Source organism: Chiloscyllium punctatum, chromosome 9 (assembly GCF_047496795.1).
Source record: "Chiloscyllium punctatum isolate Juve2018m chromosome 9, sChiPun1.3, whole genome shotgun sequence".
Classification (NCBI taxonomy): domain Eukaryota; kingdom Metazoa; phylum Chordata; class Chondrichthyes; order Orectolobiformes; family Hemiscylliidae; genus Chiloscyllium; species Chiloscyllium punctatum.
The window spans coordinates 117270650-117414828 of NC_092747.1; the positions used below are offsets into that span (position 1 = coordinate 117270650).

A 144179-nucleotide genomic window follows, 5' to 3' on the forward strand; every position below is an offset into this window, starting at 1 on the left:
ATTTTCATCTCATTAATGCCAAATGTTGCTACATTTATATGCAACTGTTCCATTCTCCTACATGTCTCAGGCATGCTCCAGGGACACCAAATGCCATCACCCACCACTCCCCCAACCGTGGACATTGGCATTGAATACCTGCCAGCCTCACCAAACCATTTTCAACTTACCTCGGATACAGTTCACCAATTTAATGCTGAACTCACCAACACCTTGCATTAAAATGTTACAGTTGGTCACTTTGGGCGTCAGGACAAGAATCAATCTCATGAACTGGAGGGAGGTATATCTCTGAGTTCTTGGCTTGCTCACACAAAATCTCTGCCATGCCTTGCTGTTATTCACATTCAGAGCATGCAAACTCTCAGTTTGTCTGTTTTGCCTGGCGCTTTAGCACAGACACATAGCTAGGCAGCATGTCTTGGTTGGCAGCAATGATCAATCAAGGGGTAGACCTGTTGCTATATGTACAATGCAAATCAGTCTCACATCTGCAATATGTGCCAGCAGCTTATGTGGCAAACACACTGCATGTGCTTCAACTAATGATCATATCTCAAAGGCTAAGGGGAGCGGTCCTCTGTCTAGTCTAGGAATAAAGTCATCATCCAAAATCAATCGGGACACAGGTAGTCAGATGCTGAGGGAAATCAGATTCTATGTCATTAACATCCAGGCAGTGGGCTCAGTCTGTCTTGCAGGTCCACCAGATTGGATATTAGTGGTAAGTCAGTTGGAAAATGCTCTGAAATCAGTCAGTCATTTGGTCACTCACCAAATAGGACTGTCCTTCTGAGCCAATAAGGGCTATGGTCAATCCTGACAACATCAAGATGTAATGAAATGCTGGATGCTATAGAAAGAGTAGCATTTCCTTGGGTAGGATTCTAACCTGGTATGGAACTAAGAAATGGTGGCCGCTTTAGCTTCATTCATGTAGCTGTAGTTAAAATGACAATTGATCAGATTGGTGGTAATGTAAAATAGCAAATATAAAATACTATTTCCAGTGGTGTCACTGTGGTCAGTTATGTCCTCTTTTCTTTCTTGTTTCCCTCCCATTATACGAACTGTGAAAAGGCTAATCATAGCATGACAGCAGTGCCATAGAAGCATGGTGCATATGCAATGAGATGAGCTTGTGGAGAAGTGAATGAAATAACTTGCTTGATCTCATAGAGAGAAACCCTCCATGAAACTCCCCCACACTGACACTAAGGCAAAGATTAGCACGTGGTACTTTTTGGAATGTGCTAATGCAAGCACAAACACATAGCAGTTTATACGAAAACATTCAACCTCCTGAAAAAAATGTTGCAATCATATTGGCTGTCAATTTTATACTCTACCTGGCTTTACTTTCCATTGTAAACAGAGAAAAAACTTGGGCAGCAAGTCGACCATGCACCTGACTGAACTGTTCTCATCTTCCCATCAGACAGATCAGATTAATTTATTCAGTATTCTTTCTTTTGTCTTGTTTGTTTCCACATATGCCTATTACTAAAATTACCATTACTATTAAATACATAATAATAGTGTCTCTGTAAGGTAAAGCCAGTTTAACAATGGTGACTTATGTCAAATTCTGCAATACAATAAACTGAACTTGTCCTGTTTTATTATTTGGTATTAAAAAAGCTTCAATTACATTTGTTGGTCTTCAAGCCTGAGGTAAGCAGGGAAATTCCAAGCTACTGGGTATATTTGATAGATGTATTAATATAGATACAATAGTAATCTATTATTACCCTTATGTAGCTTGTGTGATATTACATAATTTTTCTTCTTTTTAGTTTGATCATTACCAGGCGAAGCTTGCACTTAATGCAGATGAAAAATTGGGATACAATGTCCCCTAGAGCTTGTCTTAAATCTGTCATGAAATGGGATTTCCATTGGATTAACAGTTTCCATCTGGATATTGACTATTTGTAATTTAGACAGGTTATTGGAATGAACATAGCACTCTCATCTATCCCATTTCCTCTGTGTTCACTGAATCAACTTGAAGTCATCTTATTGTATACATTGGGTAACAAATGGGACCTGATGACCTGTAGTTCTGTCTGCTTTTTAGACTATAGCACCGAGCAAACCTATATTCCTATTTTAACCATTAAACAAAGTTTTTCACCAAAGTTTTAAACACATAGCAGTTTATAAGGAAACATTTCAACCTGCTGAAAAAATGTTGCAATCACATTGGCTGTCAATTTTATACTCTACCTGGCTTTACCTTCCATTGTAAACAGAGAAAAAACTTGGTCAGCAAATAGACCATGCATCTGATTAAACGGTTCTCAATTTCCCATCAGGCAGATCAGGTTAATTTCATCCTACAATTTCAGTATTCTTTCTTTTGCCTTGTTTGTTTTCCCATATGCCTTTGTTAAAATTGGAATGAACATAGCACTCTCATCTATCCCATTTCCTTTGTGTTCACTGAATCAACTTGAAGTCATCTTATTGTACACATTGTGTAACAAATGGGACCTGATGACCTGTAATTCTGTCTGCTTTTTAGACTAGGGCACCGGGCAAAACTACATTCCTATTTTAAACATGGAACAAAGTTTTTGACCAGACTTCCTTTTAACAGGCAGAGTCAAATAAATCCTAATGACTCATAAGACCAGGTGAACCATACATTCCACGCACAAATGTCACTGATAAAATCTGTGACAGGAATTGATCTGACCTGAGAGAGATGGAAAATGTTGTTTACTTAATACTGTGATGTTAAAAAGATTTATATGGATTTTTAATCCACTTACTGCAATTTGAGTTAGTGAAAGGCATGGATTTTTCTGTATGTCTGAAGTTAATAATTATTAGCATTTATCAAGTTATGGCATTTTAAAAACTGTTTTTGATGGCCAGCTTTAGAATTAGTGGCTTTTGTAACTGAACAAGATAAAGAAACAAGATGGTTAGAAGTCAGGAGAATCATTTTAAGCTCAAGGGAAATACTTCTAGCTTCACAATTTTTTTTGCCTTTTGCTTTCACTTTGAGTATTCAGCAGTCCTGAGAAATCCTTGGATGAAGATAGCTTTATAGAGCAATGCTGCTGAGAAGGGAAGGATAGAGTGAAACAAGATTACATTAAAGAGGAAGTGATTGTCCTAGGCCAGATGTGTTGGAATAAAACACTGAAGAGCTTACTTAAAGCTAACCACATTTAACCCAGGTGTATAATAACTCCAGGAATAAGTAATCTTAAATTCTGATCCATAAGATAAAATCAAAAGTGATTTAAACCTGTAAAGGAGAGGTGTCAGGACTGTGGAGTAGGTAGTGTATGAGTAGTATTTTGGGGACTGTACAAGGTGTGTTACTGGGGTTTGAACAGTGTGCATTTTGAGTTAATTTTATTTTCAATAATGGGAATATATGTTTGCTGTGTTTTTGAAAATTCTTTGCATTTTTGTTATGAGTAGATAGTTTAGTTTATTTTGTTTTATTGCGGAAGCAAAATCTGCAGCTTTGCAAGCTTATGTTTCAACAAGAGAACCACTCTGTTAATGTCAAAATAAATTAGAATATGATCTATGAATCCAGTTTGGGATTGGACTTGTCCAGTAATAACATCAACTGGCACCTTATCGATATCACCAGTCTGTGTCCTGGGGAATGGGATTCGTGGTTCTGCTTAGGGAATCTGACCTTGGGGTCACATGGAGGATCAGGACTTCAAAGATCGATGAGAAGATGGCAAATTGCTTATCCCTCTGAGAACAAAGGTTTGAGGCAGCTGGCAATGCAAGAACATCTCCACCTACCCAGACATAATGTCGACAGCGAGGGTGCAGGTGGGATTACAGCCCCTCATGTCATATCCTCTCAAACTACTGACCAATTACCTGTAGTCCTGATAGGGCCAGGAGCTCAGTAACTCCAGGAGAGCAACATGTCCCAAGAAGACAGCCCAATGGATCCCCAGACCAAATAAGATAGCCACATTCAAATGGATAGGAAGGTGGCTGTGGCACTATCCTTTCTACCCGTACTCCTGCCATGCAACCCTGCAAGGAAAGAATCACCCCTTTTGTAGAAGCATAGAATCCCTACAGTGTGGAAACAGGCCCTTTGACCCAACAAGTCCACATCAACCCTCTGAAGACTAACCCATCCAGACACATTCTCCCAACCTTATATTTACCCCAACTAATGCACCTCTCCTTTACATCCCTGAAGACTATAAGCAATTTAGCACACCGAATTCACCTAACCTGCACATCTTTGGACTGTGGGAGGAAACTGGAGCACCCAGAAAAAAACTCATGCAGACTCAGGGAGAATGTGCAAACTTGACACAGCCAGTCACCCAAGGTTAGAACCAAACCCAGTCCTTGGCACTTTCCATCCTTTTAGGAATTTTTTAATAATAACATGCTCCCCACTCCTGCCCATATATCTTACAGCAACCATATTACAGTGCAGGCAGTGAAATAACTTCATGAAGCCTGGTATCCCATCACTAAGTCACCCTTTATTTACATATTCATAGTACATAACACTGATCCAGCCAGCTGAGAGGTGGATCATAGAATAAATCGAACTCCTGATACTGCTGTTTGCATCTGTCAGCCAGGGCTTCCTGATTGGACCAAGTTAAAAGCCCCAATCAGGGAGTTCATTTTCTATGAGATCTACCTGGCTGACCTTCTTCCAATCGCTACAGGCAGCACATTATTCAGGTCAATAGTCTAGCTGGAAGTCCATTTAAACAGCTATCCAGCCAATATTTTATGGCCGAGAATTTTGGGGTGGTTGCTAAGATGGCAGGCTAGCCATCTGACATATTTTACATGCCCACCCCAACCAGCAAATTCAGACCCGGTAGGGGCAAGTATAATACAGTCCACTGCATGGCAAACACTGATCAGGCAGGGTTCCCCCTCAGTTGGACAAATCATGGCCAGAGCTCAAGCTTATCCTTAAACTAAAGGCATTGGACAGGATTACTAACTCTGAAGGAGTGGAAAACTACAGTTTCATTATGGGGAGTTAGAGAGAGATGCTCATTGTTCAATTTATTAATTGTTTTAATTAAAAGAATGAACTCAGAAGCCATGACGTGGAGGAGTCAGTGTTGGACTGGGGTGGACAAAGTTAAAAAACACACAACACAAGGTTGTAGTCCAATAGGTTTAATTGGAAGTATTGGCTTTCAGAGCTCTGCTCCTTCATCAGGTAGCTGTGGAGCAGGACCATAAGGCACAGAATTTATAGCAAAATATCATAGTGTCATGCAACTGAAATGATATGTTGAACAAAACTAGATTATTGTTATGTCTTTCATCTTTTAGAATGGGCTGCAGGTTTCGGTTCATTAATATGTAAATCCCAGAACTTCTTTTAAGTCACTTTCTGGAGATAAGTTAAGGTTTTGTCAAAAAAAAGGTGATATCTCATCTCAGACGAGGCAATAAATGTGTGAGGTTAGAGTCTGTCTGTTTCGCAGTCTTGAGTCAGATCGGTTCTATTTCCAAAGTGGAATTTACAAAATACTACATGGACTGACTGCCGGCAGACTGTGTGCTTTTTGAGCAAAATAGAATGTATCTGCAAAAATAATCCTGCAAATGCAAATTCACCTCATAGCCTTATGTGTGTGTGTGTGCTTAAGAGAGAGAGAGAGTGAGTGTGTACATATGGGTGTGTGAGTGTGAGTGTGTGTGTCGTGAGACAGTGTGTTTTTGCGTGTGTGCATGCTTGGTAAAGTGTGTGAGTGAGTGTGATGGAGTATAAGCTTGTGAGAGGGTGGTGCACATGGGTGTGATTATGGGAGGTGTATGTGTGTGTGTATGAGAGAGAACGTGTGTTTGAGAAAGGGTTTGCGTGAGTGTGTGAGTATGTCATTGATTCTAAAAGTCACCTGTTTTTGATTGAAATGATTTTTCTTAAAAAAATATCATTTTGAATGACTGACAATTCATATTTTTAATTCTACCAGTATGGTCTCCAAGTGTGACTGGTAGGAGATTGACCCAATCATTTTGAACTCAATCAGGATTTGTCAGATGACTCTACACAGTCAAAAATACTTAGATGAGAAATTAGCTCATGTCAAACAGCCTCAGAGTCATGGAGTCATACAGCATATTAGCGGCCCTTCGGCCCATCATGACAATGCCGACCAACAAATACCAAACTACACTAATCCTGCTTGTCCGCACTTTGTCCATAGCCTGTAATTCTGATTAAATTATCATTAATTCTGATGAAAAGATACCTTCATTGTTATTTACCAGTTCAAACTTTCTAAGACAAATGTCATTCAAGATTCCTGTGAAAATGTAACAACTTCATGCAGCTCTGGGGAGGTCGATAACTAGTTGTCATTTTTTTACAATGCTAATGATCAAACAATGCAAATAATACAGCAATTCACAATTTATGGGTTATAATTTTTTTTTCATGGGACGTGGGTGTCGCTGGTAAGATGAGGTTTGTCGTCATTGTTCTCTGTGCCTAACTAGGACCACTTCAGAGAATGGTTAAGAATCTACCACATTGCTGTGGTTCAAGAGTCACACATAGACCAGATTGGCTGGATCGCAGATGTCCTTCAGTAAAGCACTTTAGCAAACCAGATGGGTTTTAACAACAAACAATGTTACTGCCCTGGCACCATTACAGAATCCAACTTTATATTCCATATTTATTAACTGAATTTAAATTTCAATAGTTGTCTTGGTGGCTTTGGACCTGTGGGATCATAAAGACATAAGATTTTGGTTGCCACATTTTATTGAAACAACTATTACTTATGATTGCATGAATAATTTCCTTTCTTTGATTATCTTTCTTTCTTCCTAATTGCTTATTTCAGCTGTGTCAGTTCACAGACTTCCCTTTTCCAAAACATTTAAGAAGGGGTATGGTGCAATTCAGGAAACTACTTGTCAACAAAATTTGCACTTGGTTTTGGCAATGTTTTCAGATGCTCCCTGACATAGACGATCATGAAAGTATGAACAGAAGTGTGGGATAACAAAAAAGAATCAGGGTGGATCAATGGGGGGAAACTCTTGCCCAAAAAGCACTGCAATTCTGCAAGGAAATGCTGTCCACGTTGACACTGAGGATTTTGTTGTTAAGATGTATTTAATTATCAGCAAAGCTTTTGATATTGTGTCATGTAGTGCTTAATTTGTAAAAGATGGCATTGGAGCAATGAGGCTAATGTGGATTAGAAATTGTCTCAATGAAAAGATTATTGTGAATGTTGCGACACAAACATAGCAAGGTCCCACAACTCATAGGGATGATTGTTGTTGCCATTACATTGTTTACAGTGTATTGGAATAATTTAGGGCTGGATACAGAGAAAAAGCTGTCTGTCTATGCTGATAATATCAACATTGAAGGCAGTTGGGAATTAAATAATAAAGAAGGGGCAATTCAGTACAGAGCAATCTGAATATCTTGCGAAGTTGGCCAGTTAAAGATCAAATGGCATTTAATGTGTACAAATGCAGGATGATGAGGTGAGGGATGGGAACTAAACAGTGAGAACATGAACTGAATGGGCCTTGCAACAGAACAGATTCAACAGCTTGAAATGCCTATTTCAGCATTCGGTAAAGTAAGGGAATTTGATCGTCTGGGGTTAGGTTTACTGCTAATACTTGTAACTTGCACTCATAATGAATACAGTTCCTTTAATACAAGAAAATGTTTCAAGGCATTACACAGATGTGTTATGAACAAATATGATAAATGCTAGCCTTAAAAGATGTATGAATAAGTCTGTACAGAAACTGTACAAACTGTGGCCACCATACCACAAGAGGGAACTTCCATGCCTTGGAGGTATTACAGTAAAGGCCACCAGACGAATACATTGCTCAAAGCATCTCAACTATGAAGAGAATTTTAAAGGGATTGCTTACTTTGAAGATGAGAAGACTCTGTGGAAATATTGTTCAAATATTCAAGATTCTAAAGGGAGTGGATAAATTGAATCCCAATAATTGGTTCAAGATTTCTACACACTCTGAACCCAGGGGACAGAGGCTCAAGCTTAAAAGAGAGAAGGTGGATTTAACTACTTTATACAGAGGATGGTGAACATGATGAATGGGCTGCCCAGAGAGACAGAGAGTTTGGGATCATTTGTAGGAGAATTGGACTGATATCTGGGGAGCAGGGCTGATTGAGGCTATTAGATTTAAAGGCCAGAGAGATGGAATACCAAGCTTTTACTAGTTTTGAGATTTTCTATAATGTTCAATAAATGTCGGATCTTGCTTTATTGATTAATCAGAAATGGGAAATGTAAACAGCAAATTCACCACCATATGAAATTCAGATGGAGGTTGTGATTGAGACCAAGATTTCCCAATTAACGTTATTTTAATGTCAATTCTATTTTCTCAAATGAATTACTGCATGTGTTAAAATTATGTGTTTCTGAAAATATAAGTGTATTTGTTAAATTGGTCTGATTGGTTTATTGAATGGCAACCTGTCATCTTTTCAACATCTGTGAAAGAAATATCCTCTTTCGAATAAATTAAGTGACAACATTCAGAGTGATTCCAGTGCTCATTAGCTGTTGCTGCGTCTGTGTGTTCCCCAGTGAAAATGATCTATGGGGATTTTTTTATTTCGCCTAGAAGTCAATATGGCTCAAAAACAATTTTCTACCAAGTGTTGTGATTGGCATTAGATGTTTTGGATTCCACTCGTATCCAACAGCATGATAGGAATTAATATTCACCATTTTAATTATTTATATATTCTCTCACAGAAGGTGGGTATCATTGGTTGGGCCCACATCAATTGGTGATGGTGAGCTACTTTCTTGAACCGCTGTAGTGTATTTGTTCTTGGTACACCCAAAACGTTAGAGCGACTTTCAGTATTTTGACCCAGTGACACTGAAGAAATGGTGATATATTTTCCAAGTCAAGATGGTGAGTGGCTCGGAGTGCAACTTGCATGTGTTTTAAGCTCCCATGTATCTGCTGCCCTCATCCTTCTAAATGGAAGTTATTGTAAGTTTGAAAATTGGTGTCTAATCAATTGTAAATTTCGACAGTGCACCTTGTAGATGATGCACACTACAGCTACTGAGCGTTTGTGGTGGAGGGAATGAACGTTTGTGACTATGGTGCCCAAGTGAGCTGCACTGTCCTGGATGGTGTCAAGTTTGTAGAGTGTTGTTGAAGCTGTAGTCATTCAGGCAAGTGGGGAGTGTTTCATCACATTTCTGACTTGTGCCTTGTAGATGATGGACAGTCTTTGGGGATACAAGAGGTAAGTTACTTGCTGTTGTATTCCTAGCCTCTTACCTACTCTTTTAGTTACAATACTTACAGGACTAGTCAGTTTCTAGTTGATGGAAACCTCTAGGATATTAATAGTGGAGAATCAGTTATAGCAATTCAGTGGCGATATTTAGATTCTCTCTTGCTGGAAGTTATCATTGCCTAGCACTTGGTGTCATGAATTATACTTGTCAGTTGTCAACTCAAGCCTGCAAATTGTCCAGATGTAGTTGCATTTAACAATGGACTGTTTCAGAATCTGAGGAGTCACAAATGGTGCTGAATATTGTGTAATAATAGATGAACATTCCCCTTCTGATGTTATGTTGGAGGGAACATCAATAATGAAGCAGCTAAAGATGGTTTGGAAAGAACACTATCCTGAGGAGTTCCTGCAGAAATGTCCTGGATCAGAGATGACTGACCTCCAACAATCTTCCTATGTGCCAATCTTCCTATCTTCCAACCAGTGAAGAGTTTTCACACAGATTCCCATTGACTACCGTTTTGCTGGACCTTTTTGATATCATAGTCAAATGTGCATCAAATGTGATCTTGATATCAGGGGCTACTGATCTCAGCTCACCTCTAGAATTCAACTCTCATCTCCACGTTTGAATCAAAGCTACAATAATGTCAGGAGCAGGATCTGAGCTGAGTTTATTTTTTTTATTTATTCACAGGATGTAAGCATCACAGGCTCATCTCTGATTTCCCAAAGGGCAGTTAAAAGTCAACCACATTGCTGTGGGTCTGGAGTCACATGTAGGCCAGACCAAGTAAAGTTGGAGGTTCCTCCCTGAAGGACATTAGTGAACCAGATGGGCTCTTCCAATGGATTCACAGCATCATTACACTCTTACTTCCCAATTTTAGTAAATTCAAATTTCACCATCTGCCATGGTGAGATTCAAACCCAGGTCCTCAGAACATTACCTGGGTCTCTGGATTAACAGTCGAACGGTAATTGCCTCTTGAACTGCATGTCAGTGAGCAGGTTATTGCTGAGCGAGTGCTACTTGTTAACTCCGTTGATAAAATCTTCCATCACTTTACTGGTGATTGAGAATAGACTGATGGAGCAATTCTCTGCATTACCTTCTCAACAAATTTCAACTGGGTTACAATATACTGATGCTATTAGCACCTGAGAATAATTTCTTAGTCATCTTTGACCCCTCCTCTAATCATGAAAGACGGTACCAAGTTAAGTTAAGAAGTCAGTGACAAAAAGGTTGCATAGGATGATATAAATTCTACAATGCATTGATGTTAAAGAACTTAGTATACAATTCACAGTGTAGTCAATGACAGTAGTTCAACATTTTCAAAAAGGAGAGAAAACACAACCTTACTTCTAGCAAAGCATCTAACTTTTGAATTCAATTATTGTTACAGTAAAATATTTTAAGTAATATATTCATCAATGATTAAAGTCGTTTCAATGAATGAACACTACAAGGTAGTGAGGGTACTGTTCCTATTAAGGAGAGATTTGTCAGCACTGTACTTCAATAGTCATACCCTTACCTTAAAAGAAACTGGGATGAATTCAGTAAATCAAAAGTTTTCATGCACTCTCTAAATATTTACAGTGTTTCTTGGGGCCATTAATTTCTCAAGTGTGGAACTAGCATCTTGACTGTAAATAAATTTTGCCCAAATAAGGATTGTATCACAATTCGTTTCTTAATAAGTGTATCCCTCTTTCATATCTAGGAAAGTTCACATTATTACAAAACAAAGAACTGCAGATGCTGGAAATCCAAAACAAAAACAGAAAATGCAAGAGAAACTCAGCAGGTCTGACAGCATCTGTGGAGGGAAAGCAGAATTAATGCTTGGAGTCCAGTGACGCTTCTTCAGAACACAAGTTTATAGGTGCAGTTTGTGTCTCATTGCTTCTAAGAACACCAGGCTGTAAGGTTTAGGGTGTTGGTTTGCTCGCTGAGCTGTAGGTTTGATATCCAGATGTTTCATTACCTGGCTAGGTAATATCATCAGTGGCAACCTCCAAGTGAAGCGAAGCTGTTGTCTCCTGTTTTCTATTTATATGTTTGTCCTGGATGGGGTTCCTGGGATTTGTGGTGATGTCATTTCCTGTTGGTTTTTTAAGGGGTTGATAGATGATATCTAGATCTATGTGTTTGTTTATGGCGTTGTGGTTGGAGTGCCAGGCCTCTAGAATTCTCTGGCATGTCTTTGCTTAGCCTGTCCCAGGATAGATATGTTGTCCCAGTTGAATTGGTGTTATTTTTCATCCATGTGTAGGGCTACGAGGGAGAGAGGGTCTTGTCTTTTTGTGGCTAGCTGGTGTTCGTGTATCCTGGTGGCTAACTTTCTTCCTGTTTGTCCTACGTAGTGTTTGTGGATGTCCTTGCATGGAATTTTTTAGATGATGTTGGTTTTCTCCATGGGTTGTACTGGGTCTTTTAAGTTTATTAGTTTTTGTTTGAGAGTGTTGGTAGGTTTGTGTGCTACTAGGATTCCGAGGGATCTTAGTAGTCTGGCTGTCATTTCTGAAACTTCTTTGATATATGGTAAGGTGGTTAGGGTTTCTGGCTGTGTTTGGTCTGCTTGTCGTGGTTTGTTCCTGAGGAATCTGTGGACTGTATTTTGTTTTGAGTATCCGTTCTCCTCTGTTTTCCGAAGTTCATCAGTGCTGCAGTGTGAGGTGGCTCATTGGAATAGTGTTCTGATACAGCTTTGTTTGTGTGTGTTGGGATGGTTGCAAGTGTAGTTAAGTATTTGGTCAGTGTTTGTCGGTTTTCTGTATACGCAGGTTTGTAATTCTCCGTTGTCCTTTCTTTCGACTGTGACGTCCAGGAATGCGAGTTTGTTGTCGGTTTCTTCCTCCTTGGTGAACTGTATGCCTGTGAGGGTGTTGTTGATGATGTTAAATGTCTCTTCTCTCTTGTTCCATTTTGTGATGACAAAGGTGTCATCTACAGACCCAGAGTTTTGGTTTGATGGTTGGTAGGGCTGTTTGTTCTAGTCTTTGCATTACCGCTTCTGCTACGAATCCTGATAGTGGAGATCCCATGGGAGTGCCGTTGGTTTGTTTGTAGATTGTGTTGTTGAAAGTGAAGTGGGTGGTGAGGCACAGGTCCACTAAATTCATGACGTTTTCATTGGTAATGTGATTGATGGTGGTTGGGGTGTGTGTGATGGTCTCTTTCTAAAAGTGTGGTAAGTATTTCCTTTGCCAGGTCGATGTTGATGGAGGTAAACAGTGTTGTTACGTCGAATGGGATCATTGTTTCATCTTCCTCAATTTTGGTGTTTTTGATGATTTTTAGGAATTCCTGGGTGGAGTGGATGGAATGCTGTGACTCTTCTTCTAGGTATTTCAGTCTTGTGTGTAGTTCTTTGGCCAGTCTGTAAGTTGGTGTTCCGGGTAGTGAGACTATGGGTTTGAGGTGGGGTCCTGGTTTATAGATTTTTGGTAGTCCGTAGAATCGTGGGGTGTTGGTCCCATCTGGTTGCATTCTCTGGAATTCCATCTTGTTTAATTGTCAAGAATTGTGTAATTTTCTTAGGAGATAAGTAATTTTGTTTCCTAGTTGTGCATCGGGTCTAGGCCACCTGTTGGTAGGTTTTGGTGTCTGCGAGTAGTGCATTGGCTTTCTCTATGTCGTCCCTTCTGTTCAGGATGACTGTGAGCCGACCCTTGTCTGCAGGTAATATAACAATGTTTTTGTCTTTTTTGAGGTTTTCTAGGGCTTTCTTTTCTTATGTGTTCAGATTGTTTCCTTCCCTCTTTCAACTCAGAGTAGGCGCAACTGTCTGTCTGATCGTTTGTTGTGTTTCTTCCGTGAGTTTGTTGTCCTTCAGTGTGGTTTCTAATGCCGCTAGGCAATCATAGAACATAGAACAATAGAACATAGAACAATACAGCACAGAACAGGCCCTTCGGCCCACGATGTTGTGCCGAACTTCTATCCTAGATTAAGCACCCATCCATGTACCTATCCAAATGCCGCTTAAAGGTCGCCAATGAATCTGACTCTACCACTCCCTCGGGCAGCGCATTCCATGCCCCCACCACTCTCTGGGTAAAGAACCCACCCCTGACATCTCCCCTATACCTTCCACCCTTCACCTTAAATTTATGTCCCCTTGTAACACTCTGTTGTACCCGGGGAAAAAAATCCTTCTGGTCAGCGTCTCGGTAATTTAAATTTAGTCCTTTTAGATTAGATTACTTACAGTGTGGAAACAGGCCCTTCGGCCCAACAAGTCCACACCGCCCTGCTGAAGCGCAACCCACCCATACCCTTACATCTACCTCTTACCTAACACTACGGGCAATTTAGCATAGCCAATTCACCTGACCTGCATATCTTTGGACTGTGGGAGGAAACCGGAGCACCCGGAGGAAACCCACGCAGACACGGGGAGAATGTGCAAACTCCACACAGTCAGTCGCCTGAGGCAGGAATTGAACCCGGGTCTCTGGCGCTGTGAGGCAGCAGTGCTAACCACTGTGCCACCGTGCCACCCAAAATCTCAACTACCAACCACTATTAAACTGACCTTTGTGACAATTTCCAAGAACACAGATTACTTTGTGAGTTGCGAAACTCTTACGTCTTGAAGAGGAGGCAAGTCCTTACATGCTGAGTAAATTTTTTTACTAGTACCACTTTTTCTGTGTCTGATAGGGTTTGGTCTGATAAGTTCTTTATCCATGCCTCTGTGTTATCGGTTTTGTCTTTGTTTGTGAGTTTGTCAAGTTTTTTCTTCAGGTCCCGATATTTTTTATCTGTGTTTGTCGTTGTTTGGTGTTTATGGCTCGTTCTACCGCGTCTGTCCATTCTTCATTTGTTGCTTGTTTGAATAATGGTTTTTGGTGCGCAATTTCCCCGTTACATTTTCGGAGTCTGTGGTGGGTTGTGATTAGTTCTTGGAGCATTCTGCGGCCATTTCGTTCTGTTAAACTTCTGGCTTGAGGTGTTTTTATCGGCGGTTTGTATTGGAGGGCTGTAAGGTGTCATAATGGTCAATTTTCATTTGGCTTTGGGTTTAAAACTACTACAGTTTCTAGATTGAACCAGCTTTATAAAAATATCAGGAGGCGAGATTTGAGCTAAGTTTATCAACATAATCTCAACTACCAACCACTATTAAACTGACCTTTGTGACAATTTCCAAGAACACAGATTACTTTGTGAGTTGCGAATCTCTTACGTCTTGAAGAGGAGGCAAGTCCTTACATGCTGAGTAAATTTTTTTAACACATTTTCATTATTTATGCCTTATATTTATATGAAGATAATTTTTAAAAATCTTATAATTGCATTATTATGGTTAGATTGACTTGTACAGACATTTCTTATGGCCTGCCACAGTTATCTGGCCCCGCTATCATTTTGAAGTAAGAAATTTCTAGCTCAATGCGAATAGATTGCATCTCTCCTGTTCTCCAGCTGTTGTAATGAAGTGACCAGTAGAGCATTGCAAAATCTTGGAGACCTCATTGTGCCGTGTTGGGCTTTGTGTTTATCTCACATAAAACCCTTTGAGAATACTTTCCATCTCCTCCAATGATCCTCCTTTATTAATCCTGGTATGCTTTCCTTTATTGGTCGCAGTATTGAGTATAGAGGTTGTGAGGGCATGTTGCTGCTGTACAGGACATTGTTTAGGCACTTTTGGAATACTGCGTGCAATTCTGGTCTCCCTGCTATAGGATGGATGTTGTGAAACTTGAAAAGGTTCAGAAAAGATTTCCAAGGATAATGCCAGGTTTGGAGGGTTTGAGCTATAAGGTGAGGCTGAATGGGCTGGGGCTGTTTTTCCTGGAGCGTCAGAGGCTGACGGGGTAACCTTACAGAAATTTATAAAGTCATGAGGGCATGGATAGGGTGAATAGTCAATGTCTTTTCCCCAGGATAGGGGAGTCCAAAACTAGAATGCATAGGTTTAAGGTGAGAGGAGAAAAACTTTAAAATGCCCTAAAGGGTAACTCTTTCATACAGAGAGTGATGCGTGTTTGGAATTAACTGCCAGAGGAAGTGGTGGAGGCTGGTACAATTACAACTTTTAAAAGGCGTTGGATGGATATATGAATAGAAAAGCTTTAGAGGGATATGAGCCAATTGCTGGCAAATGGGATCAGATTAAGTTAGGATATCTGGTCAGCATGGACGAGTTGGACTGAAGGGTCTGGTTCCATGCTGATCGTCTCTATGATACTATGACTCTAAGAACCTTCTCTCCTTTAAGAGCTATAACCTGGCTTTAAATAGGGCAAGAGCTGAAAAATGTGTTGCTGGAAAAGCGCAGCACGTCAGGCAGCATCCAAGGAGCAGGAGAATCAATGTTTCGGGAGATGAAGGATTTAAATAGTGCAAGGTAACTTGAATTTACACTCAAGACAATTTTGTGCTCCCCACAACCATGTCACAGTTTAGATTAGATTAGATTAGATTAGATTCCCTACAGTGTGGAAACAGGCCCTTCAGCCCAACTAGTCCACACCAACTAGTCCGAAGAGTAACCTACTCAGACCCATTTCCCTCTGACTAATGCACCTAAGACAATGGGCAATTTTTCATAGCCAGTTCACCTGGCCTGCACATCTTTGGACATTTTCTCTATGTTATAGTCATTTATTTAAATTAATAGCCAGTACTGAGCTTGTTAACAAAAAGCTAACAGTTAAGTTTAACAATACCTCACCTCCATACTTGAAGGTGCTGTATTATTTGAATCTATTTAATTGCAAGAACATAGGGTTGCTTATTGATTGTGTCAGAAGTAATGGGTGTGAGTTAATTGCACATCACAAGCCTTGAGTCACCTGCTAAAATCTGTGGTGTAAATTGCAGATTGAAAAAGAGAAATGCAGGAAACTGGTATCGTTGTTTAACTGTTATACAATAATTTGCTTCCTTGTTGGAAACATTGCTTATGAACTGTTGTATGAGAGCACAAGTTCCAGACCTCTACCTTCAGGACAATGGTGTGACATTAGCCTTCAATCACTCTCTCGTGTAATGGAGCCAGTGTGGTAAGTCAGATATGTGTGTAATGTACAGTAACATTAGTCAGTATTGAACCAAGACTACATATGTCCATGAAATTGTGGCCTTGTAAATAGTTAATGGTGTAAATAAATTTCAGATATATGACATATGAAAATCCTGACTGGCTGTGCTCAATGTTATGTGGACTGCACACACTGAGGTTACCATGAAGAACTCTCCTTCTCAACCTCTCCCCTTGCCTGAAGCATGGTGACCCTCAGGTTAAAGCAGCACCAGTCCTGTCTCTTTCTCTTGAATGAGACAGCAGACTATCTGGTAAGATAATGGTAGCTTTATTTTTATGTAGTAAATCATAAAATGGCACAGTTTCTCATTGTTCCAGATTTCGCTGTGAAAATAATGTGAGGCTTATATTTTTGCAAATGATTTATGTCCATTAGTACTGCACATACAGACATTTTCTCACTTGCAGCTCTAACTGGGTTGTCCCAGAATTACATGTAAATATAATTCTGTACAATCCTTGCTCTTTACTATTTTGTGTCTTGAACATGTTGTTCGGGAGATTGCTGCTTGGTGTCTCTGGTGGTTTGGTTACACTCACTGTCTCTTAGCAGGGGGCATTAATCAATCTGAAATCTAGGCAGAAAACGGGATCAGATGGTTCGGCAATCTTGTTGAAAAATGTTGGCACAAATTTTGGTTTAAATGTGAGAAAATAACTGGCAGAGGCTAATTGCTTTAAGCTTTTTGAAGTTTATTTTATTTTATCAATTCCCATTCTGCATTAATCAAAATAAACAACACACACATGTTCAATTTTTAAAAAAAATTACCATGCTGGATCTAGTTTATTTAGTTAGATGTTATAACAACATGTGCAATGTGGACTACCATTAACACTGGTAATGTCATTATAAAGGACTGATTATTTCCCATCAAAGATATATTTTAAAGCTTGACATTGGAATTAACATTAAGTTAAATATTCTGAAGGTAAAAATATTGTTTGAGCTGTCTAACTTTATTCTTAAAGAGTATTATTATTCAAAAATACTTAAAATATTTATCAAAACCAAATACAAATTGCTTGCAAAATTTGGGTCAGCAAATCAATCAATTAGGAGAGAGTGCAGATGCTGGAGGTCAGAGTCTAAAATTGTGGTGCTGGAAAAGCAGCGTCCGAGGAGCAGGAGAGTCAACATTTCCTGCCATTTAAAATAGAAGCTTGCAATTAAACTGATAATGCTGACTAATATTTTGAATACCGAAGTTACGCCACTGTGTGAATTTTATTCTGGTGGCGTCAACTCTTCCTCTGACATTCTGCTCAGTGATATTCCCACTCTCCATAGCTGAAGGGGGCAATGATAGCCGAACCACCCAGAAGAAAGTGACGTGATCAGATCAGTCACCTGTTTTACACTCTGCTTAACTTCAATAAACAGTGAATTAATCAGGCAGGGGAGGCAGGGGAGGAATAGTAAGGGGTGATGCATAGTCAAGTATAGAAGAGGGTACTCTCGAAGGTTTGGAAGGACATTGGATTGTTCAGTGCAGATGCCTCAAGGCAGAGATAGAGGAGTAATGGCCCAGTGACAAAGATGACGCCTGAGGATGTTGGTTGAGTTTGATGTAGACAGCAGTGAAGCAGGAAGACAGATAGTAATGCAGGCTTCGTTGACAATGATGAGCTGGCTCAGGACTGATGGACTCTTCTCAAACGATATCTTTCTTTTTTTTACCTTATTCTTAAATTATTCAAAATAGTGCTGTTTCATGGTGACAAATGAAAGTGTTTCACTGTATTTTATTGCATTCTTGCTGTAGAATACATAAGAGAATAAAACCGAAATCAAGTCATGGATGGAATTTATCTTAATGCAAGGAGTCTTGCAAGTATGGCAGAGTAGTTGAGATTGTCGATGTGATGTCATTACTATTGTGAGGACATGGTTAAGGGACGGACAAGGATAAAATTGTTGAGTGAGATTGGGTACAATGATGTAAAAGAGAAGATGGTGTTGCAATGTTAATCAAGGATTCAGCTTGCTCAAGTGGGCTGAAAGTAAAGTACAAAAGTGGGGCAGACTGTGGGGCGGCACAGTGGCTCAGTGGTTAGCACTGTTACCTCACAGCGCCAGCGACCCAAGTTCGATTCCCGCCTTGGGCGACAGTCTGTGTGGAGTTTGCACATTCTCCCTGTGTCTGTGCGGGTTTCCTTCCATAGTCTAAGCATGTGAATGTTGGTGAATTGCCCATGTTAAATTGCCCATAGTGTTAAGTGCATTAGTCAGGGGTAAATATAGGGGAATAGGTCTTGGTGGGTTACTTGTCAGCAGGTCGCTGTGGACATGTTGGGCCAAATGGATGATGAGGGATAAACAGGATTGAATATAAAGGGAAAAAAAAAAGATTTATGGCGGTGCCAAGAGCTCAGAACAGCAGAAGTCCTTGAGAATAATAAAATGGGTAAAAGAGATGTTGGGAGAGCAAAAAGGGGAATGAAAGGATAATGGTAGATAGAATAAAGGAAACAATTCTGAGTTATTTTACAAGTACATTACAGGTAAAAAAAAGGATAACTAAGGAAAGAATAGGCACAATTAAGGATTTAAGGATTACCATGATAATTTAGGAGTAGAGAGACAGGATATAGATAGGGTCCTGAATGCATAGCTTGTGTTGATATTCACTCGTGAGATGGCCAAAGTGGATCAGGACTGTAATAAAGTTACAAAATGAGGAAAGACAGAGAGGCATTTCTGAGTGGTCTGGCAGGCTTAAAAGTAGATATATCTCCAGGGCAAGACAAAATGTATCCCCTTGCTATTGAGTGAGGCAAGGGAGGATATACCAAAGGAGTTGGCAATAATTTTTGATTTCTGTCTGCCACAGGAGAGGAGTGAGAGGACTGGTGAACAGCTAAAGTGACATTACTATTCAAAAAGGGAGCAAAGGATAAACCAAGAATCTACCGGGTCAGTCAGTCTCACCTCAGTGGAGGGGAAACAATCGGAAGGAATTCTGAGGCCCAGAATTAATCTGCATTTGGGATTAATGATATAGAGGAGAAAGTGAGGACTGCAGATGCTGTAGATCAGAGCTGAAAATGTGTTGCTGGAAAAGCGCAGCAGGTCAGGCAGCATCCAAGAAGCAGGAAAATCGACGTTTTGGGCATGAGCCCTTCTTCATTCCTGAAGAAGGGCTCATGCCCGAAACGTCGATTCTCCTGCTCCTTGGATGCATTAATGAAATAGAGTCAGCATAGTTTTGTTAAGGGGCAGTCATGTCTCACTAACTAACTTGATTGAATCTTTTTGAAGAGGTGACCAGGTACACAGTATAATTGATGCCATTTGTGTGGACTTCAGTAAGATTTTTGACAATGTCCCAGATGGTAACCTGATTAAGAAGTTAAGAGTCCATGGAATTCAAGGCAAATTTGCAAATCGGATCCAGAATTGGTTTAGTGACAGGAAACGGGGTGACGGTCAAAGGCAGACTTTGTGACTGAAAGGAAAGCTGTGTCCAATGGTGTACCATAGGATCAGGTGCTGGATGCTTTTCTGTCTATTGTGTAAATTAATGATCTAGACATGAATGTAGGAGGGATGGTCAGTTTGCTTACAAATATCATGAAAATTGGCAGTGTGATAAAGAACAATAAGGAAAGCCTTAGGCCCCCAGGTGATGTAGATGAGTTGGTCAGATGTTCTGAATTTAATCCTAAAAGGTGTGAAGTGATACATTATATATACAGGCAAGAGAGTAAACATGGCAGGACCCCTGGAAGTACAGAGGATCAGAGAGATTTGTGTAAGTTTTTGAAAGCAGCAGGACAGGTAGATAAGGAGGTTAAGAAGGCATAAGGAATATTTGCCTTTATTAATCAAGGCATTCGATATAAAAGCAAGGAGGCTGTGATGGAATGTTAGGCCACAACTGGACTATAGTGTGCAGTCCTAGCCTCCACACTATAGGAAGGAAGTGATTATATTTGAGTGACTGCAGAAGAGATTAACCAGGATGTTGCCTTTACTGGTGTGATTCAGCTCTGAAGGGATTCTAGATCTGCTGTTTTATCAGCTGATGTTGCTGATATTAGACCAGAGAAAATTGTGGAGGGAGGTGGGTGAGGTATGATTGAAGTGTAGAAATTTTTGAAGGACATGGACACGGGTGGATAGATTGAAACATTTCCTTTATTAGAGTGGTCAGTAATCAAGGGGCACAGTTTTAAGGTGAGGAATAAAATGTTTAGAGTGGATTTGAGACAAATAAAAACTTAGAGAATTGTGAGTGTCTAGAACTCATTCCCAAAAGTGTGGTAGATATGCAAACCCTGAAGACATTTAAAAACTATTTAGATGAATGCTTGAAACATCAGAGTAGACACAGCTATGAGTCAAGTGCTGAAACGTAAGATTAGAATAGATGGATGTTTTGTGCCTAAATTGGATATGATGGGCTGAAGGGCCTCTTTCCATGTTGTCAAATCTGTTTGCTCTAAAAGGTGGCAGTGAGCAAAATGGTGTCAACTTCTCACCAGGTAGATTAAACTAAAATTCCTTCCATTTAAAAGAAAATTATCCTACAAGAAGCCATTGTTTCACCCAAAAAATGTTAGGGAGGAGAGAAAGATCATTGTTATTTGATTTATTGTAATCACATTTACCTAAGTACAGTGAAAAGCTCTGTTTGAGAACGGTGCAAGCAGATGACAAAGTTAAAGCATTCCCAACATTGATCTTTGCACATTCAGCGGTGCTCTCGGTAATTCAAGGGTAAAGGACAATCCTTCTGGTCGACAATGAATATGAATTCACTGAAAGCAAACGTGTAACGTTGTACAGGCAGTGAATCAAGTGCACAGATCCTGTACTCAAATTCTTTCCATTCATTTTCACCATCTTAAATTCTATGTTAGATCTGTCACATTCCTCATATTTATAGATTTGCAGTAGCAATTAAAATCCATTTATTTGGGAGACTAGTTTTGTTTTTAAATAGAAGGCATTATTGTCAATTTCTTCTAAAAGAATATACCTTTGAAAAATATCATATGAACCAATATTTAATCAATACTCTCATTTTATTTTCCATTCTTACCGGGAAGAACAATAATTGACAATAGGTTACCTTATTATTATATAGGTCCAAAATGCTCAGGACCAGCTAATTTTTGGAATTCAGAATTTTTGAAATTTCAGGATAAGTGACACTCCGATGGCTAAACTTTTAAAAATCTTACCAAACAGCAGACGCACTATGAATAAAACAGGCCCCGAAACAGAATTGAGGCCTGCCAGTGCTGGCCCACAGCCCTACTCCTCGCATTTGAGTGACATGCATCGAGTGGGTGTGGAGTTGGGTTAACTGTTTGCACACCAAACAACCTCGTTAGTGAGAAAAAAACTTCACGAGAAAACCTTTGGATTTCAGAGCTTTTTGGATTTCGGGATTTCAAATAAAGTGTTTTCTACCTGTACTGGAAGATCATTGTGCCAGGTTGGGAACAGTTGATCAGGGAAGAAGTAAACTGGCTCCATCTTCTTCACATGTATACTGATCATTAAGTTCTCTAATGCTGGATTTGATCTGAATTCAAATATATATTTCTATGCATAAATAAGTCTGCATGTGTTCACCATTAATGACTTAATTAAGGGTTGACAATCGATTTTGTTCTTTTCTTACTTTTGTAATCCTCACAAATGCTTCTTGGTTAATTTTTTGAAGGGTTCAGACTCTCTAGATCAGCACTGAACAATGCAAGCTGATCATGAGCTCTGGTCTCATCGTTCCATTCACATTCACATCTACTTTTCCACTGAGATTATTGAACAGGATAAAATAAAGCCTAACCAATTCTGATGCAATGTCAGCCCATGATGGTGTAGTTGATTAAGAGACGCAACCCATGAAGAATAGCAACTGCAAGCCTTATATGACCACTTTGCTGAGTTGTGTACAGAATTATAAGACTGAGATGTAGTGGAAAGAAAAGAAAACAATTGCATTCATAAAGCACCCTTTTTGACCTCAGGACACTTCAAAATGCTTTGCAGTCAATATGGTATTTTTAATATGTCAATATTATGAAGTTTGCACAAATGTGCACACAACATAACCCAGGAGAAAGTGACGACGACAGACGCTGGAGATCAGAGTCAAGAGTATGATGCTAGAAAAACACAGCAGGTCAGGCAGCGATTTCTGACGAAGGGCCTTTGCCCGAACATCGATTCTCCTGCTTCTTGGATGCTGCCTGACCTACTGTGCTTTTCACACACCACATTCTCAACACAACATAACCTGGCAGGCAGTTAGAAAATCTATTTCAGCTTCCAAAAAAGCTGCTGACAAAATGCAGATGCCACTGATTTGGCCAGCATTTGTCACCCACCGCTAATTGCTCTTGAGACATTGGTGATGGTCTGCCTTCTTAAACTATTGCAGCAGTTGAGGTGTGGAGAGTTTGGGCCAGTAACAGTGAATCAATGGCCATATAGTTCTCATACAGGATAGGTGTAACTCAGAGGGAGATTGTATAGATATAGTGTATCCAGGCCATTATGGTAGTTGAGGAATAAGTGTTCGCCAGGAGAACTCCCCAGATACCTTGACAACCAACTGATTGGGCAGATAAGATTTCAGCTTGCATCTCATTAAAAATCCAGCAAATCTGATAATGCAATATTTTCTGAGCACAATATTAAAATGCAAACCTGGATTATGTACTTGAGTCTCTGAAATGGGATTTGGGCCCATCATCTTCTCTTCAGATGTGTGAATACTGCCAACAAGTCAGTGCTGCTGAACCATGTAAACAGCTTAAAACCTCAAACTAGCATTTAAACTTCATTTTAGCATTCTTGGGAAACTTCATTCAATTTTGGAAACTTGTTCCAGAAATAATGATGTTTGTCAGTGTGAGTGGGCCTAGTCTCAGTCAATTTTTAAAAATATTAACTATTGTAGAATCATTGACTCCCTAGAGCGTGGAAGCAGGTCATTTGATCCACCAAGTTCACACCAACTCTTGGGAGCGCATACCATGGCTAACCCACCGAGCCTGAACATCCCTGGACACCATGGGCAATTTTAGCATGGCCAATCCACCTAACCTACACATCTTTGGACTGTGGGAGGAAACCAGAGTACCCAGAGGAAACACATACACAGACAAAGGGAGAATGTGCACACTCCACATACAGTCATCCGAGGCTGGAAACAAACCAGAGCCCCTGGCGCTGTGAGGCAGCAATGTTAACCACTGAGCCAATGTGCTGCTCTTGTACTGTTGAATGTATGCCTTGCTGTTAAGAAAGGTCACTTATAAAATTATCATATGCTGTGTGTATACAATGCTGTGATTCTACTAAGCAGTTAATCTGCTTTGGGTTTGCAAATTGCAGGCAGAGAAATCAGTTGATTTTCTGTAATGGCTGCGTCATAACTTATAATGTGTTTTACTGTTTTAATAAGATAGCCCATGGAGTTAATCAATCTCTAATGAGTGTTTGCTCATCATATAATTCTCAACAACATGACATATTGGAGAGTGATAGAAAGCATCATTGTAATGAGGCTTATCTTTCTTGAGTAGTCAGAGAGCAAGTTAATCTACACATAGTTGGTAGTCTGAAATCATGTTAAAGTGCATAAAATAACCTCTCAATACCTTCATTTGTTACACATAGAGTGAATGTTGAAATTACAGTTTGCTGGTAAACAGCCAAAGCCTGACTGAGAGACCGCTTTAACTCACTCGAGAAAGCCAAGTGGTTAAGATGTGAGCCAGATTGATAAAAAAAACAAAGGGAAGGTCACATGCATATTCTTAAAATGGCCAAACAATTTCCTAGTTTGAATTGAGACACAGAAGATCTGTAAGCAGTATTTAAGATGTTTTAACAGCTCTCTAGATTTGGGTATGTCCATTGCAGATAGACAATCTACAAGAGTTTGTTTAGCAATTGGAAATAGAAAGGATAGAAGCAGGAAGAACGTTCCTAATGACTGGGATCACGGATAAGGGGTAGGCCTTTTATACAGAGACAGCAGGAACTTTCTTCACTCGGGTGATGAGTCCATGGAATTCTCCACCACAGGAAACTGTTGAGGTCAATATATTAAAGATTGGTGTGAATAAAGATCGTAGGTCTAAAGGGATCAAAGAATATTGAGAGAAAGTGGTAACAGGGTACTGAGTTGGATGATTAGGCATGGTCATATTCAATGATGGAACAGGTTCAAAGGGCTGAATGGCATTTCCTGCTCCAACATTCTTTGTTTCTATGATTGAAACTGGACACTTGACAGCCAAAGGGCTAAAATATCCTGAGAAATATGGACCACATTGGAATGTATATTTCGGGTCAGATTAAACTTTTGTATTCATCAACTAAAGTTCATGCCGTTTAGACAAAATCCGACACAATCTACAGATCACTTCATTAGCTAATACAAACAAAAAGGACTCTTTGTTTCCTTTCAGTTAGGGAGCTAGCAAATAAAATTGTTGAATCAGAAATCACAACCAATGTGTCTCAATGGAAGCTTTTGGGAAAGGTTTTCCAGATAAATGGAAGACTTGTAAAGTCAAAGAGAAAACAGAAGGTTGGATAGGAATGTGAGATGATCCTTTCAAACCGCTAAAACATACAGGTCATGCGTACCAACCTGATGGTTGATACAATAATGGGGATACTGAAGCATAACAAGAGAAAGATGTGTTTTTTTTGTATGCATTAAGTAACTTTCCAGCTTAAGTCAATTTTGCAAGGAATGTTTCAGAAATGACCATTACTGAGGCAGTGCACTGGAGGAAAAAGCTGGTGCAGTTACAAACAGCCATGTACTGAGCAAAATAGGAGTACCTTCAAGATACAATAAAGGTCATTGGGCATCTCACCAAAGGCAAATATACAATCTGATGATGTACGTAGCAAAACAAAGAACTGTTTCTAAGCATCAACATCAAAGCAATAACACATCGAGTGAAGTTTTCGCAAAATTTCAAATTATCTGTTCTCAAAAGCTGGTGATTACTTATAATATTCTTAGATTGATACATGTGCAAGTGCCAATATACTGCTGCTAGGGACTCTTAAAAAAAAGTGTACACAGACCAGGAAACCATGAGGAAACTTAGAAATGTAAAATTTTGAACATACAAATAATTCACCAATTCCATTCACAGGATTCATGGTGCTGGAGGGTAAGTACAATAAATCTACCTGGAAGGTGCATCTATTCAACATCACAAACACTTCTGGACCTGCCATTGCAGATGTGCCATATGAACTGCAATCCATGGAAACAGTCAATCATTGAAAAACAATAAAAGATGCAGCCAATTACTTCAGAAACAGTTGCAGAACTGAAGATGAAAGAAGAACAAAACACTTCACTGAATACTGAATTAGCGGAGCTAAAACATCTTCTCTCTGCTGTACAGAAAATTGAAACTCCAAGATCAAAAATCTGAGTGACTGTCTCACTCTGGACTTTGGACTGAAAGATCAAATTTGAGAATATCATCTATGAGAAGCTACAGTTTTAGGGGATACATCTGCTCAGTTTACAAAGATGATTAAGAGATGGAAGAGGAAGGAAGGAAGCAGGAATGAGTTACAAGTTCTCTGTCACCAATACAACAAATATTTGCTAGCTTACTGGAATATCTGGAGCAAGTGGACCACAAGAAAAAAACTGATTCAGCAAAATCAGCTACAACAACATTAGGGGAAAGTGAGGTCTGCAGATGCTGGAGATTAGAGTCAGGATTAGAGTGGTGCTAGAAAAGCACAGCAGGTCAGGCAGCTTCTGTGCAGCAGTAAAATTGATGTTTCGAGCAGGAGCCCTTCATCAGGAATGACACTGGAAGCCTCAGGGGGTGGAGAGATAAATGGGGGGTGGTGGAGTTGGGGAGAAGGTAGCTGGGAGTGCAATAGGTGGATGGAGGAAGGGATAAACGTGATAAGTCAGAGAGGAGGGTGGAGGGATAAGTGGGAAGGGAGATGGACAGATGGGACATTTCATGAGGATGTTGTTGAGCTAGAAGTTTGGAACTGGGGTAAGGTGGGGGGAGGGGAAATAAGGAAACTGGTGAAGTCCACATTGATGCCCTGGGGTTGAAGGGTTCCGAGGTGGAAGATGAGGCGTTCTTCCTCCAGGCATTGGGTGGTGAAGGGGTGGCTGTGTTGGAGGCCCAGGACCTGCAAGCCCTCGACAGAGTGGGAGGGGGAGTTGAAATGTTCGGCCATGGGGCGGTGGGTTTGTTTGATGCGGGTGTCCCGGAGATGTTCCCTAAAACGCTCTGCATCGGGAGCAGCGGATGCAATAAATGACATTTATGGAAGTTCAGGTGAAACTTTGATGGATGTGGAAGGCTCCTTTGGGGCCTTGGATGGAGGTGAGGGGGGAGGTGTAGGTGCAGATTTTGCAACTCCTGCGTCTTCCGTAATTACACCGGCACCACTCCCAACCTTTTCCTCTGCTACATTGATGACTGCATCAGCGCCACCTTGTGCTCCAATGGGGAGATTGAGCAATTCACCAACTTCACTAACACATTCCACCCCAACCTTAAATTCACATGGACCATCTCTGACACCTCCCTCACCTTCCTGGACCTCTCCATCTCCATCAACTATGACTGAATCAACACTTACATTTTTCACAAACTCACCGACTCCCACAACTACCTGGATTACACCTCTTCCCACCCTATCTCCTGCAAAAATGCCATCCCGTATTCCCAACTCCTCCGCCTTCGCCATATCTTCTCCCAGGCGGATCAGTTCCACCATAGAACACAACAGATGGCCTCCTTCTTTAAAGACCATAATTTCCCCTCCCACATAGTTGAAGATGCCTTCCAATGCATCTCAGCCACATCCTGCACCTCCACGCTCAAACACCATGCCTCCAATTGCAACAAGGACAGAACCCCCCAGTCCTCACATTCCACCCCACCAACCTCTGCATAAACCACATCATCCGCTGATGTTTCCACCACCTACAAACGGACCCCACCACCAGGGATATATTTCCCCTCCCACCCCTATCCACCTTCTGCAAAGACCGTTCCCTCTGTGACTACGTGGTCAGGTCCACACACCCCAACAGGCCACTCTCCCTTCCTGACACCTTCTCCTTCCACCGCAGGAATTGCAAAACCTGTGCCCACACCTCCTCCCTCACCACCATCCAAGGCCCCAAAGGAGCCTTTCACATCCATCAAAGTTTCATCTGCACTTCCACAAATGTCATTTACTATATCCACTGCTCCCAATGCAGTCTCCTTTATATTGGGGAGACAGGGCGCCTCCTCGCAGAGCGCTTTAGGGAACATCTCTGGGACACCTGCACCAATCAACTCCACGGCCCTGTGGTCTAATATTTCAAAAGACCCCCCACCCCCGCCTCTGCCGAGGACATGCAGGTGCTGGGCCTCCTCCACCGCCACTCTCTCATCACCCAACGCCTGGAGGAAGAACACCTCATCTTCTGCCTCGGAACACTTCAATCCCATGGCATCAATGTGGACTTCACCAGTTTGGTCATTTCCCCTTTCCCCCCACCTTACTCCAGTTCCAAACTTCCAGCTCAGCACTATCCTCATGACCTGTCCCACCTGTCAATCTTCCTTCCCACCTATCCCCTCCACCCTCCTCTCCGACCTATCACCTTTACCCCCACCTGCATCCACCTATTGCTCTCCCAGCTACTTCTCTCCAGTCCCACCCGCTCCCATTTATCTTTCCACCTCCGAGGCTTCCAGCCTCATTCCTGATGAAGGGCTCCTGCCCAAAATGTTGATTTTCCTGCTCCTCAGATGCTGCCTGACCTGCTGTGCTTTTCCAGCACCATTCTGACCTTAACTACAACAACATCAGTCTGAGCTCCAAGAAGCAATGGAAAAAAGGACAGACCTACAAAAACAATTGGAGACATACAGTCCAAAGGAGCTGTAAATCTTTCATAAAACAATCTGTTTAGCAATAAATATTTGCAAAAATTCTCAACTAAATTAACTCAAGGTAGAAGGATGGATTAAACCAACCAACTAAGAAACAAAAAGGCACAAACCAGTTGAAGAGACTGAGGTAAAAATCAATGAGGTAAAAACAATGACTGCAGATGCTGGAAAGCAAATACTGGATTAGTGGTGCTGGAAGAGCACAGCAGTTCAGGCAGCATCCAACGAGCAGCGAAATCGACGTTTCGGAAGGGCTTTTGCCTGAAACGTCGATTTCGCTGCTCGTTGGATGCTGCCTGAACTGCTGTGCTCTTCCAGCACCACTAATCCAGTTGAAGAGATTGTCCAGTTATTAAGAGTTATGAAGGACAAAATATACTGGAGCAGCAGAAGTGTACAGGTTTGATAGAATTATGAGGATCCAGAATGTGAAATCTAAAGCTTCACAATGAATTGAAAGCTCTTCAAGATCAAAACATTAAATACCAAGAAGATTTGAACCACATAAAATAGTTTGGGAAATGAGATTATTCAGTGGCTAATCGACGACAAAACGAGGCTTTAGTCTATTAATAGTAGTGTATTACCTACCACCATTCATTAGGTGGGCCCGAGATAAGGTAAAGATTGACCCTTTATGGCAGCAAATTATGGTCAACACACTAAGACTGAAATATAAGTATTATTTGTTTTTCTCTAGTCCTCATTAGTCCATGGATCTCAACATAAATTTACTTGTTTCAACTAATCTCTATTTGGCCAATGTTTCCACTTTCCCATAATTAGACTTAGAATTTAAAAAAAGGCTTCTTTAATAAAAAAAAATGATTAGTTTATTATAGAAACAAAACCTTTTCTAAAAACGATGCAGAATTAGTTAATGCACACAATGAACACATAAGCATCTGAACAGCCAAATATACAAGCCCTTTTAGTCAATTATGGTGTTTTCTAGAAGGCAAAAGGATATTCACAATGCCGTCCGCCTGATATTCTAGCATGTGAAGACAGATGTCACTGAACACACTTGTCTTTGTGGGCGGCACGGTGGCACAGTGGTTAGCACTGCCTCCCAGGGCCAGAGACCTGGGTTCAATTCCCGCCTCAGGCGACTGACTGTGTGGAGTTTGCACATTCTCCCTGTGTCTGCGTGGGTTTCCTCCGGTTTCCTCCCACAGTCCAAAAATGTGCAGGTTAGGTGAATTGGCCATGCTAAATTGCGCATAGTGTTAGATGTAGGGGTATGGGTGGGTGTGCTTCGGTGGGTCGGTATGGACCTGTTGGGCTGAAGGGCCTGTTTCCACACTGTAAGTAATCTAATCTAATCTTTAAAAAAAACAGAGATGCATCATTCAGGAGATGGCCTCAAACTGTTTTTTGAAACCTTTCACATTCGCAAAGCAAGACGAGGCCTCCAGATATCACACAGGACCCAAAACAAGGTCTTTTACAGGAACAAGAGTTAACCTTGGAAATACCTTTCCTTCAGCAGTCTGGTCACCAACTGTTTCAAACAATAACCAAAGCAGGAAGTAACCTGGCAGACATTAAGCCTGGCAGAGGGTCTCCACTGAATATTACAGGATATATAACCATCATGAAAAGCTTGATTGCAAACATGTTTCAATGTCTTTTTTTGACATTTCTCAACCAAACCTAATTCTGGGATCCATGATCCTTCTATCACAAGTCTGCAAAAACTAGTAAATATGAAATATTTATAACAAATAATGTCTTTGGATATTTTGCTTAGGGTTTATTATTGGAGCAGACTATATACACACTGAACATTCTATTGAATCAGGTTATTCATCCTGAGAATGCTCAATCTATTTTTCCAATGATTATAGTTCTGAAATGTTATTACATGCCCCTGGTGCAGATGGGCCTTGAATCTGAGCTCCCTGGTCCAACGGTGATGACACTACCACTGCACCACGAGAGGCCCTTATGAAAGAATTCGAGTTGAGGCAAAGCATCCTGAGCCTGAGAATGCTCAATGGTGATGCTGGATAATAAAGCTGCAGAATATTGGTAACTTGCATCATTCTCACACACGCATGTTTGAGACAATGACTGCAACCACCCAATAAACAAAAATGAATGCATAACACTGAGAAGCAAAGCTGCAGATACTGAGGTGCAATTAGCTTGTCTTTTTTAATAACATTCCCTTTTTCTTCCCTGAAAGCTGAGAGACTAGTCAATAATTTAAATGGAAGGGTGGTTCATGGCTGGTTTGTTAATTGAACATAGGTTCATTAAGTCAATAGCTCTTGTGTTATAATCTTTTACAAGCAGAAGGTGCCATATTGTCTACATGATTAAGCTTCCTGTAACTTATTCAAAAGTCCACACTTTTATGTCAGGGCTTTCCCTAAGGGTTTACTTTGTAGGTCATCAAAGCCTCTCCCAGTACCCTATGGAGTATACTTTGATCTTTCTTTCAAAATACTTCCTCTTAAAAGCCTCCAGGAAAGAAGTAAGGTGGTTATTGAAACCTTTTAAGAATAGAACAGGTCAAGTTCTCATAGAAAATAGGATGTCGTGCTAAAGCAATTTTATAATAATTCAAGAGTGAACAACTACATTTAGCCCCAGGTTTCGCACATCTTGTTAAGTTATTTTGATTTCTGCCTAGATTATAATACATTAATGTGTTTTTGTTTGTGATATTTATTTATTCTTGACGTAAACTGCTGACAAGAGTATTACTGCTTTGTACTGGAACAGAACAGTAAACATATTTTCCTGGGGTTAAACTCAGCAATATTTTCAGGATTGCTAAAGGGAAGCAAACATTAGACTCCAAACGAAAGGGAGGGTGTCAAAGGGTTAACCAGAACTTTCTCAGGCATCTTAGTGAAACTATTTTGTGCATCTGACAAGCTTTGCTTTCTCAAGTATCTACCTTTTTCACAAACCAAGTTAATGCACGTTTGTACACCTTTGCTGATTAGAATAACGTATGAATAGTACGTTGGAAGTAATTTACAGATTTGTTGAGGTAAATTACTTTATCGATGCAATTGGGTGAAATCATCTGAAGTAGCCCAAAAGATGGGGAAATTTATTATAAGTTAGTTGCAGTGTAAATCTTATTATAAGTTACTTTAGTGCTGGTTGAGAAAGAAGAAATTTATTTCCAGCCAAAAGACACGTCCCGAGATCAAAATATCAGGAAACAATGCAAGCTTCCATTGATTGCCTCTACCTCTGTTTGTGCACATTTTAAAAGTCTTTGATTTGAGTTAATTTTCGGGAGGCAACTGACATTTGTGAGCATGTTTTAACTGTTTGCATATTACCAAATGCTTAATTTATGAAGTAACTAGCTAAAGTACATCACTGAAACTTGTAAGTGGTTATGGTATTGTTTTTTCTTTAAAATGTCAGTGGGAGGAATTATGCTCTTTTTAAAATGTAGAATTTGTGTGATAACTATATTTAATACAACTATTCAATGTTACTACTCTTAAAAAGGCCAGTAAGTTTATTTTTTAATCTAAAGAAATGCATAATCCTTTAAAAATCATTTACATGATGAGGTCATTGCTGGCGAGGCCAGCATTTGTTGCCCATCTCTCATTGTCCAGAGGGTAGTTGAAGAGACAATCACATTGTTGTGGGTCTGGAGTCACTTGTAGCCAGACCTGGTAAGGTTGGCAGTTTCCTTCCCTAAAGGATGTTAATGTATCAGATGGGTTTTCCCCAACAATTGGCAATGGATTAATGGTCATGGTAGACTGAATTACATATTGTTTTTGTATTGAATTAAAACTTCATCATCTCCCACGATGGAATTCAAGCCCGGGACCCATGATATTATCCAGATCTCTGGATTAATAGTTGGATGATGATACTGATAGGGCCATCACCTCCTTGTGCATCTATACTTAGATTATATTCTATTCTGCAGCCAAATTGTACTAGTTCATGCATTCTCCCCAGCGAGAAATTAATTGTCTTTCTCTCAATAACGCTGCTACAGACTCTAGCTGCTTCTTGTATGTCCTGTACTGTGCTTAGCCAAGCGAAGTATTGTTTGAGTACACTGGCAAGGTCCAATTTGGTGTATCTTGATCATTATTAGCCTAACTAGCTAATGTAATGCCAGGATCCTTACAACTGAACAACAAATATCCAGGCAACGTCTGTGTTACTTATGCAAGAAGTGGGGAGCTTGAGGAAGTGTCCATCAGCAGTTTATTTTTTAAACCAGGCACCTTGCTTGTGGACAAGTTATAGTTTTAGAAGTTTTGTTGCAAAAATGTAACTAATGCATATATACTCTATGTGTTCTTATAAACATTCATCTCATGTAAAAGCTGACGCCAGAGGTTTTGACTGAAAAAAATGCCAGACCTTTTCAGATAACTCAGAAACAATCAACCCTACTTTTCTTCAGTTGAAAACCCAAATATTTCAGGACCAAAGTATAATCTCTACAATAACAACAAAAACCTCATATCATTATTAATTAAAAAGCTACACAATTTCCCCAGATCTTACTTATCAATTGAAGCATGATAAATCGTAGGATCCCTGCAGTGTAGAAACAGTCCATTTGGCCCAACAAGTCCAAGTATCTATTAAATATTGTAACTGTATCCAGTTCCATCACTCCTTCAGGAAGTTTGTTCCACACATGAATGACTCTCTGCATAAAAACAATTGCCCATCATGATCTTTTAAAAATCATTCCCTCTGACCGTAAAATAGAAATTTCTTGATATCTGGAGTGAAACCTCTGAATGAAAAAGCAGATAGCAACTTACAAAGTGCTTTATTTTACTAGATTACAAAATTAGGTCACATGAGTACAATGAGATTGTTCTGCCAAACTTTCATGGCAGAGGTGAAAGTTTGATCTGTATATAGCTAGTATTTACAACATTTTAAAAAAAAGTAATGTTTTTCAACATCAAAATAAACTCCTGCAACACTGATTAACCTGACTGTTGGGCACTGCCATAATAAAATAATAGAAAAGCTTAAAGCTCACTCGAGTATAGTGAGAGGTGAATGAGCTGAGGATGGCACAGAAGGAATAGACACACACATTCCCTCAATACATTGACTGCAGATCGAGAACAAGGAAGCTTTTTCACCAATAGCCAATAGGACCATTTGTAGCAGGTGTAGGTGAGTATTCGCAATCAGCTCAAGGCATAAGGAACTGACAAGTAATATTCTTTTCACCCTGCTTGTTGTCTCAGGGATATAGATCAAAATGTGCCTTATAAGATTTTGCTAAGAAAAGCAAGCAGTGATTGAGAGATAACTAATTATTTATGACTGGCTAATACTGCGGTTACCTGATGGAGAATCTGAAATTTGGCACTGTGAGCCCTCCAGCAACCTTTACTTGACAACTCAATTCATCTGCTACCTCCTTAACGTGGGTTAAATTGAAATGTTTATTCCATCTAAATTTTAAAAACAGTGTGGATGTCAATCCAAATCTATAAAAAGAGACATTATCTGAATACCCAGAGAGGAAGATTTCTATCTCTTTGTATTTAATTTTCACTAGTTTGCTGTTGCACAATTGACAATGAAATGGATTAATTGGAGCAATATACATCCTTTATTGTTAATTATGTCAAAATGTGGCCAAAAGTAGAAATTGGATGGATGAGAAGAAAGAACTTGCTTCTGTGTGTGGCATGTTTCATGCTCGCAGGTTATCCAATAGATTTTCACCACCAATTTATTATTGTTGAAATGTATTAATTCTTACAGCAGTCAATTTCGAGAGTGTAGTGCTGGAAAAACACAGCAGGTTAGGCAGTATCAGAGGAGTAGGAGAATCAATGTTTCGGGCATAAGCCCTTCATCAGGAATTCTCCTGTTTCTCGGATGCTGCCTGACCTGTTGTGCTTTTCCAGGACCACACTGTTGAATCTGATCTCCAGCAGCTGCAGGCTCACTTTCCACACAGCAGTCAATTCACCAACTTGAAGGCTCACATTCAATCGTGAGTATCCTAATCTTAACAAATCTACCACTCCTGAGAAATAGACACCCAAAAAGCATCATTTGCCCCATATACATGTACACAATTCCCACAGCTCCCCTGAATGGCAGGCTGATCTCTGTGGTGAATAGAAATGCTTTATCATTCTCCATGTCCAAATACATTGTTACTTTTTAATCAAGGACTTACACAGTAATAATAGTCTGTCATACTGGTTGATGACATCAGTGCTTTTAAAATGATAAGGTTTTACAATTTCACAGGGGAGAACCACTCTCTTTAAAGCTGCTAATAAATTATCATCTCCAAATTGAAAGCAGACTGAGCTATCATAACTTTTTACTCTATCTTTTTTTCTGCTTTGTCTGGATTTCCAAATAACAGTTTAGCTAGTTGATGCCTCATACTGTTGAGGTACAACTGTTATGTAATAAAGCAGAATTAAGTGAATCACCTTAATATACACTTAGACAATAGACAATAGACAATAGGTGCAAGACTAGGCCATTCTGCCCTTCGAGCCTGCACCACCATTCAATATGATCATGGCTGATCATCCTTAATCAGTATCCTGTTCCTGCCTTATCTCCATAACCCTTGATTCCACTATCCTTGAGAGCTCTATCCAACTCTTTCTTAAGTGAATCCAGAGACTGCATTCCACACAGCCACCACTCTCTGGGTGAAGAAGTTTCTCCTCATCTTTGTCCTAAATGGTCTACCCCGTATTTTTAAGCTGTGTCCTCTGGTTCGGCACTCACCCATCAGCGGAAACATGTTTCCTGCCTCCAGAGTGTCCAATCCTTTAATAATCTTATATGTCTCAATCAGATCCCCTCTCAGTCTTCTAAACTCAAGGGTATACAAACCCAGTTGGTCCAGTCTTTCAGCGTAAGGTAGTCTGCCATTCCAGGAATTATACCTGTTATACCTGCATGCTTGCCTTCATTGACTGGTGTACAAGAACACCCAGATCTCTTTGTACTGCCCCTTTACCTAAATTGATTCCATTTAGGTAGTAATCTGCCTTCCTGTTCTTGCCACCAAAGTGGATAACCATACATTTATCCACATTAAACTGCATCTGCCATGTATCTGACCACTCACCTATACTGTCCAGGTCACACTGTAATTTCCTAACATCCTCCTCACATTTCACCCTGCCACCCAGCTTAGTATCATCAGCAAATTTGCTCATGTTATTATTAATAACGTTTTCTATTTCATTAGTATATATTGTAAAAAGCTGCGGTCCTAGCACTGATCCCTGCGGTACCCCACTGGTCACTGCCTACCATTCCGAAATGGAGCTGTTTATCACTACTCTTTGTTTCCTGTCAGCCAATCAACTTTCAATCCAAGTCAGTACTTTGCCCCAATACCATGCACCCTAATTTTGCTCACTAACCTCCTATGTGGGACTTTATCAAAAGCTTTCTGAAAGACTTAAGTCATTTGCCATTAACTCTATTTTTTTTGCTGTTTGTCTTTATGATAGAGTTACATTGGAAGTATCCATGAATTATTTCTTAGGGATTTCTGGGATTCATTTGTTTTTTTTTGTCTATCAGCCCAAACCTGCATTTTCACTTCATTTGGAATTCTATTAAATGTAGGATGATAGTCCGTACCCAGTTTTCTCCCAAGTCCTCAAAATGTATTTCATCATTTGCATTCTTGTATGACCACCTATGACCAGGATGTTTCGACTTTGATATCCTGTTATCATTTTTTTCGATTAATTGGGATGTATGCGGCCAGTGTCCATGGAGCGTGATCTGATCTGTCAATGCTCAGCATCAATATGAAGGGTATTCAGAGTAAGCAGCGAGCTGAACTTGCCAGATAACTGCTCTGGTTTCTATGTCTTGTTTTCTCGACTATTAGCTTGTTCGGTGAGTTTTGTACAACCAAAACTGAGGCAGTGAGGCAAACTGGCCATCAACAAGGTGGTTACCAAGCAGTAATCCCCCTTAACTAGTAACTTCTCATTGGCAAATAAGAAACCCACTATGCTGCTTATCAAAAGCAAAAATGATGAAGTGGGATGCTCCCAATTTCAAGATCGGTCTGACAGGAGTTCTCAACACAAATCTTATTGTTGCCAATGTCACTCAGAGTTGTACACCACTTCACCCAATCTTTTTGAGGTGATATACCCCAATTGCAGCAAAGAGGATTTGGATCTTTAATAAATAAATTTTCTCTTTAGACTTTACAATTCCAAAGCAAGTCATGGAGTTCTAGTCAACTTATACATTGATGAAGGTGCTAGCATTTGTGTTTTTTTTAAATTTCTGTGTTATCTTTCAGGTTTGGCACAAATGAGCAATTAACCAAAGTATTTTGAAGCTAACACTGAAACTATAACCTTTTATAGAAAAAAACAAAGGTTAGTTTCTGAAACAAATTGTGAAAGTTATAAAATTCTGCCTACTCTTGCAGTGCAATTAGAAACCAGCTTTGACTTGGAAGCTGAGCAGCTTCAGATAAAAAAGGCAACCAAAGACATGGAATACTAAGTAGTGTAATGGTAAAAGATAATGCCTTGGTTCAAACACTGCACTTCAGGCATTGCTGGGTTAAAGAATCTACAAGAGAATAACTATTAGAAAAACTGCAAGTAAAAGGTTGTTGTCAAGGGTCAAAGTTTGGAAACTGATAAAAGGCAAAGATGGACAAAGCAGAATAATTCTAAATCCCTTATGAAGAATGACACATCAGGTAATGCTTCCTAACAAAATAATGTGAACAAAGGTATTTAATCTGATTAATCTATACTTGTCATCTGGAAAACATAAAAGGCTCAAAGAAGGGAAATATGTTTCTTCAATATTATCTAGAATGCTGCAGGCTATTTGAACTGATCACTGTTCAAATTATCTAACCTAAAAACCATGAAAAGGATTTCACACGTTTGTTAAACTAACAGCTTTATCATCTTTATCACCTTGAACAAAATGCAAAGGTATTGAGTTTGTTAATGAATGTAACGGTTAAATAAGTTGTTTTGATAGGCCCATATTCAGCCTCAGTGGAAATGTTTTTCTTTATCTTACTGATACACTTAATGGTAAGGTTTTGGGGAGTTTTGCTGAACAAAGAGACCTTGGAGTGCTGATTCATAATTCCTTGAAAGTAAAGTCACAGGTAAACAGAATAGTGAAAGGTTTAGAGGGTTTGAGTTATGGGGAGAGGCTGTATAGGCTGGTGCTATTTTCTCTGGAGCGTTGAAGGCTGAAAGGTGCCCTTTTGGAAGTTTATAAAGTCAAGGGGACAAGGATAAGATGAATAGTCAAGGCCTTTTCACGAGGATAGCAGAGTCCAAAACTAGAGAGCAGAGGTTTAAGGTGAGAGGGGAAAGATTTAAATTGGACTTAGGAGAAACAGCCTGGTTATTGCCCCAATGATTCATTTTATGATTCAAATGTTATTGTTCCACTAATTAAGTGGATAAACGTCCAATGGCATATGAATAGGCCACTTGTACCACAATGTTGAGAAGGTTTTGAAAGCATTAAAAGTCTTTAAGATATATAGAATCAGCAAATCATTAGTCTTGATACCACAATGATAGGTTATAGAGATAAGTGATAAGAATCAAATAACTAGAGAATTACAGATACATAGAATTCACTGATTACTAACATTATATGATAAAAGAATCACAGAATCAACTGATTAGAATCATCACCAAATAATCAGAAATTTGGAATCATTGCAACAGAAACTCACAGACTCAAAGAATACAGAAACAGGAAATCACAGAATGATAGGATTATAAAGCCATAAAACTAGAGCAACACTAAAGCATTGACTTCCAGAACCATACAAGCACAGGGCTGCACATTTAAATGTTTGTGGAATTGGGAGTCAGTGAGACCATAACTGAAAAATTGTGATCCTAGACATTGTGTCAGGAGCTTGACAAGTGAGGGGTGCTCTGAAATTTTCACTGTGTTGATGGGCAGAAGAGAACAGTGAATCCATTTGTCATCAATTATTAACCCTTTTACAATCTTCAAGCAGCTTGGTAATGGGCCAGGACTTTTGGAAATGCAGGTTTCAAAGCAAATTTCAATGAACCCTAAAGGCCTCATCACTGTGAGACTCTCTGCAGAGCCAAAGAAAATATTTTCATTTGATGTTAAAAGCTCTGGGACTCTCTAGTAGCTTGTACAAGTAAATTGGTCTATTCTCCCTCATTCCAAAGCATTTGTTCAGCCGAACCTCTGAAGATCTGTCTATTCTCTTCAGCAAGGGAGAGGTAGGTCCCAATATGGTTGTACCTTGCCTTTTCTGTTGGCTTCAGGCAGACAGTGTCTGCCTTCTGGGAATGGTCAGCATAGTTCTGTGTTTACATGGCACTGTTCCCCTTGAAAGAAATGGAATTGATGGAAGTGTGGAGTTTGTGGATGGGTCTGAAGCTTCAGTCTTGGAAGAAATTGCTGCTTTTGGATTTTGGATGCTCTATACATCGTGGGAACATTGAGAGACGGTGAAAGGGTTGAGAGAGGTGTTGATGTGATGATGTCGGATGCCTTCAGTCTAGATGTGAAACTGATATTGGTATTGTCAGATGATGTTGCTAAGGGATACCATGTAGATGAGAAAAATGTGAATGGTTCATGGATACATTGGGCAGCACGGTAGCCCAATGGTTAGCATTGCTGCCTCACAGTGCCAAGGACCCAGTTTCAATTCCAGCCTTTGGTGACTGTCCATGTGGAGCTTGCACATTCTCCTCATGTCTACATGGATTTTCTCCGGGTGCTCCGGTTTCCTCCCACAGTCCAAAGTTGTACAGCTTAGGTGAATTGGCCATGCTAAATTGCCAATAGTGTTCAGGGATGTTTAGGCTAGGTGCAGTGGTGGGGGAAATATAGAGTAATAGGTAATAGGAATTGATCTGGGTGGGATATTCTTTGGAGGGTTGACGTGGACTTGTTGGGCCAAATGGCCTGTTTCCACACTGTTGGGATTCCACGCTATGCATTAACCATGCAGAATTGAAGAGAACAGCCATTTCTGATGATTCTCTGGTGACAATTGTAAAAATAAGGATGATGCTATGCAAATACAGTTCCATCTTGTTGAATGAGGATGAAGGAGTTTGGTAGATGATGGTGTGTCAAAGGAAGGAGACAGTTTTAGAAGGATGAGGGGGGCCAGGTTCCCTTTGCCACTGTCATGTGAGATGTTATTTGTGACTTTGATTAGAGTTATTTTGGTTTTGAGCCAGGTGTAGAGATGTGATTGGAGTGATTTAAACATGACATTCCAGAAGAATTAGACAAGAATTTGGAAGCAGAAAACACATTCCAAAATGTTGAAAGGAAAGATGGAGTAGGAGAGAGTATTGTTAACAATGTTATGTAACAGTGGAACTGGAAAGAGAAATGTCCAGTAGTTTGTGGAAAAGATCAAGAGAGCAGATGTTGGATCTAATTGAAGGTGAGGTTTGCAAGGTTTGAGGGGAAGTAGAAGTGGAACTAGGAAAGGAAACTAGGGCAAAGGAGAGCCATCTACCCAATTTATCTTGGTGGGTCAAAGGAAACGAGGAAGGTGACAGAGGCAACTGAATAGCTGGTCCTGCTCCTATTTTTTACATTCACTCTCAGTGGCAAACAAATCCTTTAGTTCTTGATGTTTATCTTTGGAGTTGAAGGGGTAGGAGATTGGGCATAGGAATTTAAAAAGATGGCTTGAAGTGGAGAAAATAAGTCACGGATAATCTGTGCCCTTGGAATTTGCAATAGTGAATAGATCTTGCAGCTGAACATAGGACTCATCGTACTTTATGTGTTGCACATAAATCTGGTAGTGAATGACTAAAATGGTTTTCTATCATGTCCATTCAAGTCAGTGTCCTTTTGACTTAAAGGAGTAGAGAGGTGAGTGTTACACCGAGGACCTGTTGTGTATTTGAACAGCATGATAGCTGCAGAAAGATCACTGTAATTGAAAGACCAAAAGCAGATAATTATAAGTTACTGAGTGTGGCTCTAAGTTAATTAACATACAGGTAACTCAGTTAAAAAAGATTATTGAATTTCCTGGGTTCTGTAGCCTGTCAAGTCAGCAAGCTCAATCCACAGATTGTGGCTGACTCTAAATACTTTGAAGTAGATCTTTGATCCTGTGGAATCATTAAAATAGGTGAACTACAAGTGTTTTTTCCTTATGTGTCTAATTTATATTATTTCCAGATTGCATCTCTTCAAAAGTATAAACATGTATGGGCCACAGGATATCGTAAAATCTAAGAAGCAGCTTTTGAAATCCTCTGATGACTAGAAATACATCAGTATTAGGTGCTACAGACTCTAAAGATACAGGTACTTTTGTTATGCCTGTCATGGTGTCACCCAGCATTCAATAATGTAAAGAGGCATCGTGGCTTTCTCACTGATTCTACAACAGGAAGATGAGAAGCCTGATGCTTCAACAAGATTCTGCCCCCTTCGGGAACCATGATCGCAAGAAGGGGAGTTCCACCCACCCAGGATTGCCAGCCAACCAGAGGTCAATAGCTCTTGGTCACAGCGACATCATAGGGGAGGCTGGGATTGCTGCAGGAGAAATATTTCTTGGTGAATTTGGCACCCCTTTGGCAGGAATGAAGAGGCAGGGGAGCTGTTGAGGGATGTTGGGTGGGAAGAGAAAAGGCAGCAAGGGGTGTTGGGGTAGAAAAGTGAGTTTTAGGGTAGGGTTGGGAGAGAGGAGAATGCTGAAAGAGGGCAGCAGAAAAGGAGACTATAAAGGGTCAGCATGGAAAGATGGGCGAAATGGGCCACCTCCAAGTTGTATCATTTATATGGTTCTATGGTCCTAACAAGGTATATGGGTATTACTGCATTTCTTGCCCATCTTAGATGTCCTTGGAGAAGATGGTGTATTTTTGAACTGCTGCAGTCCATTTGCCATAGATGTGGTAGTCAGATATGGGGTGAGAAGGGAGTCTGCAAATGAAGGAGACCAGTCTTAAACACGTCAGTGGAGGAACACTCAGCTAACCAGGAGCTAGTAAAATTTGAAGTCACTGAGGGAATAGATGCCGTGTAAATGAATGTGGAATCTCTAGCTTAAGGCTGCATATACTTAATGGGGAAAATTGTAGTAAATATAATTGTGGCGAACATTGTGTCAATTGCTAAATTTGAAACCTGAGATTGAAATCTGAGATGAAGTTAAAAAGACACCAACTGTCTTTTCCAAATCTTCCAGTTTTGTGCATGTGATGGACACGTACTAACCATGACTTCATCAGTGTGTGGAAGATATGTTTAAAGTGATGGCGATTTATGAGTAGAAATGGGTGTCAGCTATTTTGAAAATAAACTCTTTGGTTGTTAACTTATATGTGTGTTGTGTTGTGCCAATTTAAAGATTGTTGTGCATGATATATTAATACAGCAGGTACAGAGCTGTCCTGCACAGTTCCTGTCATTTGCCATGGTCACCCTAGGGAACAAAGGGTTCACAAAGGGAAATTGGCACCCTACTTTCTAGATGGAAACTTGGTGATCGTGGACAAAGTGTTGCAGAGGAGGACTGGCAGAGGAGACCATGACACCAGACCTTGCCAACCTGGTCCAAGGTAACCACCCCGGTCAGTGTGATACAGGTCAGTTTCAGGACTTGCAAGATAGCTCCTTCTTCACCTCTGAGAAAGAAGTCACATATCGCACAAAGGTTGCATCAAGTCTGTATCTTCCACCAGCTCAGATATTGGCACTTTGGGGGGTATTTTTGCATCTTTAGAGCAGGGAACACTGCTAGTGAATACATCGCTGCCATGTCAGTACAGGTGGTCAAGCAATGAATGCCCCAGGTCACTGGCACATGGAGTGTTCTTAGAGATCAGACACTTGCTCAGACCAATGCACATGAAGATTTCATACTGTTGGCAATTAGGGACTTCATTTGAATGTACAAACAGACACAGAAGCAACAGGCAAGCCATTGGAGAGGCTGGGCAATGGACTCAATGACAGCAGGACTCCACCAGTTACTGTTTGCACTAAGCTACCTCAGACATGTGAGTGTCTGCCTCTCTCCATGGGCAGTCTGGTCCAATCACACAGTATATTGATGGAAGCAAAAAATCAATTGTTAATACATCACATTTGTTGTTGGATACTGAATGCAAACATTCTTTTGATGCACAAGAAGCACTAGTTTGTTTCTACAATTTAGAAATGCCAGTGTTGGACTGGGGTGTACAAAGTTAAAAATCACACAACACCAGGTTATAGTCCAATTGGTTTAATTGGAAGCACTAGCTTTTGGAGCGCTGCTTCTTCATCAGGTGATTGTGGAAGACACAATTGTAAGACACAGAATTTATAGCAAAGTTTACAGTGTGATGTAACTGAAATTATACATTGAAAATGACCTGGATTGTTTGTTAAGTTTCTCACCTGTTAGAATGACCATGGTAGTTTCACTTCTTCCATATGTAAATCACAAAACCTTTTTTTAAAAGTTACATTCTCAGGTTTACTGTAACAATTGGTGTCAGTCCAGATAAGATGTTGAAGGTGTTAGTCCCCTGTGTTCTGTTGTCTGTGCCATAATGTTTAGACTGATTCTAATCTAAAAAAGGAGTTAACAGCGTCTTACATGGATTCATGCAGTTTTTGAGCAAAGTACAATGTAACTCTGCAAGTACAAATGATGAAGGAGCGGCGCTCCGAAAGCTAGTGCTTCCAATTAAGCCTGTTGGACTATAACCTGGTGTTGTGTAGTTTGTAAATATTCAATCATTTATTTCTATGGTAGAACTTTTACCTTTAGCACTGATTATCAAGCGCTGATTACATTGTTAACATTTCAAGATCAGGTCATTAACATTATTACACCTATACATAGCCCAAGTGCCTTCATCAATATCAACTCAGGATTGAGAATCTCAACAGTTCACACAACCTAATATTGAATATGCTTAGTGTCTCTACAGTTGCAGGCAGTGTTATCAATGGTGAAGTATACTTCAAAATGTGAACTGATCCAAAGAATTCCCCATTGGGACTTGGAGATAGTATTTGCATTAAATGGAAGTATTGCAGCACACACACTCACATAATCTCTATCAGGATTGAGATGGATTAAGTAGTTGATTGGTACTAATAGTCAGTATGTGATGGCTAACACACTGCGAGATGTGAAATGCTTGATCATGAGCAGAGCAGGATACTTTGAGGACAATGTTTATGAGAATGCATTTTCTTTTTCACTGATCATGTAATTCATCGCACAGAACCGTAACATCATCTTTCACAATCATTGACCTCCCCCGCAATCACAAATCCCTTCATCACGAACTGTCACCTCCTGCTATTGGTCATTAAACATCTGCATGATCTAAATCCTCCCAAGATGACCCAGCATAAAACAGTCTCTACCAGGATCAATAGCTCCTGCACAATAACTGACTCTCCTGAAACTCACTACCCTGTAATCACTGACTCCTTTGCAAGCATTGACTTCTTGTAAACCTCCAAAATCACTGTTCCCCCATATGATTATCAACACATTTGCATGATCACTGCCTCCGTGATCAATGCCCATGTGATCAGCAACCACTCCACAATCGCTAACAACCTCCAATCCTCTACATTCACCGCTCCCAGACTGCTATTGCTGACCTCTCCACAATCACTGAGTCCTCTGTGGGCTCCAAACCATCAACAATCACCAACACCTTGTACTCACTGCATTCATGATCTCTGATCACTCCCTAATCACTGGACTTACAATCACTGAACATACGATCAGCGATTACCTGCAATCGTCCACAATCACTGAGCCCACCCATAGTGATCACTGACCAGCCTGCCAGCATCTCTGATCCCTGTGGTTACCAAACTTGCTGCTGTCACTGTCCCAAGCAAACGTTGACACATTCGTTGCGATTGCTGACTACACATGGTATATTCTCTGTGATCACCGATCCCTTACATTGACAGTCCCTACCATCATTCATAGAATCAGAGAATCCCTACAGCATAAAAACAGCCCATTCAGCTCATCAAGTCCTCAAGAGCATCTCACTCAGATGTCCCTCCCACCACCCTATCCGTATAACCTTGCATTTTCCATGGCTAATCCTCCTAACTGACACATCCCTGGATACAATGGGCAACTTAGCATAGCCAATCCACCTAACCTGCACATCTTTGGACTATGGGAGGAAACCAAACCAGACGAAACCCACATAGACACGGGGAGAATGTGCAAACTCCACACAGACTGTCACCCGACAATGGAATTGAACCTGAGGCCTGGCACTGTGAGGCAGCAGTGCCAACCACTGAGCCATCATGCCTCCCATGACTCTCCATGATCACTAACTCCTCACCCCAACCCTTCATGATCACAAACCATTTCACACATCTGCTCTTGTTTCTTTGGGATAGTATCCAATGTTCCAAACCATGCTGAATACACCATGTCCCTGTCCCAACAATCTCTCATTCTCAGCTGTAGCCTTTCCAAGTGCATTTCTACTCAAGTCTCTCAAGCTTGGCTTCTTGCTGAGAATCATGTTCAGCTAAAATCATGCATGCTGTTAATTTAAGATTGTTTGGCATTTGTTCGACTGGCACTTGTCACTGCTGCCAAAGTCAAAATCCCAACCCAGTAAATATCAGCACCTATTTGTCAAATAGCACTTTGGAGATGTGCCTCAGTGCCAGGACCATGCTACTCTTACACTGGAATCAAACATGCCATCAGGCCCCCTTGCCCACTGAAGCATGAATGAGAAATTGGGTCCAACATTTTCTGATTACTCATTTTAATAATTAGAAGATTGTAGAAATTATTGTCCTTTTTAATGACTGGAGGAGTTAGTGGGCAAGGATCTCCTGGCACTGTGTCTTTGCAAAATTAATTCCTTTGTGCATAATTATAAAGGAGAAGACATGTGCATTATTTGTATAACTTACCTGGATGGGTGCAGCTCCATCAACACTCAATAAGCTTGACATCATTCAGGACAAAGCAGCCCATTTGATTGGCATCACATTTACAAGCACCCACTCCCTCCACCACTGATGCTCAGGAGCAACAGTGCATACAATCTACAAGAGGCACTGCAGAAATTCACCAAAGATCTGTGTGCACTACTTTCCAAAACCATGACTACTTCCATCTAGAAGGACAAGGGGAGCAGATACATGGGAACAATCTACAAGTTCCCCTCGAAGCCACTCACCATCCTGCCTTGAAAGTATTTCACTGTTCCTTCACAATTGTTGAGTCGAATTCTTGGTATTCCCTCCCTAATGGCATTGTGAGTCAATCCACAGCATATGGACTGCAACATCTCAAGAAGGTAGCTCAATGCTATCTTCTCATGGGCAACTAAGGATTGGCAATAAACGCATCCATCTATAAGGTGCCAGCCTCATTACCACTAGTTTTCCCAGTCACAAATGTGTACTGAGTAGTATATAGTTAATCCAGTGAATAATTTACTTAACAGAAAGTGATAGTCAAAACCTGTTGGGCATGTGCAAGTGAGCATTTGATCTTGGCTGAAATGTATCATGCATTGGTGTTGTGAGGATCAAAACATCATTTTATCATCTGAAAACCTAAATCGTGCCTTTGGATTATATTCTTGTACTAGGTGTATGAAATGCTGTATTAAGAGGTTAATTTCATTTTAATTAGCATATGCGATCTCAGACTGAAATCTTCCATGCTGAAAGGATCAGTTATAACCTGCAATTGCAAAAATCTTTCTATTTTAACAGAAAGCCTCAATGTCCTGAAAAATAAATGTTTGAACAATGTGCTTGCCAAATGAAGCAGAAAATTAAAATACAGATGTTCAATTGTTACCTTGGTTACCTTATCTTAATTATGCTTTTATTCTTGCTTTGCTGCTTTGAAATTCATGATCTTACTAAATTTGGTGCGTTGGTTCTTGTTTTAGTTGGCAGCCTGATGACTATAAATTAGAATGGTTGGAGGTTAAAGCCCAGATCCAAAGACTTGAGCACATAAAAGAAACTAACCTTTCAATAAAATATTGAGTGATTATTGACAATGATGAGATATTAAATTATGTTTCAGGCAGACACAAACGATTCCTCAATACTATTCAAAGAGGAGCATGGCATTTCCTGAAAGCCAGAAAATAGCCGATTCACTTCTGTATCCCATAGATGTTTGCATCATCTTGATCTGCACAAGGAGCAGTCACAATTCGTATGTTACTGTGATGACTACTTTAACTGTAAAATGCTTTAGGATGTCTCAAAATCACACAGGACTCTTTGTAATTCAAGTGCTTTCTTCATCCTCTGCAATTATGCTTGTGCACATGCTCAGTCATTGTTATTCAAGTCCAAATTCAATTAGAGGTACCATTATTAACTAGTGCACATGCATACCCATAAACACATCTAATTTGTAATATAATGAAGGCAAGTTGATGTGTTTTTCAGTTTGATGTTCTTTCCTTTTATTGCCTGTTGATACTGATGAAATAGCAAATTATGGAATAGCTTGTGAATATTTATCTTCAGAATTGAAGTTACCATTAAAACAGTGATGCTGTGATGCACTCTGTTTCAATTATTAGTTCTCAAAAAAAATCAAAGGAAAATGACCTCCCCAGCATTAGACTTGATTTTCCAAACTTATGCCCTGTCACCCATCAGAAACATGTTCCTGAAATCTGGGAACACACCCTGTCATTTTTCAACATGTACAGCTAAGATGAAGCTGGTGTCTAATCTATCCCCTGTTAGCCCTCTGTACACAGTAGGCACTATTCAGCAGCCTAAAAGTGTAAAAATAATCCATATGATCACCCAAAGCACTGGCATTGTACATTTCAGTGTGTGCAACACCCAACTCCTGTCCGAAAGGAAGCAGTGATATCACTTAAGAACTAACTCACTGACAGAAGCTTGTCAACAGATTGCACATCTCCTCAGTGAGAAAACAAATCTGAAATTAAGAAAAACGGTTGACAAATTGACTTTTGATTTGTTTATTTGTGACATTGTCATCTATCCCCATTGTATGATGAACAATGGTTTAGTGGCTAATGCTATTGTCTCTGAAGTTAAAAAAAAATGAGGACAACAGTCTGTGCTAACACTCTAGTGTAGTATTGAGTGAATGCTGTACTTCTAAACGTGCTACTTTTAGATGTGACATTACATTGGAACTTACCTTTCCTCTTTGGTGGACAAAAAAGATCTCATGGTACTCATTGGAAGAAGATTTAGGGGTGGGGTATCTTTCGTCACTTAGCTAATACATGTCCCTTAATCAACAACACACTATCACAGTTTGTGGGAGTTTTTGCGCTGTATTTCCTACATTATGCTAGTCACTATTCTTCAGAAGTACTTGAATGTAAAGTGCTTTGATATCCTGAGGTCATGAAAGGCACAGTATAAATGGAATTGTTCATCTTTATTACTCTTTTGTGAAGAGGTATATAATTTCCTTTATCTCAAGTAGAAGTTCAAGGGCAAGAATCTCTTCTTTCTCAAGAAATGAGCCAAATGCTATGTTTCCAACCCAGCAAGTGACACTGCTCCAGTGAATCTGACAAGCAATAAAGGTTGTGATTGGTTACACTGAATAGCTCCAGATATGAACAGCTGAGAGGCAACTTTGCAAAGGACTTTGTCTGTCAATGGTGCTCTGTTGCTTGGTAGGTGGTACCCAGAGGAGAAAGTGAGGACTGCAGATGGTGGAGATCAGAGCTGAAAATGTGTTGCTGGAAAAGTGCGGCAGGTCAGGCAGCATCCAAGGAACAGGAGAATCGACATTTTGGGCATGAGCCCTTCTTCAGGAATCAAGAAGGTAGTTGTTGCCCAACATTAATTGCGCTTCAAAAGTTGATGGTGAAATACCGGGTTCAATTCCCGCCTCAGGCGACTGACTGTGTGGAGTTTGCACGTTCTCCCCGTGTCTGCGTGGGTTTCCTCCGGGTGCTCCGGTTTCCTCCCACAGTCCAAAGATGTGCAGGTCAGGTGAATTGGCCATGCTAAATTGCCCGTAGTGTTAGGTAAGGGGTAGATGTAGATGTAGGGGTATGGGTGGGTTACGCTTCGGCGGGGCGGTGTGGACTTGTTGGGCCGAAGGGCCTGTTTCCACACTGTAGGTAATCTAATCTAATCTAATCTAATCTAATCTACCTTGTTGAGTAATTGAAATCCAAGATTTCAGCCCAGCGACAGGGAAGATGACAGTGATAGACATCTGGCTTGAAAAGGAATTTGCAGGTAGCGCTACTACAGTTTTGCAAGGTGCCATTGAAAGAGTCTTTGTGCATTGTTGCTCATTGATGATACGCATTTGTGGTAGCATCTGCCAGTGTTAGAGTGGCTGAATGTTTGCAGTGATGGATGGGGTATCAAGCTTCTTCAGCATTCTTGGAGCTACCTTCATCCTGGAAAGTGGGGAGTATCCTATCACAATCCAATTGTGCCTTGTAGATGGTGCACAAGTCCTGAGGAGTCAGGATTGGTGTGGTATGTGATGGAAAATACAGCCAGCTTTGGAAGTTTTAGTAAAGAATAAGGTCTATCCACCAAGAACTAAATGTCAGTCAATGCAAGGATACCTCCTGCCACACCACTTGGAAAACTGTTGGTATCCAGCACCTCTCCTCCTGGGGTTGTCATAAAGGTTACAGATTTTTTAAAAAATTAAAATCCCCAATGAATCCATATGATGGATTCAGATTAACAGAAAACACCAACCAGGTTTCTGTACTTCACATGAACCACTACTTATGAGAGACTGAGAGACAATGCAGTGAACTAACATGATTTTTAAAAATATATTATTAAGGTAAGGTTAGCACAAATCCATTAAACAAACTAAAAGTTGTTAACTTGACAATTTGTGGATCATATCAGATGCACACAATTGTCAATTTAACTGGATATTAAAAGGTCCCAAATTTCTTCTTTCGTTCCCGGGTTTATCAGGTGTAGCACTTGTTTAATGATTGTCTAATACAAGTATATGTGCTTCTGCTTTTTAAATGATTTTATTTGGCATATCCAGGCAGCTATTAGAAAGAGAGAAAGGATAGCATAATTGATGTTCCAACAATTTCTGCAAGTCAATAAAAAAATCATGCACATTGTGACTGCCCACAGAAATTTCCCCAAGGCCTCTGCTGTGCTTTCACACTATTAAACAATTGCAAGCTGTCTTGAGTACTGTTATTTTCTTTTATTTTTATATCAGGTTGCAATCTGCAAGTATTCTCTGCACTTTCATTGAATGGACTTGACAGATGTTATTAAATGCAGGAAACCTTAAGGAGAAGGAAATTTTCCCATTGAGCACATAATTGAAGCATTTGTACATTTGAGATAACGATGGAGCTCAGGCAGAGAATAGATAGTACTTCCCTTAGGTACCACTGAGTGGTGTATGGTATGGAATGAGTCAGGACAGGACATGGTATAGGCAACTCTAGGTCTACAATCACAGATAATTTTTTTTCAAATATTGGATAAACATTTTGAAATTTATGGGCTGTCAATTCTTTATTAGTTCTTCCTTTGAGTGCTGAAAGACACCTATCAGAGAATTAGAATTAGTCCTTTATTGTTGTTTCCAATATTCTAATATACTTCCTTCTCATGAAAACAGAGACTTTACACTGCAGCAATATGCCTCATTCATTGGCAAGCATCCTGGAGCAGAACATCTATTTTTCAGCTGGAACTAGAGATAAGAAAAGCCTGATGATGTGCACAGGGATGATTACAACTTCAAAAGTTTTTCTAAATACTGCACTTTCACGATAAATTGGTGCCCCAATTACACGTGGCATTTGGTCTTTAACACAGATAAAAATACTTGCTGCCTGGGCCTGCCCTTAATCTTCTATTTCACCCTATTTTCACAATGGCCCTACCCTCACATTTCTGCTGCAATAAACCTTCATCTGCTCTCACCACTGAAAGTGTCGAAAAGTATTCAGATAAACCTATTATTGAATGCAACTGGTCTCATTGTGTGCAGGTGCAGGCAACATAATCCTGGGACCACACTTTGTCAGTTCCGAAGTGTCAGCTGCCTCGTCCTGTTCTTACAAAAAATTCACATCTCTATCTTCCTCATCTTTTGACCTTCTCCCATGTAGGATCATCTTGTGCAGTGCTTGATTAGCTGATGCCAAAATGGTACATGGAAGGGCTTTCTGCTAATAAGTAAAATGCAGCATTAGAGAGCAAACCCTGGGTAATCAGTCAATGAGCATTCTTGCAGCATCTCAGTGGTATCTGTCATGTGACACATTTTCAGTGTTAAGGTACAAATGGAATTAGAGTGCAGTAAGACAGAAATCTTGTTATTGATGTACAAGTATTACTGAGACTACCTCTGAGATGTTGTACGCAGTCTTGGTCTCCATATTTAAGAAAATACATTTTAAAATTGAAAGGAGAACAGTCAGGGATCACTGAGTTAAGTTTTCCATGTGGAGAAACTGACCAAACTGGTCTACATCCTCTGGAGTTGAGGAAAATACTGTGTAATCAGGTATGATTGATGTGATTATTCCTCTGGGTCAGGGAATTTAAGACAGCAGCTCAGTCTCAAGATAAGGGCTACATCGTTTAGGACTGAGATGAGGAAAGACTTATTCACTGAAAAGCTTGTGAAGTTTTGGAATTCTCCACCCCAGAGAGTTGTGGATCCTCCATCATTGAGATATGGTTCATGCTGGGATAGGTAGATTGATAGTCTTTAGGAACCAAGGAATGTGGAAGCAGGCAGGAATGTTAAGTTGAAGCCCAAGGTGAGCAATGATCAGACTAAATGTTGAAGCAAGCTTCATAGCTGCACGGTTGACTCCCACTCCGACCTGGAGATTGTCTTGATGAAAGATTCCGACCTGAAACGTCAACTACTCTGCTCCTCCAATGTTGTTGGATCTGCTGTGCTTTGTCCAGCTCTACTCTTTATCCATGCCCATTCCTACCTCTTGTATTTTTGAGGTCTAAAGTCCAAGAGTCAATACAAGTTGATGCTTCTATGTTCCATACAATCAGAAGAGATAAATTCAAAGTTCACAGGACAATGCAGTGGCCTGTGCTCAGGGAAGGGTGTGAATGGTTTTGAGGTTGTTCAAAGGAGGTTTGCAAAATTGATATCTAGACTGAGTGGCTTGTCTTAATAGGGATGCATTGGAGAGGCTGGGTTTGTTTTCGTTAGAGTCTAGAAGTGTAAGTGGTGAATTGATTGCAGTTTATAAGATCCTGAATGATCTTGATGTTATGAATGTGAAAGGATACATACTCTTGTCCATGAGTCCAGAACTCAGGTTGCCCTTTTAGGATATTGCCAAAGTAGAATTTTTCTTTCAGAGAGTTGTGAGACTTTGGAACTCTGCCTCAAAGGAGGTGGCATGGTGGCTCAGATGGTCAACACTGCTATCTCAAAACACCAGGTATCCAGGATCAAATCCAGCCTCTGGCAACTATCTGCATGGAATTTGCACATTGTCCCCATGTCTGTGTGACTTTCATTCCCACAGTACAAAGATGTGCAGGCTAGGTGATTGTCCATGCTAAATTACTACTTGTCCAGTGCTATGCAGGTTAGGTGGATTAACCATGAGAAATGTGGGTTATAGGATTGGGGTGATCTTGGTTGGGATGCCCTTCGGAAGGTTCGTGTGGATTTGATGTGCTGGATGGCCTGCTTCTTCACTGTAGGGATCCTATGAGTGAGATAGAGTCATTGACTATATTTGAGGTAGATAGATCCTTGTTGGGAAAGGGAATCAAAATTATTAAGGCTCAATGAGAATGTAGCATTCAGAACTCAAAAAGATCAGCTAAGATCTTATTAAATGGAAGAGGAAGTTTGAAGGGCCATTTATCCACTTTCTGCTGTTAAGTTTGATGTATGTTCAAGTGCCGAAAATGTGTTGCTGGAAAAGCGCAGCAGGTCAAGTAGCATCCAAGGAACAGGAGAATCGACGTTTCGGGCAACACATTTTCAGCTCTGATTCCTGAAGAAGGGCTCATGCCCGAAATGTTGATTCTCCTGCTCCTTGGATGCTGCCTGACCTGCTGCACTTTTCCAGCAACACATTTTCAGCTCTGATCTCCAGCATCTGCAGTCCTCACTTTCTCCTGTATATTCAAGTGGTCAATTCCAAATTCAAACCCTACCAATAGCACCACAATCCTCACACATTGGTCAACACATCCTTCACTCACTTTTTAACAATCTCTATCAAGCATGAATCATATCTAGTATTCATAGGTTTGCCTAACCCTCTCAGACTCAACATTGCTGTGAATTTCACTCATGTATCTCATATTTCACAGATATCACCTCCTGTTCAACCATGATAGCTACAAAACCATGTTGAGACAATAGTGCTTACCATCATTGGAATGACTTTTACTGAGGTAATGTCTAGCAGAAAGGTTGAAACTTCTAGAGATCATAGCACCATCACAACAAATCCCCCACCTCACATTCAAATACCCATTCATCCCACAATCACTCACAAACTGCAAAAGATGTAACATGTGTATTCGGTCCTTTAGCTCCCACCCCACTCCTCACCACAGGCCTATCTTGGTGCCATTTCCTGACCTTCTGGAACTGCAAGGAGAAAGTGAGCACTGTAGATGCTGGAGATCAGAATCGAGAGTGTGGTGCTGGAAAAGCACAGCTGGTCAGGCAGCATCTGAGGAGCAGGAGAATTGATGTTGTGGGCATAACTGCAACCTAGCTAGGAAGAATGGAAATGAAAGAAGTGGTAGAGCTGGAAAGCCAGGAGGAGGAAGGAACACTATCACTCACATTCATACTTGGCCCCCAGCATACATATTAACACCGTAGATTATGAAGGGTTATCTTATCTGGGAGATCTGAGTTGCACGTGGTAAGACACCATGGAAACAGACCTTTTGGTCCAACTCATCCATGCGACCAAGTTTCTCAAACTAAACTCACCCCATATGCCTGCATTTGATCCATATCTCTCTAAACCTTTCCTATTTATGTACCTGTCCGAGAATGTCTTTTAAATGTAACTATCCCTGCATCTACTGCTTCTGGCAGTTCATTCCACATACAAACTGCCTCCTGTATGAAAATGTTGCCCTTTGGAACCCCTTTAAATCTTTCTGCCCTCATCTTAAAAATATGCCCTCCAATTTTGAAGTTCACTACCCAGGGGAACCAACCTTGGTGATTCACCTTAACTGTGCTTCTCATGATTTTATAAACCTTGATAAGGTCACCCCTCAACCTCCTACACTCCAGTGAAAAAAAGTTTCAGCCTCTCCTTATAATTCAAACCCTCCAGTCCTGGTAATGTCCTGGTAAATCTCCAATTTAATAATACCCTTCCTATAGCAGGGTGTCCAGAACTGCACACAGTACTCCAAAAGTAGTCTGAAGTCAGGGTACAGGATAAGCATTACAGATACTCACTCATCAGATTTGAGGTCATCTAAGAGGTCTGCTGTAGAGGACTTAATTTCAATCAGTGGTCAAAAGTAAAGCATTGACGGGCATGCACAGTGAAATGAATAGTGTATGGCAAAACTGCCACGAAGCCTGCAGTCAATGTCAGAAAGCACAGATGAGATGGATTTTCAGTTGGGCACAGATCTTTACACAGAGTGTTGAGCCCATTATGTCCTTTTCGGAAGTGGTGGCTCACTTCATGGAAAGAATTGCAGTCTGAGGCAGAGTCTGATGGTCAATATCTCAGCTTCTATTGCAGAATCGGCAAAAAAAAACATCGGACATCTGGATTCTGCAATTGAAACTGATGTAAAAGGCAAGCAAGCTTGACGGTTTCTCTACAAACTAAAAGGTGAGACACGGCCTTGTTGCAATTATGAAGTACCAATCTGTTTCCTTGCAGCATGTGGATTGCCCCAGCCTAGTGAAACTGGAAATAAATAGCTTAGAGATGAATCAGGTAGTTTCAAATACTTAACACTGAAACTTTTCCCCCATTGCAACAAAATACACCTATCTTTTTTGGGTTAAAACAACCTCATATTTCCAAAAGAAAATCTATTGTTCTTTAAAAGTCCTTACAATTATTTTGCATTATGAAAACCTATCACAAAAGACATTCAGTGAATAAATGTATACCATTTAACAACTCAAGAGAAAATTATTCAGGTAAGTTGACAGTAGATTTATAAATGAAAATGAAAATAACACAAAATCTATTGAGAACAGTTGAGTAGGACTAATTGGAAATTCATATAAAATTGGGCACACTCAAGATGAATTAATTGTGTCCTTCTGATTTGTAGAATTTTATAATTCTAAAATGTACAGAAGGAAACACTGCATGTTAAGGCTGCTCTACCTTGTCCATATTTTCAGTAAAGAAAAGCTAATTCTTATACTTTGCAGTCATTATATTTATTCTTATAAGTTGTTTGCAGGTAACAAAATGATAATAGCATGTTGGTAAATATACAATACAGAGATGTGAAATAATATGAAATAAAAGTTTTCTCAGTTATAATCTAGCAAGTCCAAATTGTATCCTGCAGTCAACTGCTCTATGTGATTGACAGATACCTCTCTGTATAAAATGCATTAACTGCATCACTCAGTCACTTCAGTCTCTTGCAACTTGCTTGATTGCTCAACCTGTGCTGATATATGCTAAACTAAACCTGATCCTGCACAAGTTTTGGATAGCAATTGCATAAAGCTCTGGAGGTATTAATTCATCAAAGAGAAATTTCATTCTAGGAGCTAACATGATGCAAATAGTAATTTGTGTGTTTTATGAACAGAAACAGTTTATCTGCTTTTCCTCATTCCTTTTCATTCATTATTTTTAATTTCAAACATTTTACAAGGTCATTAAGGTTCAATAAACAGGTCACATCTGTTGGATAGGGCTAATTTTCTGCCTAATCTATTGGAAGCATATTATTGTCAATTCTTGGCTCTCTCTTGAGCAGCAACTGTGTATGCCTTCTGGAATTAAGCTATAACAACATTAGCTTCTAACATGGAGGAGTAATCACAGTGGTGAATCAGTGACAATAGTAATTTTTATTTTACAGGACCACTATGATGTAAAGGGCTTTTATTCAAAAGCTTTTCATACTTTCAATGCAAAGAGGAGATATCCAAAAACAAAATCATGTTGTAACCTTTTGTGTATTAAATATTTCCTTTATTCCTGACATAGATAAGAATTAATTGAATAATCTCCTGAATCAGGCTAAATGATTAATATTCTTCTGTTACAGCTATGTGAGTTTCCTTTGCCTATTTGATTTTTGCTTTTGTTACTATAATACACAAGAGCTGTCTAACTTCATTATGGTTTATTTAAAAAAAACTGCATGCTTAATACTTATTCTTTCCATTGATGTGTCTTATGCAATAAATGTAGGTGTAAGACCATAAGATCATAAGACATAGGAGTGGAAGTAAGGCCATTCGGCCCATCGAGTCCACTCCGCCATTCAATCATGGCTGATGGGCATTTCAACTCCACTTACCCGCATTCTCCCCGTAGCCCTTAACTCCTTGAGAATCATTTTCATTTATGTAGCATTGTTTCACATCCTTGTGATATCTCAAAGTGTTTCACATATAGTTAAATACATTTTAAAACATAGTTACTGTCATAATGTCACAACTAATTTCAGCACAGCAATTCACTCAAGGAGCAATGAAGGCAAATAACTTGAAAATTGAACTTCTGTGTTACAAACAACAGTCCTCAACTAAGTCCTGTAAAGGCTTTGGCTTGGGTGGCAACCAAACAGAGGGCAATTGGGTCGGAGACTGAGGTGACTGGAATGGATAACTAATAGAAGGGAAGAGTTGGGATAAGGAGTTGTTTTTGGATGGCAGCTTGTAACTTGTGGTGTGCTATAGGGACCAATGCTAGGACGACTGAAGAAAATTAATATACTGTAGCCAAGCTTGTAGATGACACAAAGATAAGTGAGAAAGTAATTGATAAGGTTGACACAAAGATTCTGCACAGGTATATATTAAGAGTACATAAACCTGCTTGGTGGAACACAATGTGGTGAAATGTGAGAGTATGTGCTTTGATAGAACATAAGAAGAGCTAAATATTATTGAAATGGAGAAAGACTGCAGAAAACCACAGAAGAGATGATTTGTAAGGACTTGTGCATGAATCATGAAAAGATATCATTTAACTTTAGCATGTAATAGGGAAAGAAAGTGGACAGTTGGTCTTTATTTCAAAGGGAATGTAGTGTAAACATAAGAAGGTCTTGCTAAAACTATACAAGGCACTTTTGTCGGATCTCAGTTGGAAACTGTGAACAGTTTTGGATGACTTCACTAAGGAATGAGTTCCTGGCATTGGATACAGTCCAGAAATGTTCACTAAGTTGATACCAGATATGAAGGGACTATTTCATGAATGATTGAGTAGATTAGAAAAATGAGAGGTATCCTTATTGAAACATGCAAGATTCTTAAGGGACTTGACAAGGTAGATATAGAAAGGACAGTCTCCATTGTAGACAAATCTAAGACCAGAGGGCATGATCTCAGAATACAGGGTTGTACATTTATGGCAGATAATGAATCTTCTTTAAGACGTTAATGAATCTGTGTATTCTTTTCAGAGGGCTGTTGAGACTGGGTCATTAAAGATATTCCAGGCTGAGATAGACAAACTCAAACCAGAGTAAAGCTGAGCTGGGAGAACTGGCCACTCCCCTTTCATTGTACATGTGATTCATTTTTCAAGTAAGTTAAAAATCTCACAACATTAGGTTATAGTCCAACAGGTTTATTTGGAAGTACTTGTTTCCGAAGCGCTGCTTCTTCATCAGGTGTTTGTGAAGCAGGCCCATAAGGCACATAATTTATAGCAAGTGATTACAGTGTCATGCAACTGAAATGATATATTCAACGCTGGGCAACATGGTGGCACAGTGGTTAGCACTGCTGCTTCAATTCCTGCCTCGGGCAACTGTCTGTGTGGAGTTTGCACGTTCTCCCCGTGTCTGTGTGGGTTTGCTCCGGTTTCCTCCCACAGTCCAAAGATGTGCAGGTCAGGTGAATTGGCTGTGCTAAATTGTCTGTAGTGTTCGGTGTAGGGGAATGGGTCTGGGTGGGTTGCTCTTCGGAGGGTTGGTGTGGACTTATTGGGCCAAAGGGCCTGATTCCACACTGTAAGGAATCTAGTCAAAAACCTAATAGATTGTTAAGATTTTCATGTTTTAGAATGGGTTTGCTGGTTTCAGCTTTTTAATATGTAAATCCCAGAACTTCTTTTAAGTCACATTCTCAAGGTAACAAGCTTTTATAACAAATGGTGACATCTCAGGTCAGACAATGCCTTAAAAGTATGAAGTTAAAGTCTGTCTGTATCCCAATCATTAGTCAGACTGGTTCTATTTCCAAAGTGGAATTTACAAAATGTTACATGGATTGACTTCCTGCAGGTTCAGCTTTGATGAGCAAAATAGAATGTATGTGCAAGTATAATTCTGCAAATTTCACCCCATAAACTTATATGTATGTGCACGTGCAGGAGAGAGAGACAGAGTGAGTGTGTGCATGTGAGTGTGTGCGTGTGAGTATGAGTGCATGTGAGAGGGTGTGCATTTGCGTGTATGCAAGCTTGATAAAGTGTGTGTGTGAGTGTGATAAGAGTATAAGCCTGTGCGTGGGTGTGAGTGTGTGGGTGTATGACTGTACGTATGAGAGAGAGCTTGTGTATGAGAGATGGTCTGCGTGAGTGTGAGTATGTAAAAGTGTGTGTTTGAGAGAGTGAGACAGAGAGAGACAGAGAGAGAGAGACAGAGAGAGAGAGACAGGGAGAGAGCGAGTGAGAGAGAATGGAAAGCGCAGTGTGGCATGAATCCAAGGTCCTGGTTGAGGCCATCTCTATGGGTACCAAGCTTGACCGTTAGCCTCTGCTTGGCCACTTTGTGTTGTTACTTGTCCCAAAGTTTGCCTTGGAGGATGGTCACCCGAAGGCCCGAGGCTGAATGTCCCAGACTGCTGAAGTGTTCCCCGACTGGGAGGGAACACCCCTGCCTGGTGATTGTTGTGCGGTGCCCATTCATCCTTTGCTGTAGCATCTGCTCGGTCACGCCAATACCATGCCGCAGGGCATCCTTGCCTGCAGCGTATGAGATAGACAATGCTGGCTGAGTCACATGTGTACCTCCCACGTACATTGTGGGTGATGTTCCCACGTGTAGTCGTGGTATCTGGATTGACACTCTCTGACACATCTTGCAGCATCTGCTGTGACAGGGTTGTACAGTGTTGTGGTCAATGTTATTCTGAAGGCTGGGCAGTTTGCTGAGAACAACGATCTAATAAGGTCTGGTGTTTTTTTCAACTAGGATGCCATTTGACTGAGGCAGTATCTCTTAACTATAGTCAAATTGGCCCTAAAACCCTTCAAACCTAGACACTCTGGAACGTGTGTCTTCATGACTACTCTGAAAAAAAACAAGAAAAATATCACCTTGTTAAAGGAGCAGCATCATCACAGGACTGTCAAATGAGCCATGATCTCACTGAATGATAAAGCAAACTCAATGGGCTGAATGGTCTATTTTTGCTGGTACTTGTCATAGTCTGTTGTTCCCTGTCAGAATGACAGCTGTCATGACCAGAACCCAGATTCGATTCTAAACTATTATGTTTCAAGCCATGATATCCCAAATTGTCAAGCGCTGGATGAGGAAGTACGAACTGGCCAATGTAGTAACCTTGCTGTACAAGTTTAGGATCATAACGTTTCATCAGAGAGTATTATGGAAGCATTCTCTAAAACATTTTTGGTATGTAAAAGCAATGCGTTTATAACATTGCCTTCTGCTATTACAACTGCAGATTTTGATTGTGTTTAAAATCTACTTTTATAGAAGTTTGTAGCCAAAACCAAGATTACTCTGAATATAGAAGAGCAATTGTTGGAGAGCACCGGGGATTCTGTTTTTAAAACTATGCCTCTTGATCAGTCCAGATCACAATTTTAAGAATTGCCTCATCTGTCTCAAAAATCCACTGAAATAGATTCCTTGTCAATGCCTTCCTATGCTTTTCATACCGAGATGAAATGGGATTGTATTCTCCAACCATAGCAACAAGTATGACAGCTGTTTAAATGCCAAAAGTTCATTGTGATTTGTACTCTCCAAAATTAATCTGAGTTTCAACAAATTATAAGAGGGTGGGGGAGAAACTCCAAAAACAGGCTCTCAACATTTAGGGACTTCTATTTTGGCAGAACAAGAGCTGAAGCAATCTATGAGTCCCTCAATAATTTCTGTCTGTTTGTACAATTGCAGCCTGTTTCTGATAAGCTATATGAATACTTATATCCAACTTTTACCTATGGCACTTAATTGACAGAGCACTTTCTGTTTTCACAGGGATTCTATTCCACTAAGTCACTGCTCCAGGGAGGGAACCTTCTTTTAATCTGTGAGTTCACTTGATAGTTGTTAATTTAATAGTTTTGAGGAGCAATTTTATGAATTTGCACTCTGGCCTGTACTTTCCCCACTGGGAGGCCATATCAGAAATTCTGGTTTGGAGGTCAGTGAGTCTTGTAGAATTTTCTGACCATTATGGACTCTTCAACAGCCTGCTAAACAATGTTAAGTCACAGTACATTTTATAATAGCGAACCTGGTAAAATTGCTGGTGCTCAAGATGCAACATTCACTTTGCTACGAAAGTAAGTAATTGGCTGTAATTGCTATGAAATAAATTTATTCCTGAGTTATATTGGAGGAAATGGTGAATGAAATTAAAATTTTTGCTGTGAGATGGTATCAGGAATTTACACTGTTCAGTAGAAAACCATACTTTCACACAAAGGGAATTTGGAGACTAAGGTCAGTGCACGGTCTGTAGGATCTGATAGGATTAACTTTTCATTTTACAATTACTTAAACATGTACACATTCCTTTAAATATGCTCAAACTGTGTAATTCTAACCAATTAAGAATGCACAATAACTGATTTGTCTGTTCATGAAATATTAACCACTTTTCCTTTTCCAATTGTATATTTTCAGTATTCACAGATTTTCTGAATGGGGTAATTTGAAATAAATATGTGCCCATTCCATGAAGAAGAAACTGGCTTTCATATGAAGGTAAGAAGATTCAGGATATGCCAAAATCTTTTATGGCTCGTGAAGTACAATGGAGGTGTAGTCGAGATGCAGAAATAGTTGCCTCACACATAGGAATATAATATTGATAAGGACAAGATAGTATGACTTTTCTCAGTGATTTGCAGAACTCCTCCACTTTTATCAAAAACTTTTATGTTGAGACCATAAAACATAGGTGTTGAAGTAGGCCATTTGGCCCATTGAGTTTGCTCCACTATTTAATAGGACCATGGCAGATCTGACATTCCTCAACACCACCTTCCTACTTTATCCTCTTAAAGTTTGATTCTATTCCTGATGTAAAAATCCTTGAATCTAAACCTTCAATTTAGTTTATGATCCAACCTTAACGGCTCTCTCTGGTAAAGAATTGCACAAATAGGATACTCTTTGGGAGATAAGAATTTCTCAGTGTCCCTTTCTTAAATGAGTAACCTCTTCACTCTGATGTTATGGTGTTTGGTCCTAGACTCTTGCAGAAGGGGAAAGACCTCCAAATCTATTCTGTCAAGGTGTCCAAGTATCTTCTATGTTTCAATAAGGTCTTCTCCCATTTATTTAACCTCCAAAGAGTACATGTTCAATCTACTCCATCTCTCCTCATAAGAAAATCTCTCCATTCTCAGAATCAACTAAGTGAACCATCTCTGGACTGTTTCCAATGACAATATATCTTTCCTTTAGATAAGATGTCTAAAACCGTACACAATATTCCAATTGTGGTTTGTCAAGTGCCTTAGACAGTCCTGGAAAGACATTGCTAAGTTTATAATCCATTCCTGTTTAAATGAAGGCCAACAATGCATTTATTTCCCCATTATATGAAGTTTTTGATTAATAAACTGGACTCACAAATCCCTCTGTGTTGCAGCTTTCTACAGTCTTTCTCCATTTAATAAATATTCAACGTTTCTATTATTCCCCTAAAAGCAGATAACCTGGTATAATCTCAAATTTTATTCCATCTGCCAAATTTTTGTCAATTCACTGAACTGATTTATATCTCTCTGCAGACTGTGTCATTCTCGGCACAGATACCTTCCTATCTATCTTTGGGCCATCCACAAACTTGCTGTAGCACATAATGTAAGTGATCCCAGCACTATTCCCTGTGCTGCTCCACTAGGTAAGGCTGTCATCCTGACAATGTCCTCTTTATCCAGCACCACACTCCCCCCGCCCCCACCCTCCATCTTCTATGACTTCACCAATCATCGATCCATGCTAAAATGCTACCTCCTAGATCTTAGGAAATAACCTTTTGTGTTAAAACTCATCAAAAGCCTTTTGGAATTCCAAATATATAACATCAACTTTACTTGTAATACATTTGTCAGACTTGATTTCTCCTTCATAAAGTCACGTTGACTCTGCTTGATTATATTTTGTATTTCCAAATGCTTTGCTATTATATCCCTTTTTTAGACTCTAACATGTTCCCAATGACAGACTTTAAACCAACCAGCTTTATTCCGAAAGTTTTATCTCCCTCCCTTTTTGAATAAGGGTATTTTTTAATCCTCTGGAACTTTTCCTGAACCTAAAGGTTCTTGAATTCAATTACTACCAGTGCATCCACTATTCGCGTACCTTCACTTCTTTTAAAATTCTCGGATGAACTCACCAGGTTTATGAAACTTATCAGCCTTTAGCTGTTCTTTTTTCTGTGTTTACTTCCTCCTTTTAGCCCCTTTTTCTGTTAATATTTTTGGAATGCTGTTAGCAAACTCTACCATGAAGACTGACACAGAGTAATCATTTCCCTCCTCTGCAATCTCCTGGTTCCTCATTACTGTCTCCCCAAGCTCATTCTGAAAAGGGTCCAGGTTCACTTTGGCCTTGCTCTTTCCTTTCATATATTCACAGAAGCTCTTGCAATAACTTGAAAGGGTTCAGAAAAAATTTACAAGGACGTTGCCAGGGTTGGAGGATTTGAGCTATACAGAGAGGTTAAATAGGCTAGGGCTGTTTTCCCTGGACTATCGGAGGCTGAGGGGAGTCCTTATAGAGGTTTATAAAATCATGAGGGCCCTGGACAGGATACACAAACAAAGTCTCTTCCCTGGGGTCGGGGACTCCAGAACTAGAGGGCATAAGTTTTGGGTGAGAGGTGAAAGATATAAAAGAGACCTAAGGGGCAACTTTTTCACACAGAGGGTGGTACGTGTATGGAATGAGCTGCCAGAGGAACTGGTGGAGGCCAGTACAATTGCAACATTTAAAAGGCATCTGGCTGGATATATGAATAAGAAGGGTTTGGAGGGATTTAGGCTAGGTGCTGGCAGGTGGGACTAGATTGGGTTGGGATATCAGGTTGGCATGGGCGAGTTGAACAGAAGGGTCTGTTTCCATGCTGTACATCTCTATGATTCTATTATGTTTATATTATTTGCTCATTTGCTCTTTATTAATTTATTTTCTCCCTCTGTTTGACCATTTTTTGTTGGCTCTCTAAACTTTCCCAATTCTCTATACTACCATCATACTTTGCCACATTCCTTGTAGTTTGATTCTAAGTTTAAATTCTTTGATTAGTCATGGTCAGCTTATCCCCTTTTGTGACACCTACATCATCTTTGCTGTGTGTCATGGTTAGTTTCTTAAACATCTGTCCGTATTACACAACCGTTGTTATGCTAACCAGACAGGACCTTGATTTCAATCTCTTTTGAAGGATGTTGGGTCTGATGGTGCAGTTTTTCTTCAGTTTTGGCTCTAGAATATTAGTGCAGATTGTTGATTGAATTGTCATTAAGGCATTGAGCCTCTGTGGAGGGGTGAAAATGGTTGCCAGGGCAAAATTCCAGAATTCCCAACATTATTTTCATGGTTTTGAATTTTCATCAGGACCTTTTAACGGTGCAGGTTGGTTCAGATTGTGAGCCTCACCCTTCATGTGGAATAAATATGTCCAAGTCTTCTGTGGTTTTTATAGAGTCGGTCAACTTTTCTAAGAATTGTTGTTCTCTGCACTTTGGAGATATTATAATCCATTATCTAGATAAAGGATCATTATGAAAGGCAAGTACAAAAGGTATTATCCAGGTCCAACACCTGGCCCAGTAAAACACTGAACACTCCAAGTGGCCCTTTGCTCATTCTCCATGACACTATACATTCTACACAGAATTAATGAACCTGAACTCAGTTAGTTGGATGGCTATTTTGCTATGCAGAGAAATTCCAACAGCATGGGTTCAATTCCAGTACTGACTGTGATTACCATGAAGCACTCTCTTTCTCAACTTCTCCCTTCTTGTGAGGTATGGTAACTCTCAGGTTAAACCTCCATGAGTTGTCTTTTTCACTAATGAAAAAGCAGCCTTATGATCCTAGGGGCCTATGGCCAATTTATTTTTACAGTGACGTGCTGAAAGAGGCAACCTGATGAAGTTATTAAAATAATGAGAGGTGTAGGTAAAATTAATGCTAGTTGTCTTTTCTCCAGGATGGGGGATTTCAAGGCTAGGAGGCATTTTTCAAAAAAGGCACGATGTGCAAATTTTTTACAAGCGTGTAGTTTGCATGTGGAATCAACTTCCTGAAGAGGTGGTGGATGTGGGTATAATTCCAACATTTAAAATACATTTGGATAGGTACATGAATAAAAAGGTTTGGAGGGATATGGGCCAGGAGCATGCAAGTAGGATTAAGTTTAGTTTGAGATTATGTTCAGCATGAATTGGATTGAAGGATCTGTTTCTGTGCTATATGACTTTATGACTCTACAACTCTACAACTCATATCATGTTCCATTCATCTTGTTCATTTTACCCACTAACCAATATTACTTTCTGACCTGCAAATTCCTTGCTGTTAATTTGCATATCAATATGGTGCTGTGAAGTGTTTTGGAATGTTATCCACTATACGATGTCCCAAGGTGTTTTACAGGAGTATTACAAAACACAATTTGACAGGAACTGTCATGAGAAAATATAAGTTCAAAATGACCAAAAGTGTGACAAAGAGATGGATTTTAAGGCAAGTCTCAAAAGTGAGGGAGAAAGGTGAAGAGGTGAAGGGTGAATATTCCACCGATTAAGCTGCAATGACCAATGGTGAGTGATTAAAGTCAGAAATGGGACTAGTCAGAAGTAGAAGCATGTGGATATCTTGAAGGTTTGTTGTGCTCAAGGAAATTGCAGAGATTGGAAGGGATGAACGCATTTGAAAATGGTGATGGGAGCTCTTAAAATGCAGGGGCATCTTAGCTGGGAACTAATGTAAATCACATAGCACAGAAGTGATGGGTGAATGAGGCATGGCATAAGTTGAGACACAGACAGTAGATTTTTGGATGACCTTGAATTATGGAGGGTAATTATATTTGGAGATCAGCCTGGGGTGCATTGGAATATTTAACGTTAGACATGCCAAAGGCATGAACGAGGATTTCAGCAGCGGCTGACTGAGACGTAGCAAATTCAGACAGTATTTTTGAGAGTAAGCAGTCTTACTAGGCAAGCTAACTCAAATGAAAATCATATTTTGGACTTTTATGGGTGACAGGATTTATTCATTTTGGAACCATCCTTTCTACAAGTTAATTCTATTTAATATCTGAGAGATGTTACACAGATTGATAATCTTTAGCTATGTTTCGGATTCAACAAAACGGAGCCAAAGATCCACAAGTCAGATTGTGGAGCTAATTTATATGTGGCTCAGGTCCACCTGATATAGGGTGAATAAAGAGACATACTACTCTTAGTTACTAAAAACACAGGAGAAAGAGCTCTGCTGAGTAGCCCAAGACATGGCAACGATATTAAATAACACCTCAAACTAACCTACTGTCTGATAATTTGTCATAGCTTCCCAGTGCATTACCTAATGTTTGAGCCAGACAATAAATTCAAGTTTTTTTAAAGAACAGTCTTTGATAGCTAATTAAGCTAATTGCTACTGAAATTAGGAAGGCATCACCAACTACCCTTTGCATTCTGGAAAAAACACTGAAAGTAATGGTGGCAAGAAATGACATTGAGAATGGATCATTGAGGAACAACTTCCAATTTGAACACTTCCCAGAGGGGCTTAAAAAGAACATTGGAAATGTTATTTCAGTAGCAGGTTCACCTCAAGCACATGTGTTCAAATCATTTATCACGATTACTGGACATTGTTACAGCTACAGAATTAATTTGTTCCTTATTGCCTGCCAAAGTCAACATTTAGTATTAATTGCAGAGGTCCTCTGGAAATTGTGCACATTTGTTATTGAATTAAGTTCTGCAGTCCATTGAGTTGATATGCAGCTTTGGAGCAGTTTCCCAAATTATTTCTCCATCATGCATGTGCCAAATGTTCCCATTGCTAACATTGAATAGTCAGTCAATGATCTGCTGTGCATTTCTAATCAAAGTTCATTGAATTAATAACAGCATTGGGATATGACATGTGAAGAATGCAGAAAGGCTAACAGATGGTTACCTATTTAACTCATTGCTTCTCATTGTTTGTACAGTGGGATATCTAAATTGAGGATCATCATTAATGATTAGTTTAAACAAAATTATAGCATCAGCCACACAAGGTAGGATTACAAAAGATGAAAGCAGGTAGTAGATTTATCCTGCACAATCCACCATTCATTAATATTCTTAAAAGATACATCTAGCTTATCTTTGTTTAGATTAACCAAATTAAAATCATTTCCAATAAAAGATTTTTATGTTGGGAATGATGACTAGAAACTGTGGACACAGCAGTCAAACTCTCCACCCTGATCTTGAGATGCAAAAACACTGCTCTTCTTCTCATGTCTGTAGTTCACTCCTCTTATCGTTTTGCAAATTATGGTCTGTGAGCCTTTTCCAAATTTACTCTTTCATTCAAAAGATTTGAGCATCATTAGCAAAAGGCCAGTGTTTATTCTCCATCACTAGCTTCCATTCAGAAGGAGGTGGCAAGTTGCTGCTTGAACTGCTGCAATTTTTATGGGGAGGAAGACCTCTCAGTTAGGATGGGAGAGACAGAGCCAGTGACAGTGAAAGCAGATCAACTCTAAATCGGACACTGATGAGGGGAGAATTTGCAGGAGGTTGTGTTCCCATGTGCCTGCTACGGTTTTCCACAGGTGGTTCACATTTTTTGATGTTATTATGTCACATACAGCAGGACTTTGCGCTTCAGGTGCTGCAACAACCATTACCCGTAAATGGATGGATTGGAGCCTGTTATTTCTTTTCATGTTATGAAAGATGTTATTAAGAGTCCTCAGTGAAGTTTATGTCACGGTTTGGAACAGTACAGCATGAAAAGAGATTGTTTGGCACCATTAGGCTTTAGTTCAGTATTTTCCTTGGTTATAACCAACATTGTCAAATAATCCACAATGGTCAAATTTATCACAATCAAAAACAGAAATTGTTGGAAAAGCTTAGCAGGTCAGGTGGTATCTCAGAAATGAGAGTTAACATTTCAGATCCAGTGATTCTTCCTCAGAACTGAGTTTTGATTTACAGCATCTTCAGTATGGTTTTTTATATTGTCCAATTTACATTTGTTTGACAAGCTGTTTGACTGTCAGAGTGCAAGGATGGGAAAGGAACTTGGTGCCACGAAAGCTTTTACTTTATCCATTGTGGTGCTTAATTAAACCCTGTGTTTTATTTGACTAATAAAATTATAGCAAGGAAAGGTTCTTTTTCAAGTTTATTCTGCATTTTTCACACAGCATAGAAACCTGAGCTTGCTGCAATCGTCTGGGTGCTTGGATGAATGTCGTATGAAGGCTGATTCTGTGATCTGGTATTTGAACTAGCGAGCAGCACTCAGAACCCAAGAGAGATATTTTTAAAAAAATCAATGTCCTTAAAACACATTCTGGTTGCTCAGTCGAAGACATTCCATCCATTCATTTTTGATGGCCTGGGAGCTGCCGCATTCTGCAGGTTCCCATTCTGCTCCTACCAAGCTCCTATTGCTTGAGGCTGCTGTTCCTGGTGAGCAAGATGTTACTCTGGTTTTTAAAATGACGTTATAGCTGTCGGTGACCTACCATTCCCACCCAGTATTACATGCTCAGACGTCATTTCAATTCTTCTCAATTCTAGTGTGCTATTCAAAACACCTCTAATCCAGGACCTGCCTTTCAGTTACTCACAGGCTCCTCTCATCTGGTCACTCGCCGCTTCATTGTGGGGAATACTTTAGGTGGGTTTCTCCCAAGCTGCTGCCATTACTTGGATCGAGCAGCCAGAGAAATGTATGGCAAGTATAGCCATATAGACCATTTGTTCAGGCTTTCTCAAATTTTGGGCAAAGTAAAGGCAAGTGGCTGTGAGAGTCGATGTGGAAACAAAGTGTTATTTTAAAATAAATCTATTTGTTTGAAAATATGGGACAATACACAACCAGTCCTTTGTGTATGTACGCATCAAAAATAATCATCCCTTTCCTTCCACTCTGCTCTCAAGCAAATACTTAATGCATTCAACTCTTCTACCCCACATAGCCCCCACATGCAAGCGAGTGCTTATGTGCATATATACGTACATTCTCATTTGATTTTTCATTATAATCTTCACCTCTCCCTGCCCCGTTTTCAATGTGCTGTGATCAGCCCCTCTTTCCCATTTCCCCTACACATGCACTACAGTTGCCCTCATTACCCCAATGCATAAAAGTGCATAAATCCCCAGGACCTGATTAGGCGTACCTGAGAACTCTGTGGGAAGCTAGAGAAGTGATTGCTGGGCCTCTTGATGAGATATTTGTATCATTAATAGTCACAGGTGAGGTGAGGTGCCGGAAGACTGGAGGTTGGTTAACGTGGTGCAACTGTTTAAGAAGGGTGGTAAGGACAAGCCGGGGAACTATAGACTAGTGAGCCTGACATCGGTGGTAGGCAAGTTGTTGGAGGGAATCCTGAGGGACAGGATGTACATGTATTTGGAAAGGCAAGGACTGATTAGGGATAGTCAACAGTGGGAAATCATGTCTCACAAACTTGATTGAATTTTTTTGAAGACAGAGGGTTGTGCTTCGGACTGGAGGCCTGAGACCAGTGGAGTGCCACAAGGATCGGTGTTGGGTCTTCTACTTTTTGTCATTTTCATAAATGATTTGGATATGAGCATAAGAGGTACAGTTAGTGAGTTTGCAGATGACACCAAAATTGGAGGTGTAGTGGACAGTGAAGAGGGTTACCTCAGATTACAACAGGATCTTGACTAGATGGGCCAATGGGCTGAGAAGTGGCAGATGGAGTTTAATTCAATAAATGTGAGGTGCTGTACTTTGGGAAAGTAAATCTTAGCAGGACGTATACACTTAATGGTGAGGTCCTGGAGTGTTGCTGAACAAAGAGACCTTGGAGTGCAGGTTCATAGCTCCTTGAAAGTGAAGTCGCAGGTAGATAGGATAGTGAATTAGGTGTTTGGTATGCTTTCCTTTATTGGTCAGAGTATTGAGTACAGGAGTTGGGAGGTCATGATGCGGCTGTACAGGACATTGGTTAGGCCACTGTTGGAATATTACGTGCAATTCTTGTCTCCTTCCTATCAGGAAAGATGTTGTGAAACTTGAAAGGGTTCAGAAAAGGATGTTGCCAGGGTTGGAGGATTTGAGCTATAGGGAGAGGCTGAACAGGCTGGGTCTGTTTTCCTAGGATCGTCAGAGGCTGAGGGGTGACCTTATAGAGGTTTACAAAATTATGAGGGGCATGGATAGAGTAAATAGGCAAAGTCTTTTCCTTGGGGTTGGGGAGTCCATAACTATAGGGCATTGGTTTAGGGTGAGAGGGGAAAGATATAAAAGAGACCTATGGGGCAACCTTTTCACACAGAGGGTGGTACGTGTATGGAATGAGCTGCCAGACGATGTGGTGGAGGCTGGTGCAATTGCAACATTTTAAGAGGCATTTGAATGGGTATATGAATAGGAAGGGTTTGGAGGGGTATGGGCTGGGTGCTGGCAGGTGGGACTAGATTGGGTTGGGATATCTGGTCGGCATGGACGGGTTGGACCGAAGGGTCTGTTTCCATGCTGTGCATCTCTATGACTCTATGACTCTATTTGGTGCATGTTCTGCAAGTAAGATCAGTAAAGAGAAGAGAGTGTCCGACTGAAATGAGGCATGGTTATACCTGGAGAGATTTATTGAAATCTCCTTAGAAATGCCAGCTTTGTTCAGTTGGGAGTAATCTTAAAACTGAGCTAGAATGTTCACCCTCATTGACAGACTTAAACATATTACATACACTAGCACTTGTAGGAGTGAGAAGTGTTATCTTTAGGATAAGACATTAAATTCAAGTCCCATCTGGCACAATCTGCATTGTGTGTGAAATTTAATTTCCATGGTGGGCCTGATTCAACACATTACCATTTCACACATCTAGCAGAGGTAATTTGGACACAGTGGGGTGACAATTGATATGTTTCCATGTTTTTTAATGTGTAAAGTGGGTACAGGTTGTGTTACTTTTTGAGAATAAATGTTGACAATGTGATAAAAGTCATTTCACTTACTGCAATTTGTACCTAGTAAGACAGCAAACTGAGAATAGCATTCAGGGAACAGAGAGTTAAGGGGTTGCTATGTTTGACTGTTTGAAACTGTTGTTAATACAATAACTCCAAAGACCAAAGTTTGGGGTTTATTGTAGGTTTTTAGTTGGTCCCTCAGAACAGTTCAAGGGTTTCTGAATGGTCAGTTTAATCAGGTGGATGAGAACAGATGAGAGCAAAAAGTTACAATGTTCAGATGGTTGGTCAGGCACCTGCTCAAGTACTGAGAGAAGTGGATCCTTCCCAAAAAGGTACCGTTGAGTAGAGTGGTTAATACTCAGACTATGTCCTGGAATAGTGGAGCCTTGGAAGATGCCATGTTCGATTAGCAGGTTGAGTAAGCAAGGGTGAAACAAAGCCCAAAAACATTTGTTTTCTGCAGTTGAGAAACATTAAAGCTTTGAGATATGAATGAGCAAGATCATTGGTGCAAAAATCCAGTTCCAGGAAAGAAGGATGATGTTCATAAACATGAAGAGTCATTGAGGCAGTCTATGACAGAATATGATTCGGAGATGCCGGTGTTGGACCTTATGACAGAATAGATTTTAAGCCTAAACCTTAAACTAAGAGAAATTGAAATGCCTTGTAAGTTTAAAGAGATTTAATAGCTTGCTGTGTTACTAATATCTGTGGGTGTGGGTGTGGATGGAGAGGTGGAGTTTGCTGCAAAGTCATAGGTTCTGTTTGACCGCATTTCCTACTTGATGGGCTGTGAGTGTGTCCATTATCCATTTTAATCCCAGGCTAATTCTAATTGGATTTGAAATATTATTGCGTCTGTGTGTGTATTCATAGAATACTGTTTTATCTTTGTTTAACATTGTCTATCATTTGTTCAAAATCTTTAACTCTTGTGGCTCTATTATTTTTGCAAGTACCTGAGATCTCTCTATTTGAAAAAGAGATTAGTAACTCATAGCTAGGTCGTAATTTAATTTTAGCATCCTGGTCTGGGATTGTTATCAACACGTAATCTGCAGCATGATTTCCATCAGATTGGTCCTTACTGCGAAGCAGCCAATAAATCAGTGATGAATTAAATATGTAAAGAAGAATTGTCTACCTGTTTCCAGATCTTTCTACAAAATTAAAGAATAGCAAGTTGGGGAAAACTCTAACTTTCAATTCTACAGAAGTTCAAATAGCAGAACCTAAACAGACCACAATGCCACTAATTAATTAATTTTACAAGAGCAGAAACCACAGTAGTGTTATGATAGCTGCCAGCTGGATTTGACTCTCCTATATCTTTTCTATGTATGAGAAATTTTGATGTTCTTTGATCAATCTCAGCCTTCGCTCTCTTGCTTCCCATTCACCCACATGGTAAATCAATCTTTCACTGTTTACCCACATGAAAGTCCTTAGGTTCCATTCACCCCTTACATTTGTTACTGTTCCCACCTAACATCTTGTCCCTCTACTCCTCCCAGTTCTCTTGAAAATGCTAGATTCCACACCGACCCCATCCAAACTGACATTGCTTTCTCCTCAGCCCCTGTCTTGCCTGAGCACCAATTCTCTGAATACCCTGTTATTAGATCCCCTTTCTTCCCCTACAAGAGTGTCAATCCCCAATCGTCATTCCACCATATGCTTTCTTTGGGGATAGAAATTCAATCTCCCAAATTCCCGTCTTAATTCCAATTTACTGACTCCTGTTCCATTGTCTTTGTCCCTAATCCTCCACCTTTTATTTGCTTCTTGCTTCTTGCTGAGATAGAATTTCTGGTGTGTAATGACCCTTTGCTATCTTCTGGTCTTATTTGCAAATTTTGTACTCTACAGTTAACTTCCTGCCTTTCTCAAATTCCCGACCTTAATCCTCTTTGAACTGCAACAGTTCAAATTTCTTGATTAGTCCTATTCTAAATCTCCAAACTCAGAGTCTGTATTTGATCCTCCTAAAGCATAGTTTGTCTCCCGAACTTTCCCAACCTGCCATCTACTTCTCCAGAGTTCAATCACCACTTTCTCATTCTTGCCTCAAGTCCCAATATTAACGTTTTGATGACCCACATCTTCATCTCTGTTTCCTGCCCCTCTCCAATTCCTAAAGTCATTCCCTAGAAAATACCCTAATTTCTAATTACTATAGCCTTAACTTATCCAAGTTCATAATCACTCTCATTTCTCATCCTCAACCCCTTACTTCATACTACAACTCTCTCCTTCTTTTATTAACCAATCCCCATTTCCAGTGGTGATATCATAGTAGATGTTGAGGGAGAAGGAAGAGATTTAGAACCTGAGATAAGTGTATTGCTGAAATTTACTATAAGAAGCAAAATTTACCCTCGGCTATGAAGCGTTGTATCTTGTAAACCAGACAAAACTGTTCATGGTTACACGCACATGATACCTCCGTTCTACGTAATCAATGTCTTTTGGAACATAGTATAAATAATGAAATGGAATATGCTAGCATGCTGGTTAAATTATTGGACTTAGTTCAATTAGTTAATACGTATCTTTAATAAAAACAATTGTGTGGGTTCCGGCTCCAAACAAAGTAAATAATCTTTGAGGCCTCCTTCCTGTCCTTGCTCTCTGAGATATTGTAGCATTTTGAAATAGGATGGACTACTCTCAGACAACAAAGAAACTTCATGAAACGAAGGAGAGGATCCTATCAAGACAGTTTGAGAGCTGGAATCCAGTTTAAAAATATCTGGAAATGGCTGTATTCCAAAGAAAAGTAACCAGGAAGTTACTTCAATTTCATAAAGGCTCTCGGATATTTAGAACACCTGACACCCTTGTCTGGTCTGGTCTGTATGATGTGCGAGTGGAGTCACAATGTGTTTGACTCTTAACTGCTTCCTGAAATGGACTAACAAGATGATTCTATGAAACCAAGACCTTCAACACATGGTCTTCCATGCTTCAAGGATAAAGGTCCACCTCAGACTTATCACTGCACCTTTTGTACATGTACAAAATGTATTGTCGCAACTATCAAAGTGCATTCAACAGCACCTTGAAAATGTACAGTCTCCAAAACCCAGAAGGACAAGGACAGCAGATGCATGAGTATGCCTGCCCATTCCCCTCCAAGCTACACAGTAGTGTGTTCCATGCTACAGATAGATTATAGTGGTTCAAGATGTTAACACACCATTGCCTTCCCAAGGGTAAATAGATACAGGCAATGACTTCTGGGCTTTCAAGCAAAGTTCATATCCCATGGAAGATTTTTTTCAAGAACGTGATAGATGCATATATCACAGACAGCACTAACAGAAGAAATGCGATCATATGGGCACTAGATTATAACCAAAAGAATTGTTGAACAAAATCAAACCAAAATCCATCCAATTCACCTTTTATCAAGTTTATAGTTTCATAATGAAACAATAATGGAGTTATAAGCAAGTAATTTCTATCAGCTATTAAATGCCATGTTCCCATCTGAGGTGAAGATCAGTATTTCAACAGCTTTAAAAGTGGCTGTAAAATCAATGATTTGGTCCATAAATTTTAGATGCCCAAAGTAGGTTCACAGCTCTCAATGTCTTTTCTGTCTCAGAATGAATTGAATTGTCTCCTGAACTTGTTTACGTGGCCTGTTTCAGGAACCTTTCCTAGTTACCTAATCCATAACTCTAAGCCACTTAAATCACCAAAATTTTAAACTACAAATCATTAACATTCTGTGTATTTATGACATTTAGAATTATGTTGGTTTTAGAAGTGTTTTTTTAAAAAAAACAAAAAAAACCAGAATCTAAACATGCATCCAATCACTGTTTATATATGCATTAACAATGCTGAAACACATTTACATAATTTCTAAGCAAGGCCGAAAATAGTGACCAGTCCTTTCTCTTCAGAGTTGTTCGTTGGCTTGCTCTGTATTTGAATATCGTTTGTTTTTTGTTTCATGCAATTCCAGCATTTATTTCTGAGCTTTAAGTATGTACCATTCAAGTTATTCTTTTTGGAATAGGGTGACGGTGCAATCAATCATGTCCAGATGCATAGATGAAAGGTAAAACTGACAGGAGGTCAAAATGCAATGATTTGATCTGGTCAGATCACTAAACCTGTCAGTATGAATGGTTATAGCATCCTTCAAGTGAAGGTCATTGGGAAATAAACTGAAACTTTTGCTACAGTGGGATTTGAATGGTGTCGATTTTTCAAAAAATCTAATTAGCCTGATCTGGGAACTCAGTATGTGTTTTTTTACAGACACTCACTTGCAGTACATATACAGCTGGGTGTGAAGAATTACCTTGGGAGCATATTAGACAGAGACAATAATGGAAAGCCTGAGAAAGGTTACTCGCAAAATGGGTTATAATTGTTAAATTACTGCGGATACTCAGGATGATCAATCAGGGATTAAAAGGCACAGATGGTCTTGGTGGCCCTGAGGTGTGCAAACTTCACAAATAACTGCTCTAAATTGCCATTGCAGGAAATGCTATCACCAGTAGCTATTAAAGTGCTGGTTAAAGATCCTAAAAGGAGTCAGTGTCTGATTTCAACGTAATTGCTAAAAAAAACTCATGAAAGGTGAATGCCTGAATTCACTCTTCACATCTGAGTGCACATGCCAGAAACACTTGTTACAATCTCCAAACTGACTGACAGCTTTTTAAAAGATACTTGAGTTTGCCGTGATTGACTGGAAGGACCACACAACACCTCAAGTGTTAAACCTTTTTTCACTGTAGAAGTGATATTGTTAAAACACTATTCAGTCAGCAACTTGTATTTCAAACTACAGAAATTTTTCTCAGTTAGCTTTTCAAAGAATCAAAAATTCCCCACTATGTATCGACTATCCCTCCAATGGATAGTTTAGTCTTTCAGAATCAACCCAACACCAATGGCTAACAGCCTTTTTCTTTTCCTAGTTGGCTAACATCTAATCCTTGAAGTAATGCATAATGAGATTATGCACTTCTTCATTTTGAGGTTTGGCATGACAAATGGGCCCTTTATACATGAGGATTATGCCCCATTTTTATTCTGATTGGAATTCCACTCTGGGTAGGAGGAATAGCATCATCAGTGCTCAATGTATTTATTATGTAACAGGATGAGGGTGTTGCTGGCTAGGCAGCTTTTATTGCCCATCCCTATTTGCCCAGAGGGCAATTGAGAGTCAACCACATTGCTGTAGGTCTGGAGTCACATGTAGACCAGACCAGGGAAAATGGAAGACTTCCTTCCCTTAAGGATGTTAGTGAACCAGATGGGTATTTCCAATAATTAGCAATGGATTTATTGTAGTCTTTGGATTCTTAATTCCAGCTAATGAAATGGTATATGCTAGTATGCTGGTTAAGTTATTGGAGTTAGTTCAGTTAGTTAATAGATATCTTTAATAAAAGCAATTGTGTGGTTTCCGTCTCCAAAGTAAAGTATCTTTTGAGGCCTCCTTCCTGTCCTTGCTCACTGAGATATTGTAACATCTTGAAATAGGATGGGTAATGCTCAGACAACAAAGAAACCTCATGAAAAAAAAGGGAGAGAATACAGGGAAATGACTTCAAATATTATCATGGCAGTTTGAGAGCTGGAAGTCAATTAAAAAAGATATCTGGAAATGGCCGATATCCAAAGAAAAGTAATTATGAAGCTACCTCATTTTCACAAAGGCTCTGGGATATTTAGAACACCTGACACCCTTGCCTGGTCTGCCCTATATGATCTGCAACTGGAGTCAAAATGTGTTTGGCTCTGAGCTCCTTCCTGAAATGACTTTCAAGATGGTTCTATGAAATCAAGAACTTGATTGAGCACTGTAATCTGAAAGGAAGGTTTGTGGAAATATCCCTTTACTGGTGTACCTGCTTGTTTTGCTGAGCTGACAACAAATTCACAATGAACAATTAGGACACATTCCTGAGGCAGTTCCTCACAATGATGCCCCAAAGATGTATGTTATGAGGAATTAACTATGGTGTAACATTATGTCACATGGGTCTATTCAGCTCAAGTCATGCATCTTTTCCGTGCTGCCAGTTTCCAATGGTGCTAGACACGCACATGAGATCTACCTGGTTAAGAACACACGTAGCACATAGCGAAGGTAATAGAGACAGCCTTCAAATTCAAAGGCAACTTTTCCTTTTAAATGTTGGAGTTAGTGAAGGTGTTACTTTAAAAACTCTACTTCTTCCACCACCAGATCCAAGTTGCATTGCAGAATGGTAGATTACAACTGGTCTTGCAGTTGTCAGAGGCTGATTTGTCAATCTATTGTCTAAAAATATACAATGAGTGAATAACCAAAACTGAGTGTAAACCTCTTTTATTGGGAGGAGGCCAAGAAAGGCATCACTCGACTTATCAAATGATTCTTCTGTGTTTTTCTCCAGTATTCACATTGTTCAGGGCCTAGGAAGAATCCACCTGTTTTGTTTATCCAACTGCCAGTATTATAACCACACTGGAAGAATTGCGCTACTGGAGTGGCAAGTTCTGAAGTAATAATCTTTGGAACTATTGCCAGAATGTTGTCAGGGCCCATAGCCTTTGTATTGTCCAGTTCCTCCAACCATATCTTGGCATCATGTGGGGTAAATCAAGCTGACTGAAAACTGATAACTATGATGTTGGGGATCACTGCAGGAAGCTGAGATGGCATTTCTGGCTGAAGATTAGTTTAGATTACTTACAGTGTGGAAACAGGCCCTTCGGCCCAACAAGTCCACACCGCCACGCCGAAGCGTAACCCACCCATACCCCTACATCTACATCTACCCCTTACCTAACACTATGGGCAATTTAGCATGGCCAATTCACCTGACCTGCACATCTTTGGACTGTGGGAGGAAACCCATGCAGACACGGGGAGAACGTGCAAACTCCACACAGTCAGTCGCCTGAGGCGGGAATTGAACCCGGGTTTCTGGCGCTGTGAGGCAGCAGTGCTAACCACTGTGCCACCATGCCGCCCACAATGATTGCTGAGAATACCTTATCAGTACCTATCCTTGTACTTCTACATAGTCCACAATCATAGTCTTGGAGTTGGCCACTATTTCCATGTTGGAAAGGATGGTCTCTAAGCTTTGCATGTATCCTTGTGCGATGTTGGTGTTGACCTCCCTTGTCTTCTTTGATAGTGACCATAGACATTCTGGCCAATGTGCCAGAGGAGAATGGATGGTAGGGACTGAGCACATTCATAATACCTCATTTCCCAAAATGAATGTAAAATCATCATTGAACATTTTATTTTCGCAGTTTCTACTCTAATATTTTAATTTTCTCAAATCACATGACAAATTTCAAAAGCTTTGGAGATTTAATTGATGATTATTTATGAAAGTAACAGAGTATTTGTGAAAAAAAGGACCTTGTTCTCATTAAACAGCTATTGCAGTATTTGTCTTTGGTTTCACAGGCTTTAGAAACTGATGAATTAAAATATGAGCTGAAGTGTAGGACAGAGCATAAAAGGTTGGGATTAGGGAGAAAGTGAGGAGAAGTAATCTATTTATTTTGAATGGTGCTTCAGTTTTCAGAAGAATGATGCAACTTTGAAGCCACCTAATGGCCAAGAATGGTCAAGGCCAGTGAATGCATCTTCCCAAGATATCTCATCAATCATTCCATCAACCTTTCATGCAGCTCAGTGAACCACACCCACAGCACTCACCCAGCAACAGTCTGTGATACTCAGGACAAAGGTCAAACATCTAGGTGTGCCCCTCACTCTCACCCTCAAACATCTACCAATGTTGGAGAAAGTGAGGACTGCAGATGCTGGAGATCAGAGCTGAAAAATGTGTTGCTGGAAAAGCGCAGCAGGTCAGGCAGCATCCAAGGAGCAGGAGAAGAAGAGCCCTGAAGAAGGGCTTATGCCCGAAATGTCGATTCTCCTGCCCCTTGGATGCTGCCTGACCTGCTGCGCTTTTCCAGCAACACATTTTTCAGCATCTACCAATGTTGCAAACTTCACACCCATCTCTCACTATCCTGTGTATTCCAGCTATTCAACTGAATCAGCACATCATTAACCATTATGTTACATGTTTACTTGTGCTTGTCACTCTTTACAGAAAGGAGATTGCACACAATCAAAGGAATCAGAGCAGAACTGAGAGGGACAAAGATGCCTGCATCTGTTGAGCTATACAGGGCAGATGGCTGTAAACACCTTTGGGTTGGTAACAGTAGACCTTCCAGCATTATTGTTATGACTGATCCCCTGGACAACATCCACAATTCTTAAACTCCTGAGTGAGGAGGGAAGAACTGGCTCCCCTTCTTTATGGAACCTCATCTTCCACCTACTAGCCCATAACTCATTGCTCATAAAATGGTTAAACTAAAGCAGTTAATCCCTTTCCCAATTCCAATTTAGTTAAAACAATCGATATAATCAGATTTTCTTGAGTTAAAGAAAGAGTGAGTTTTTTTAGTTACTAATACATGAGGAAAAATAAAGCATTGTACGCATATACATGGATTAGAAATGAGAAGGGAATAAAAATATAAGAGTTAAAAGACTGAATCAGCCTGGTTTATCTGTGCAGAATACATGGTAGATCATTGCAGCCCTTACATTGAGTGATTCCAGCAACATTAACTCTGTCAGTTGATCAGCAGGTTTGAAGATTCAGTGTTCTGCACATTGGAAAAAAAGAGCTTTCTAGTTTCCAGTGTGACCATATCATTTGACCAGTAACTTGCTTCCTCCAGTTAGAAAGAGATGGAGAAACTCTTCATACTTTTGCCTAGAACACCTGGTGAGTAAATGAGCCCTCGAAACGAGACTAGGACAGACACACCAAAGATGCAGTTTGTTTTTTGAGTTTCCCCCTTCAACACCAGCACGTTCTTCTTTAGATATGGGGTTCACAATATTCCAAATATAGTCTGACCAGCATCTTAAGTAGCCTCAGCAGTGCATCACTGCTGTTGCATTCTCGATCTCTTGAAATGAATAGTAAAATTGCATTTGCCTTCCTAACTACCAACTGAACCTTCATGGTAACTTTAAGAGAATCCTGAATTAGGACTCCCAAGTCCCTTTATGCTTCAGATTTCTGAAGCATTTCCTCATTTAGAAAATAGGCTATGCCTCTATTCTTCCTACCAATGCACATAAACTCACAATTTCCCACATTTCTCACATCCCCACCTGCTACTTCTTTGTCCAATTTTCTAACCTGTCCAACTCTTTCTTCAGCCTCCCCATTTTCTCAATACTACTTGTCCCTCCACTTATTTTTGTGTCATCTGCAAACTTAGCAAAAACGCCCTCAGTTCCTTCATCCAGATTGTTGATGTATAATGAATAGTTGTGATCCCAACACTGACCACTGTGGAATTCATCTTGTCTCGGGCTGCCATCCTGAAAAAGACTCCTCTATTCCCACTCTCTGCTTTATGCTAGTCAACCAATCCTCTACCTATGCCAATACCTTGCCCGTAACATCATGGGCTCTTCTCTTGTTTAGCAAACTCCTGTGCAACACCTTGTCAAAGGCCTTCTGGAAATCCAAATAGAACATGTCCACTAGCCCTCCTTTGGTGAATGTGCTTGATACTTCCTCAAAGAATTCTAACAGATTTGTCAGGCATGATTTCTATATCACTTCTTGTTATCGGCTTAATTTAATTTCTTAGTAGCAAGGCAACCCCGCCCCCTCTCCCCATCGACCTGTCCTTTCAATAGCATGCATCTCCTTGGATAGACGAAGGTGAGTACTGCAGATGCTGGAGATTAGATTCAAGATTGAAGTGCCACTGGTACAGCACAGCAGGTCAGACAGCATCCAATGAGCAGGAAAATTGACGTTTTGGGCAAAAGCCCTTCATTAGGAATGAGGCTGGAAGCATTGGGGGTGGAGAGATAAATCATTCCTGATGAAGAGCTTTTGCCTGAAATGTCGATTTTCCTGCTCCTCAGATGCTGCCTGACCTGCTGTGCTTTTCCAGCACCACTCTGATCTTGCCTCGTATTTCCTTGGATGTTTAGTTCTCAGCCCTGATCCCCTTGTAGCCACGTTTGTGTTGCCTACAATATCATACCTGTTCACTTCAATATGCACGACAAGCTCATTCATCTTGTTCCACATTCTGCGTACATTTGAATACAACACTTTCAGTCCTGTGTCGACTGATATCCCTTCCTAGTGGCTGCTGCTACCTCTGGGTGCACTCAGGCCACTACTCACTGGGGACCCTCCAAAATGGGACTATTGAGGCCCCTTTATTTCAATGATTACCTTGTGGGGAGGAGGAGGGTGTGTGTCTTCTGCTAAACTCAGCACCCGAGCCTGGTGGTGGTTGTTAGGCCGTGGTTACAGCAGCAGTAGACAGCAGTTTGAGTGGGAGCCTGCGACTTCATGGGTCGGGTGTCCTTGGTGTAGATCACAGCACTGGAAGAGGCTACAGGTTGGAAAGGGGCAGACTGAGCCAAAATGGCATCAATTGAGTCAGGCAATTTAGTATTATAAACCATGTCATTACAAGCCTCATGATGGCTCAACAAGATTCATGCTCGTAAAAACTTATCAATGTTAAATTGACACAACATTAACAATGTGATTTGAATTTATAAATTGTGTCTTGTAAAAGGAGTGTTCCAACTTCCAACCCAGGCTATAAACACTCTGGATAGTTTTAAGAACAGGATAGTGTGGCACTGTAAGCTATAGGCAGCTCTGAGGTCCACTGGCACCATTCTTGTCATCAGGGTATTTTGAAAGCATTTTTTTTTACTTGTGATGTGTGCCAGAGCTTGATCATATAAGACCAGAAGAAATAGGAACGGGTTATTCAGCTCTTTGATCCCAGGCTGCCATTCAATAGGGTCATGGCTAATCTCACAGCCCTCACCATCACTTCCCTCCCATATTCCTATAATTTTTGATTGCCCTACTGATCAAGAAGTTATCTATCTCAATCTTAAATAGACACAAGGACTCTACCCCCAAACAGTCTGGTATCAGGCAGGATATGGACCCGGAACCTCTCAATACCATTTCACTGCATTTCCTAATGGACAACCTTACCCCTAAATGTCGAGTCAGTCATGTGCTGTTCCCTTACAGAAGCCAGCTTGGATTGACAATAGGGATGGTCTATATGACTGGAAACAATGCTCAAATTTCTGAACTTATCCAAAAAGAAGAATGAAATTGGTGGTAACTAGCCACCTGTGTGAGTTTTATTTTACAGGTTTTGTAACAACAAAGATTGTAACATATGCCATACCTTTGGGATTAAATTTGAGCTGACGATTCTTGAGCAGAATTGGATTAGCTAGCTATGAGAACCAGGTTGTTTCAGGGTTCCTGGTTCAATGTTGTAATATCCTGCTGCTCTGCCACATTTCAGGCCGCCTCATGCTTTTCGCAATTCTGTGACTTAAAGTGATAAGCACTGCTATGTTCTGCATGTTATTAGCATTACTTTTCTCATTCACTATGGTGTTTATTGTCGGTGCATTACTTTGCGACATTGAGCAGATGACAATCAACTTCACTTGTTTAGGGGTGAGTGGTGCACAATCCATTGAAGGTGATGCTCCTCCAAAGCAGTGAATTTGATTGAAATGGGTAGCATTGAGCCCAACTGTTATTTCCTCCCACCTTACATGACAGACAGCATTGAGAGACTATCCCTGGTGGTCTACTGTCATAGGGCCACCAGATAATTCACATTCCTTTGGTAGTGCTGTGCTCTCTGTATTAAGGCACAGGATAGAAATGGGATAATTGCCATTGGGAGGGATGACAGTATAAAACAGTTCTGTGAATGGCCAAACAGATGCACTTATTTCATTCTTCCTCTGGTAGATAATGAATAGGTAAAGGTATATTGAGACTGTCACCATATTTTTGACCAATCTGTGTTACAGAACTTTCATTACATCTTTCTTGCACTGTTGATGTCTGGAAAGTAAAGAACAATGTGAATGAGCAGTTGACTACATGGGAAGTCACAAACCTCTCATTGTTATGCTGGCTGAAGGTGACCATCAAGGGAATTGCTGCAGCAGAAGAGATCAGAAGAATATTTCTGACTCATTTTGACTGAATGGAACATTCCTCATTGCTTGGATTCATCTATCAGTGTGAGGTTATTTCTAGAGGCCCACACCAGGAGCTATTGAACTTCACTGTCTGCACTGAGTAATCTCCAGTCAGTGTGGGGGCTGTTAAAGTCTCCCACATTGATGCTGTGGTGATGCAGTAATGTCAAAACCTGCTGTTTCCAGCTTGGACTGGGAAAGCATGCACATTTGCAATATGGAAATCACCAACACAAATTGTGTCAAAGAATATGGTTGATGACATGGTGAGAATATTAGATCAGAGACAATTGGTACTGCCCTGTTTGACACAAGTGGAGCAGCATGGTGGCTTAGAGTCTTTCGTGTAATTGTGATCTGCTTCTATAGTTATAAATGGTTCCCTTGCCAACATTATGTTGATAGAGGTTTGGGTGGCAGACATCCATTGAAGATTTGCTTGGTGAATGATTTACCCTCAATATTAATACGTAACATTGAGACAGCATGCCCACTTTTGCCAGAAACCCAAAGGGTTGCTCAGTGTTGAGACTGGTGGTTCTGAGGAATTCTACACAGTTTCTCTTTCTTTCTCCCTTAAGTTTCTCTTGCTCTTCAATCTGTTGATGGGATCCTTTGCTTCTTCAAGGCTTCCTGGGGACTGAAAGGGCCCAGCAAATGTGCAGATTCCTGTTAATTTAAAAATAGAGAACCTGTGCTAAACCTTTATCAAATCTTTGATGGATTACATTTTGAGTCTTGTATGCAATTCTGGTCACCATGTTATATAGTGGCATCAGAGAGAGTACAGAGAAGAGATAAAATATATGCGTAAACATGTTAAGAAAGCATTGACAGCTTGGGTCCTTTTCCTCATGAAGAGAAAAGGCTGAGAGGTGACCTAATAGATGCCTTTAAAATTAAGTTGAGTTGAATATCTGGTTCAGTGTCATACATCCTATGTAAATTTAAGTAATTTCAAACTGCCATTAGTTTGCAAGAAGAGAAAATAAGCATAAATTGACAATATATTGGCATAAAGGGTGTAAAAAGACTGATGTGAAATGATACAACTGGCTAAATTTGTTGTCAAAATATTGATGACCTTAATGGCACTCAGGTTTATTATGGCAAAATATGCTTAAGGATTTGAGCATTCACTAAAAATTACTGTACCATTTTGCTCTTAGCTTCATGGTATTTATGTATCCCTCAACTCCCAGAGTTTCAAGAAATTGCATTTATTGGTAATTAAGCTCATTCCAAAAATTAATTAGGGCAGGCACATAAAAATATAAGAACTTTTTAAATGAGAATTATATTTGCTTGTTGGTCTTTACCTCTCAAGCCAACAAAGGATATAAATGAAACTTTCTTCTTCCTAAAGTTAGTAAATTGTTCTTCAAGATTTTTGAAAGAATTATCAGAACATTTTTTGATAAAGAACCTTTCCATTTTGTTTCTCATTTTTTGTTTCATGATCTAATCTTTCTTTCTTCTTCATTTCCCTCTGATTAGATCACAACTTGCCACATTTCCTTTTGTATTATTTCTTTTTTTTTATTTTGCAGTGCTTAATGTTAATTGGTTCAGGAGAAAGACAGATAACTTATCATTCACCAGGGTCCCAAATGTCCTGTTGACCCCATTATCTGTGTGCACTGTTAGAAACATGCAGCACAAAACCATTTTGAGTTAAAGGCTGCGAAAAAGGTCTAACTAACAAGGCACACTCCAGTAAATCCTGTCTGATAGCATACAATTTGATGAAATGGTAATTCATGCAGATAATATCAAAAACTGAAAATACCTAAAACAGGTCAACAACACACAATTTTGTGTTGCATTAACTTATCATGATTTACCATCAACATCATAGAAATATTTACAATGCATAAAAAAGGAAATAAACATGAACAAATATTAAATAGGATTCATTAAAAATCTGGAAATCACAAGCCTTAAAAGAAGTCATGATTTTTTTTTCTAACTGGAGATAATGGACAGGTGAGTAAGTTACCAGTGCATGCTGCTATAATAGAGGGCAAGAATGAGTTCAAGAAACAATTGGATGACTTTCTTGAGAAACAGGGAAATGAATCATGGTGCCCGACTGGCAGTAAACATGCAAATTGCCTAGTGGAAGCTGAAATGAGAAGCTACTTTCAATAAAATGATCATTTATTCCATATTTCAAATGCAGAAAAGAAATACCTCAGCAGGGCAGCAATTACCAGCGAACCTTATTGGATATCATGAGAAGGTAATAGATGTCTGTAGCAGTGAGGACATTTCTCTGCTTATTATATTTTAGAGTGAAAATGAATGTAGGCCTCCTTCATTCAGTTTTAACATGGTGAGTTTTCTACGTGACCACAGCTGCATTGTTCAGTAGGCCAGACAGAACAGAGGCTTGCTCTGTGCAAGTTGCAAGAAGATTCTCCTTTTAACCACTCCCTTTGCCTGAGATATAGTGACCCTCAGGTTAAACCACCACTAGTCATCCTTTTCTGATGAGCAAACAGCTCTATGGTCTAGGAAGACTATGGAAACCTTACACTTTGTTTTAGATTTAAGTGTTGATTAGCTATCCTTGAACTCATCTTCCTTCCTTTTAGCTTAGAAGTAAATGAACGGTTTACAACACAGATGTTTTTACATTCCATACCTTTCTGGGAATTTGGGAAACTCAAACGTAAAGCTTGCAGCTTGAATTAACTGCATAGAGGCCATTATCCCATCACTAACTCACCCTTTATTTATATGTAGACAGTACATGGGCTCTGACCAGCCAGCTCAGAGCCAGTTCTTAGAGTGAGGAGACTCTCTGAATCTTCTGTCAGCCAGGGCTCCCTGATTGACCGAGGTTACCAACCTCAATCGAGGATCGCATAGTCAATGAGATCTACCTAGTCCATGTTCAAATCACTACACAACTCCTTCTGAGGGAAGTATTTTAAGCCTTCCTTTAATCATTAACAATTAAACTACCAGGATTAGTATCAGGCAACTGTAGAACAGTTCACATGAAATCCTTAACTTACCCTGAATTTAAAAATAGGATACTAAAATACAATAATCTTACAATTGTAACTATAGTGTTGCATAGTATTTTACAGCTGCCTGAGAGGGCAAACATTGCCTCAGTTTAATGTATCCACTGAATGTTGGCTCCTCTGACAGTATACATTTCCTCAAAACTCCACTGGAGCTCCTTCCCTAATTTTTGCGCTCAAGTTTTGAGTAGGACTTAAACAGATATCTTTCTGACTTTTTTGTTATCACTTATTGGGCGAGGGCATTGCATCCATGCCAGAATTTATGGACCATCCCTAACTGAGAGTCAACCACATTTGCCGTGGGTCTGGAGTCACATATAGGCCAGACCAGGTAAGGATGACAGCTTTCTTCCCTAAAGGATACTAATGAGCCAGATGGATTTTTTCCAACAATCAACAATGGATTCTTAGTTATCATTAGACTCATACTTCCAGATTATTTTTAAATAATGGAATTTAAATTCCATCATCTGCCACACTGGGACTTGAACCCGGGTCCCTAGGTCATTACTTGGGTTTATGGATTAACAGTCCAGCAAAAAATATCACAGGACCGTCATCTAGAAATTAAGAGTTCGGCAAACTGGTAACTGATCGGTAAGTCTGCTTGGTTTGGCATCAGCTGAAATATTGTGTTCAATTCTTGACCACACACTTTAGGTAAGATATGTAGGCTTTAGAGAGCAACCACAATCAACTTTCAAGACTGTTTCCCATTTTGATATACTTTTATTGCATGGATTAATCAGAGAAGTTGGAGTGTTCTCCTCTGAGATGAGAATATGGTGAAGACATTTAATAGAAGTGTTTAAAATCATGTAAGTTCTACATGAAGCATATAATATTGACGGAAGGTCAAGAAGCAAAGGACAAGGATTAAGGTGATCAGCAAAAGAGCCTGTGCAACGTAGAAAACATGTTCACAACAACCGAGAGGTTAGGCTTTGAATTGTATTACCTGAGATTGTGGTGAACTCAGATACAATGGTGGCTTTCAAAGTGGAATTGAAGAAGAATCTGAAGCAAAAATAAATTTTAAGCCTATAGGGAATGGGTTGGTGTGTAAAGAAGACTCAATACATTGATTGCTGTAATCTTCTTATGTAGATGTGCCAAGGAGGTTGATTCCCCACCAGGAAAGAATGGCATCTGGGTCATATAGGAACATATAAACTTCTGAAGGGGCTTGACAGAATACTGAGAGAATTTTGTTTCTGCATGAGGAGTCTACAAGGTATCATACTTTTAGAATTAAGGGGTCACCAACTTAAGATGGAAATGATGCAGAATTTCTTCTTTCAAAAAGATTATTATTCTTTGGAATTCCAGACATTGTTAAGCCAATATATTTGATATATTGAAGAGTGAAATAGACAGGTTTTTGAGTTATCAAGGTTTTGTGAAATTGACAGAAGAGTGGCATTGAGGCCTTGATCAGATTAACCATAATCCGATTGTGTTTCAGAGCCAACTCATGGCAGCAAATGGCCTATTTACAGACTCTAACTGTTCTGTTCTTATCTAAGTTGGATGTTTTTGTAATTGAGCATTTTTACTTTTTGTAATAAGCGAGCTGTCGTTGTGCAAGAAATTTCAAGAGGCAGCAAATGGGAGATCAAGAGGTCAATTTGGGGGTATGGAAAAGGAGGAATGAGCAGAATTGATGAAGGAGATCTGAGGGAATGGCATTAGGGTAATCAATGAGAGGGAAGTTAGGAAAGTTGAGAGGGGGACGGAGGGGAAATTGCAAGAAACGGAGAGGAATCCATGCAGTTTGAAGAGGATGATGGTATAATATAATAACCCACTGATAGTCAAATGTAACTTTTGTAAAATCTCCTATGCAGTTAACAGTAATGATGCAAACCAATGATATTCATTCTGAAACCAGATTTCTCCCAAAGGTTTGGAGAGTTTCTCCATTTGAAGCTGTTTTTAACTTACTCGATCTCAATTCCTATTTTCCTCTGAGCCCTGCTCTCTACTTGCCTTTTCAAACCACTTATTTAGCACACTCTCCTGAGCCATCATTCCCCATGTTGCCCTGAATTCTCTCTCTCACTTAAGTGCCATGCCGACTCCTGCCACCTCTCCCCATTCCCACCCTGAGTTCCTGTTCCTTCCACGTCCTTATTTTCCATTCGCTTTGAGCCCTCATGATCAGGTACCTATGTTAATACAAAGCTATCAAAATCCTACCAAAACTCCCAAGACTATCACATAGCAATTTTTGTAATCACATTTAGTGGTTTACACAGCAGCATTGAGCTATCATGGTATATTGTCCACCTTAGGAAAGCAAATTGCCGTCTAAACAAGAAAGAAGTAAAGAGAAAGCTGCATTGTAACCATGCAAACAAGCAAGTTAAAAATCAGATGCACCTCAATATAATTTTGATTTGATTTATTATTGCCTAGGTACAGTGAAAAGTTTTGTTTTTGCATGCAGGACAGGCAGATCATACCATGCAAAATGTATAGAACAGAGTGAAGAATACAATGTTATGGCTGGAAAGAGGTGCACAAAACAGTGAGATCAACATTAAGTTTGAAACTTGAGAGGTCCATTCATAAGTCTAATAACTGTTATTAGAAGAAGCTGTTCTTGGATCTGTTGGTACGTATGTTTAAGCTTTTGTATCTCTGTATAAGTCACTGAACATAAGCTTGTGCACGCCTGTAACTGGAAATGGGAGTGCATACCATTCAGTCTGTCACTGTTCATCTTTACTTTTGATCCCTATCATTTAAAGTAATCATAGCAATTAACAGAGTGACTTGTGTCCTTTTAATTTACTATTGAACCATGTATCCTAGAGCATTTTTTAGATGAGAGAGGATTGCTTCATGTCAAGATTTCAGGCTGATTCATGCTGTTTTCAAGCTTCGAAAATAATCTTTAATCACACTACCTATTTTGAATCTTATGTGTATTTTTTTATTTCCATTCCATACAGTTTAAAATCAATTCCACTCTCGCTACCTCAAGATGACCTGCGTTCTTGGGTGTCCATCATTTCTAGGGAAACAGCAGTCATCGGTAGGACATTGTAATCTGTTGACCCCTGAAGTGCAGCATCTACTGAATTAAACAAGTATTGTAAAGTTCACGACAATGTTTATTAAATGATAAAATTCCAGTTTGCCTCTCCATCACTGCTGTGGTCTTGACCACAGAAGCAAGAATGTCACTTTTTCTCATTATCACATTTTGTTTGAGAATCCATCTTAATCAAGTCAAATATACTCCATGGTCAAATTAATGATGAGAGGTTGAACTGCATTAATTCATATGCAAATAATATGTGAAACCACAAGTTAGGAATTGCATTGACTGCAAATTCATTCATATGTGGTAGAAACTAGTTTAGTTTAAATTGGGAAAATAAATGATGTTGACAGCTTGACAGTGTTTTATTGTGTCTTTTTTTTTCAATCCAAGCTTTTTTTTTTGTCATTTTGATTATAGTCTCCAGTTGGATTAGTCCCTTAGTTGGTGTTATGGCTAATGTTGGTAGAATCAATGTGACAATAAGTACAATTGAGGAGGTGGAGATGGTTTATGGAGATTGCAAATTGAAAATTCAGACTAACTTAGCAAAGAATAAATAACAATTGGACAAGGGCAACATTATTTCACGTGGCAATTCTGGATCATTCATCTTAGGTTTTTTAAAGAGAGGCTTTGCTTGTATTTCAGTCCTTCGCCTCTTATGCCCTCCCTCAGAGCCATCCCTTCCCAGCATGCCTGGTTCAAGAAAAAAAAAAGCTACAAATGTATTTAATTATTATGCAGAGCATGAAACTGAGGCAAGCATTCTCTAATTCCCCTGTCAGAGCACGGGTTGAAGAATTGGATACAGATGTCAGCGAAACTGATGTTGGCGCTTCTCTTTCTCCAGCTGATGTCCTTGCTTGTTTCCCTGATCCATCAGGTCAACAAACAAGACTCCACACCAGGCATCGAAATGTATCTGACGTATGTGATGAATTGTGCAGCGTGGGTTTGGTCACATGATTCTTTCCCAGAGTGTAAAGGAGACACCAAGGAGTCAGTAAGGCCACAAGAACAGTGACATAAAAAGGGAGCATGAAGCATCTTGGTGGGGGGAAGGAGGGGGCGGGAGGGAGGAGATTTGCGGGTCACAGGCAAAATCATTCACTAAAAAATAAATTTGAACCGTCATTATATCAGCTCAAAAAATCAAGTGTTCAATAAGTCTACAAAATGTCTGTGACTGCATGCAAAGTGGGAGGTGTAAATTTCAGGCTTTTCTTCCCCCACGGGGCCAGACGTTGCAGCAAGAGTCATGTCTTCATAGATTATGCAATGCTACTCATTATTTCATCCTTCAATTCTCGTTTCATCTGGAGATCAGCAATCAAGTAATGTAGATAACAAATGATCTCTTCAAATAATCATGAGCGATACATTGTGCCTACCATAACCCCCCCACCTTATGATGCAAGTTCAACAAGTCTTATTGTAACAAGGAACTTCAAGCTGTACCACATGTTCCCACTTCTCTACAATAGAGAAGGCCACATATCACAACAGAAGGTTCTGGGAAGCAACATTCCACAACTGCCATATCCTCTCACAGGAAGGTAAGTCGGCAAGTTCATGAATTGTGATGTGAACAGGAGGTTTTTTGGATTAAGGTTGGTCTACCATATAAAGCATACTTCAAATGGAACATCGATACTTTTGTGGTCCACACGTATCACAAAGCGTCTTGTTGAGACATGATGTGACATCCATCGGAAGCTTCCATGACGTACTGTGTGAGGGCACAACGTTCAGATTGATAAGGATGTGAGCTCAGAGGAACCCATTCAATAATACTGTGGCTGTCCCCACAGATTATTCTCTTCCAACTGAGCTGAAATGTCAGGTGCTGTCCCTGCCTCTCTTGTGGCATCATTCTTACTGAGAAGGAAGAGGACAAGGACACAATGAAGACAAGCACTTCAGCAAACCCAGCAAGAATAGCAACCTCTAGTGTCTTCTGCACAGCTCTAGCGGAAGAAACAGCCATCAAGTAGATGAAGAGGAATGATAAGAACCAGGGTTTATAAGTTTCACCCCAGTTATTTGAAAATGCCAGGAGCTGCAATGTCACAGAAGAATAAGGATGTCCCTTTCCATTACCTCAGAGGTATGCACACTGCTGGAGTGGACTGTGCTCAGAAGGACAGTGTGGTAACCCTGTCGGAGTTCAAATATGCCCTTAATATTTATACTATCACTTTGCTTCAGGGAAAAAAAACTGAGGATCTCTGCAGAATTTCCCAATCCTCTACTAATTAGTGCCTTCGGGATGTTACTGATGCGATTTATACTGGAGCCAACCTCTTATTGATGCATTTCATCAAACTTGAAGATAAGCAACAAGGACATTGGGATCATCTGCTTTCACTGGGATTCCCTCCAGGGCTGTGTGGTTACATCCATTGCATCATTTTACTTTGAGAGCAACCTATCATGGATCAGTAGCATTGGTGAACAGGAAAGGATGCCACTCCCTTAGTGTTGAAATTATTTGTAACCATCAAAGCCACATTTTGCCGGGCTGCACCAGATATCCTGGGAGCTACAATGACTCTTTCTTACTGGAACACTCACATGTGCCTGCTGCCTTTTCCCATGTCCATGAGCCCATGCAGAGATGACCGTAGGGAGATGAGGTGCTGCTCACACTTCACCAGCACCATAGTGGAACAGACCATGGGTCTCCCAAAGATGAGAATCTGACACTTGACCATTCCAATGGGCTTTACGGTAGATCTCAGACTGTGTGTTTCCCAGCTTGTGGAAAGCTGTCCCTTTTACAATTTGAGCAGACAAAGGAGGTTTATCCCAGGTGCAGACAAAATGGACAAGTGAACGTAATCATCTGAGGGGGAAGATGAGGTTGAGGATCAGGATGAGAAAGGTCATCCACAAGAGGAGGACAGAACAATGCTTTGGCGAGCCCAATAGGCCAGGTGCAACCTTGTTGTCACCTGTTTCTAGGTGACTGAGCTGGGTTCAGACTTTGTTTAGTTGTTTGTACATCTAAGGTTCCCATCTGCAGGCAGTGTACTGCTTAGTATAAAGGACTAATTTGTTACTTTGCAGTTCTTCACTTTTTGGCTTGAAGGCTAAAGGCAAGATGAATTAATTCCATGTTAGTTATACTAACATTAATGTATGAAGGCAAAACTCTATCAGCACTGGTGATAGAAGCAGTGAGATGATGGATTTACATCACATAGTGCAAAAGTTATGTAGCTCTGAACATACCAGTGAGACTATGACATATGACATATTGGGTAGCACAGTGGCTCAGTGGTTAGCACTGCTGCCTCACAGCACCAGGAACCCAGGTTTGACACCAGCCTCAGGTAACTGTCTGTGTGGAGTTTGCACATTCTGTGTGTGTGTGTGTGTGTGTGTGTGTGTGTGTGGGTTTCCTCTGGATGCTCCATTTCCTCCCACAGTCCAAAGATGCAGAGGTTAGTTGGATTGGCCATACTAAATTCCCCATAGTGTCCGCGGATGTGCAGACCAGTTGGGTTAGTCATGGGAAATGTAGGGTTACAGGGATAGGTTGGAAGCTGCATCTGGGTGGAATGCTCTTCAGTGGGTCCATGCAGACATGATGGGCTGAATGGCCTCTATCTGCACTGTAGGGACTCTATTCTATGAGTTAACAGTAGTCTGGTCCTTCACAGAAGCCACCAGGTTCACATGAATCCTGATCAAAGTTCTTTCGCCCTTCCTTCAACTGTATCCCTTCAATATTTCAACATGGACTGAAACAGCAATATTACCTTGATCTGCTTCAACATTCTCCCCTTAACCTTTCACACTTTTTAACTGAGAAAGGCAAAGCTTTGTGCACCTCTTTCTCCAGACCATTGAGGGACAGTGGACATGTGAACAACCCACTGAACATCTTCCAGTCTTTGCACTCCCTTGAAAAGCTCACCCACAGGAACAACCTTTCCCTATTGGGAGGTGTGTAGCCATTATCAGTTCTGCACTCTCAATCTAAGTGTGAAATGATGTGCCAGGATTCCTGATGAAGGGCTTATGCCCAAAACGTCAATTCTCCTGCTCCTCGGATGCTGCCTGACCTGTTGTACTTTTCCAGCACCACGCTCTCACCAATGATGTGCCAAGCCTTAGCACATTCTGTAGAGAAAACATTTAGTCTTACTATTACTCACATTAATATACAACATCTTGAGGGCTCCCCTCATAAAGCAATAAAGTTCAAGGATCCCTGACATTGGAGGTTATCAACACTCGGTTCTTTGTGAGAGATGAGCAACACATTACAAATGCAATATCTTACATTCTTCAGCTGTGTGACTTACTAGGTCCTATATCAAAAATAATACTGCAGACATTGTAACTGTGCAAGTGAAAATTTATTGATAAAATTCATGACTAATTTTCAGTGATACTTGTTTTCAAAAGCATAACAAGTATCTTCCTGCAGGCTTTTATTTTTGCTTTTTACTCTAATGTCTGACCCCTGCAGCAGTAGTGGAAGGAGCCTTGGCCTGTGATTGGCTTTGCTGGCTTGGATGTCTTGTGCTGTCATCCTCTTTTGGACACCTGGAATGAGGTCAAGATCTTAAAACATTGGAGGCAGATGCAAGCACATAGCTGGTCATCCCTGAGCATTCTGCTGGAGCTGAGTGTCCAATGCAGCTGCTACCCTGTCCAGGGCAATAGCCAGGAGTCCACGTTCCAAAGCCACCATACTGGTGAGAACCTTGATGACCTTTCCATCGTTCATTCCAGTCTACCATGTGCTTTTGGCACAGCCACCTGATGTTGCAAGGTGAGCACGTCATTTCTGACCAAGGGCTGGAGCACAGCTTCTGCCAATGTTGATCAGGTGCCCAGGCTCTGGCAGCCCTCCGAGTTCCAGTGACATTGAGCATTTCTTCCTCACCTGGCTGCGGATATGTGTCAGAGGTATGTGTTCACCAGATTGTGTTCCCAAATCTAATCTAGATAAGAGGACAAACTAAAATGAAAGCCATTGTGTTGGTGGAGGTTGCTGGAGAAAAACTGCACAGCAAGGCTATGAAGGGTTAGTGCCTTCTTCTTCAGAGGTGGGGGGAAAGTAAAGAGTCTCCAGCTTTGACCTCTTTGTGGAGATTTGCTAGGAGCATCTAGTACCTGTCTAGGAAAAGATTACTTGGATAAGATGGCTAAAATCATGTGTGGATTATGAATCAGTTAGCACTGAAGGTAATGAGATAGCAACACAGCAAAATGGAACTTATTGGGTTAGTTGTCCAATGGTGACTCCCATCAACACATGCGTCCTTGTCTTTCTTGGCCATCATTTCAATCTTCACCTTGATAGTCGAGGGTGTATCTGATAAACAATATGCATGAGTGCAGTTATTAACATTTTGATTAGTCCAATTATAGAGTTAGTTGGATTTTCACATGGAAATTCAGAGCTCACAACTGAGCATGAGCAGGTACAGATGGCTGGATCAGCAATGGAGCAGTCACATTGCAATTAAAGTCCTCACCAAGTCCTGCTGACTTGCTGGACCCCAGGAGCCAGAGCTTCGGAGAGCAATAGTAGCAATAGTGGAGAAAATTTAGAAGTTACAAACTTGTCTTGCACAGTCTCCACTGCAACACCAAAGGATGGGGGAGTGTATGAGTTGAGAATTGGAGTTGCAAGTTATGAGAATAATGTCAGCTATGGATTATGTAGCTTCATCCATGGTTTTTTTAAACATAGCAACAAATGAGTCTCTGCTGGTCATGACACAAGTCAACTTCTGCCACTGTGTAAATGACATATACTCCAAGCTTGGTTTTTCTTATAATACATCGATGACCTTCACTAAGCTGCTTTCTAGCAGAGTGATAAAACTGATGTGAGAGATGCTATCGAGAGATCATGGCAACAGGAGACATAGAAACCTACAATTAACCATTTTCATTCATAACGTAAACAAGTTTCCTGATTTTGTTCATGATGTTAGTGCTGTGAGTTACACTTGACTATGAATGGTGTCTTCATTGAATCTTAATACCTGATAAACAAAAATCTTGGGATATCCTTAAATAAAGCTATTAATTAACATTATAGCTCAATTAGTTAATACTTAACAAGGTACAGTCTCATGACTAAGATAACTTAGGTTTAAACCCAGAGCAAAGATGGTGTGCATTGATTTTTTGTTCTATCTGGTTTTAAAGTTTGGAATGTACTGCTACAAGTATTGAAATGAGATTCAATATAAATTTTCAACACAGAACTATTACGTCCTTAGATAGCAAGTCATGAAAGAGCAAGGAGAAAGAATAGAGAACTAACTGGATAGATTTTTAATTTAAAATAGGCTGAATTAATCATTAATTTAAACCTGGTAACAGTTGACTCAACTTAGAATAAGGTTCTGGATTAGTGGTGCTGGAAGAGCACAGCAGTTCAGGCAGCATCCAAGGAGCAGCGAAATCGACGTTTCGGGCAAAAGCCCTTCATCAAGAATAAAGGCAGAGAGCCTGAAGCATGGAGAAATAAGCTAGAGGAGGGTGGGGGAGGGGAGAAAGTAGCATAGAGTAGCTTCAGGGCAGAGGAAATGACCTGGGAGTTGCCGTGGGAGAGGGACTCCCTGAGATTCTTGTAGAGAGAGGAGGAAAACTTCTTCAAGGCAGGACTTCAAATTAGAATAAATCTTGCTATGTGTTTAGGTATATTTAGATAGAAAATGCTTTTTATTTGTCAGTGCATTCAAGTCATAATCAAGTTCATTTCAAAATAGATTAAGATCTCACTATAGCTTGTACATTGAAGAAGTATTTTCCCTCCACATTTGTATTGAATATATCTCTGTTCCCTTAATGGTGCCTTACAATTTGCCAAAAATACGTTGATGAGTTTTTGGTCCATAGTCTTGAGGGAAAATGTGTTTAATGAATTAATGATTCCCTCAGTAACGCAGATAATTTGACAGATTCCTTTACCAAAATATTATTGGTCTGCCTGACATTCTCAATTCTGCTCCTGGACTTTAATGATCAAATTACATGGACCATGTGCTGAAAAATGCACGCTCAATTTCTGACAGTACAGTGGGCTGTGTCACTAATGAAGTAATTTGCTTTCTGTCCAGTCACATTTTGTTTGCTGTCATCAACAGATTAGTAGATTTCTTGTCTAGGTCATTCTGGATTAGTAGACTGTCAGAAAAAGAAATGAGATGTAAATGAGGAGAATTCTAAAATGATCCTGCCTTGATTGATGTGAGACATGCAAATAAAAATTAATTATTCCAAAAAAACTTTCCTCCAATCTGCTCAATGGAAATCAAGTAAAGAAAATCTGACGGTGGGTGTTCATACTGGTATTGAAAGTGGATTGTTATGGAAATGGTAATAGAAAGTGTTACATTGCTGGAGTTAAATTCAGGGGGCACCATTGCATAGTAGAGATCAGTTCAATTACTTGATGGAAAGCACCAGAAAGAATTGTAATTTATTTTGTGACATCTTTAGACATATCTATTTCTGCAGGTTCTGATGCCAACTCTATGAAGCCATGAGGTCATTCATTCTGACATCTTCTGTGAAGAGTTTCACTACCTTTGTGGCACTGGAGCAAACTAATTATTATCAGAATATTTTCATCTGCCACAATTAAACTGTTAACCCAGGAATGTGCACTCAAAAGCACTGAACTAATATCTATTCCAATATGTCATTGGAGCAAAAATTTCTTTGAGTAGACAAACCACTGAGTACTCTTATATGACAGCTTGTTGAAGAATAGGAGGCAGTAATTAGTTGGCATTTGAGAAGGCCTCTGGCTTTCATTTTCTACACCTCCATGATTTAGAGAGTAAAGCCAAGTATGCGATTAGCCTCTGAACCCCTCTCTAAGCATGAAATGGTGATCATCTCTCTGTTACATATCCTGTGCAAACAGCAGAATCTCCACTGTGCAGAAACAGGTCATTCAGCCCATTAAGTCCACACCAACCTTCCAAAGAGCATTCCATCTAGACCCACCCCTTCCCTGTAACCCTGCATTTCCCATGGCTAATCCAATTAGCTTGCACATCCCTGTTTACTGTGGGCAGTCGAGCCTGGTAAATCTACCTATCCTGCACAGCCTTGGACAGTGGAAGGAAACCCACACAACATGGGCAGAATGTGAAACCTCCACAAAGACAGTTGACTAAGGGTAGAATCGAACCTGAAACCCTGACGCTGTGAGCAGCAATGCTAACCATTGAGCCACGGTGCCTCCCCTCTTACATTGGAAAGCAATCTAACATCTAACCACCAGGAGAGGGGGTCCAAAGCTCATCAGATATTTAGCATTGCTGTTTGAATCATAATGATAACAGAAATCGCAGACATAAAACAAATGCCCATTAATTAACATTTTCATCCTTCAATAAACTGTGAAAGGAGTTTTGTCTTTTGCCTCCTTGAAGGAATTCTTGCTTTTCTGACACATTGGCATTGGTATTAATTCAGCATGCTTCTGTACACATTACTCGGTTAACAATTCGATACTTTTGAATCATCAGGGATCAAATGCAAGTGACTGTAAAGTTGCACTGAGCCAACTCCAATATTCCATTAACTTTTACATTTAAAGGAGACCATTTAAAAAAAATCAATAACTACAGAGAAAGGCTTTTGGAATACTTACCTTTATTGGTCAGTGCATTGAATATAGGAGTTGGGAGGTCATGTTGTGGCTGTGCAGGACATTGATTCGGCCAGTGAACCCAAAATGTTAACTTTGCTTTCTGTCTACAGATGCTGCCAGACCTTCTGAGTTTCTCCAACAATTTCTGCTTTTGTTTCAGATCTCCAATTTCTGTTCTTTGCGTTTTTATTTACTTGTACAAGTCCCCGCAAAAGTCCGACCTTAGATTATCTCATGAGGCTGCTAGAGGGGCTTAAGGACCTTTAAACCACAGAATATGGCACTTATTCTTGAAAAGGATGGTTGAAAGGATGAAAAGAATGTCATAGCTGGCTGTGAGAATCCCTTAACCTGTCTGTGCTAGGGAGGCACCTAGCCAGAAAGTTCACTGGAAAATGGGCACGAAAGGTAAGTGGGCAACTTTTAGTTTGATCCATGTGGGAAATAGGGGTTCTGACTGGATTGGACAATTCAGAATATTATGTTTTTAAATTAGTTTCAGTTTTACATGAAGATAATCCCATGATGGATTGGACAGAGCTCTTCTGTAATGGATAAACCAATGGAACATGTTCATAAAAACATTGATAAATAACAAAACCCAGACAAGTCCAAAAAGAATATGCATTCTACTTAGGCAACAAAATGTACTTATTTAATGATGGAAGTAAGAGATTGGATACAGCTAAAAGTAAGGGTTCACATGAAGGAAAGAACAGTGGGCACGTAAATGCTATGACATTTAGATGACATGAAGGAGTTAAAGGTACAAATCAACCATGATCGAATTGATTGGCGAAACAGGCTTGAGGGCATGAGCATCTGTATTTGTATTCCTGTGCTCTTTCCTATGTTCTAATCCCCAGAATTTCTAGCATTTGAAGATCTCTTGCAGTAAATTGATTTGACCATTCCATTGATATTTAAATAATGTCAGTGACTCAGAGCAACCGTGCTGTTAGCAACATGACAATAACTCCTGCTTATGGTGTAATCAAGCTATCACTTCCAATTGAATAATCGAGGCAGTTCTCCAATTGTGATCATGTTTATGCTCCAGGTACACAGAGTCCTGGTGATTGCAAATCTCACATCTGGTATCTGTCAAATATAGATGAACTGAACTGTGGTTATAAAGGTGTTTGCATGAAATGAAATGGAGCCCCAAAGCCATTGATGTAGGAATGGGATCACCTGAAATGGCTGCTGCATAGAACATGTTCAATCCATTTCAGAGCACAAAAGTCATGTTTTTTTTGAGAAAGTTGAATTCGGAAGTGTGAAGGTTCTTGGGTTTATTGCTGAGATTCAAAGCCAATTCCCACAGTGTTGAGGCCATTTCTCTGCCATAAAAGTCTATTTCTGAAGTTGATCATTAAAAAATTGACTTGTATAGCTGATCTAGGTAAGTGTAAATTCACCTTAAAAACAGCTTAAATGATCTACACCTTTGGAAAAGAGACTTTGGAAAATATTACGTTGTAAATTTTGCTTTGCTATTTACCCTCATTAAAACTGTACACCTTTTCTGTCATGATTTGGAGGTGCTGGTGTTGGATTGGGGTGTACAAAGTTAAAAATCACACAACACCAAGTTATTTGGAAGCATTAGTTTTTAGTGCACTCCTCCAGCAGGTGGGTGTGAAGTATAAGATCATAGGATACAGAATTTATAGCAAAAGCTTACAGTGTGATGTAACTGAAATTATATATTGAAAAATACTTGGATTCTTTAAATCTCTTATCTTTTAGAATGGGCACGTTGGTTTCAGTTCTATCACACATGAATTCCAGAACTTTCTTAAAGTTGCATTCTCAAGTGAACTTTAACAATAGGTGCCATGTTGGCCCAGATAATGCATTGGAACTCATTAAGAATCTTTACAGTGGTAGTTTGAGATTTCCAATTCAAAGTTATGGATGAAGCATGAAGATCTGGATCATGTTATGAAACAACTGCCAGGAAACACAATGGAGAATCATTAGAGATAATGGTGAGGAATGAGACAGAATCTCAACTGCTCAACCATTGACAGTGACATTCTATTGTTTGGATTGAGAGTTTGGATATGTGAACAATGACTGATTGTACTCTTGAGAAGGGCATCAAGCTGTGGGCATCATGTGTACAACTGTGAAGCATTGAGGAATTACTGGTGAACCAATGAGTAATAGGTGATGGAGATGAATCAGCAGCATCTTTGACAGTACACAATGAGAAGCTTCAGCATCTATACCTTCCTGGCTAAGGGGAGGCCAGAGGACCATGCCACGATGTTGCAAGGGAAGAATGTCTGACCCAACAGACAAAAGCAACAGGCAATGGGCCAGAATGGTAACAGTCCAAACCTCATCAGGCAATTTGTATTGAGCATTTATACTTTCATCCAAAATAACCCGATGCCTTGTGTGGCAATTCCCTACTTGCAGTTATCAATGTCACTACAGTGCAGAGGCCGTTTGTGTCCAATCGTTCCATGGATTCAATTTAGATATGCTGGCATTTTACAGTTCATCATGCCATGGACGATTGCACCTATTTTGAGATCGATGAGCCAGCACAGGTACAGAGTTTCTTGACTTTGCCACAATTGATAGTTTCTGTCAGGTCTAGGAAGTCATTGAGTGTTGCCATCTAGCCATTGAGACACTGACAGATCAGTCAGCCAGTACCGCAACAGAAAAGGTTTCCACTCAATATATGACTTGTCCTCCCTACCTTGCAGGTCTGCATTTGGTAGCCAGGCAACTGTCATTTGTCTTTCACCCTCCAAGAGTCCCAGATGCTACACAGATTCACGCCAGCATCCAGACTTCATGGATACCTGGCTGAGGGAAGAAGTCATTCTGAGGAGGTGGCTCATGATGCCTGTCAAGTACCTAGCCACAAAAGTAGAGAGGTGCTACAGCCAATGTCACCTAGTTACATGGACACACACTGAACAGATCATTGGTACCTTGACAACTGTTGCTTTGACTGCTGTTTGCCTTTTACAATCACCTGCCGTTAGTAAGCAACATCTCTAGCGCTATGAGACCACAGGAGCAGAAATTAGACAACTTAGCCAATCGAATCTGCTCTGCAATTCAATCATGGCTGATAGTGCCCTCCTGGCACGACTGATTGGGTGCCAAAATCACTTCTGGTCAAAAAGAGCTTTGTATTTCAAACTTGGATCACTGATGCTGATATAGTGGAGGATGGGACCTGGAAATGAGTTGTGATATGAGTTGACCTCCAATGGGATATCATATCAGGTGTGAGAGGGCTTTTCCTAATCCGACTCAATTTTCCTACTCCTTGGATGCTGCCTGACCTGCTGTGCTTTTCCAGCATCACTCTAATCTAGACTATCATATCAGGTGTGTCGATGTTTACTTTATCTCCTGCTACATAAGAATCTGGATGTGGATATCATGGTATGAAAGAACTCCCTATTCTGTATCAATATTACATTCACACACACATCTGTGTCTGGGCTAACGTTAAGCCGTTAGATTACTTCTGAGATGCATGGTTCTTGAAGCTTGTCATGCTTCAAGTGATCGCAGTTAAGATGGAGTGATAAATCTTTATATCATCAGGCCACGTTCTGTGGTCATGCATTGGACATGTCTCTTAAAGGTATTTTGTATGACTTTGTCTCTTAATATACTGACATAGTTAAAAATCACACAACCCTATGCTTTAGTCCAACAGGTTTAATTGGAAGCATTAGCTTTCAGAGCGCCACTCCTTCATCAGGTGGTTTTGATGAAGGAGCAGTGTTCCGAAAGCTAGTGCTTCCAATTAAACCTTTTGGACTATAACCTGGTGTTGTGTGATTTTTAACTTTGGACACCCCAGTCCAACACCGGCATCTCCAAATCATGATTACTACACTGACATACACTTTGTAAAAAATAACACAGGTAAACTAGGCATGGGGTTCCTGAGCCTATGATTGAAAATTCAGTAAACACTGTTTGAATGTTGAGCCTGGATGGGTGCAGCTCAAACAATACTCAAGAAGCTTGACATCATCCAACACAAAGCAGCCGTTTGATTGGCTTCATATCCATAAGCATCAATTCCCTCCACATCGATGTTAAGAAGCATCAGTGTATATTATTGACAAGATGCACTGCTGAAATTCACCAAAGATCTTGAGAAAGCATCTTCCAAACCCATGACCACTTCCTATCCAGAAGGACAAGGGCAACAAACACATGGGAACACCATCCCTGCAAGTTCCACTCTAAGCCACTCACTATCCTGACTTGAAAATATGTTACTGTTCTAATTCTTGGTCAAAATCATGGAATTCCCTCCTTAAGGGCTTTGTGGGTCAACCTACAGCACATGTACTACCACCTTCATGGCATTCTTAAATAGGATCAACAAAGAAAATATCATCGGTAAGGGCAGTTTACTACGTAAGGGAATTTCAACTATTTTTACATCAGCATGAGGAATTTTGATGATTGTAACAAAAAAACTTGGCAATAATTGTCAGAGGCAACTCCTGAACTATCTATCAAACCAGGCTTTCAAAGAGCAACAGCAATATTTTCCCATTCATCCCAATAGACTTTCATGATGTGAATGTTGTGCTGAATTGTGGGTATGTACACATTGGAAAATAATCATCCTAGACAGGGAAAACTCATTTTTAGCATAACACCCAGCAGAAAGAGGAAGTCTTTATTCAATTGATTAGAGCTGAATTCAAATTCCATTGATAAAAGGACAGTGGTACAAGATGTTCTGAGATTTTGTTCCTGGAATGAAACTTTGCTGCTTGGGAAAAGTTTGGAAGCCTCAGTAAACATAGAAACATGGGAGTAGGAATAGGCCATTCAACCCTTGAAGCTTGCTTTGCTTTTCAATGTGATCATGGCTGATCACCCAACTCAGTCGCTGTTCCTGCTGTCTCTCCATACCTTTGTTCTCTTTAGCCCTAAGAACAATATCTAGCTCCATCTTGAAACCACAAGGGTACGGAGTCAATATGGTAGATCTGTGGTGCATCTGATTTGCAAATCCACACTTGTGTCCAGTGGGGCATCATGCAGGAAGTGAAAATAACACGCTTACAAATTCACTATCTTCGTGCACAAAGTACCATGGAAGTTTGGCACCAATTCTAGCTGCACGTACATTTTGCAAAATTTCTGATGAATTGCCCCTGTACTCATTTGAAATAATTTGAAACACAGAGTTCTTCAGGTTGGAACTCAAAAACTGTATACACACCTAATACCATTACTGTTGAGGAGGGGAAAGTGAGGACAGCAGATGCTGGAGATCAGATTCTAAGAGTGTGGTGCTGAAAAAATACAGCCGGTCAGGCAGCATCAAAGGAACAGGAGAGCCGGTGTTTCAGGTGTAAGCCCTGAATCAGGACCTAATACATCAAATGAATCATTTATCACAAAAACTGGTACTGCTGAAAAATAAAATCACAATATGGCAGAATGCACAACAGGAAATAATTGCAAAACTATGGACTCAAACTCATAGTAATGATCATTCTAGTTAAAAATGCTTCAATTGCTCATTTGAAATATCAAGATGAACAAACTGTGTGTGTCAGTTCCAAAAATAATTTACTCTGCAATGAGAAATAGTTGCTTATGAAGTAATTCCGTTTACTGCTAGCACAAAATAATAATTCCTAATTGAGTTAGCATTGCAGTAGAGCTTGTAATATTGACAGATAGAAAATTAATTTCAGGTCAGAGAATAAAAGGACATTTGACAATCGTGAAAAAAAGGCATGTTGCATGAGGGCTGAGACTAATCTAAAGCGACATGATGACCAGAAAGGAAGTGGCAGTGGTGCTGTCACAACACCTCAGTGGCTGTGACAGGCAATTAGTGAATAGTACAGGACAAATGTTAATGGAGGCAGCAGCAATTTATATCAATATTAAGTTCCTAACTTTGAAACTGAAGATATTTCATCTTATTAATGGGTGTGATTGACTGGTCAGCTTAGCAAACTGAAATATTGTTATGAATCCCATATAAAGTGTTAACTCTTAAAATGAGATACATTGTATCCTGCCAACTCACAGGGAATAAATAATTTCAAATTTTAAAAAAATTGACATATTAAATTCAATATAGATCAAGCATCATTTAATTAGCAACTGATACACTGAACTGCAAAAAAAGTATGACCAATTTAACTTTTGACAATTGAAAGCCCCATGCATCATTTATATATTGCTGCAAGCTGCCTGACGAGATGTAGTCTTGCGATTAAGATTCTTCCTGGCTATAGCAGGATCCTTTTTCCCCCTGGTTCACTAAGGTAAATATTCCAGTGTCCTTTTAAACATGGTGTCCTTCACACCATTTTTGACCATAATCAAAATTATTTCCCAAAGCAAGGTATCCTCTGCTGATTAAGTTTTCTTTAAATTCTTGTTCCATTTTAGTTCAAATGGAAGTTTCATCTTAATGAGCCCTCCGCTTGGTGGTTATGTCCAAAGTTTTTCTTTTCATTTGTTCGTATTTCAATATCCACTCTGCATTATTATCCCCAAAAGCTCTTGATCTGAAAGTCTGTCAGTGCATGCCGCAAAAAAAATGCTCTATTTCTCTCTCATATTGAGGTGTTAAAACTGGATCTTTACTGTCAATAACCTTTGACCTGAGCCACACCCTCATGGCAATCAGGTCACCTGACCTTTCTCTGAGTAGACTTTATATGAGGTTATATGCCTGCCTCTTCAACTATTCTATTTTACTTGCAATTAAACAAGACATTTTAAAATGTAACCTTCTCATAAAATCTCATATCGGTAACATCATGCAAGGTAAAACAACAGCATAGTCAGGATCAACCTACTGAATCTTCTCTGGAGAGGTTCCAATGCCAAAATGTTTTTTCTCAGATAAAGGGCCCAAACTGTTCACAGTATTCCAGGTGTGGTCTGACCTGTGTCTTGTATAGTTTTAGCAAGACTTCCCTATTTTTATACTATATTCCCTTTGAAACAAGGGCCAACGTATCATTAGCTTTTCATATCCCCCAGTGACTTGGTTATTAGCTTTTTGTGATTAAGTAGAAGGACTCCAAGTCCTTTTGTGCTGCAGCTTTCTGTAAACTTTCTCCATTTAAATAATATTCAACTCTTCAGTTTTTCCCGTCAAACTGCTAAACCTCTCATTTCTCCTCATTATGTTCCATCTGACAGAATTTTGCCCATTCATTTATCCTGTCTCTATCCATCTGCAGACTCTTTCTGTCATCATCATTTCATGCCTTCCAATCCAATTTTGTGTCATAAGGTTATACTGGATGAATGTAAATGAAGGTACTCATTTAGCCATTCAGCTATTTATTGAGAAAATAGCTTAAGTCATGTAATCCAGTCAACTCTGCAATAGGTCTAAGGATTTTGCTCTACTCTCTTACCTGGACAGAGCAGTGGACATCGTCTCTAAGGACTACAGCAAGATGCTTAACAGGGTTCCACATGATAGACTGGTTAGCAAAGTTAGATCACATGGAATCCAGGGAGAGCTAGCCATTTGGATATAAAATCAGCTTGAAGGTAATAGACTGAGGTTGGTGATGGATTATTGTTTCTCAGACTGGAGCCCTGTGACCACTGATGTGTCAAAGGGATCAGTGTTGGGTCCACTGCTTTTTTGTTATTTATATAAATTATTTGGATGTGAATATAGGAGGTATGGTTAGTAAGTTCGCAGATGACACCAAAAATTGTGGACAGTGAAGAAGGTTATCTCAGAGTTACTGCAGGACCTTGATCAGATGGGAAAACTTTTCTGCATAGAGGGTGGTGCATATATAGTATGAGCTGCCAGAGGATGTTGTGGAGGCTGGTACAATTACAACATTTAAAAGGCATCTGGATGGGTACATGAATAGGAAGGGTTAAGAGACCGAGTGCTGGCAAATAGGACTAGACTAATTTAGAATTCCTGGTTGGCATGGATGAGTTGGACTGAAGGATCTGTTTCTGTACAGTACAGATCTATGGCCCTATGACATGGAACCTGTGCTCAATCTCTTTGCATGAAGAAGTTCCTCCTGATGTCTGTTTAAAATGTCCTTTAGTTAGTCCTACCTCTTGGTTCTTTATTGACATGCCTTTCTCTTCAGAGATGCTCCACTGATCTGATGATTTGCCAAATCTAGTATGAAAACTTTTGTAAGGTTGCAGTGACTCCTTTATAAGGATACAGAGACTCGACACTGCCCACAAGACTTGAATGTTTCTTTTTAATCTTAGTGCCAAAAATTATATAGTTATCTATCACCACAGCATTATCCGTTTTAGCACAATATCCTAATACATTTGACTACCACAATACATTTGACTGTTCTAGTGCAATAATTTAAAATTCTATTCACTTTGAAGAAATTGTATATAAATACATGTGCTGTCAATGTCACAGCGGTGCTATAGTAATTTAAAACAAATTAAATTGAATCTGCTACAATCTTAGACTCCTCCTCAATTCACATTTAAATATTTCTATGCTTTTAATAGTTTGTGTAACACTCTTCTTTCCTTCCAATGTGCAATTTAATAATACCTTCCCAGTACCTTTCCCCATTTTCATATCATCTTTAAATTTGTCCTGTTTTGTATTGGCTTATTATTGTATGTTTAATGATCCCATTGTTTGAAGTTATGATGCTACGGAATGATAACTACTAATGAAAAATACCACCTTTAGATTTCCACTTCTAATTTGTAATATGATAGACATAGGTCAATCCAAACTAAATTTAATCAAGCCACTGAACCAAGGACAGCCTGATTTTAATTAACTAACCTGTTACGTGAACTAAATTATTTAGTATCACTTTGCTTTCATATTATTGCGAAGATTCAGATAAATTTCCAAAACCAGTGTCAATGTGCGGAGAAGCCTATATGGAGACGCCAAGATGTGATGAAAAGCTATCAATATACAATTAGAATAAAAACATAACTCAGGTTCACAATCAATTGTTACTGATTTTCTACCATCACGTTACTATCTATTTCAGAAGCCAAACTGTCCAAATCTATCATGAATGATACTCTTTATCAGCTGGCTAGCAAACAATGCTTTGAAATTGGCATAGGTGGTCTGTTTTCTTCTCCTTTCTCTCACTAAGGTTTAAATTTGAAGATTTGTTTTGAGCAAGTGACCTGAAACTCATTCTATGAAGATTCAGTTGGTTAAAGAGCTGGGAGGGGTGGAAGCTGAAATTGGCACTTCATGGAGAAGGGAAGCAAATGGAAGATTGTAATGAGAATTCTTGAATTAGATGAAAGCAAATTAGGAGGTAGAACACTGCTATGGACTGGTGCATGGAGGGAGACGTGGGCTGAAGATGTGATGGTGGGAGTAAAGTCCCTTAGAAACTGAGGAAATAGTAGGGGTAGAGTTGTACAATTTAAACTGGTAGAAACTCGCCTGAAGGAATGTGGGGTGCAGGGGAGGGGGGAGAGGGGGCATGACGGACGGGAATATAATATCACTAACAGTGTGAGCAGTGGAAAAGGGAATAAATACAATATATATCTGGTTTCGAGGAGAAGGAGGCCAGGTTTAATTCAAGAAAGCAGAGTGAGCAAACCATCAGCTTGATTGAGAGTTGAAAATTGTTTGTTATCATCTGGGAGAATCTGCTGATCTATTGTTTTTCTGGTGGGCACCACTGAAACAACTCTGGATGGAGTTGGTAAATCAAGTGCCATTGTGGATTGGTAAACATAGGAATGATGGATCTTTCTAGAAGTTATCTTGGAGATTCAGTTATGCTCTTAAAATGATCGTAAATTACTTGCATTTGAATCGCCTCAATCTTTCAGATTAAAAAGAAGCTTACAGCTGGGGGGATCTGTTTGCTCTGATCTGAATGAAGTCACTAGTAACACAGCTACAAATGAATGAGTCAAGGGCTGATTGAGGGCCATCTTAGAAGCAGTCTGACATGACTGTGCCTCTACAACCTGCAAAGGAAATACCTTCATGTTCAGGCATTGCTAAGACCACCCCTCAATCACTCCTTGTCAAGCATACAGACTGAAAGGTAGTGGGTAGGCAGGATTGGTGGATGGAAAATGGTGTAAATACTCCATATAGTCAATTGTAATGATTATTACGATAAGACAAGCAAGGGATGAATGGGTCCTCCCTTTTCCTTCTCCCCTGCTTGATTGCAGCAGATTTTCTTTGTGTACACTTGGTATTTTAGAGAATGTTTAACCATTCACATGCTGTGATGATAAATAACCAATCATAAAGGTTTTCTTGAATTCAACAAAGAAAAAGGTGAGCTTTATTATACTTAAGTTAATCTACATAACATAATAAAACACACTCCTCAACTCTAACATACCAGACACATACTTGAGGTTTACCCATACCAAATATGAACTACTCAGTGGGGAAGGATATGTTTCTCAAATTAGAGTCCATAAAAATGAAAAGAATATGCAGTCTGTAATTTGATGACTTTATTAGCTAAAGGGAGTATTTGGTAATGTTTTGTTTGTTAGTGCCAATGCTTCAAGTTTACAGATGTATGTGGTTGAGTTGGGGTTGTTCCTCTGGAGATGGTAGAGCTGGGTTGAATTCTTTGTTTGGAGCAGTGATGTCCCTGGATGATCAAAATTGAAGAACAGGGCTTGAAGTTTGCCAGGTAGGTTTAAGGAACAGGGAGATAGAATGGCCAGATCTAGGTCTTCTCCCTTAGAACCTCAGATGCTTGTACTCGGTTTTTCAGAGAAAACAGATGCTTAGAACATACAAGGGATTGGCTTGCTATGTGATCTTCCCTTTGCAAAAATCCACTGTGCTAATTAAGGTCATGTGTATTCCAGTGGTAAGTTGATGAGATGATGTCTAGCGAGCTCTGTTGACCAGGGACTCAAAGAAGGGTCTCTGAAAGGACTGGAAGCAGATAGCCAGCGTGGGAAACTAGAGGAGCCTGGTCCTGAAGACCTAACACCAGTGTTGAAAGAAGTTGGTAGAGATTATGGCTGGGGTGGGAGGCGTCTTTGATAATGTTGGCTGCCTTTCCGTGACAACAAGAAGTGTCGATGGAGCCCGTGGATGGGAGGTGGCTTGCTTTATGGTCTGGGCTGTGATCTCTGTAGTCTCTGACAGTCCTGGGCAGAGCAGCTGCCATTCCAAGCCGTGATGCATCCAAACAGAATGTCTTCTCCGGTGCTGCTAAAGGAGTTGGTGAGGGGTTTTATGGACATGCCAAATTTCCAGAGTGGCCTGAGGAAGAAGAGGCATTGTTGTTCCTTCTTGATCATTGCATCAATGTGGGTGGTCCAGGAGAGGTTGTTGGTGATTGTCACTCCGAGGAACTTCATGCTCTCAACCTCAGCTCCGTTGATGGAGCTAAAGGTATGTCCTCCTCCTTGCTTTCTGAAGTCGATGATTAGCTCTTTAATTTTGCTGACATTGACAGAGAGGTTGTTATCTTTGCACTACGTCACCAAGCACTCTATCTACTTCCTATATTCTGCCTTGTCATGTTTGATAACCAGCCTATAACAGGGTACAGTCAGTGAACTTGCCATGGAGTTTGGATAACATTTGGCCACACAGTCATGAATGTACAGGGAGTACAGTTGGGGGCTGAGTACGCATTCTTGTTTATCAAGGAGCTTAAATTTCCACACTTGTTGAGGGCTTGTGTCACTCATCAGAATCTCTGGAAAGCCATAAGGACTGAAGTATGCTTTCAGGAATTCTATAAAATCACCAGTGATCAGCTGGCTTACCTCCCAGTAGTCAAGCTAGTAGTGAACGCTGACAAGATAATCAGTTCCTACTGGAATGAGAAGCCTGCTCTTCATGGTCTGTCTAGGATATCATGTGTCATCAGCAACTTTCTAGCTTTCTGAGCTTAATCTTGTTTCATGTACTGACATGTTTTTTTTAAAATCTCATTGCTCAAGTTATGCCAGTGAACACTTTTCCTGTCTTCCTCAGATTTGACTCAATTCCTTTGTGGCATACATGAAATCACTTCAGCATTAGTCCTCCTCGATTCTTAAGGATAATCCTTCAGACAGTATACCATTTTGGGTGGTCAATTCATTTCAGAATGTCCAATAGACTCTTGTGACTACTGCAGTGTCCTTGATATTTTCAGAGAATCCTTTCATCATTGCTTCTTATAGCACTTAGAGAGTTGTTTTTTGTTGAATCGTTCACTGGATTGAAGCAAGCCGCTTGCTCGTCTGACTCAATGTCTCTGCTGGGTTGATGACTTCCAGAGCATGTCAAGCTGATGAACTCTGGAAGAATTTATATTCTGTATATACAACGTTACCTACAAATGGTTCATAAATTTTTAGTTGGACTTAACAGTTTTTGTTCACAGTTTTCAAAACTTTTTCAGTCACTTCTGTTTCTGTTTTCTGGAGATATTTAAGGTGGATTATACTCCAACAGTGATTGCTCTCTGCCTTGTTCATTAAATTAGTTGCAATCTTGCCATTGGGAATGGAAAACTTGACCGTTCTATTTTATACTGCCTTTTGATTTGACTGAAACCATGAGTGACTTACCTAATGATTCAGCTGCGGCCTGTTTCTTTAGTTATTTTTCTTTTTCAGTGGTTGTTAGAAGTTTTCAGCAGTTCTGTGCATTTCTGCAATCCTCATTTAGCAGCTGTACCTCTATTACAGCTTCTCAACTCCCAAGCTCAGTTTTACTTCTGACACTATGAGAAAAGTTAAACGAGTACAATTGCTTGTTCTTTGCCTGGATTAAAACTGCCTGCACCAGGTACTCCACAGATGAGGTCACATGACTGCAGCAAGCCAAGATATATGTTTGTGTAATGTTACATTTCCATCCAAACAATCTTTATTTTGCAGCAGCAAATGGCAAACTATGCAATATCACAGGTGTCACATTCTTCAGTCTGGAAGAATTCCAAGGTGAGGAAATTCAACCTCACAGTTGCCTCCACTGTCATTGGCAGTGCTGTCATCCCTTCCTACAAAGTCTCTTTCTGAAATCCATCTTTCCTTTCTTTGCAAGAATCTCATCCTCTTTCTTGTAGCAACTCTCTCTTTCAAGGTCAAAAATATCTACAGAATCTATGACTGGGATCAAATTGTCTGATCAGCATCCTTGAGGGAAACAACAAGTCATTCTCCAAGTCAAGCATCATTCGCCATCAACTTTAAATAAGCATGTAAATCACCAAACAGTTTTTTTTTATCTCTAACAGATACAGCAGAAAGTAATCTGTGACTTTTTTCATTCATTCACGGGATGAGGGTGTCACTGACTAGGCAGCATTTATTGCCAGTCTCTAACTACTCAGAGGGCAGTTCAGAGTCAAACACATTGCTGTGGGTCTGGAGTCACTTGTAGGCCAAACCAGGTAAAGGTGGCAAATTCCTTTCCTAAATGATATTAGTGAACTAGGTGGATTTTTGCAAAATTGACAATGGTTTCATGGTCATCATTAGATTCTTAATTCCGATATTTATTGAATTCAAATTCTAGCTGCTGTGGCAGGATTGGAATCTGGGTCCCCAGAACATTGAGTGTTCTGGATTAATACTCCAGCAATAATAGCACTAGGCTATCACCTCTGCGAATGTGAGGTTGGCTGATGATCCCATTAAATGGCCCAGATTTTCATATTCTTCCTGCTATCGAATGTGTCAGCTGCGCTGGTTAACAGAGGACACTAGCTGGAACAATGAGGCTTAAAATAGTAACACAGACATCATATTAACATTACATGCCAAGTGACACCATCATCCTCCCATTCTGGAGGTATACTGTACATGCTTCTACTCATATGCTAATGTCTTCACAACAATGGCATCCAGATGTGCAGACTGGAAGTTTGCCTGTGAGGTGTGGACACCATTTTCCTACCATAATTCCACCAGTAGCACCAAACCCTATTGGTCACTCTATCAATCCAATTCTTTTGCTAATAGCTTTGGTAAAGAATCAGGGCATAATGCAAATATGTAAACAGAATAGATTATAACATCATTTGGAGGGGATACAAGATCACATGATTACAAGAAGATATCATTCTCTCATGGGCTTGTGGGAAAGGTGAAATCTTGTCTTGTATCTTGCTCATAGTTACTATATCTAAATCAATAGTTACAGAGTTATAGAGATATACAGCATGGAAATCGACCCTTCAGTCCAACCTGTCCATGCCAGCCAGATATCTTAATTAATCTAGTCTCATTTGTCAGCACTTGGCCTGTATCCGTCTAACCTCTTCCTATTCATATACCCATCCAGATGCCTTTTAAATGCTGTAATTGTATCAGACTCCACCACTTCCTCTGGCAGCTCATTCCATACATGCAGCACCCTCTGTGTGTAAAAGTTGCCCCTTAGGTCCCTTTTACGTCTTTCCCCTCTCACCCTAAACCTATGCCCTTTAGTTCTGGACTCCCCCACACCAGGGAATAGACCCAGTCTATTTGTCCTATCCATGCTCCTCATGATTTTATAAATCTCTATAAGATCACCCCTCAGCCTGTGACTCTCCAGGGAAAACAGCCCCAGCCGGTTCAGTCTCTCCCTACAGCTCAAATCCTCAAACTCTGCCAACCTCCTTGTAAATCTTTTCTGAACACTTTCAAGTTTCACAATATCTTCCGATAGGAAGGAGACCAGAATTGCATGCAATATTCCAACAGTGACCTAACCAATGTCCTGTACAGCAGCAACATGACCTTCCAACTCCTTTATTCAATGCTCTGACTAATAAAGGACAGCATGCCAAATGCCTTCTTCACTATCCTATCTACCTGCAGCTCTACTTTCAAGAAACAATGCACCTACACTCCAAGGTCTCTTTGTTCAGCAACACTCCCCAGGACCTTCCCATTAAGTGTATAAGTCCTGCTAAGATTTGCTTTTCCAAAGTGCAGCACCTCACATTTATCTAAATTAAACTGCATCTGCCAGTCCTCAACCCTTGTCCCATCTGATCAAGATCCCATTGTAATCTGAGGTAACCTTCTTCACTGTCCACTACACCTCCAATTTTGGTGTTATCTGCAAACTTACCATCTCTACCTCCTGTGTTCACATCCAAATCATTTATATAAATGATGAAAAGTAGTGAATCCAGTACTGATCCTTGCGGCATACTCCTGGTCACAGGCCTCCTGTCTGAAAAGCAACCCTCCACCATCATCTTCTGTCTTCTACCTTTGAGCCAATGTGTATCCAAATGGCTAGTTTTCACCCCCCTCCCCCCAACACCCCCCCACCCCGTGTTCCATGAGATCTAACTTTGCTAACCAGTCTGCCAAGAGGAACCTTGTGGAATGCCTAATCTGATGTTAAAGAACTCCTGAAGGTATTTGCTGACTCATCTTCCCAAGCCTAGCCATACTATTGGGATCAGTAACTACTTCTCAATATTATTGGATTGGATCACAGCTGGTGTTTCTCCTGAGGGGCACATCCAAGAATTTTACTTTGACTTTTTCACCTTTTCTTGCTCAACTCAAAGTTTATTCAGATGACTCAACTTGTGCCTAAAAGTCAAATAAATATTTGCAAAATATAGAAAATGTTCCTGGGCCTTGTCATCGATTGCTCTGGCCCAGGCAACAATATCTCCAGCTAACTAGCATCACTGGTGATTGGAGCCAAATCAGCCAAGTGGACCTCATAGAAAAATGAGTTCCCCGATTGGGGCTTTAACCAAGTCCAATCAAGGAGCCCTGGCTGACAGACATAAACGGGAGTGGCAGGAGTTCTGTTCACTCCAGAAGCCAGCTCTGAAGGAGCTGGGTAATGTTATGTACGATGCATGTGGATATAAATAGTGACCTGGTGACGGGATACTGGCCTTTGTCGAGTTGTTTCACCTCAAGTCTAACATCATTGTGACACTGGAGGCTGAACTGCTTTAGAATGACACATTCTGCTTTTGCTTATCATTACTGTGTACCCATAAAAGTATGGACAAATTTATTGTATAACAACATCTCTCTGGCCTTAATGTTAATAAGACAAACAGGAAGACAAAGATATGAAAAAAAATCTTTGAAACTGAGCTATACAGGGAGAACATAACCTAGAACGACTGGTAAAGATTTAGTTTAACATCTTATTTGAAAGGGTACATCTTCACCAGCGCAGCATGTCTTCAAGACTGTGTAGATGTGTCAGGATAGATTATGTGCTCAATTACTGGAATGGGACTTGAACCCGTGATCCATCTGACTCACAAAGCATTACCACAAAAACAAGCTGGCATGATAGAAATTCCCATGGAGCCTATTCCTTTTATAAGACCATGTATAATTTCTAACTGATGGTAATATAAATATGTTCATTGGTCTAAATATTCTCAGGCTGTATTACAGTGTTACAGTGTATATATTTTATAGACAATGTATAATCTCTAACTAATAGTAATAGAAACATGTTGGTAGTTTGAAAGATTCTCAGGCTGTGTTACACTGTATCTTAGTAGTATGTATATATGCATGTTATTTTGCAGTCTCGTCAATTTTGCCTATATTATAATTTTAACTACATTACATTGGATTTCCTAAGTGCAAGTTATTTCTTCTTTTTAATTTGCATTATGACAATCTTATGAATCCATGTCATGCACTGATTATCTAATATGCACACTTGTGAGTCCTTTCAGTTCTACAAATGTTTGTACTTTTAAATTGTGTGCTTAAGGTTTACATTATTATAAATGACGAACGTGGATGAAATATAAATCAAAGGAACCAAACTTATTTAATGACCACAAAGATTCTACTTTTTGCATCATTCACTTTAACACATCAGAAGTTATATAAAAGGAACATGAATTAATAGTCAGATTACAGTCATTACCAACAATAAATTTTATATGAAATAACAAATACACAAAGGTTATCACTCAAGGCAATAATCGGTGGCATGGTGGTTCAGTGGTGCCTCACAGTGCCAGGGACCCAGGTTCAATTCTAGCCTCAGGCAACTGTCTGTGTGGGTTTCCTCCCACAGTCCAAGGCTGTGCAGGTCAGGTGAATTGGGCAATTTAGCATGGTGATAGTGTTTGGGGAGGTGTAGGTTAGGTGCATTAGTCAGGAGAAATGCAGAGTGATAGGGGATGGGTCTGGGATTGTTACTCTTTAGAGGGTTGATATGGATTTGTGGAGCCGATTGGCCTGTTTCCACACTGTAAGGATTCTAAAACAAAGCGTGGGCATTAATTACTGATAATTATGACACAATGTGTAATTTCAATGTGTCCAACTTGGCCTTGAGATTATGAGATCTTTACTCACTCAATGGATTTGGTCCTTGAATCATGTGTAATAGTAGCTCCAATTCACCTTAGTACCCTAGGGATAATTGTCACTCAAGCAGTGCACTCCTAAATAACCTTAATGACAGTCTTGATGTCACAGAAGTCCCAGATAATCCTTTATTTGACTTCTTTAATAAACCCTGCTGAATGCTTTTCTCAGTTCTGGCAAAACTGAAGCATAATCATGGAATTATCCACCCCATAATCACTTCTCTAACCTTACAAATTCTTCAAAGTTTTGTCCCGTTAAACTGTGTTACAAATGCGCAACTCCTTATAAATGTATTTTCTCTATGCTTCCCTCTGTTATAGCTTGCTTGTTATTTATAGCAGTACTTGCCTTTTCTGCCAGCTTACAGATTTTATATGTTAACTTCCTTCCTGTTGGTACTGTTTCCAAGTTAAGGTTGCCAGGTTCCATGGACCAGTATTGCTCACTATTCAAGAAAATTGCCAACTGATCCCTCAACAATTCATCCAACTCGTAAAATTATTTTTCAAACATTTTAAAGACCAAATACCCCAAAAAGGTGTTGTACCTGATGAACTGAATGGATTCTCCTGTAAGGTTCACTTCTCATGGGATTGAGCTGTGTTACTTATGGACTTTTGTTTCACTCATCAGCAGTTCAGCTTTCAACAAAGTCAAACCTTCTTCCAATTGCAACAAATCTGATAAAGACTCGTCTGTAATTCTAACAAAAGCATGTCCCTTACAAATTTTGACCCTAAATCCCATTTTTCAATAAATCTATATAAATCATTAACAAAATTGATTCCCTCGATGCTGAATCTTTCCGTTTAATCTTTCCTTTTAATGTTTTTATCGATTCTGAGATTAAATAAATTGTCACAATCTCATAGAACTTCTTCAACAGTTTTTAATGCTTCTGTCATCTCTTGTTGAGAAGACAGTCCACTTGAAATCAAAAGTTACTTGTATGACTTACTGTCTAATAACTATGTCTGAAGACATCTTCAAAGATCAGTTGAATCTGCATCAGGTTGCATAAGTCTTTCCAGTCAGTACCAATACGTCGCCATAGTCTTACCAGACCATTGAGCTGCTTTCTCATTAGAGAGAGATGACTGGAGGTGATTTAACTTGAAGGTTATCATACCTCAGGTAGGGGCAAAGGTTGAGAAGGAGAGACCTTCCTGGTAACCTCAGTCAGTGTGGGGACTGAACCCATGCTGTTGACATGGTGCTCAGTGGTTAGCACTGCTGCCTCACAGTGCCAGGGGTCTGGTACAATTCCAGTTTTGGATGATTGTATGGTGTTTGTCCATTCTCCCCGTGTCTGCGTGGGTTTCCTCTGGGTGTTCTGGTTTCATCACACAGTCCAAAGATGTGCAAGTTAGGTGAACTAGCCATGCAAAATTGCCCGTAGTGTTCAGAAACAGGATGGTTAGGTCCATTAGTCAGGGGAAATGTAGCGTAATAGGGTAGAGAATGGGTTTGGGTGGGATATGCTTCGGAGGGTCAGTCTGGACTTGTGCCAAATGGCCTGTTTCCACACTGTAGGGATTCTATGATTCTATGATCACACTGCTTTGCAAACCAACCATCCAGCCATCTGAGCTTTCTGGTAAATGTCAATGCACACAGTATCAATCCTGGCAAGCAGGTATTGACCAATGACTCTCTTTTGTCTCTCTACGAGACCTGCTGCGTATTTCTAGCATTTTGATTTTAATTTCAGATTTCCAGCATCTGCTGTATTTTGCTTTTAAAATTATTTTACCTGGTTGCTATGTGACTGTTTTCATCATGAGTACATTTCTGGGCCATTAGTTGCGCAGACCCATTTGCTTCAAGTCAGTGAGTCATGCGGTATAATTAGTCGCCTACAGAATTGATACTTTCTGTAAATAAAATGGTTGAAAAAATAGAAAAATATAACAAACATCTGCACTTAATCTGGAGTCCCTGTTGATGGGAGCACTAGACGGATGTCGACAACTTTTTTATCAGTGAACCTTGTGACTGGAAAACAACAGAAGCAAGATAATTGAGTACTCTGACTTTGACACTGCATACTGCAATCCAGCTAGCCATCAACTGAGACTTTGCACTTGGACTGGAGTGTTGCACAATTTACCCTGAAGGCTTTTAATGGAAATGCAATCTCGTTGTAATGCAATATGGAGTTGAACTGTGAAAAGCAATTGCAGCTGGTACCTGTGCATAAGTTTATTTTTAAATTACAATAACTCTTAACTTGGAGTCATCTATCTACTTTATAAGTGTACTTTGTCCAAAATCTCTAAACCATTTGACATTTCAGCCTTACTTTGGTGCCTAATTGTGCCAGCATCTGTTTTTTTGTTATATCAGATTCATATTTCGAACCTCTGAAATATTTAGCAAAATATGATTAAAATGTATTGAGAATTAATACTGAATGATATTGTACTGTGTACCAATGAACCAAAACCCCAAGCCTCTGTTTGTGTGGGAAAGGTCATCCTTGATTTAAACTTTTGCACTTAATATAAAATTGGTCAGAAGTATTGATTGAATAAATATTTTGAGTGTGCCTAGCTAATAAAAAGAGTCTTAACCTTCTGAATCACCTTTATGAAACTAACTGTTGTTCTAATGACATCTAGAAAGGACTAGATTATTATCCAGTATTAAGAGACTTAACATCATGTTAGGGTGCTGTCACATTTGTAAATTTTAGAAGGTTTTCATGGTTTCAAGCAAAATATTTTCACAATTAGTTTATACTTGGGGACGTCAAGTAAATTCTTCTAAGGTAAAATAAAAATGAAAACATGCGTATGTGTGGCAAAAGAAAAGAGCTCATAAGGGTTCAAATTACTTTTTTCACAGACAGTTGTTCTGCTACTTTAGTGTTTTATTGCAAATTTATGAAAAATTTTATTAGATTATTTTTATGTCAATGTTGCAACTCTTTCAAAAAGGAACGACTGCTGATTAAATGCAACCAAATAATTTTGTGTTGGATCATTTATCCTGGGACAGGCCAAACAAAGACACACGTGGGAATTCTGGGAGGCCTAGCAATCAAATCGGAACTGACGTTACCAAACATGTAGACCTTAGACTCCATTTACCAACCTCGCAGAAACAGAACAGGAGATGATGCCACTCACTACGACAAACGAAGACACATAAATAGCAAGTAGCTCAGAATACCAACACTTCACCCGAGGCTCACTGATGATGTTCCCTAACATGGTGACGAACTGTCTGAAAACAAACCCACAAGCTCACCGAACAAACCGACAATCTGATCCACAACCTGAGTTACAAATCTTCTCCAAAATCTCAAAGTCCAGCTTCACTCCCTTGCCCGTTGCTGCCTCAATAAAGAGTTATTATGAAGAGAAGAGATGGGATACTAGAGAAACAAAATAAATGTTGCATCAGAGGAGATTCATATGTACGAACTCAGGAATGAAGGGCTTGTTACATGAGGAGCTGTTGAGGACTCTGTGTATGTATTCGATGGAGGAGAAATTGTGACAATGCTGTGTCTTAAAGAGGTTATTTTGTCCTTTTTAAAAAAAGTTTTTTAAAGCACAGGTGGTGAAAAGTCTACCAGAGGCACAAGAGTAAACAGTTTATGAGGGCTTGGAGGTTTTTAAAAGATGGAACAATAGAAGTAGCCTGAATGGGCAGTAGTCAAGCTCCATAGAACCCGAAATTTTAGTTTTAGCTTTCAGCAGTTACTGTTGAAGTTTCAAAGAAGTGAAAACTATTTCTTTCCCTCACTTAGTTACACTTAAAATCCTTCTGGGCTGCTGAAGTTGCATGTGAGACAATGTATTTTCTGAGGAGAAAGTGAGGACTGCAGATGCTGGAAATCAGAGTCAAAACGTGAGGTGCTGGAAAAGCACAGCAGGTCAGGCAACATCTGAGGAACAGGAGACTTGATGCTTCGAACATAAACTCTTCATCAGGAATTCCTGACGAAGAGCTTATGCTCAAAATGTTGACTGTCCTGCACCTCAGATGCTGCCTGACCAGCTGTGCTTTTCCAGCATCACACTTTTTGACTCTGAATTTGTTTTCTGAATTTGCCTTTTGCCAAGAGTATATATAAATGGATTTTACTATATTGGAATAGTTAATTAGCAATAGTTACTGTACCTATTATTCTGTTAAATTTTCCAATAGGTTTAAGTGATTCCAGTTCCTTCTTTCTTTTGTTGTGCTTTATCTATAGTGGATGAACAAAGTGTGTTTTGTTAAACACCAAATAGTTTGACAAATTGAATTTGACCTTACATTTACCTTTAAAGCAAGAAAAAGTTAGGGTCTCGACTATCTTCTGAATAGTTTAAGGGGGTTTGGTCTGGTCTACAACAGAATCTCATTGAAACTTACAGAATACTGAGAGGTCTGCATAGAACAGATGTGGAGGAAATATTCCCACTAGTAGGAGGTACAAAAACCTAAGGGCACAGTCTCAGAGTGATGGGTCACCCTCTTGAACTGAGACAAGGAGGAATGTCTTCAGTCAGAGGATGGTGAATGTGTGGAACTCATTGCTGCAGAAGACAGAGATAGATAGGTTCATGATGAGTAAGGGGATCAAGGATTATCGTGACAGGGCAAGAGAATAAGGTTGAGAAACAGATCAGTGACAATCCAATGGAAGAGCAGATTCAATGGGCTGAATGATCCAATTCTGCTCCTACATTTTAAGGCCTTACTTAAACATTAAGCAGTAACTCCTGTAGTAAGTAAATAATAACAACTGCCCAGTAAGGACAAAACTGGGATAAAAAAATGACTGACTTCTGCTAACACTCACGGTCTCATTTCAGATCTGACAAAGGACTTCTTATGTGAGATATTGATACATAGTTAATGCTTTGACATCAAAGCAGGCATATGGCAGCAGCAAAATAAGGAAAAGATTGGAAACAGAGCATAAATGATACATCAGCCTTCTGATTTTGCTTTTCCGAATTCGGGAAGGAATCATCACAGGCCATACTCTAAGAGGACATGTTTCTGAAATGGACCTTTTTGATCATTTTGGGTAATGACTACAGTGTAGAGATGAGAGCTTCCAAATTCTAAAGATCCTGATTTTCTTTTCACCTTTGTGTGTCTGCTCATCCAGTCCACACTCGCCTTGAAATGAAACTCTACCGTACAAACCCTACCTCTCAAAATGTATTCTCGGAGATATGTAAGATATAAAACCTGCATACGTTTCTGATGCCCAATGTCACAATTAAAATGTGAAACGAATGATAGAATTTTCAGGAGCTTCACTAACCCTTGAATGTGGATCATACTTCTAATTTTGGAAAATTAGCTGGCTTCAGTGAGCCTATCTTGTTTCCTACCCTCCATCCAGCATAAAGGTTAGCTCACCCATAACTTGCTGCTCATATTCTAGCTTGCTCCAAAATCCATTCATTTGTGCATGTTAACCTTCATTGGCTCTTGATCCAAAAGACTTGCCAATTTCAACATTCTTGTCCTGGCATTCAAACTATCTAGGACCTAAGACAGAAGTGGGGACTGCAGATGCTGGAGATCTGCTTCAAGATTAGAGTGGTGCTGGCAAAGCACAGCAGGTCAGGCAACATCCGAGGTGCAGGAAAAATTAATGTTTTAGGCAAAAGACCTTCCTGATGAAGAACTTTTGCCTGAAACATTGATTTTTCCTATCTAGGACCTTACCCCTCCCAATGTCTGTGACCTTCTTCCAGGCTTGATGTTCATCTTTCAAGTGGCAATGAATCTGCCCATCATCTGGCACATTTAAAAGTGTTCCAGTTGGTACATTAGTGACAGTTCAGGCCAATCTACATTCTGCCGAAACAGACAGGATGCCACAAATGATTCTGTTTTGCAAAGTTGCTCACTTGGAGTTCCCTGTCCTTCTGGTTGCTCTCTGGCTTTGATATGCCTTGCTTTTAAAGAAGGCTGCACCCTTTTATGAAAGCAAGTGCATACCAGAGGCTTAAATACTCCAAGAACTCTGCACTCCTACAAATCAGGCCTTTAATACATGTACAGTTTCTTTCAGCCCCCACCCTCCATTGGCTTTCCTTCAACCAATCTGTCAACAGTCTTAGCTCTAAGCCCCTTAGTCCTTTCTAGAGGTTGCAAAGGATCCCGTTGTACTATTTTTAAGAAGAGAAAGGTATCCTCAATGTTCTGAGTAACAGTTATCTATCAATGACATTATTAAAGCTGATTATCTGGATTTTTATCACATCACTATCTGTCAGAGCCTGATGTATGAAAACTGATAGCATTATTTTGCACAATACAATAGAGCTACATTTCAAAAATGCTTCATTGCCTGTATAGCAATTTGAGATGTCATCAGGTAATGAAAGACTCTGTTTAAAAGAAACATCTGAATTTCACAGCACACCCCCACCACCACCACCAATTTGACATTTGAAGTGGGGGAGGGGAAGGGAGTGCTGTAAAATTCTCAGGCTTACCTCTGACCTTCTCAGTAATTTTATAAGGAGCAGGTGAGGTTTAGAAAAGACCACCCACACTCACTCCAATCGATGTCCTTCAATGACCAGTTATTAGCTTCCTGTCAAGCAAACTGCCCCTTCAAACCATGCCACACCCAACCCCCCCACCTCCAATAACCCCTCCCCTACCATGCTGCTATATCCATCACCCTTTGTCCACAGTCTCTCCATTGATAGGCCCTTCCTCTCCCCTCACCTTTCTTGAGCTTCATTCATTTCCCCTGTATTTATCTGTTGCCGAATCCTGGGACTCAGAAACCTCAGACCATTTGTAGACTTGGTCCTAGACACTGTGGCTACTGGAGATGTTAAATATTCCTGAGGGGCTGATCTAATTGGCAGGCATGTACTCCATTGATCCTTCAGCTAGCAAAGCAGGAAAGTTGACCTTCTGAGAGGTCACACCCAAGATTTTCTTGAAGCTTTTGTCGAATTTTTGAAGTTCTAAAAATTACACCGAACTCGAAAATAATTTACTTTTGTCAGCCTGTTTTCCATGCTGATGATTTAGTTTACTTTACAATATGCTGAAAATATCCAGCAGGTCTGTCAGTGACTGGAGGAGAACAAAGTAGAGATGGAGACTTTCCACATCTGAACTTACTTTTACTTTTACTAGAGTGAAGTATGTGGAAAGACAGTTGGATTCAAAGTACAAGAACTGTAAACAACAAAGCTTAGTCTCTTCTAAAATCCATGAGATCTTAGCAAGCTTTATTTTTCTCTCTTCAAATGCTTGACCTTTTGCACTCCATGGCTTGGAATCTCGTATGTAGAGAGCTTTCAGTGTCTGATTGGCCTCAGTGTGGAACCTGGGAGAGAACTATAGTTATAATTCAAAAATGAATGGATGACTGAATAACATGATTAAATCAATTTAGTCTTATGGTAGAGCAAAAATTTCATATTGCTGAAAAAAACACATTCGGAAGCATCTTCTATTCGTCAGGACATCCATAAGCGTGCCAATATAAAGGGAACAGTACTTTTTCTTTATTATATGGATAGGAGAGTGCTGATTGGTTGACAAGAGAACTCTAATTGGTAAAGACATTGCCGTGGAGAATGCACTCGTTAGGTAATAACTGATAGTTAACTCTCATGTTTTGTAAGCTACAAATATTAATAGACTTGGCTTTGTAATTTGCAAACAGAGAAAACCTATTGGCAGTTACCATCAGTTGTTGTGGTTCTGTTCGCCGAGCTGGGAATTTGTCTTGCAAACGTTTCGTCCCCTGTCTAGGTGACATCCTCAGTGCTTGGAAGCCTCCTGTGAAGCGCTTCTGTGCTGTTTCCTCCGGCATTTATAGTGGCCTGTCTCTGCCGCTTCCGGTTGTCAGTTCCAGCTGTCCGCTGTAGTGGCCGGTATATTGGGTCCAGGTCGATGTGTTTGTTGATAGAGTCTGTGGATGAGTGCCATGCCTCTAGGAATTCCCTGGCTGTTCTCTGTTTGGCTTGTCCTATAATGGTAGTGTTGGACTCATAACCACTAGGACTCATAACAGCCCACAAACCAACAGCCACTCTCAGACAACAACTCACCAGAACGAAGGACCCGATACCCAACATGAGCAAAACTCATGTAGTGTACAAAATCCCATGCAAGGACTGCACAAAACACTACATAGGACAAACAGGAAGACAGCTAACGATCCGTATCCATGAACACCAACTAGCCACGAAACGACACGACCAGCTATCCTTAGTAGCCACACACACAGATGACAAGCAACATGAATTCAACTGGGACAACACTACCATTATAGGGCAAGCCAAACAGAGAACAGCCAGGGAATTCCTAGAGGCATGGCACTCATCCACAGACTCTATCAACAAACACATCGACCTGGACCCAATATACCGGCCACTACAGCGGACAGCTGGAACTGACAACCAGAAGCGGCAGAGACAGGCCACTATAAATGCCGGAGGAAACAGCACAGAAGCGCTTCACAGGAGGCTCCCAAGCACTGAGGATGTCACCTAGACAGGGGATGAAACGTTTGCAAGACAAATTCCCAGCTCGGCGAACAGAACCACAACAACGAGCACCCGAGCTACAAATCTTCTCCCAAACTTTGAGTTACCATCAGTCTTCATCTATCGGGTGTATTCTTAATGGCAATGCTTCCACTCATAACAGTCTACTTGCCAAATGATCAGCACTCTCTTCTCATATATTGTGATTATTTGGAGGTGCCAGTGTCCAAAGTTAAAAATCAAACAACACCAAGTTTCAGTCTAACAGGTTTATTTGGAAGCACTACCTTTCAGAGCGCTGTTCCTTCATCAGGCAGTTATATGGTATAAAGTGTTGTTTCTCTTTATATTGTGTTCTTGTGAGTCCATGAGCAATGTGTTCAGCTCGGCTGTTCAATAACAATAATTATTCAAGCATTGGGAGTGACACTGAGATGAGCCATGAGACTGACTGCCTTAGACCGGGGACTGAATTATGAAAACAACTGAAAAAACAAGAACTTTTCAACTAATAATAAGGTGCATGCTGTCTCAACACTTAGGGTAATATCTCAGTATCATTCTGGATATGTAAATAGATAATGGAAGGATTAACAGCAATTCATAATGGGTTTGGGTTCTGAGGGTTGAACGATGGGTTGAATAAACCATTAACAATTTGAATTCCCTCCCCTGACTCACCTTCAACCTCTCTATTTCTGGTTTACTGGCAACTGAACTGAAGGGAGGCAACTAACCTGCTTTCAGGCAGTGCATTGGTAATTTAAACATTTATACTGAGGCCGGATGCTTCCTTTAATCCATAACCAAAAGAGAAAATGCTGGAAAATCTCAGCAAGTCTAGCAGCATCTGTAAGGAGAGAAAAGAGCTGATGTTTCGAGTCTAACTGACCCTTTGTCAAAGCTTAGTTTCCAGCATTTTCTCTTTTGGTTTCAGATTCCAGCATCCGCAGTAATTTGCTTTTATCTTTTAATCCGTAGTTCCCAAGCTAACTCTGGCCAGCTGAATATATGGGAGCTCAAAAACCCCACCAGCTATAAGAAAGCAATGACTGCTAGATCTACCTGATCGATCCAATCTCCCTGCCCCACCAACTACTTACAACTCCCCATGGTTGGAAATTCAGCCTGAACTACCCAAGCTCTCCCTCCCTCCTCTGTGTATCCTAGCAGCAACTTGGTTCTAAGTCCCTACCAACTCAGTGTGACAGCCTTTTAAATCTGATTGACTGTGACTGGAGTTCAATAATATTAATTTAGTATCCTCTGGTCCCTTATAATGTGTAAAAATCCAATACTTTTTTTTCTACTTCATGTCCCCGTCAGCCTCGCATTGGATCAAATTGATTTTTTGTGTTTCGAGGGAACTGAATTTCCCAACCCTCCCTGCTTTAGGATTCCTCACCAGATCCCAACTTTTTGTTGGCCCTCTGTCTCGAGATTGCAATCACTGAATCAGGATTCTCTTCACAGACAACAGCGCTTCAATAGTGCAGCCTGCCTGCCATTGCAAGTTGATTTTCTGACTCTCCTTGCGTGCAGTCGTCTATGAAACAGTCTCTTCTTAAGTCCTGTATTTTTGGTGCCATTTTTACAGGTCTGATCTTTCAACCATCTTTCAAATTTTCAGGAGTCTTTGACAACTGGAACTTTTTTTTGCATTATTTGGGGAGATTAGCTTTTGAGATACAACTGAACCTTTTGTAACTGATTTATTGCATATTAAGGATGTATATACAGAAGTATATCTAACTGCTGAAGCCATGTTGGTTCAGCTCTCAAGGCTCAGTCATGAAGGGCTAAATGTAGGGGAATGGGTCTGGATGGGTTGTGCTTCGGCAGGTCGGTGTGGACTTGTTGGGCCGAAGGGCCTGTTTCCACACTGTAAGTAATCTAATCTTATTTAAAACCAGGTTATAGTCCAACAGGTTTAATTGGAAGCACACTAGCTTTTGGAGCACTGCTCCTTCATCAGGTGGTTGCGCTCTGAAAGCTAGTGTGCTTCCAATTAAACCTGTTGGACTATAACCTGGTGTTGTGTGATTTTTAACTTTGTACACTCCAGTTCAACACTGGCATCTCCAAATCATGATTGCTTTCTACATAAGTTGTTGAGAAAATGTAACATTGAAATGATGGTTTTAGAAATGAAAGCTATAACTCCTGGAAGGCTTGATAAAAGTTTTGCTTTAAGCTACTGGAAAGACATTTGAGGTGAATGAAGGTTTATTCATCATATATGAAGTGTAGTGTTGGAAATAGTGACTATACTTAGAAGGGATAAAATACAAATTTAAAATATATAGCTAGCACAAGAAAGTAAATCCTGAATAACCTTCAGTAATTGCTGCATTAACAGCTTGATCATTCTGCTTTTCTCTCATTTTCCAAAATCCCTTTGCATTCCACGTGCCTCGCATTTTCAATCATCTCATATCACTGCAAGTGTGTGGGAGATCACATGCTGCGCATCTAGAGGAATGATCAATTGTAGCCAATGTAACAGCTTGCCATGTCTTCTGTTATTAAGTTAACACACAGAGTGCTGGATTTCCTGTTCACCTCTGAGCAGATGCATTTACGACCCATTTAAATGTACAATTCCCCACCTCTCCATGCATTCAATAGAGAAACGCATTTTAGATTAGTTTAGGGGGAGTATTGAGAGAATACTCTTGCCAGATCAGTGTGGTACAGTTTTTCTCACAGCTGTTAACCCAACAAGGCAGCACACGAGTGACCAAAGTTGTGAGTGTCATGTCAGTTGGATGTAATATGATTGTATTATGGCAGCCTGAGCACATACGCTGGTTATGTTGTAAACATGCTGAGGAAACACAGCATGTTTAACTTGCATTATCGTTGCTGTCGAAATTTAAATTTAGCAGGAGCATATGCTGTCATTGTAATGAAATAAGATTTATCAGGCAAGATTGTCGGCTTGTTTTCAATTTCCAACTGCACAAAATTATCGAGCATTTTAATATGAGAATATAACTGTGATTGCTCAAGTGCAAGGTCAGCTTGTAAACTTCCATGATGCAAACTGTGGATTGTTGTCTCTGAACTGGGTAGGACCATACTTCATATCCAAACTTGTAAACACCAATGTATTCAATGCATATTTCTTGCACAGAGCTTAACACCTGAGGGGAAATTACAGAATTTCTTTCTATTATTGCTTTAAATCATGGTTTTCATAGTTCAGGCAAGGCCCATGAGTTGTGAGGTTTTATGGTACTACAATCCTGCCCTCTAACTGCTAGTAGGTAAAAACAATGACTGCAGATGCTGGAAACCAGATTCTGGATTAGTGGTGCTGGAAGAGCACAGCAGTTCAGGCAGCATCCAAGTAGCTTCGAAATTGACGTTTCGGGCAAAAGCCCTTCATCAGGAATAAAGGCAGTGAGCCTGGCTCACTACCTTTATTCCTGATGAAGGGCTTTTGCCCGAAATGTCGATTTCGAAGCTACTTGGATGCTGCCTGAACTGCTGTGCTCCTCTAACTGCTTGTGCCTACTTGTGCTATTTTTATGCTAGGGAGCTAACAACAGTCTGGAGACAGGCTGACTATGCCAGCACAGAGGTAGAGTCAGTGGCAAGAACGCAGTAGAATGGCACAGTAGAATTTAATTAGCAATCTGTGTGACTCTCCACAGGGATTAGCGGCTGTAGTGTGATAGAATTCCTCAGCAAGGTGGAGGTAGACTTTGTTGATTCTGAGACTTGGTTATGAGTCTAAATAGAGGAAATTGTGATGATAAGAGGCGCGAGTTGGCTAAGAAAGATTGGGAAACATTACTTAAAGAGATGACAGTGGAATGACAATTGTAAACATTCAAAAAGTGCAAGGGTGAATTGCAACAATTGTTTGGTGCAAAAATAAAATGGGAAAGGTGACCAAACCATGACTTACAAGGGAATTTAGAAACAGCATTAGATTCAAGGTGCATGCATACAAATTGACCAGAAAATATACAAAAGACATGTGCAGTTTAGATTTCAGTAAAGCAAGACAAAGGGATTAGATAAGAAAGGGAAAATAGAGTACAAGAGTAAGCTTGCAGGGAATATAAAAAGTTTCTATGGCTTTTGAAAAGAAAATTGCCTGCTGAAGAAAAATGTAGGTCCCTTTCAGTCAAAAACAGGAGAATTTACAACGGGGAACAGAGAAATGGCCGGCCAACTGAATGCATACTTCGGTTCTGTGTTCACAAAGGAAGACATAAATAGCATCCCAAGAATGTTAGGGAACGTGTGAGAGTGAGAGAGAAGAACTCAAGGAAATTAATAAGCACATTCTGTAGGGGAAATTGATGGGATTGAAGACTGACAAATTCCTAGGGCCTGAGAATCTACACCCCAGAGTACCTCAGGAAGTGGCGGTAGAAATAGTGGATGCATTGGTGGTCATCTTCTTTTTTGGAACAGCTTGTCATGGAGCCCACAAGGGAGCAGGCTATTCTGGACCCAGTGCTATGTAATGAACCAGACTTTATAAAAAATCTTAAAGTAAGGGAATACTTAGGAAGCAGCGATCATAATATGGTAGAGTTCAGTCTGCAGTTTGAAAGAGAGAAGGCAAAATCGGATGTAATGGTGTTACAGTTAAATAAAGGTAATTATGAGGGCATGAGAGAGGAACTGATGAAAATAGACTGGAAGCAGAGCCTAGCGGGGAAGACAGTAGAGCAAAAATGGCAGGAGTTTGTGGGTATAATTGAGGACACTGTACAGAAGTTCATCCCCAAGAAAAGAAAGATTATCGGGGAGGGATTAGACAGCCATGGCTGACAAAGGAAGTCAGGAAATGTATTAAAGAAAAAGAGAGATCCTATAAAGTGGCCAAGAGCACTGGGAAATCAAAAGATTGGGAAGGCTACAAAAACAAACAGAGGATAACAAAGAGAGAATTAAGGAATGAGAGGATCAAATATGAAGGTAGGCTAGCCAGTAATATTAGAAATTATAGTAAAAGTTTCTTTCAATACATAAGAAACAAACGACAGACTAAAGTAGACATTGGGCCACTTCAAACTGACGCTGGAAGGCTAGTGATGGGAAAGAAGAAAATAGCAGGAGAACTTAATAAGTACTTTGCGTCAGTCTTCACAGTGGAAGACATGAGTAATATCCCAACAATTAAAGGGAGTCAGGGGTCTGAGTTGAGTATGGTTACCATTACAAAAGAGGAAGTGCTAGAAATGTTAAAAGGTCTTAAAATTGATAAATCTCCTGGCCCCGATGGGCTACATCTTAGAGTTCTGAGGGAGGTGGCTGAGGAAGTAGCTGAGGCGTTGGTTGAGATCTTTCAAAAATCACTTGAGTCAGGGAAAGTCCCGGATGATTGGTAGATTGCTGTTGTAACCCCCTTGTTCAAGAAAGGATCAAGACAAAAGATGGAAAATTATAGGCCAATTAGCCTAACCTTGGTTGTTGGTAAAATTCTAGAATCCATCATTAAGGATGAGGTTTCTAAATTCTTGGAAGAGCAGGGTTGGATTAGAACAAGTCAACATGGATTTAGTAAGGGGAGGTCGTGCCTGACAAACCCGTTGGAATTATATGAAGAAGTGACAAGTAGGTTAGACCAGGGAAACCCAGTGGATGTGGTCTATCTAGACTTCCAAAAGGCCTTTGATAAGGTGCCACACGGGAGGCTACTGAGCAAGGTGAGGGCCCATGGTGTTCGAGGTGAGCTACTGGTATGGTTTGAGGATTGGCTGTCTGACAGAAGGCAGAGAGTTGGAATAAAAGCTTCTTTTTCGGAATGGCAGCCGGTGACGAGCGGTGTCCCACAGGGTTCAGTGTTGGGACCGCAGCTGTTCGCATTATATATTAATGATCTGGATGAAGGGACTGGGGGCATTCTAGCAAAGTTTGCCGATGGTACAAAGTTAGGTGGACAAGCAGGTAGTACTGAGGAAGTGGGGAGGCTGCAGAAGGATCTAGACAGTTTGGGAGAGTGGTCCAGGAAATGGCTGATGGAATTCAATGTGAGCAAATGCGAGGTCTTGCACTTTGGAAAAGAGAATACAAGCATGGACTACTTTCTAAACGGTGAGAAAATTCGTAAAGTCAAAGTACAAAGGGATCTGGGAGTGCTAGTCGAGGATTCTCTAAAGGTAAACATGCAGGTTGAGTCCGTGATTAAGAAAGCGAATGCAATGTTGTCTCTTATCTCAAGAGGGTTGGAATATAAAAGCAGAGATGTACTACTAAGACTTTATAAAGCTCTGGTTAGGCCCCATTTGGAGTACTGTGTCCAGTTTTGGTCCCCACACCTCAGGAAGGACATACTGGCACTGGAGCGTGTCCAGCGGAGATTCACACCGATGATCCCTGGAATGGTAGGTTTAACATATGAGGAACGGCTGAGGATCCTGGGATTGTACTCATTGGAGTTTAGAAGATTAAGGGGAGATCTAATAGAAACTTACAAGATGTTGTAAACTACAAACTACAAACTTACATGGCTTGGAAAGGGTGGACGCTAGGAAATTGTTTCCGTTAGGCGAGGAGACTAGGACCGTGGACACAGCCTTAGAATTAGAGGGGGTAAATTCAGAACAGAAATGCAGAGACATTTCTTCAGCCAGAGAGTGGTGGGCCTGTGGAATTCATTGCCGCAGAGTGCAGTGGAGGCCGGGACGCTAAATGTCTTCAAGGCCGAGATCGATAAATTCTTGATGTCACAAGGAATTAAGGGCTACGGGGAGAATGCGGATAAGTGGAGTTGAAATGCCCATCAGCCATGATTGAATGGCGGAGTGGACTCGATGGGCTGAATGGCCTTACTTCCACTCCTATGTCTTATGTTCTTATGGTCTTCCAAGATTCTTTAGACCTTGGAACAGTTCTGATAGATTGGACAATAGGATTGGGAATAGTGTATTGAGATGGATATAAAACAGGTTGGCAGACTGGAAACAAAGAGTGTGAATAAACAGGTATTTTTCCAAATGGTGGACACTGACCAGTTGGATACCACAGGGATCAGTTCTCGGACCCCGGCTATTCGCATAGCTTTAACGAAGACATATTGAATTGAGAAATCACATTATTCAAATGTACACTATTCTGGGCAACCTTGGGGTGGAAAAGAGGAATTTATTCACCTTTCTAGGCTTGGTTGTAACACAGATTGTGACCGAAAGGCAAGGATACAGGTTGAACAGGTAAGCGGTACCTCAGGGAAACACAAGCAATTCTGGATGCAGCACTGCAAATGAATTGCATATCTGTCATACTTCCATAAGGTGAGTGAGATGTCTATTTGTTTTCCCTACTTGGATGACAGCATGCAGCCTGAAGATGCAAAGTACCTGGAGAACACAATGGGCACACTAATATCAAATAGATGTGGCCAAGTCACTGGCGCAGTGCATAATACTAATGGGTAAGGAAACCTGAAGAGATAGTGTTGTTTCTCAGCTGGTGGAAGGCATCCCTTCACTACAGGACAGTGCAGTGCTTCATTTCCATCTCCTTTGTATCCTTACATGAACAATGGCCCGTGGTAAGGTACAGACAAGGAGCAGTGTCTGAATTGTGAGGGCACTATGGGCCATAGAGGAAAGAGCCACCGAGATTTCTGGGCTTCATGGCAAAAAATGTGGACCATAATGAATTCCCCTATTTCAGGTGCAAAAGGGCTGTGGAAGACATACTTTTAGGATTGATGCGGTATTCTTGACGGTAGATCTTTGAGCATAATCATGTTTGGGTGGTGTTGGAATATGTTACATTGGCATCAATTCTGTAAGGAGAATATGGTTGGACAGTGTGATGTATTGGAATGACAAGTCATTGAGTAATTTTGAGGGCTTCCAGGCCTTCCTCATTGAAATGTCCCTTGTGTTTGAAACAGGTCCCAGGATTGTGGCCCTGTTGCCCAAAGCTGAGTTGTGCCTAAGAGAAAGACTGGAGGGCAGCACGGTGGTACAGTGGTTAGCACTGCTGCCTCACAGCGCCAGAGACCTGGGTTCAATTCCCGACTCAGGCGACTGACTGTGTGGAGTTTGCACATTCTCCCCGTGTCTGCGTGGGATTCCTCCGGGTGCTCCGGTTTCCTCCCATAGTCCAAAGATGTGCAGGTCAGGTGAATTGGTCATGCTAAATTGCCTGTAGTATTAGGTAAAAGGGTAAATGTAGGGGAATGGGGGGGTTGCACTTTGGCAGGTCGGTGTGGACTTGTTGGACCGAAGGGCCTGTTTCCACACTGTAAGTAATCTAATCTAATCTGAAATGTCTCTGAGGAAATATCACACCAGACTGGTTCACCATGCACCAGGACAGGTATGTGCACCTGAGTTGGTCAATGCACAGCTTTAAAATTAGGGATAGTGGGTGAAGAATATAGCACTAATGTGCACGATAAAGGATCTGAAGTTACAGTCATCTATAAACAGCCCTTCACTGTGTGTCAGCAATACTTCAAGGTAAGGTAGTGTGGTGTAGAGGCCTAGTTTAAGGGTCAGTATTTGTACCTGCAGCAACAAATGTGTGATTATCTGACAGAGTTCCTTGAGATATTGAGAGTAGTCCATGGTGCAGATGAGCTCCACATATTCTTGCAGATGGACTGTACATATTTCTGAAGTCTGTTCAATTCCCTAAAAATCACTGAATGACTGTGTTAACACTCCTTTTAAGGCTATGCCTGACATTCATCGCTGACCACATCAACTCCATTCCAGTCTTTTACTTCATTCGTGAAAACAGCCTGCCCCAGCAATGTGGGTGAGAATTTCAGCTCTGAGTGCCTCCTGCCTTTTCATTTTTCCTCTGATGTGATTTGGACCCATGATAGAAATGCAAAGCCTGACCCACAGTACTCAAGAACTCATGACTTATGGGGTAGCATGTTGGAACGATAGAAAATTGGCTAGTTAACATGGATGAAGGATGAAGCATTAAGAGGTAATTTCAAGATATCATAATGGTATGAGCAGTGTGTCATTACTCGATAATGGGATCTCAACTATTTACAAGTCATATAAATGGCGTGGATGCATAGATAAAAGGTATTACCAAGTGTGCAGATGGCACAAAGATAGTAAGTTGTGAAGAAGACATACAGAAGTTGTGAAAATAAAAACAGAGAATGCTGGAAAACCTCAGCAGATCTGGCAGTATCTGTGTAAAGAAAAACAGAGCTAACATTTTGGGATAGTTTGACACTTCTTCAGACCTGAAGTATGTTGCATAGCATATTAATGATCTCAGTATTTTGCATACATAAAAAGAAAAGATAAAGATATATTAAGTGAGCTTGCAAAGATCTGGAAAATGAAGCATACTGAAGGACAATGGGAATTTAGCCAATGTGACACTTGTTGTTAAATAAAAAACATAATTTAAATGGTGAGAGATTACAGATGTCTGAAATGCAGAGTGATCAGGGTGACTTAGTGCACAAAACATAAAAGGTCTGTCTACAAACACAGCAAGCAATCAAGACATCTAATATAATGTTCTTTGTTGAATGCAGTGGTTGGAGAAAGGCCTGCTCAGAATAAACAGCCCAGTTGATCTTTTCCATTTCTGAGGAGAAACTGTTTTGCTGAGTTCAGGGTGAAACCAATTTGTTCTTTTGAAAGGGTGACAAAAAGAACATCTCAAGATTTTGTTCCTGAGCAAGCTCTGTCTGCAAGACTTCAGAGTCAACCATGCACAATTAATGACTGGACCCCATGTGTCAGAGCCTCAGAGCAACAGAATCTAATGAGTTCCACGCTTAACCTTTTGTGTTCAAGAGTAAGGTCAAATCAGTCTGTTTTTTCCACAGAGAGATTCTGTAGATTTGTTTTTTCTTTAACAGCTTTGGTGATTTAAGATATTTAAAGGAATAATGATTTATGTTTCGATATTACTCACTGCATATGTTAACTAATTATTGCATCTTCATTGAATTTCTTTTTCTTTAAATTATAACTGAACGCAAGGCTGGCTTCTCCAACCTGACTACATAACTATGAAGCGTGGTTCTGAACTGCAAATTTGAAGTCAATCAATATTAAAAAAGCTAATTTTTTTTTAAGTCAGTGTAAGACTTACCTTCCACTCCAGTTTAATAAGAACAAGAAAGTAAATGAGGATGTTGCAAATATTTAATCATTTGATTTGATTTGATTTATTATTGTCACATGTGCCTAAGTACACTGAAGAGTTTTGCTTTGCGTGCAGTGCAGGGGAATCATACCATACAAAGTATATTAGGTAAAATAACAGAGCAAGGAATACAATGTTACAGCTGCAGAGAAGGTGCATAGGCAGCAAGATCAACATTAAGTTTAAAATTTGAGAGGTCCATTTGAAAGTCTGAAAATGGCAGGGAAGAAGCTGTTCTTGAAACTACTCGTACATGTGTACAAATTTTTATATCTTCTGCCCAACAGAAGAGAGTGGCAGCGAGTATAACTGGGGAGGGAGGAGTCTTTGATTTTTTTTTGAAGTAGCAGGAAACATCGATGGAGTGAATGGACGGAAGGTTGGTTTACGTGATGGAGTGGGCTGTGTTGCGACTCTCTGTAGTTCCTTGTGATCTTGGGAAGAGCAGTTGCCATACAATGCTATAATATCCAGATTGAATACTTTCTCTGGCGCATCTGTAATAATTGTCTTGTGTGCGTGCGAATTTCCTGAGCCTCCTGACGAAATTGAGATATTGTGCTTTCATAAACATTGCATCGACATGGGCGGATCAGGACAGATTCTTGGCAATCATCACTCCCAGCAACTTGATGGTCTCGACCATCTCCACCTCAGCACCATTGATACAGATAGGGCTGTGCCCTCCACTCAACTTCCTGAAATCAATGACCAGCTCCTTTGCTTTGTTGACATTAATGAAGATATTTTCTGTTCTATTTCTATTTCTTATATTCCATTTATTTTTTGGACATCGGAGTAATTCTATCTTTTTCATTGTCTGATTTCTGATGCTTATGGATATATTTCACAAATGTGTCAAAAAAAACAAACAATTTCTGAATTTTTAGCATATATACCTTATGCTCGAAAATGGATGCACGAGCATTTTCCACACTTGGACACTGAGATTCAATTGCATTATCCCTATTTTGTGGCTAATTTATCTAAAATTTTCAATTCTGACTTGGGAAACTGTTTGCCAGTTCCATTTCAGGTTCTGACTCATCTCTTATTCGAAACACAATTTTCCTTCAAAGAATCTCGGAATTTGACTGTCCCTTGCAGGAAGTGCATTGCTACCATATTGGGTGGGACTCAAAAATAAAACATGAAGCTTGTGCTGGTTACTTAAAATGTTCATTATAATATTTAAATAAAGGTATTTGATGTAGAGTTCCATTTTCACAAGTTGAAAATAAGCTGACACATTTTATTTCTTTCTTTGACCAGAAGGATATTGTGAAACTTGAAAGGATTCAGAAAAGATTTAAAAGGATGTTGCCAGGATTGGACGATTTGAGCAATAGGCTCATCCGAGAGAACGAGATCTTTCTGGACAAGACCTTCAGCGAGGTTATTACACCGACCATATCGGAAGAGAGCAGAAGAGAGCAGACGATGAGGAAGGCAGAGAGGAGACAGGTGCAAGAGACCCCAGGTGAAGTACCTGTCAGGAACAAGTTGAATCTTTTGGAAGCAGTAGAGACAGATGACACTGCCAGTCCATGAGCTGGCCAGGTCTGTCAATCAAAAGTTGGCGTGGAGGCAGAGCGGAAGAGTCGGACATCGCACAGAGCCGTGGTAATAGGGGAGTCCATCGTGAGAGGAATTGACTGGGTTTTTGTGGCAGCAAATGGGATTTAAGGATGGCGTGTTGCCTTCCTGGTGTCAGGGTTAAAGACATCACAGACAAAGTGCAGGAAATCCTCAAGGACAAAGGTGAAGTGCCAGAGGTGGTGGTACATGTTGGCACAAATGATGTCGGGAAGAAGAGGCACATACTACAGCGGGACTTCGGAGAACTAGGAAAGAAGGCTGAAAAGCAGGACGTCCAAGGTGGTTATCTCCAGTTTGCTTCCAGTTCCTCGGGCTGGTGAGGCCAGAAACAGGGAGATAATGGACTTGAACGTGTGGCTGGGGAACTGGTGCAGGAAGCAAGGATTTAAATTCTTGGATCACTGAGGTATGTTTTGCAGTAAGCATAAATTTTACAAGAGAGATGGTTTGCACCTTAATAGGTTAGGGACCAGCATTCTGGCAGGCGGGTTTGCTACTGCAACACAGCTATGTTAAAACTAAGTAGCCGGGGGGGGGAGGGAGGGGACAAACTGGATGTTTAAGAAGGAAATTGAAGGGGAAGTTAGAACAAGGGAAGTCAAGAAAGACAACTGTATCAATGAGGCAGAAAACTCAAAAAGGAATCATGCTGTAAGATTGAGTGAAATAGGAGTTGATGGGAAGGGTGAAGTAACAAATTAAAAATACTACACATGAATGCAAGAAACATTAGAAATAAGATGGATGAACTTGAGGCTCTTTTGGAAATTGGCAGATACAATGTTGTGGGGATAACTGAGACGTGGCTTCAAGTGGACAGGGCCTGGGAAATGAATATTCAAGGCGACATGTGGTATTGTAATGACAGACTGACGGGCAGAGGGGGTGGGGTGGCCATGTTGGTCAGGGATGATATTCAGTCCCTTGCGCAGGGGGACCTAGAATCAGGGAATGTAGAGTCAGTGTGGATAGAGCTGAGAAAGTCTAAGGGTAAAAAGACCCTCTTGGGAGTTATCTACAGGGCCCCAAACAGTAGTCTGGATGTCGGATGTAAGTTGAATCAGGAGCTGAAATTGGCCTGTCGTAAAGATGTTACTACAGTTGTTATGGGGGATTTCAACATGCAGGTACACTGGGAGAATCAGGATGGTATTGGACCTCAAGAAAGAGACTTTGTGGAGTGCCTCCGAGATGGATTTGTAGAACAGCTGGTGCTGGAACCTACCAGAGAGAAGGCAATTCTGGATCTGGTATTGTGCAACGAACCAGAATTGGTCAGGGACCTCGAAGTGAAGGAGCCATTGGGAAGTAGTGACCATAATACAATAAGCTTCAATCTGCAATTTGAGAGGGAGAGGGTACAATCGGAAGTGACAATATTTCAGTTGAATAAAGGGAACTATGGAGCTATGAGGGAGGTGCTGGCCAAAGTTCAATGGTGCAATACCTTAGCAGGGATGACAGTGGAGGAACAATGGTAGATATTTCTGTGTATAATGCAGAAGATGCAAGATCAGTTCATTCCAAAAAGGAAGAAAAATCCTAGAATGAGGCATGGGTGGCTATGGCTGACGAGGGAAGTTAAGAAACATATAAAGTTAAAAGAGAAAAAGTATAACATAGCAAAGATAAGTGGGAAAACGGAGGACTGGGAAGCTTTTAAAGAACAACAGAGGATTACTAAGAAGGAAATACGCAGAGAAAAAATGAGGTACGAAGGTAAACTGGCCAAAAATGTAAAGGAGGATACTAAAAGCTTTTTTAGGTATGTCCAAGGCAAAAAAATGGTTAAGACTAAAATTGGGCCCTTGAAGACAGAAACAAGGGAATATATTACAGGGAACAAAGAAATGACAGAAGAATTGAATTGGTACTTCAGATCTGTGTTCACTGGGGAAGACACAAGCAATCTCCCTGAGGTAACAGTGGCTGAAGGACCTGAACTGAAGGGAATTTATATTTGCCAGGAATTGGTGTTGGAGAGACTGTTAGGTCTGAAGGTTGGTAAGTCCCCGTTGCCTGATGGTCTACATCCCAGGGTACTGAAGGAGGTGGCTCGAGAAATCATGGATGCGTTGGTGATTATTTTCCAGAGTTCGATAGATTCGGGATCAGTTCCTGCGGATTGGAGGGCGGCTAATGTTGTACCACTTTTTAAGAAGGGTGGGAGAGAGAAAGCAGGGAATTATAGTCTGACCTCAGTGGTGGGAAAGATGCTGGAGTCTATTATAAAGGATGAAATTACGATACATCTGGATAGTAGTAAAGGATAGGTCAGAGTCAGCATGGATTTATGAAGGGGAACTCATGCTTGACTAATCTTCTGGAATTTTTTGAGGATGTAACTCTGAAGATGGACGAGGGAGATCCAGTGGATGTAGTGTACCTGGACTTTCAGAAAGCTTTTGATAAAGTCCCACATAGGAGGTTAGTGAGCAAAATTAGGGTGCATGGTATTAGGGGCAAAGTACTGACTTGGATTGAAAGTTGGTTGGCTGACAGGAAACAAAGAGTAGTGATAAACAGCTCCATTTCGGAATGGCAGGCAGTGACCAGTGGGGTACCGCAGGGATCTGTGCTGGGACCACAGCTTTTTACAATATATATTAATGACATTGAAGATGGTATTAGTAATAACATTAGCAAATTTGTTGATGATACTAAGCTGGGTGGCAGGGTGAAATGTGAGGAGGATGTTAGGAGATTACAGGGTGACCTGGACAGGTTAGATGAGTGGTCAGATGCATGGCAGATGCAGTTTAATGTGGATAAATGTATGGTTATCCACTTTGGTGGCAAGAACAGGAAGGCAGATTACTACCTAAATGGAATCAATTTAGCTAAAAGGGCAGTACAAAGAGATCTGGGTGTTCTTGTACACCAGTCAATGAAGGTAAGCATGCAGGTACAGCAGGTAGTGAAGAAGGCTAATAGCATGCTGGCCTTCATAACAAGTGGGATTGAATATAGAAGCAAAGAGGTTCTTCTGCAGCTGTACAGGGCCCTGGTGAGACCACACCTGGAGTATTGTGTGCAGTTCTGGTCTCCAAATTTGAGGAAAGACATTCTGGCTATTGAGGGAGTGCAGCGTAGGTTCACGAGGTCACTTCCTGGAATGGCGGAACTACCTTACGCTGAAAGACTGGAGCAACTGGGCTTGTATACCTTTGAGCTTAGAATACTGAGAGTGGATCTGATTGAGACATATAAGATTATTAAAGGATTGGACACTCTGGAGGCACGAAACATGTTTCCGCTGATGGGTGAGTGCCGAAACAGAGGACACAGCTTTAAAATATGGGGTAGACCATTTAGGACAGAGATGAGGAGAAACTTCTTCACCCAGAGAGTGGTGGCTGTGTGGAATGCTCTGCCCCAGAGGGCAGTGGAGGCCCAGTCTCTGGATTCACTCAAGAAAGAGTTGGATAGAGCTCTCAAGGATAGTGGAATCCAGGGTTATGGAGATAAGGTAGGAACAGGATACAGATTAAGGATGATCAGCCATGATTGTATTGAATGCTGGTGCAGGCTCGCAGGGCAGAATGGCCTACTCCTGCACCTATTGTCTATTGTCTATAGGGAGAGGCTGAATAGACTAGGGACCATCGGAGGCTGAGGGGTGGCCTTTTCGAGGTTTATAAAATTATGAGGGGCATGGATAGGATAAATAGACAAAGTCTTTTCCTGGGGTGTGACAATCCAGAACTCGAGGGCATAAGTTTAGGGTGAGAGGCGAAAGATATAAAAGAGACCTAACGGGCAACTTTTTCACACAGAAGATGGTGTGTGTGTGTGTGTGTGTGTGTGTGTGTGGAATGAGCTGCCAGAGGAAGTGGTGGAGACTGGTACAATTGCAACATTTAAGACGCATCTGAATGGGTATATGAATAGAAAGGGTTTGGAGGCATATGGGCCAGGTGCTGGCAGGTGGGACTAGATTGGGTTGGGATATCTGGTCGGCATAGACAAGTTGGACTGAAGGGTCTGTGACTCTATGACATTATGACCAATTCCTGTTATATAACTTCAATGTTTGATTTCTTGTTTGGTTAATCTTTTGCTATTGATCTCCTGATTTTGTATTGGACAGCTTTTATTTCCAGCATCCAGAGTCTATTTGTAAAAGCTTTCTTGTTTTTAATTGTGTGTTTCCTTTCTTGTATTATTTCCAAAACTCTAATTCACCACTTTCCTCCTGTTGCCTTAAAAGCATTTTGTCCAGCAGGGTACATTAGTTAGAGACAAAAAAAAAACTCCAAATGCTGGAATCCAAAGTAGACATGCAGCAGGCTGGAAGAACACAGCAAGCTGTGGCCTGCTATACATCGGTGAGACCAAATCTAAACTAGGAGCACGTTTCGCCGAGCATTTTAGCTTAGCCCGAATGTGCCAGCCTGACCTCCTCATTTCTGCCATTTCCACTCTCCTTACCATTCCCTCCCCAACATGTCTATCCTTGGCCTCCTCCACTGTCACAGCGATTCGGACCACAAATTGAATAAACAACATCTCATCCTTCGCCTGGACAAACTACAGTCCAGAGGACTCAACACCGAGTTCACCAATTTCAAATAACTTTCCCACCCATCCCCTGACTTCCTTTCTAGGCTCCCCCTCCTCACTTCAATCAATACAACCAACCCTTCTGTCCAGCTCCCAACCAGATTAACTCCTCCCATCAATCAACCCGATTATACCCACCACCTATATTCACCTGACACTACCTCACCACTCTGCCCCTCTCCCCACCCATACCCCTTCACCCTCCTCTTTATCTGCAGCTCCCCTTACCCCTACCTCCATTACTGAAGAAGGGTTATATCCGAAACATCCATTTCCTGATGCTGCCTGGTGTGCTGTGTTGCTGCCCCTCCAGCCTCCTGCTTGTCTACACCAGGGTACATTTGGTACTTTATCTTTGTGCTTGAAACAATGATTTCTTATTTACTGGTGAGTGAGATAGAGAGGTTCAGAATTAGTTGAAATAAAAAGTGCAGCTGTAATGGTACCTGAAGAAATGTAATTCCGCCAACATCCAGAATTACAAACAATGCACCGGTTTATTAACACCTTCTTATTTTTATTGCAATTATCCTCAGTATTAGCTTTACACCTTCTGATTCCCAAGTGAAAATTATATGTGTAAATTGTAAACAGCATTGATCTCTATGGAACATCACTTTTACTTTCTCTAGCCTGAGCATGTATTTTAACACCATCTCTATGTTGGGTTTTGTTTTCAACAAACTTGTTACTTATTGTGCAAATTGCTTCCTGACTCCAATGCTCTGATTTTCGTGGAGTCTCCCATCAAAATCCTTTTTGAAACTCCAAATGCATTGTATTACTCATACTTCCTCATTCTCCTGATTCTTGAAATGATTAACCAAGCTTGTTCAAGCATAAGGTTCAGCTGAAATGCATGTTGAAATCCTTTTATATTTTTGGTTTGTAGTTTTCTGTCTGTTACAAATTTTAGTAAATTATCTTACCTACTACTGGCATTAATCTAAGTGTCTATAGTTTCATGAATCTGATGTTTCCACCTTTCAAAAATTCAAATAACATTAACTATCAGGCACAATACTTTTATCTAATGCATCTTTTAAAGATATAATAAGAGCATAAAAAACAGGAGCAGTAGTAAGCCATCTGGCCTTCGACCCTGCTCCACCATTCAGTAAAATCGTGGCTGATCTTTGCATGGACTTGACTCTGTTTACCTGCCCTCTCACCATAACCCTTAATTGCTTTAATTTTTAATTAAATCTATCCAACATTCAATGAGGTAGCCTCAACTGCTTCACTGGGCAGGGAATTCCAAAGATTCACAATCCTTTAGGTGAAGAAATTCCTCCTCAACTCAGTCCTAAATCTGTTCTACCTTATTTTGAGGCTATGCCACCATATATCTAGTTAATAGTGCCTCTGATACATTTTGTCTTGTTTCTTACAGTATACAGCAATCCACCGAAAACAAGCAGTTTTTTCCTTGAGTTTAACAAGTCGATTAATAATCTCTCCAGTTTCCTCCAATCTTTTTATAATTTTATAATATTCACCCTGGTAAATTTTGAGTCTAAGTAATTATTTATCGTATCTACCACTATCCTATTGTTATCTTTTAGTTTATTTTGAAAAACACTTCTTTCCTTTCCCTATTCTGATCGGCTGCGATTGACTGGATATGTCGTTCCCATGGCTAACACAACACTCCCCAAGCAGGTGCTCTACTCCCAGCTCTGAAATGGCAGGCAAACCCCAGGTGTACAGAGGAAGTGCTTTAGGGCTACCCTCAAGGCCTCGCTGGGGAAGTGCAGCATTTCCACAGATACCTGGGAATCACTGGCCCAAGACCGTCCAAAGTACCAGAGAAGCATCCAAGAAAGCATTGAGCACCTCGAGACTTGTCATCGGGAAAAAGTGGAAGCCAGGTAAAAACAACGAAAGGACCCACACCAATGCCCCACTCACTCCTTCCTGTGACCACCACCTGCCCCATGTGTAGCAGAGCCTGTGGTAGTCGTATTGGTCAGCGCAGTCATCAGTGGACTCATCCTGAGAGTGGAAGAAAGTCATCCTCATCTGTGAGAGACTGCCGATGATGAAACTAAGCAATTAAAAAGTGAGCATAAACAACAGTCTAAATATCCCCTTAGGCTGTCCTTTTTTTCATTGTCTACTTTCCTATTCTTATGATCTGTATGATTTCTGCTTTGCAATCTTTGCAATTTTATTCCCTTTCTGTTTTACTTTTCTTTCATTCTAGTTCTTTTGTTTTCTGCTTCCTAAAAATACTTGTATAATAGTTTTAATTGACATGATGTGTTCTCTTGATACTTTGGTGAAAGGTGCCTGATTATGCTCACTTATTAATATCATTCTTGGGTGTTGAATTTCAAACAATTGTTGGTTACTTTTGTGAAAGATTTTAAAAAACTATATAAGTCAATCTATAAAGAAATATGACCTAATCCAGTACGTGTCAGAGAACAGGTTATCCCAGAGTCTCAATGGAAGATGATTTGTATTGTACTGGGTTTACAACCTGTCCCTTAGCTTGTTTTTGATTTAGAATAATCAATGATTAATTTTACCTTTGGAAATCCCGCGGTAGGAAATTTTGAGGTTTTTTTAGTGAAGACCTGACTAGGGTCATAAGCACAATATTGTTTTTTTTTCCCCTGTCAGTAAAGAATATGGATGTGCTCAGACAATAAGTTGTATTTGCAAAAATTTCAGTTCAGTAACATTCAGAACAGGAGTTCTTGGCTGGAAATTGACAGGTTGTTAGAGGACTGTGAAGGTCTAAACGTTGAGTTTTGTGAGTATTCAGGCTAAAAATAAATGAATTATAGAGTTCTACAGTATGGAAACAGGCAGTTTGTCCCATCTGGTCACTGACCTTCCAAAGTACATCCTAGCCCCACCCAACCCCTAACTCTATCTCCATAATCTTGCATTTACCATGGCTAATCCACCCAACCCGCACATCCACTGACTCAAAAGAACTGCAAAGAATCAATTGAGTTGAACTTAAAGATTTGAAATAGTGGTGTAAGTTCTCTGGATCTGATACTGTAAATTGATAGTGTTGAGATGGGTGAAAATATTATTTTGCTGTGTACTTTGTCATGCCTCATCGGGAAACCATACTGGAAATCAAGACCCACTATTCTAAGTCACAACAAAAGGGTAAAGAATTTCTCAAAGTACTCAAAATTCCCCAACTTAATTTGGCTTTTGGACACAACCTGACAGAAAGCACAGAACATGTTTCTGTACTTAACAAGAATGACTGTTTATTCCAAATAATATGACAAAGAATTTACAAATAAATTCTAGCCACAGGTACACCACTGATGTGTAACTCAGTTAGTTAAAACTCTCCCTACACACACAGATAAACAAATGATGGCAAGCAAATGGCCGCTGCCCACAGGGTTCACTGAGATGATTCTTGTCACTTGGCAGGACTTGTTATTGCTAAATCTTTCTTCTCCAGGTATTTTCACTCACTTGTAGGAGATATAGAGTGACTGGTTCATTACTTATAAAGTCTCTGACTTATTGGATGACTGCCACATCAACTGGTGAGGGAAAATAAACTGGTTTGTTCAGGCTTCAGGTATTAAGCATTTATACTACAGAAAGAAAGATATCAGAGGTCCAAAGGTTTCTGCTTAGATTGCTCACATCCACAGCTGTTCAGCTTCCTGGGAGCCAATCACAGATCTATCTGCTGGCAGGCAGAAGATCTTTGTCAATGATAAGTTGTCATCACTCCACAGACCAATTATAGAATTATAGGTCATACAACGTGGAAACAGGCCCACTGGCCCAACTTGTCCATGCCGATTCGGTTTCCTAAATTGAACTAGTCCCATTTGCTTGCATTTGTCCCAAATCAATTGAAACCTTTCTTATCCATGTAGCTGTCCAAATGTCTTTTAAATGTTGCGATTGTATCTGCACCTACCATCTCCTCTGGCAGCTCCATATATGCACCACCCTCTTTGTGAAAAAAAGTCACCCCGCAAATCCTTTTTATTTTTTCCCCTCTCACCTTAAACTTATGCCTTCCAATTTTGGACTTAAATACGTAGTGGAAAAAAAACCTTAGCTCTTTATCTTATCTCTGCCCCTCCATTCCTGACTCTAGCAGTCTGTAATAGCCTGTCTTAATTGCTTGAACAAGCATCACTTATACTGGGTTTCAGTAGCTTGCTTTTAAAATGTGCAACAGTCACTTCTGCAGTCATTGGGATTTTAAACAATTTATTTCCCGTTTCACTTCAAAATCAAAACTATCGACATTTTCAAGATACAGACTTTAAAGATTTTTCTAATCCAAATTCTATATTTGGATAACTTGATTTCTTTTTCTTTTGCACACTAAAATTCTGCTTTATTGTTAGTGAAATTTGATAGGCTTGTAGGTGTATGGTTCGGTAAATGACCGCAAGGTTAAGTTTAAAAAAAATACATAATAACCATCAAGGCAGGTTTCATTCTAGGATCTGATTTCTCCAGTAGCAACTTAGCTGAGATCATACCTTTTATTTTTATTGTGGTGAATGAATCAAGCCTTTGAAAACTGGCTTCCTCTCCTTGCAATTCCTGTCTATCTCCTGTCTAGTTTCACCACTTGTCTTGTGGCCCACTTTGCTTGTACCTTTGTTCCAGTTGGTTCTTTCTCAATCAGTAATTCAAATTTCTGCTTCCATTTTTGCAACATTTTTATTGATTTTTTTTCCAAATATTTCCTGATTATCTTTCTGTTGGCATAGTGGCATAGTGGCTCAGTGGTTAGCGCTGCAGTCTCACAGTGCTAGGGACCTAAGTTCAATTCCAGCCTTGTGTGACTGTCTGTGTGAAGTTTGGACATTGTCTGTGTGAGTTTCGTCTGGGTGCTCAAGTTTCTTCCTAGAGTCCAAGCATGTGCAGGTTAGGTAGATTGGCCATGCTAAATTGCCAATAGCATTCAGGGTTTGTAGGTTAGGTGCATTAGTCAGGAGTAAATGTAGGGGGAATGGGTGTGGGTGGGTCACTCTTTAGAGGGTTGGTGTGGACTTGTTGGGCCGAAAGATCTGTTTCCACACTGTAGGGATTCTATGGTCTATAACTACGTTGAGGACAAAGTGTCTTTATTACTCTTGTGACAAAGCATTTCTCTGAGATATGGTAAGGAAGATAACAAAAACAGGAAGTAAAATTTCTACAAGTATTTGAAATGGAAAATAATTCTCTCTCGAGAGTCATTTTGGAGAATTGATAATGGAAAACAAACAGCTGGTCCTCAGTTTTCTTCTTCATCTTATCTGAAGTTATGATGAAGATTCACTGAACCCAAAGTGGTAAACCTGCTTTCTCTCTGCAAATGCTTCCAGACCTGCTGAGTTTCTCTAACAATTTCTGTTTAGAGTCATAGAGATCAGCAGCATTAAAAGAGGCCCTTCAGCCCAACTTGCCCATGTCACCCAGTTTTCACAATTTAAGTTAGTCCCATTTGTCTGTATTG

General features: G+C 40.2%; 1 long non-coding RNA gene across 1 annotated transcript; it reads left to right on the forward strand.

Annotated features, from left to right (window-relative positions):
- Window positions 1–16468: 16468 nt before the first annotated feature.
- Window positions 16469–88222, forward strand: LOC140481037 (uncharacterized). Its single transcript, XR_011961465.1, has 4 exons — window positions 16469–16589; window positions 59653–59704; window positions 60304–60384; window positions 87933–88222. It is a non-coding gene; the product is annotated as an uncharacterized lncRNA (long non-coding RNA).
- The last annotated feature ends 55957 nt before the right edge of the window (window positions 88223–144179 follow it).